The 144,179-nt window shown below is 38.2% G+C and overlaps 1 protein-coding gene and 1 long non-coding RNA gene across 2 annotated transcripts; one reads left to right on the forward strand and one right to left on the reverse strand.

The window, feature by feature from the left end:
* Positions 1-50,098: 50,098 nt before the first annotated feature.
* Nox3 (NADPH oxidase 3) lies at positions 50,099-101,427 on the forward strand. Its single transcript, XM_020185055.2, has 13 exons — positions 50,099-50,146; positions 50,759-50,854; positions 50,966-51,076; positions 51,993-52,077; positions 59,194-59,339; positions 61,818-61,999; positions 65,383-65,512; positions 70,390-70,482; positions 72,192-72,445; positions 76,782-76,944; positions 88,068-88,214; positions 91,503-91,627; positions 101,301-101,427. The coding sequence occupies exons 1-13, from the start codon at positions 50,099-50,101 to the stop codon at positions 101,425-101,427; spliced, it is 1,707 nt and encodes a 568-aa protein (XP_020040644.2).
* A 9,588-nt stretch (positions 101,428-111,015) lies between these two features.
* LOC141420665 (uncharacterized) lies at positions 111,016-118,163 on the reverse strand. Its single transcript, XR_012445182.1, has 3 exons — positions 117,993-118,163; positions 116,167-116,304; positions 111,016-111,391 (listed from the first exon to the last, which is right to left on the reverse strand). It is a non-coding gene; the product is annotated as an uncharacterized lncRNA (long non-coding RNA).
* Positions 118,164-144,179: the final 26,016 nt, after the last annotated feature.

The raw sequence follows: 144,179 nt of genomic DNA on the forward strand, positions 1-144,179 counted from the left end.
CAAGAGTCAGTCTAGCCAAATAATAACAATGAAAATGCATGAGAACAGCAATTTCAACCTGGCTATTTCACAGACAAGCTTATTTTATGCATCAATAACAAATAAATCAAGAAATTGGATGGACTTGCTGAATGTCTTTCACTGCTCTAAGTAAATCCATCTAGCTAGCGTAACAAGCAGTTCTGAAGATTGGAGTGTAAGCAGAGAAGAAATATTGATTGATTGCTTTATTTAGAGTAGAACTGTAACACCACCTATGCAGAGAATTTAGCATATCTAGCTAGGCAATACCATCTTGTTGCTATAAACCTAACTGCAGGGTAGATTAGACACTACTGTGTGGAGTCTGGTCTCATAACTTAAAGTCATCTGTAATAGTATAACAGCTTCTATGGAAAGCATTAACTTTGGTAAGATGCAGGGCACTTCTGGCTGGTGCACTAGAATTCCATAATGGCACACTGCAGGGTAGCCAAGCATCTATGGGAATGTCAAAATCTACATGTAGGAGTCAGTTGTTTTTCAATCAACCCTGGAGACATGTAAAGAATAGGAATGTCTTACACAAGAAAGACCTACATTTCAAACTCATACTCCATCTGGAGACACCTTCTAAAACAACCTTCTGTTTCCCCATCAGCAATTCTTCATCTTCTTGTTGTAGTAATTGTTTCCCAGGTATCAAAACTACAAAGAAGCCCAATCCCATGGTCTGAGAACCAATAGATGTCATACTGAAAAGAAAAGCATATAGAGGAATTCAAAGAACAATACCTGACTGTAGATAGCAACACCCCTGCACTAGCAGAGAACCATGCTTAAGTTCTTTTCTCATGACAGACAGTGTTTTAAAACTCCTGGTACCATTTCCCAAATGTACATTGCTCATGCAGGCACTCTTCAGAAAGTGTAAGGCCTGGGAAACAGACTTTAAGAGGAAAAATAAAAAATTCATGTGATTGGTTATCTGATAGAAAGTAAGCTATCCTAAGTAATTTAGTTAACTGCTGACATTCAGAGAGGGATAAATTCCAGAAACTTTGTATATCTACAAATTAATACCCAACACTAGAACTGATACGTCTTTCTACAGAGTGAAGTGAGTTATATCTGGAAAAAGAACTCCAGTGAGTCCAGTGACCTCTTCAATCCCTTCAAAGGGGGTCACTTGGACAGTTGCAGCCAGTGAAGAAGACTACAGGAACATCCATATGGAGGGTGGCCAGCTGGACTGGGATCCTAGTTAAGCAACTTGCACTGTACAGCCACCTTGCAATACACAGGATTCATACCACTCCTTCAGAAAAATGAAAATTGCTACCGATCCTGGACCCCAAGGAGGGTCACTTGAAAATGTGGCTGTTCGAGTTTATTTTATTATCATGCAAAAACCTTATGGGAATTTTTATCAGAAGAAAGTTGTCTGTTCTCACAAATCACTTGATCTAATCAATGGTAATGTGATTCAGAAGAATAGAATTATTGGTTATATTTGATTTAAAAAATCAAAGGAAAGTATTTTGGTATATTTGTATTATAATCAAATGAAAGTAGCAGTTTGATAACTTTAAAAGAAGAATATACATTATTAAAATATCAGAATAGAATTATTTTTAAAGTTTGGCTTATAAGTACCTAGATATAACGCCTTTCTATGAAGCTGGTATTTATCTAACTTTTCCTCTGCAGTCGCTTTTCTGTAGCAACCTCATCACTAAACACCATCTTTAAACACAACTCCCACCCTGAAGGACTACAAAAACAGGTAACACAGTTCACTCATGATTCACAGAGCTTCCAGTGATATCAAAGAAGGTGAGAGCTGTTCTTAGGTCGTTTTGCACTTGTCTGGGACATCTCCTTGCTCTGACAGGTCCCTCTACCTCTTCCATGACATACATACTATCTTAGCTGGATCCCACATGACTAGAATATGAGCCCTCCCCCAGACCAGGGACTTTCTGTTGTTTATCTTCATGCCTCTGAGCCTCACTTGACAGGGCATCTCACACAGAAGGTCACAGGACATGTTTTCTACTTAAATTGAATAATGAAGGGAGCAAGTCTTTGACTAAGTGGCAATTTCTAGCAACTCATACTTTCCCACGTTTTCTCATCAGAGGCTCCAAGAAGCATAACCAACCCTTAGTAGCAGCTTATAAGAGTTTTCTGGACGAAAAGGAAAGTGAAAAGGAGGTTTGAACAGGAGGAGCTTTCTGTTCTACCCAGCGATGCCTAGAGGCAAACTAAGTACTCACTGTGAGATGCTGAAATGGGAATAGTTTATTGCCTAGTAAAACAGAAAAAAAAAAAAGAAAGAAAGAAAGAAAAAATGAGCCCGATTACTCTCATTTCTTACAGTACAGTGTGAAAAGAAATTGAATAAATAACCTTGATGCCCAAATCACTAGGCATCATCTTGAAATGATTGAGTGAAAAGAGAGTTCTCAGAAAAGGTTTTCTAAAATGGGTCAGTTTAAGCAGCTTGTTTCCTCAAGCAAAACTACAAATTTTTGATTTATAAAGTATGAGTAGTTGTAGAATGGTGTTTGAAAAGGCTACTTATACTCATCCAGGCAGGGAAGCTGATTATAGCAGCTGGTTGTTTTTCTAGAGAAAATGCCACCTCCAGCATGCTGGGCTTGCCTAGTTACACAGGAAACTGCTTTTCCCCCTTAGTGAAAAGGAAAGAAAAATCAGTTCTGTTAAGCCTTCCTTCTCCCCATATCAGAGAATAAAGATCTAGAAGGTTGGCAAAGCTCATCTGCCAAGGGTTGAGGTGGGACAACACGAGATGACTGGCAAGTCCTGTCCTTCTCGCAGTGGCCATTGTGGTGCTGGCTTTGACTCTCATGGCAAAAGTGTCACACCCCAGGCAGTTTTATCCCTGGCTTCTGTCTTGCACCACAGATGAGGACAGACTCTCTGTGCCTGATACAGATTTTTCTAGCAGTAAGTTTCCTATCCTTTTCTATTTGGATTGCCAATTCCCTTTCTGCTCAAAGCATGTCACAGGTTCATTTTCAAAACCAAAGAGAAGGGTGCAAGCCACTTACTTGAAAAGGAGATTTTGATATACAATTTCCCCCATTTTATATGGTTTCAAGGTTCCATAAAAACCCAAAAAAGCATTTTTATTGTTTTAACTGTATTTTGTAAATGAGAAAAAAATTGGTTTTAAAGTCTACTTTGAAATTGTCAGAAGCAAAAAACTGAAAGTAAGTAAATAAAATCAACCTAATGAAGGACAAATTAATGAGATTTCAGAAAATCTGGTTCTACTTTTTTAAACAGCTCCAGCCAAAAAAAATACAAATTCAAGTATACAGCCTACAAAATTCAAATCATTTAGCCGATGACAATTCTTTATTAAAAATAATTAAGACCTGAAGACTAAAGTCTGGGAAGAGGACTGTTTCTTCCACAGTGAAGACAAGTTTCTAAGGTAAACATCAGCCATTCATATGCAAAATGCTACTGAAAATTTATTTGGACAACCTTTACATCCACAGAATTAAGAAAGCATCATCAATGCTCCCTTCCATGAGGGATTAAATGCTATCGGAATTGTCACCTGCTATAAACAACTAGAAAACTAGGCAGATTATATGAAACAAATGTTATTAGAGAGTGGAGAGCAGGAATGGAGGTCAGCGATTCCTGAGAGAAGAGAGAAAATGAGACATCCCTACAATGACCACAGCTTACTGTCTGGAAAATTTTTAGGACCAAAACAGAGTGAGGTAGACAACAAAGAGGCTGGCGATCTCTAGGTGTTGAACAAATAGGGTTTGGAAGTTGGAGAAGCAGAGTGTCTACAATTTGCAGAACAAAAAAATGGGGAAGCAATGCTGGTGAAACAGCCAACCTACGATCTTCAGAAATGTTCACTGAAATCATCTGCACATGCAGAAGGTAAATCTCCAAAATGCCAGAGAAAGAGCCAGAAAGAATAAGAATGAAAAATTAACAAAGAAAAGGCAGGAGAAAAAATGAGGCAAACAAGAAACAAGATGGTATACTGCAACCAATGCTTATTAATAACTGTGATTAGTATAAATGGTATAAATCTAACAAAGAGGCAGAAATAATAAAATATAACTTTAAAAATTATAGCTATGTTCTCTCCTCATCAACCTAGCTTTAAATTAAAGGCTCAGTTAAGTTAAATGGGAAAGATAGCATGAAAAGGAATCCAAAGTGGCCATGTCAGACAAAATAGAGTTCAGAATGCAGAGCATTGTCCAAAATTAGGAGTGATACCTTATGGTAATGTTGAAGTCAGTTCATTAGAATCCTAAAAGTGTATATTCCCAATAACAAATATTTAAAATACATGAGGCAAAAATCAACAGATCAGAAGGGAGATGAATCCAAAATTATAGCTAGATATGTCAATAACATTTTCTCTGTAACTGATAAAAACAAGTCGAGATGAAAGTATTGAAGACCTGAGGAATAGCACTGTTAATTAGCTTAAGTAAACTAAAGAATACATCTCCTCCAAAACAGAATATACATTCTTTCTAACTATATGTGAACATTCATCAAGAAATACCATGTGTCAGACAATCAAACAAGTCTGAACAAATTTAAATATATTGGTATCACACAAAGTATGTTCCTTGTCCACCATAAGATTAAGCTAGAAACAGGAAAGATATCTGGAAAACCCTGAATTATTTGGAAATTAAATAACATATTTCATTTCTCCTTCTCTCAAAAGTCAAAAAAACCCCAGAAAGTCAATGAGAAAATATTTTAAACTAAGTAATAATTAACATGTAACATGTTATTAGTTGTGGGATACAACAATAGCAATTTGGGGGGAATTTATAGCATTACACATGCTAATAATTAATAAATATTAAATGATAAAGAGAAACATTCTTAAAATAATTATCTAAGAAATTAAATTCAAAGTTGTCAGAAAGAATGAAATAATCAGTGTAACCAAAATCTGGTTATCTAAAAAATCAAAAGATGTAAGAACTAGTATTAGAAATAGATGAAGCAACTACTGATTCTATAGACATTAAAAGAATAAGAAAAAAGTTAGAAAATAAAATGATTTTCTTTTTGAGAAAGAAAAAGAAAATCATACAATCATTTATGTAGAAAATCCTAAGAAATGTAGAAAAGTGATCAGAACTAATAAATTCATTTTTCAAGGTGAAGGATCATCATAAGCTAGGCATGAAAACAACAATTATTAATATAAATATATTTACAAGCAATTAGAAATTGGTTTTTTAAAGAAGCAATGACATATAATAGCATTAGAACTGAAGTGCTTGAAGAGAAGTTTACTATAAGGTAAGACCTGTCTACTACAAAAACAAAACATTACTAAGAGGGACTAAAAAGGGCTTATATTAAGCAGGAGATATGCCCTGCTAATGGGTTAAAAAGACTCAGTTTTGGTAAGATACAAATTCTCACTAAATTGATCTCTGAATTCAACACAAACAAAATAAAAATCTCAGAAGGATTTAGGTGGAAATTGACAAGAATGGATTGGAGACATTGCTTGAGTGGTAGAATGCCCACCTAGTAAGCCCAGAGCCCTGAGTTCAAACCTTAATGCCACCAAAAAGAAAAAAAAATTGACAAGCTAACTCTAAAATTGGATACAGAACTGAAAAAGACTTAGAATGATCAAATCTATTTTTAAAAGAATTTAGAAAAAACTTAAATAAAGAATTTAGTAATTTTAGGCTAGGGATATAGCTCAGAGATAGAGCAGTTGTCTGGCATGCACAAAGCCCTGGGTTCAATTTCAGCACACAAAAAATAATTTTAAAACTTGTTACAGTAAGCAAGATAATGTGATGTGAGTGTAAGGCCAGGTATAGAGAACCCAGGAACAAAATAGAGTCCAAAAATAATGCATATCTATGATCAACTGATTGTCAACAAAAAAATGCAAGAGCAGTTGAGTAGAAAATGATACACATTTCAACAGAGAGTCATATGCAAAATAATTAATTATATCTTCTGACTTTATACAAACATTATCTCAAAATGAGTCATAAGCCCACATGTACAGTTTCTAGAAGGCACTAGCCTTGGGCTAGGGCAGAGATTTTTCTAGGACACAAAAAGCACAAACTGAAAGAACAAAAATGATAAGTTGAACTTCATAATATTTGCTAAATTGTTCTTCCAAATATACTGTCAAGAAATGAAAAGTTAAGCCACAGACTTGGAAGAAATATTGATAAAGAATTTACACCCAAAGTATCTAAAGAATTCATCATCTAATTAATAAGAAAACAAACAATCCAATAAGAACTGGACAAGACCACATGAAGCCTCTTAAAAGAGTGTGCTAACGGTATAAAAGTCCATAAATAGTGCTTAGTATTAGGGAAATACTTCATTAAGGAAATATAAAAACTACTACATACCCACTAAAGTGGCTAAAATTAAACAGACTAAACCTACCAAGTGTTGATGGAGATATGGACTAACTGAACTTCCTTATATTGCTGCAATGTACACATAAAATAAAGATTTCTGGTCGGGCATGGTAGCTTGTGCCTGTAATCCCAGCTACTCCAGAGGTGGAGCTACCAGGATCATCATTACAGGCCAGCCATAGCAAAAATTAGTGAGATATTTTCAAATGCTATAACATTAACTTACATTAAAATTGGAGTACTTTGGCTGGGTGTGGCGTCTCAAGCCTGTAATCCTAGCTACTCAGGAGGCAGAGATCAGAAGGATCAAGGTTCAAGGCCTGCCCAGACAAAAACTTCACGAGACACCATTTTGTCAAGTAAAAGCTGAATATGGTGGTAGTCCTGTCATGTCAGCTATGTAGGAAGTATAAGTAGGAGGAACCCAGTCCAGGCTGACTTGGGCATGAAGTGAGAACCTATCTCAAAAATAACCAAAGCAAAAAGAGCTGGAGGCATGGTTCAAGTAGTAGAGTGCACAAGGTCCTGAGTTCAAAACCCAAGACTGCCAAAAGAAAAAAAAGAAAAAGTAATGTACTTTGTAGAAACTGAAAGTTTCTTAACTAACTGACATATTTCAGAGCACACGTTAATGTGACTTATTAAATGCTTTGACATACCTACACAAATGTCAGTGCTTGCCACTTTCAGTACCTCATTTGAATTATAATGTTATTTAGAACATTCTAATATTTTTATAATCAGTGTCATTGGTTTTATATACAAGCATAATGAAAATACCATTGAGATCATATGTTTACCTTTTTGCAATTTTGCTTCTAGACTTTTTTTTGTCAAAATTGGAAAAATATGTATTGATAGGAATAGATTTTCCCTACTTTTCTTTCAAATTCATTGCAATCAATTTGATTTCCTCATCAATCTGAGAATTAAACTTCAGGGAATGACCTTATAAACAGATCACAGAATTAGGACACTGAGAATAAGCTGGCGACATTTCCAGGTAATCAAGCCCATTAAAAATGTGGTATTTGAATGTGTGATGTGAAGAATAAATCACCTTCAAAGGTACCTTTCAAGACTTCAAATATCTGGGACTGAGTAGGAAAAGGGGAACCTGGAAAGTCTAAATCTTGATCACCTTAGGGTGGCCTTTCTTTACGTATGTTCTCCAGAATGTTTAAATACACACAACACCAAGAGCTCATTATCGTATCAATTACGACAGTATTGACTTAAACAAAGTACAACTTCATGAATCGTCAACATGCTAATCTGCTGTGGTTCTCTTGGAGAACGACACATGTTAAATAGGATGTCCCCAAACCATTAGATATGAATGCTTTTACCGCAGGGCAGCTACTGGCACATATATTTGAAAAGCAAACTGGACACACTGGCTCAAAGCAGTGTTTGTTTTCCCCAGAACCCTTTCCTTAAATATGTGAGCACAGTTCTTTAAACCACATCTCACTTAATCTTTTACTGGGTATGTTGCTTCATTTGTTCTGCTTAGTAAATGCTAGAAATAAATAGTTATTTGCTGCTTGTTTTGTAACAGTCTCTCAAAGTATTTATTTGTATATGCATATGCATGTTCATGTAACTTGTTTTTAATAAATAATTACAAGTGTGTACATATATTTTAGCCAATTTTAAATGACTAACTTATTCTTAAAATCTAGGCAAAGCTAGTGTGATTTATATCAGACAGGCATACCCACTGATCCATGGGTTTCTTGCATTTCTGGATGTCTTAAGACCAGAGATCTGGGTAGCTTTTTTCAGCATATCCTCTGAAGGATGTTCTCATAGCAACAATCTTAGAAGGTACCACATCTTCACTTTTGGCACAGGATCAATTTGTTTACAATCCAGGAGAGAAAGACCATGCCCCTTTTCAGGCAAAGGTAGAGCAGGTTTGCTAGCAGCCCCCTTTGACAGAGTGGCTCCTGAACTCAGGGTTCCTCAGTCATGAGACAAACCTACTGCATATGGAGTGTGGACCCAGACTGCTTCATCTCATGCCCCTGGGTCTCAAAGTACAAAGAAAACACTGTGCATATGAATTTCATGCTTCTTGATGGGCCATGGGTAATAATACCTCTGTCTCTGACCCAGGAGTCTCATATCTTCTCCAAGTAGCCATGAAACTGTGACAAGTAAACTTATTTAGCTTGCAAATAGGATAAAACCTCTGACTGCTCATAGTTCTTGACAGCTGTAACATTTACACTGAGATGACATTTTCAGGTAAATATCTTCCCATGTAGCAGGAAAGGTTTGAAGATGTCAGTGGAGGATTGAATGACACAAAACAGGAAGTTGTAAGGAGACTTAGTTTTGCTGAAATAACCAAATGTATAGCATTGGTCCTCAGGGGTTGCCAAAGGAAAACACAACAAAAATGTCAGAAAGAATATGATAGAGGCGGAATTTCAGAACACAGTATTTTGATGTCATGGTTCAAATGTACCCTCTGCACAATGTATGGGACTTAAAAACAGAAGAGGGTGGCAAGAAGTCAGAATCTGGAGTTAGGTCTACAAGAAAGCATGCAGAAATCTAAGGTAGTTCTACATGTAAGCTACAGTATGCCTTTATTTTGAATGCCCTGGCATGTTGAAAATATATGTTTCATGCTTGTAATTCTAAAATGGAATGAAGAATTAGAAAGGTGTTCTATAGCAATAAATTGCAGTGCACAAAATTCCAGAAAAATAAATGTCCTGGAATTAGATACGCTTGTATGGTCTATATTCATGCTAAAACAATCACCTAAAAGGGGGCATTCTTGCATCATTTTTAATTTATTTTATTCTTTAAAACAAAACCCTCAAATCTCAAACCTTTGGATTTGGATTATTATAAGTCTCTTATTATTAATTTATTATTTAATGCTGTACTAGACAGAGTACTAGTTCCATAAACACCTATGTTTTAATTCTCAGAAACTAAAATATGTGAAAAACACAGCCAAAGGAACTTGCAGATGTAATCAAGGTTCCAAACCTTACAACTGGATGATGATCCTAGATTTTCTGGGTGGACATATGTAAATACGTGAATCCTTAAAATGAAGCAGAGATGATTTTTCCAGCTAGAGGCAGGAGAGATGCATCAGAGGGGAAGCCAGAGATTTGTAGCAGAAGAGAGACTCGAACCACTGTTTCTGAAGCATCTCTGCATGAACTGCACAAGACGCAATCAGGGATCTCTAGGAGCCAAGACGGGCTCCCAACTGACAGTCAGAATGGAAATGGAGTCCTCAGTCTTCCAACCACATGGAACTGAATTCAGTCAACAACCGGCATGAGCTTAGCAGTGAGTTGATCCCCACAGTCTTTAAAAGGACCAGCTTTAGGACACTTTAAGCAGAGGAGCCAGTTAATCCATTCTATCTGGACTTGTGACCTGTAGAATAATGAGATCATAAATGAGTCGTGATTTAAGGGTTAAATTTATGGTTACTTGTTATGGCAGAAATAGTACAAGTACAACTCGTCCTCTACAGCCACTGGTGGTCAATCTGTAGAAAGCTTGTATTTGGGGATTTAGCACTGCTGACCCAGTAAGCAGTCCATGCAAATGTTACTGGTTTTTAATTCACGTCAGTTATTTGCCTACAGACATTAATGAAATAACACGATGAATAATTGAAACTTTGCTATTTGATGCCTTTTCAATTATTCAGTAACAAAAGGGAATAACAATATCACTGACAGTTTAAATAAATACTCTTTCCTGAATTTATTTGACTCACACTATGACCATAATGTCAAGGCTATCACAATAGACAGGAGAGATTGGAAAATTTTCTTGGAATTATTCTTTTAGTCATCAAACACAAGGTCATTGTGGGTTAGCACAGCAGACAGGTTAATATTTGCATCTTGACCAGCAAATGACCTCTTCTTCTAAAAGGATCTTTCTTGTTACTTCTGAGCTAAGAAAGGTAACTTCTCTGAGAATAAAATTGTTTGACAAGTACATATTGTACAGTGATCATGCTTTGGAAAGGTGGTAATAAGCTGATCATAAGTTATATACAGAAAGCTTCTGAACAAACTCTAAGAATTCTAGTAAAGAACAGCAATGAGAAGAAGGGTCTCTGTAGGGCATGGTGAGTGATTTGGAATGATTGCATTTACTTGTTTGATGGTTCTGAGTTAATACTCCAGGTCTTAGGTCTTCATAACACTTAGCTGTAGCTTTTCACTTGACATTATAGTACAGTTGCTGAGAGGAACAAATTACTAGTTACACCATTGCAAATATGTGTAGTTCAGAAGCAAAAGATCCTATCTATATTCAATACTTTGACATTACGATCCTCAACAACAACCAAGGTAGAAAAAGGTGTTGCTATCTCCCTAGAAAAAGTTCTAGAAGAACAGGACTCTGTGGCAAACACTGAGCCTCTGCCAGGAGAACGTTCACTCTGACAATAAAGAACGTTATCTCATTTATAACCTATGGACTCCAATGAAGGGATACCAGGGAAATTTAGGGGAAGATAAAAGTTATTTTCCTACTGAGTCAAAGTTTATTTTTAAAATTACACCAAGACAGCAGTAAAGGGCAAACTCAGAGTGGAGCTTTAAGGCTAAATGTCATGTAAGCTTTCTTCCTATCTGCAAGAAGGACAACATCAAAATCATCTCGGGCAGATAAAAACTTTTCTTATTTGAAAAGGTCCTCCAGAAAAGGGAATTTCATAGTGTCTTATGGCAATTCAACCAATATAACATTTTTAGAATATTTCTTTTTATATATCATTCATCTTCTCAAAACTACTCCTTGTTGAAAAACCATTCAATAAATATTTATTATGCACCTACTATGGTCTCATTCTTTCTTTTTTACTATAGCTTTACTTTGCTATGGTTCTGTTTTAGTGCAGAATATTTAAAAATGAAGAGAACCACATCAATGATTGGGAAAAACACAGGATGGAAATAAAGATTTTATTACTTCCAGGTCCTGGGAGGGTACAGAGGTCAGGGAGCACAGGGAGGGAGAAAGGCAGGGGGACGCTTGGACCAGTGTCTTTTGGGTCAAGGTATCTATCTAAACAGGATTCTCACAGGGAATTTTAATTAGCAATTTTATTTATGTTTTTCAGAAGTGTGGAAATATTCTTATCAAAGTAGAATTCAAATCATGAAACCTTCAATAGGAAGATGATTTGAAACTGATTAACGGATACAGACTATAAGGGGTAAAGATTTAGGAAGCTGACAGCATCAAACAAAGCAAAAACTATTCGAAATACTAGGAAAATTAGACCTGGAAAAAATATAAGGCCACAAAAAATTTTTAAAAATATAGTATGCTTGAATTCATTGAAGGACAAACAGGATATACTTTAAGAAGTGGTTCTGTCGTTGACATAAAAGGTGACCATTCTTTAAAACAAGCAAGTTCCAAGAGGTCACATGGTTACTACAAGGTGGTTACTGTGACATCTCTGCATGTGGGGCGTGAGGACAGCAAGACCAGCCAAGATGCTGCATCTAGCTGTCCCACAGGGAAGGAGTCATCAGGAAGCACAAGTATAAGGCAGATAGATCAGGATGGGCCACATTAAGGAAGGAGGTATGAAACTGAAATCTGTGTCAGGGGTGATATGGAGGCCTGCTTCTGACAGAAGCACCATAGAATCATAAGCATTTGGGGCCAGGCAAGATGGTACACCCCTGTAATCCCAGCCATGCAGGAAGCAGAGATCTAGAGATCATAGTTAATGGCCAGTGCAAGATAGTAAGACCCCATCTCAACCAATAAGCCAGGCATGGGTAGTGGCATGTCTGTAGTCTCAGCTACACAAAAGGTACAGGTAGGAGTATCATAGTCCAAAGTTGGCCCAGACAAAAGCTCGACACCCTATCTGTAAAAATAACTAAAGCAAAAATGGGATGGAGGAAAATGGCTCAAGTGGAGAGTGCCTGCTTAGCAAACAGGAGGCTCTGATTTCAAACCCCAGTGCTGCTAAGGAAAACAATTATAAGCATTCACCACAGATTCACATATCAAAATTTCACCCATTTAAAATGTACAAATCAATGATTTTAATATGTACATACAGTTGTGCAGCCATTATCCACAATCTGTTTAGAAGACTTTCTTCTCTCCAAAAAGAACCCCCATCCATTATCACTCTCCTGTCCTCCCCTCCTCTAACCCCAACAGCCATTAATTTTCTACCTCCATAGATTTATTTTTAATTATACATACACATATATGTAAATCACACAAGATATTAATTTGCATGACTCAATTTATTCACTTAGTATAATGGTTTTTGAGGTTCATCCATGTTATACATGTCAGCATTTCATTGCTATTTACAGCTGAGTAACATTCCAGTGTACAAATACACCACATTTTAGTTAGCCACTCATCAATTTATGGACATTTGGACTGTTTCCACTTTTGAGCTTTTATGAATAATGCTGCTGTAATCATTCATGTGCAAGTTTTGTGTGCACACACTTTCATTTCTTTTGAATACATATCTAGCAGTGGAATGATGGATTATATGGTATGGTTAACATTTTGAGGGACTGCCAATCTGTTTTCTGAAGTGGCTGCACAATTTTATACTTCACTAGCAGTGTCCTATATATCCTCTTTAACACTTTGGCTATTGTCCATCTTTTTTATTACAGCCATCCTAGTAGATACGAAATAGTATCTCACTGTGATATTAATTTATGTGTGGGGTGGTACTGGGGTTTGAACTCAGGGCCTACACCTTAAGTCACTCCACCAGCCCTATTTTTCTGAAGGGTTTTTTTCAAGATAGGGTTTTTTTTCAAGATAGGGTCTTGCACACTATTTGCCTAGGCTGGCTTTGAACCATGATCCTCCTGATCTCTGCCTCCTGAGTAGCTAGGATCACAGGCATGAGCCACCAGTGCACACCTAATTTATATTTTTAATGAACAAATATGTTGATTACCCTTTCATGTGCTTAGTAGACAATTTATCTATCTCTTTTGGAGAACTTTCTACTGGAATACCTTGTCCACTTGCTAATTAGTTACTCATCTCTTTATTGTTGAGTTGGAATAGTTGTTTATATGTGCTGAATATACAAATACCATACTAGATATAAAATTTAAAAATATTTCTCCCATTCTGTGGGTTGTATTTTTCACTTTCTTGATGGTATAATTTTCAGCACGAAAGTTCTTCATTTTGGTGCATTGTAATTTATCTATTTTTACTTTTATATTTACTGCTTCAAAGTAATCTTTATTATTTTATTTAAACATGAATGTGCAAGTGCCTTTATTGTAACCTGACTTACATTCCTTCGGGTATATCCCTAGAAGTGGAATTGCTGGATCTCCATTTTTAATTTGCCATGTGGGTTTCTGGTATATTAGCGAAGAAATCATTGCCAACTCAATGTCATACAGATTCACCCTTGTTTTCTTTGAAGAATCTCCTAGATTTACCTCTGATATTTAAGTCCTTTATGTGGTTTTTTTGGTTTTTTTTCTTCTATTATTCATATGTGCATACAAGCCTTGGTTCATTTCTCCCCCTGCCCCCACCCCCCTTTATGTGTTTTAAATTAATTTTATGCATTGTATAAAGAAAAGATGACCTTAATTCATTAGCATATGAATATCCATGCACCACTTTCTAGAAAGACTGTTTTTTCCACCTTGAACTATTTTGAAAACCTTATCAAAATGAGTTCATCATGAATGTAAGAATTGATATCTGTATTCTTAGCCTCACTCCTTTGACCAGTATGTATATTTGCAAAATCACTCTATCTTGATTATGGTAACTGCAGTAAATTTTGAAATTGGGAAATATGTGTTCACTAACATTGGTTTTCTTTTTCAAGATAGTTTCGACTATTCTAAGTTCCTTGAGATTTGATATGAATTTTAGGATCACCTTGTAAATTACTGCAAAAAACAAGACAGCTAGGATTTTGATAAGAATTGTACTGAATTAGTAGATCAAGTTGAGGAGTATTGCCATTTGAACAATACTAAGTGTTCTTATTCATGAATAGAGAATATCTTTCCATTCTATTAGATCTTCTTTAATTTATTTTGACAATGTTTTGGCAAAATAAAATTTTGACAATTTATTCAATGCATAAATTGCATTTCTTTTGTTACATTGTTTTACTTCAATTGCCATAAATATTTAGAGCTATTCATTATTTCCTGTAATAATTACTTAAATGATCAGTGCCATGGATTTATGGTCATTGTCCCTACTTTACCAGGCATTTTGAACTATGTCTGAAAATTCTTTAAAGACATAAATTATTTTTCTATTGACTTTTATCTCTCACAGTGCCCAGTTTAAAGTATAAGGTACTCTGCAAGAAGTCAGTTTAGAAGATCTGAATGGATATTTTTTTTACTAGCAGTAAATTTTTGTGGATTATTGGAATAGGTAGTGGACATGAAAATTGAAACAACATGCTAAGAGATACGGGAGCAGAGTGACCCTAGAAGTAGTCACTAAAGACAAAATATTCAAGAATCCCTTTGAATATCAGCTGTACATCTCATTCCATAGTTCATAAATTTCATTATTCCCTCCAGAAACCCAGACAACCATGATGTTCAAGAGTTTAGGCACAAGAGGCCTTTTAGAGGCCAACAGGGACTATGAATTTATTATATAAAAGATAAGGTAGCACACTACACTTTGATCTTTTTCATTTATCTGCTCTTTATTACAACTACTCAACTCTGCCACTGCAAACATAAACCAATGCATATGGCTACATTCCAACAAAACTTTGTTATGAAAGCAGGTCGTAGACCAGATTTGCCCAACATGTTGCAGTTAAAAGCCCCTGGCTACTGACTACGTACCTAGATGTGACTCATTTGAAGTTAAAGTGCCTGGAACATAATGTTATCCTCACAGACAGATAGAACAATTTGCCATGGGCAGGGAATGATGCGGCCAAGAAACATCTTTCCCACGGTTAGAGTCTAGAGTTAGCGGGAACACAACTCCACCAGACTCTCAGAAGAGCAAGAAGATGATGGCGTGCACCAACTCTATACCTTTGCCAATCACTCACTCCTCAAGAGGGAGGGTCACAGGAGGGCAGCCAGAGAGTGAGAGATACAAAAGCCCAAGCTTACTGACCTAGTCTTCCCAGGGTGCCGTAACAGACTATAACAGACCTGAATAGAAATTCGTTTTCTCACAGTTCTACAGTTTATAGGTCTAAGATAAAAGTGTGACCAAGGGCTGGCTGAGTGGCTCAGATGTTAGAGCACCTGCCTAGTAAGTGTGTAGGCCCTGAGTTCAAACCCCAGTACTGCCAAAAAGAAAAAGGAAAAAAGAAAGTGTTAACAGGATTGGTTTCCTCTGAGAGCTCTCTTCTTGGCTTGTGGATGGCTCTCTTCTTCCTGGGTCTTCACATACTCTTCCTTCTGTAATTTTCTGTATCCAAATTTCCTCTTCTTATATAAGGACAACAGTCATATTTGTTTAGAGCACACCCTAATAAGCTCATTTTAATTTAAATATCTCTTTAAAGGTCCTGTTTCCAAGAAATCACATGATAGTAAGACTTCAACAGGTGAGTTTGGGAGAGGGATACAATTCAGCCCATACCAGCTTCTCTCAAAGGCAAAATTAATTCTATAACCAACACCTAAATCCCCCTTTTCCTTTCATATCACCAGTCCCTGAACCTGTACTGCTCACTTCCCTCTCAGGGCCACTACCAGCTAATTATGTAGGATCCAGATTTCTTACTTGCAATGTTCACCAAAGGATTAAAACAAAATCTGAAGATTTTTATAGGTTTAAAGGAAAACATAGTAATCATTTCTTTCCCTCTTTCAGAACCTAGATCTTGTTTGGAGATACTTTGTTTCTCTCTGACAGGCCAGTGTGTAAATGGTGGATCAAAAAAATGATTTGTCTACTTTATTAGCAACTATAACTAACATTAACATAGAAATGTATGATCAAAAACTGCATCAACATATCTCACTGCTTTGATTCCAGTGGTATTATATCTTTAATTTACAACAAAGATGAGTTTTGCAACTAGTTTTACAACTACAGAGAGCCAGAGTTCTGGCTCCTGAAGAGGTGGTTGGCTCCTGACATTGCTCAGAAAGTACAAACTACTGTCTCTCTATTTTGAATGAAGGTGAAGACATGACATTTCTGATTGTGAAAGGAAATAAGGCTGCAGGGTAGACTTGCCCCAAGAGAGAAGCACAGATCTGATCCTAGGAGAAGGGAGAAAAGATAAGGTGAGTGGTTGATTTGGTGTTCAGAAACACCAAACTCCAACCTTATGGAGGAAATCTGTGCTTTCCTTGCCCCTTCCTGCCTCCACTGTGCTGGTGGCCACCAAACAAAAGTCTAAAGTGTTAGCTTAGAGAAAGAGGTGAAAGGAAAGACATGCAGTGCTACCCAGGCCTCCCTCACACCAATTTCCAAGAGGAAAGATGGCAGGAGGATATCACAAGACATGACTGCTGTCATGGTGTGCCTATCTCACAGGAGAGCTGTTTCAGATATTCCCATAGGATTTTTCTTAATCCACTGCCTGTGTATAACAGGTGTGAGTAGGGTATGATCTGCCTGCAACCTGTTACAGAAGAAATGGTCTGCGGGGGATAAACCTAAGGAAAAATGCTCACATCAAAATATTTTGTGTTGAAAAGAAATTGTACACTCCTTCCCCCTGTCCTTTATTTTCTAAAGGGCATGTTACTTAAATCGTTCCAACCAAGGCTGTGCAGAGCAAGATCTTCAAAGGGCCTTCTATGCGGCCCTTGGGAGACAATGCCAAAACACATTAGATTTTGAAGCTGTAATTTGAAAAAATGTTAAATTCAGACCCCACAGTTTCCTTTAGTAAACTCCATGGCATTATTTCTCATTATACTTTCTCTTGGCACAATATATATTCCCACTCTCGTTTTCACCCTTTGGATAGCAGTCAAAAGTTATTGTGTCTCTCCAATTCATCACTTAGCTAAGACACAGACAGCATAGAGTTATTTCAGCCACTTTCTTCAGGCTCAGATCCTTAATATGACCTCTTTATTATTCCCAGAATTCCTCTGGGTCAGGATCTGAAAGTTGGGAGGTATTAAAAAACGTCATCTTAGTCCAGCCACCAGTTGACATCTACATCCTATCTACACAGCAGACTGATAAAAGGACCACCAAATGGCCACTCACCTTCAGGAAACTCAATGCCTTATGAATTAAACCTCCTGTATTTGAAAAACAAAGAGATTTTCTTACCACTTGGGGTTCAGGGAGGGGAATTCTGTGGTTTCCAACACTTCTATGTTCTGAAAGTCAAAGAGAAGTCTACCTTTTACACAGACAGCCAATCCAACATTGAAAACAACTTCGAAGGTCCTTGAATGGGCCCAAGACTCCAATTCAGGTCAGGAAATAAGGGCATTCATCATTTTAACTATGAAGTAAGCAACTAATGTACCTACCTATGTATAAGCTTGACTAGAAAACACAAAGAAAAAGAAGTGCCAGTTCCTGATGTAACTCCAGACTCCTCAATGCTTTCTTCCCATCATGTCTTGCTTGTTCTTCCAGAAGACCTCTTATTTTACATTTTTCCCATCACTTACCTACAATATTTCCCTTAAGTCCCTATTAGGTGATTGGTGAAGAAATCTACCATGCTAATTTGGGCTAATATGTGAATATAACACAGTGACTTAGCTTTTTCTAATAGCATCATTATATTATATCAGACTTAATATTTAACATAAATAAATATGCAATTCTGCATGCATCAAGTGAGCTAGAGTTCAAAAGGAATGAGATCTTGATATTTGGAAAGTGCTTTTGACTCTTAAAAAATGGGTAGTTGCAGACCAGGCACAGTGGCTCATGCCAGGTATACCAGCTACTTGAGAGGCAGAGATAGGAGGATCACAGTTCAAGGACAGCCCGGGCAAAAAAAATTAATGATACTGCATCTCAAGATAAGAGCTGAACGTGATGATTCACACCTCTAATTCCAGCTATTTCAGAGCAATAGGCATCAGGATCACAGTTCCAATCTGGCCCAGGAAAAAAGTATGAGACCTTATGTGAAAAAAACTAAAGCGAAAAAAGGCTGGGGGCATGGCTTATGTGTTAGAGCACTTGCCTAACAACTGGGAGGTTCTGAGCTCAAAACGCCAGTACCACAAAAAAACTAGAGTAGTTATTACCAGAGGTTAGAAAAGACAGGGGAGAGGGAAATGGAGCAAAGATATCTTAAAGGTACAGGAATGCAATTGAATAGGATGAAGCACTTCTAATATTCTGTAGCACAATAAAGTAATTATTGTTGACAACAATTAATTGTGTGTTTCAAAATAGCTAATAGAAAGGATCTTGAATGCTCCCAACACAAAGAAATGATAAGTGCTTGCAGTGATGGATGTATCAATTAAACCAATCTGTTACACATTATATTACATGTATTAAAACAGCACACTGTACCCCAGAAATATATATAATTATTATGTGCTAGCTAGAAATTATTGTATTTGTCTAGCCTCTGGTCAGCAATAAAAACTCCTAGCAATATGTTTCAGGTTCTAAAATAAACCAACATTTCAAAGCTGAAAGAATTGCTTATGATATTTGTTCTGGAAGAAGCTGAAAATTGGCTCTGCCAAACTGCATTTGCATCTGGGAAGCAGGAGGCTTCTGTAAACACTCATGGGTTCGAGGGAAGAAAACTCTTGACTGGTTTTTTGCATTCATTTCTAGAAATGAGTGTTCATCATATGGATGGAGGGACCCATTAGCCTGCTCTCTCCATCAAGAGAGGACCCCTGAGTGATGGAAGCTAACGGTCTCCTAGGAAGGAAATACCACTGCTTCCTGTGGTTACTTTTGCCAGGTCAGCTCTGAGCATAAGACAACTGGGCTGGGGATGGAGCTCAATCATACAACATTTGCCGAGCATGTGGGAAGCCCTGGGGACCATCCCCAGTTCTGAAAAAAAAAAATAACGAAGTTAAATAGTGTATCAGCTGAAGGGAGCATGGCTCAAGTGATACAGCACTTGCTTGGCAATTTCAAGACCCTGACTTCAAATTTCATACTGGAAATAATTAGAAAAATTAATTAATCAAAAAACAGTTTGTCTCCCTGTCCCTGTTGCCCTAATTCCAACCCCTCTGAATATCCCTATCTTTATTATTCCAATAATGGCATCTTCACTGTTCTGACTCCACCAGTTTAAACCTTGACAAGACAGCTCTGACCTGCCCAAAGAACTCCAGCAGTTTCATTTGGTTTCAGAATGAAAGCCAGACTCTCACCTGGTAAGCCAGATTCTTTATGAGTCATCTTCAGTCTACCTGTCTGGATTGACTTCTCTTCATAAATTCTCTGATTTAAGCAAAGCTGACCATTGTACCTACCTCCCCCACACAAATGTTTCACCCAGCCCTTGGTGTGCTGCCTACTTGGTGTGCCATTTGCCATCTGCTTCCAAATGAGTCTGTTCCACCTGCTCACATGGTCTAAACTAAGGTCCCCATGATGATCTCTTTGTTCTAAACCCTCAGGGAATTGGGTTTTAGTTTCTTTCTTAGAATATTTAGGTAATCTACCTTTCCCTGTTCTGCCATTTTCCTGACTATCATAACCATGGACACCAAAGCCTAGTATTGTGCCTTGAATCCAGTACTGCTCAAAAAATGCTTATCAAATAACATGAAAAATAAGCCAATCATCTGAGTTTATTCACAAACTTAAATTCCAAGGAAAAAGTAATTGAAGGCAAATGTACACACATATATATACATACATTGGTTTTAAATTTTTAGAAGACTGACCCTGAGTACTTGATCCAAAGAATTTTTGTGGTTGTATGGCTGAATCCTTTGTTATATACCTATTTTGCTATTAGAAGAGAAAAGAGAGAAGCTCACAACTTGCTGTACCCCAGTGCAGGTGCTGATAAGTCTTGCTGAAAACTGCCTTTCACTGGCTGCCAGCTTTCTCACAACTTTTTATATCATTGCTGCTATTGCATCCCTCTTAACACGTCTGCCCTGCTCTCTTCAAGTCTTTGGAGTTGTTGCAAAATATCATTATGCCTGATAATCAGTGAGAAAAATGGAACAATTCAATTTCCGACAACATAACTCTAGGTAATCCTCCTTTGCTGCTAATTCTAAAAAGGACCAGAAAACATCAAAGTGCTATTTCCTGGAATAATTCCATTCTCCCCAATGCCTTCTCAAAAGTGACAGAAGAAGCAAAAGAAGAGAGGTGTGCAGGGCTGCAATAATTGAGTTTTAATGTCCTGAGCTGTGACTCGTCGTAAATCCTCTATATGTAAAACTCTAGCCTCCACTAGCAAGATTAATGGTTAGCAGTGTATATAATATTTATTAAACCTCTTTTTATGCTGTTTGGCAATCTGTGCTACCATCAAACAAGTTGAAATAATTGACATTTAGCATATCAACCTCCTTTTGACTGAGAAGCATGACATTCATGGAGATAGTAAACATTTGGCGATTGCTGTAAATGTCTCCAAATTTAACGTCATGACCTTTTCTCAGGTAAATGTTTTTGGATAAAATGTAAATAATGATTCACTGTATGTCAAATACCACAGTATGTCAAATACTGTGCAATGTCAAGTTTACTGTCTTGTTACCCTCCAGAGGTTCATAGATTGGTTGACCTGTTGCACCTTTCTGTGAGTTTTATATTAAAACTCACTATTATTTATTATAATTCATTGGTTTTCCATACCTTTCCCCAACAATATTTCTGATTAAGAAGAAGTGTGGTTTGGTTTCATTGTGTAATTAAATGAAACTTGGCATTTGAAAAAATCCATACTCCAGCATGAAAAAATTAATTCTATTTCAGAGCCCTCTGAGTACCAAGATACATAACACCCCTCAGAATCTCTGAAAGTAGTAAGTTCAATTGTCAAATAAAAGTAAGACTAACAGAGTCAAGGGGCTTATCTTTTTACCTTCTAACATCTCTGACTTTTCTCTATTCGTATAACAAATGCTAATGTTACAAAATCATAAAGCAACTTCATCCAGTAATGCTGCTCTATGAAAATTCACCCCATTCATCAACCAACTCCAATTAATAGTCCAATAGGTTCTTTCAGCTGCACTGTACTTGAATACTTTCTCCGTGACAAGTTAGACTTTACAAGATGTTCCTTCACACACCAACTACAAGGAAAATTTTCATACAACTTCTATTCCTTTAGTTTAACAAAGTATCCTAGATAGGATATTTTGCTACTGTTGATATGATCCAATTAGACTATTTTAATGTAGCAATAGAAATGGATATGCATCAATATACTAAGAATAGTTTAAATCTATTTAGCATTTTTCGTGAGGTTCAAAGGTAAGAGGTAGTTTGGTCAAACTCCTAGAGAAGTTTCTGGACACGGGTGATCAGATAATCAGCCACAAAACAAAACTGGAATGAGGAGGCACCACGTGTCTGGTATTCACTCTGCACTTTGAGTCAGCTGTTTAAAACAGTCTTTTCTAAGTTTTATTGAGTGCTCACTGAGTGAAAACAGCAAACTGTAGATCTTGTGACTGGCTTTGAAGAAGGTGTCAAGGTGCTTTCCTGAATAGAGCTTACACTCTGGGGGAAACTTGTGTTATGTGCACCTTCTTTTTGTTTCCAAAATACCTATTCACTGTTAAAGCTATCAAAACCTTAGATACCACTTCTTTCAACATCCTTAATTTAGACAAGGAGAACTGTAGTCCCAGAATTTATATATCACTTGCTCAAAGTCACATAATTCCAGTGACAGAGTAAAGTCAGAATTCTGAGCTCTCCCACTTCCTAGGGAATTCTTCCATACCCCACCTCATCATTTTCTGGCCCACTTAAATTGCAAAATGGTACTTTATACAAAAGTCTAAAAAAAGATCTGATTCTTATGCAGTTGCCACTATCTGAAAATGCTACAAAATCTGATGAACACTTTAATATCTTTTTAGGAATAGTATCAGAGAAATAAGAATGATGATAATCATATCAAACTCCTTATTAATGTCTATTCACTTCAGACCTATTTCTAAGCTCTTTACTTATAAAGAGGATTGCTTAATCAACACAACAATCATATGAGGTAGATATTGTCATTATCCCCACTTACCAGATGAAAATAACTGAGGCACAGAGGAGTAAAGAAACAAGAAACTTGCTCTTTTTTAAAATGTCCGTCAAGTGAATAAGTCAGAGCAAGCATTAAGAAGAATGGGATTGAAGCGACCTTTGATGTTGCAAGGTTTCCATAGTGTTCTGTTACATGACACATAATCATTGATATATGCTTGTAGATATACATTCATATACATGTAGACATATGTATGTGTCGCTGTTGTTTGCTTTGTTTTAGTCACCTGGGAGCGCTCCAAAATATACCTCCAGGTTCTCAATCTCAACCTATCAAATCAGAATATCTCTATATGGAGTTGATACTCATTTATTCATAAATAGATGATTTTGATGGGATTTTTAAAAATAAAATTGGCTGTCCTTATGCAACTGAACTTAGCAGGGAAACAATGTCCTAATTAACTTATTATAATAAATCATAATAAGTTATAACCTTAAAATTCTCAAGACATATTTAAATGCTTAAAAAGGAATACACACATTTCACATCATATGCACGGAAAATACATCTGAGCAGGAGCGAGAAGTTGTAGCCCTTACTAACACTAGGCACCTATGATATCTCTCATGTCACCATGTGCCAGAAAGACTGGGTTCAGAATTTTAATTGTTAATTTCTGATTTAGACCATTGAACTGTAATGCTCTTTAAGGCTAAACTAAATTTTAAATTCAATTCACTTGAAGGAGTTCATTGGTGACCTTTGAGAAATCAATTGCATAGTATCCCAAGGAAAAAGATGGTCTAATTCCTTATAAATTGATGGCCTGAAAAGTTGCAATGCTATCCCTACCAAATATTTTGGAAGAGCACTTTCATGTTGAAAATTAGGACAGCCTACTATGTCCTAATGGGAAACTTAGTCCCTGTTTTAAAAGTGATTGAAAGGCATGAACACTGAGATCCCACTCTAATTTGGGTACTTGGCAGAAATACTTAGCATTTTTGATAAGCTCTCTTTGGCATCTCTCACTATCTTGAATAAAAATTGAAATTGTTTTTGTTATAATCTTTATTTTTAAAGCACCACATTTTCTTCTTCTTTAAAGGTGAAAGTAGTTTTTATATAGGTAAAACTTTAGAGTTGGTCATAGAAAGCAAGTTTTCAGAATGTAGGCATAGAAAATAAAAGTACCTGTGAATTGTCATAACTGCCTAATGTCTCCATCTCCCATGTATCCTTAGGATGACTAGGGGCTCTCTTCATCAGAGTCCATGACTTATGAACATCTAGATTCACGACCCTGTGGCTAAAGTTGGTTGTCATTATATTTCTTATTAATATCAGTGAACTTTCCTAGATGACCTTCAAGTTCCTTTCTAGAAACCACCAATGTCTCAAATTGATTAAATCCCATGGAAAACCCAAGGTGACTCTGGTGTCTTAGCTAAAGAAACAACAGCGGCCCTTTTGCATAGTTCTGTGGTTGCCTTTTGTCACCAGTTTCTAATTTTTGTGACATTTATGAAGTTAATATATCCATCAATGAAGTAAACAACCAAGTACAAAGATCAGACAAAAAGAATGAGACAACCCTTATTTGATGAGATCAGTTAAGCTTAGAGAAAAACTGAGAATTTGTCCAGAAAATAATGACAGAAGGTGAAGGTATTCCAAGTTTTGTCTCTTTCAAAAAAGTGTTTCTACATTACTCTTAGACTCTGTAAACAACCACTCAAGCCTCCCCTCCTATCTGCCTAGCCAGCAGTTAAACATTGCTTTTCAGGACAGGCTTATATAAATAAGTTATGGACAATATATTGCCAGCTTCCACCACTTAATAACATCATGTATTTTTTATAGATTGCTGGGATTCGCAAGTTGGAGGCATATCCATTGAGATGGATAATGGTTGTGCTCTTTTATTTTATGCACTTAGCCTTCTGATTGAGGACTACATTAATCTTTTGTTTTATACTGGTGAATGCCAAAGAGGTGTCTATTCCTCTCTGTCTGTTAAAAAAATAAAATCTTGTTTTGGCTTCTAATGCACTTGTTCTTTCCACCTATCTCCTGCCTAGACATTTTTATTATATAATTGTCTTTGGAAGCATAAACTCTAGAATCTGAGAAAACAGAAGTTTCTATGGAACAAATTTATGATCTAATATGAAAATTTCTTATACTTTGAAATTCAGTCTCCAAAGTCAAGAAGGATTTGATGTCAGAATGCTTCTAAATCATTTTCTAGAAGAGATTTAACACAAGTGGCTAGTGACACTAAGCTTCCTGCATATGGAGTTAAATTTCAGATTTAATTGATTAATATGCATTGATATCAAGCAGTATTAGATGATTTAACCATCATTAGCTTCTAATTGTTACACAGATTAAATAACTATTTTATTCTAAACGCAAACATAATAGCAAAACATAGAAATATTAGTTGTTTTAAATAGACTGTAGTTTTGAATATTTCTACTCTGACAGTTTTTCCCTTTGCAAAAGCCAGTCAGTGTAAACATGTCATTGCATGGTAGGAAAGAGTATGCAGACATGGGGGTTTTTGCAATTGCAAATCTATATTAACATTCTAAAAATTTCCTCCCTTACAGAACATCAGATACAGAAAGGAATTTAAAAGATAATCTGGTCTAACATCTTTATTTTACATCAGGCAATCTGAGTGGATAAATGGATTAACACAGCTATTTAGAGAAAAAACATTAAAAATTGCAGGACTCTATTTTCTACTACAGTGTTCTTTCATCAGACGGTATCATGTCTATATGATCACAGAAAGTCACAGCAGTAATGTACAGTCACACTTGCCTGTGTGGAATACATTCCAAGACTCCCCAGTTGATGCTTGAAACTACAGATCAAAGTTTTCTCTGTGTGTCTCCCGTGTTACCACATAGTACCAGAGTTAAAGTGTCCTTCCATGTTTTACAACCTGGTGCCTCTTTTGCATCACTACCTTTGCACTTTGGGGCTATTATTAAGTGAAATATGGTTACTTAAACAGAAGCGCAGGAATTCCTCCACGGTCAAGCTGATAACTGAGAAAGCTACCAAGTGGCCAGCTGACAGGTAGCATGCCCAGCTAGATACACTGGCCAAATGGATGATTCATATCCTGTGTGGGGCAGAATGGAACAGCCTGAGATTCCATTATATTACAGGACAGCATGCAATTTAATTCTTGTGAATTGCTTATTTGGGAAAATTTTCATTTAATATTTTTGGACTGTGGTTGACTAAACAGAAACCTCAGAAATTAAAGCCAGGGATCAAAAGGAGGACAACTGTACATGACCTTTTTTGACATCCTTGAATAAAAATCTGAAAGAGCCCATGGTCACTGTAAGGGAATCTAATGCTGTTATTTTAAAGAAATGAAACTAGTTAACTCAAATTGCCTTATTAATGATGTACAATAAGAACTACTATGTTTTTTCTGTTTTGTTGTTTCATTTTTATGAACGCTTGATAGAACTTTTGCAGCTTCTGAAACCTAGAAGTTGTCCTTTTGAAGTGGTGTTTTCTGACCTTTGTTGGTTGTTTTCATCTAGCATACAATAATTATGGATGCTCGCTAACATTTGACTCGGGACTCTTCCTTCCTCAACCATGAGGATAACAACTTCATGAGATTTGGAAGCTCTTGTTCCAAGAGCCTCCATCAATTGCTTTCAATTTCTTATGTAAATGGATTTACAGATCTTTAAATGCCAACTCACAGCAGAAAGGAAAGCCTGATAAATCCTTAATGAATGAACCCTTATTAACGATCTATGGTTCCAATGAAACTCTTCTTATAATTTAAAGCAGGAGTACAATTATTTCATTTCCCTTAAATGGCTAATGTAATGACACCAAGATTGTACTTTTTCACATGGGTGACAGCACAAGTACGCATGTAGCTGTTCATTTTTAATAAGTTAGATACATTAATGGCCATTCTCCAGCAATAACAGTATGAAACACATTTATGAATGTGTTCATTGACTTCATGGTGCACATTGAAATATTATATAGGAAGTAAATATGATAGAAAATGAAATACAGTATACAAATAAACAAACTGTTTATATATGTTTTGTAATCCTTGCCTTGTCACCTCTGTCATTATCCATTTGTGCCATGTTTTTAATATCAGAGTGACAAATGGCACTGCAATCACACACTATGAAGAGAATCGCTTGTATCAATGTATAAGAAATCTTTTGTTATAAAAGCAAGGATGACAAACCAAAATCCACCACCATGTGCATATCTAGAAATATGTTGGAGTCTTGTTTCTGAAATATTGGTATGAAATACCAAAGGATGGCTTAATTATCTGATACCACTTCTTTAAGTAAACTTTTCATTAGTTTACTTCAAAGTCTGAAGTATTGGTAATGAAGTGATTCATAGGGAGTGATGATAGCATCCTTTACCTTTACTATGTCTCAAAAGGTCACTTGGTTTTATGGACTTTTATAAGCACTCGTATGAAGTAATTGTATACTATACTTTAGTGAAATCAGATGTACAATGTCAGAAGAGAAAAAGATGCTCCAGCCTTATTTTACCCTATATTTTCTAGACTGAAGGTCACCATTAACTTCATGCACTAAAAAAATTATATCATGAATGTATCCAAAATGACAGAAAATGGCCTAATAAATCTGAAATTAGCGGTCCTCATGTTGACCCCCTAATGTGTGGTTTCTTCTATCGTATTGCTCTGTAATTGTTTATTTACTGGCCTGAACCCTCCTGTAAATTATATGAGATGGTGATTGAATCATATTCCTCTTTGACTCTTCATGTTCCTCTTTGGATCTCAATGCTGACACACTGCCTTGCACATGGTAGGCATGTGACATGCATTTGTGGAATGCAAGGAATAAGAGAAAATAGGATGGAGGGAAGAAGGAAGGAAGGAGGAAAGGGAGACAGGAAGGAAGAAAGGAAGGGAGACAGGGAGGAAGGAAGGGAGACAGGGAGGAAGGAAGGGAGACAGGGAAGAAGGAAGGGAGACAAGAAGGAAGGAAGAGAAGGAGGAAGGCAGGAAGGAAGGGAGGTAGGAGACAGAAAGGAAAGGAGGTAAGAGACAGGAAGGAAGGGAGGGAGACAGGAAGGAAGGAAGGAAGGAAGGAAGGAAGGAAGGAAGGAAGGAAGGGAGACAGGAAGGAATTCATCTGAGTTCTTTTGATAAACTAAGATTTCACCCTCATAGTCCTCACAATGGTGTATGTGTAAAGGAAATACCAATTTCTAGATGAATACGCACATGTAAATATTTATGATATCAAGAAAAGGCACCAGCACAATGCTATGCTACTATGAAATTTAGAGAAAATTTCTCTGGTTATAATATATTTGGAGTTCCATTCAATTAAGTTAATCAAGCATGAGATCATACTCATCATTTTTAATAATTTCAAAACACCCAAATTGTATTTATTAAGTGTCTAGTATGGATTCGATATTATGCTAGCCATTAAAAGAAAAGCAAAAAGAAGTTGTGCAATTATCCATTCATTTGGCATTTATGGAGTATTTAGTAATTTGCCAGATGTGCTGAGTGCTTTCCCTACCCTTGAGATAATTACATCGTTTCTGGGAAACCAAAGCACGCAAGTACAAAACAACACTATAAGAACTCTGAGATAAATAGAGACTTTTTATACTAAAGGTAATGTTACCCAACATTTAACAAGTGCTTACTATATGTCAGGAAAGGTGCTAAGCATCTTACATGCATTATTTTATTTAATGTTCATTGTTTTCAAAATCCCCATTTTACAACTGAGAAAAGCTCAGCTCAAAGCAGTTAACTAACTTGGCTGTCTTCAGCCATTCAGACTGCTATAACAAAATACTATAGACCAGTATCTTATAAACAACAGAAATATATTTCTCACAGCTCTGGAGTCTGGGAAGTCCAAAGTCAAGATGCCAACAGATTTAGTGTTTAGTGAGGCCTCTTCCTCATGGTCAGTTTTCTTCTCATTCAAACATAGCAGAAGGGGAAAAGAGCTTTCTTTCATAAAGGCATTAATTTCATTTATGAAGGCTCCAACTCCATGACCTCCCAGAGGCCCACTTCCTAAATACTATCACCTTGGTTGTAAGGATTTCAGTCTATACCCTGGGGGAGATGGGCAGAAACATCCAGACTATATAGCATTGTCCAAGTCATCAACTAGTAACTTCAGTCATTGATCAATATGGCTTTGAAGTTCATGCACTTAACATTATGCTCCATTAGTTCTAGTCACCTGCTTAATGTCTGGATATAGATATTACATCCTAAGAAGCAGAGATTCTGTATTAACCATCAGTTTTATAGCGTCGATGTAAATTTATGCAAAAGGATGAGTTCTATCTAAGAACAGGTACCTTAATGGGACCACACCTTACAGTAGATAAATCTATAGACCGCCAGGCATGCCAAGGATGGATACCTACAGCTCTGAAACACGTGCTTTACGAGGTCAAGTTCTGTTCCTTTAACATCTGAATCATGTTACCTGTACCACTCAAAACCATTCCCAGAGACCACTGTCAGCATTAAATGAGACAATACTTGTAAAATACCTACATCAGTGCCTGGCAAATAGTATGAATTTATAGGAGAAGAAAAAGTTCTTTCCTCTACCTTCCTAGGTTCAGTTGCTAAAATTCTGTGACTTAAAATTAACAGAATTAATAAAATTAATAGATTAATAAAATTAACAGATTAATAAAAAGACTTAATTCCATGCATATTTATGTTTTCAGAACTTTTCCCATGTCTACATACTCAATTGCCTTCACGTCAAAATAATACTTATTCCAAAGTAACATATTTTGGAGTGACATATTTTCACCCACTTCAAACCAAACAATTAGCTTTGTCATATTTTTATCCTTTCTCTTCATGATCTGTCTCCCCTATTGTCCATCTCATAAACTATGGCTAGAATCATCTTCCCAAATTTCCCAATGATTTTTCATTCCTGCAGGATGAGATCCAAGCCACTGAGTCTGAATGGCCTTCAAGACCATTTGCCCATTCGTAGATTCATTCTATGTAAAAAAATAAGTAAGTTCCTACTACATGCTAGAAAGTATTCTACATTTGCACAACAATGACAACAACAGTAAAGTTGTTAATTCAAAATCTAGAACTCAAGATGAAGTTCTGGGCTGTGAATAGAGTTGGACTCCAACAACCATGGGTGAAACCAAGGACATGGCTGAGATTGCTGAGGGAGGACAGGAAGAATAAGGATCACAAATATTTCAGAGGCCAGTATTTAAAGGAAGAAGAGTTCATGAAGGAAACAGGTAGACACTGAATGGGAACCGGATGACACTACTGTTAAAATCAAGAAAGAGGAAGCAAAGGAGGAGTGATTAGTGGGAATAAAGATTCTTCACTTAGGAAACTACCAGTGATGTGAGCTGTGGCAGGGATGCAAACCCAATGGCAATAGCTGGAATGGTAAATGAGAAAATGGAACCAGAGATTGCAGGCCATTTTTTAGGTACTTCCCAGTGAAGTGAAAGGCATAGATCCTCCCACCTGCACCCCTGCATCTCAATGCAGATAACAGATGGGTTTTCCTTAAAGGAAAGTTACCTTTGCTAGAAGTTTCCAACCTGGCTGCGCTTAGAGTTACTTTAAGATGCTTTAACAATTAATGATGCCCAGGACAAATGCCAAAACTTTTGCTAGAATTGATTTTGAGATCTACCTGACTGCTGTACTTTTTTAAACTTCAAACATGATTCAAATTTTTAGCAATATTTGAAGACCCTTTATTAGGGGCTAGAGGAAGGGAATCACCTCATGTCTCAGGGAGGGAACATTAGGATTCCTGTAGCATGTGTAGAGGAAGAGGAAAAAAACAAAAACATTTCCTTCTACCCATATAAATTCTCAACTGTGGCAAAATTTTCCCTGTGACAACAGGAAAAACCTAGGTTCCTTAACCTGTAAGCCTTATGTTTACACAGGAGAAACTCAAGGAATGAGTAGCTCAAAGATGTGGCTTACAACTCTGGCTTATGCAGCACCTTCAACAAAGAATTATAAAATTATAGGGAAATGGCAGGAAAACGGAAAGATCTTAAAGTAGCAAACTGTGGGAAGGCAAATATAGCAGAAATTAATGGTGATAAAGGCTGCTTACTAGAGTTTATAATATAGATTCCTCTGGTGCCATTTCCAAGCTGGTAAGCAAGAAGTTAAAGATGCCTCTGGTGACTAACTCCTGTCCATCCTTTGTAGAGAAGGGAGGAGGGACAACTTTAAAATGGATGTGCTAGGTGGGACATAGTGGCTTACCTAAAGTCCTAGTTACTCAGGAGATAGAGATAGGAGGATTGCAATTTGAGACCAGCCTAAGAAAAAAGTTAGCAAGACTCTATCTGAAAAATGAGCTGGGTGTGATGGGGCACACCTGTGGTCCCAGCTGCGTAAGAGGCAGATGTAGGAGAATCATGGTCTGAGAATCATGGTTTCAGCAAAGTTTGTGTGAAACTCTGTCTAAAAAACAAACTAAAAGCAAAAGGACGGGGGGCATGGCTCAACCCTGAATTTTACCTCCACTACCACAAAATAAATAAATAAATAAAGAGAGAGAGAGAGAGAGAGAGGAAGAGAAGAGAGAGAGACCCTGCTGTTATCTAAATAGGGGAAGACATTTTAAAATACCTGCTTCTTCTCAATGACTTTCTTCTCAAAATAATTCTTATGCCACAGTTGCATATCTTGGGAGTAACATACACTGGTTCCCTGGAAACTGAGACACAAATGGTTAGTAATTCAACCAAGGTTTAAAAAAAGTTAGCCAAAATCTGCCAGCTGGTAAAAGCAGAGTTGGGATTCACAAGAACCCAAGCTATTGGCTCCAGTTGACTGTGTGCCCAACTCTGTTCCCTCTCATTTGTAAATTACGAACTCCAAAAGCATCACAGCTGGCAATAAAGAAAAACCAAATAATTAACCTCTATGGTTACACAAACAACAGAGAAACACCAGAAGAGAAAATTTAAGAGTAACTAACAGCCTGATTTGGTTGAGCACACCTGCAATCCCAGCACTATGGAGGCTAAAACAGGAGGATTGTGAGTTCAAGGCCAGCCTAGGCTACACAAAAAGACCCTGCCTCAAATTAAAATAAAAAAAAGAGTTTAAATAACGTGCAAAACTAATTATATTGCAATTTCAAAAAGATTATATAGGCACACCATGTTGTAAACTTCCAAAGTTATCCCCATGTCATTTACTTGACTAAAAATATACTGCAGAAATTTAATTCACAAATTCAGCATACTCCAAATAAACCACTAGGCAGATAATTAATTTTGCTTAAATTAACCCTGAACCTGAATGGCATATCCTACCTTCCTAAGTGACCCAAAACTGAATGAATGCAATGACATACACCTAAATAATGATTTAGGAGAGCAATTACCAGAAGTTTAAAATTTTCTCCTAAATTAGCTACATGATAAAGAGTTCTAAATTTACAGATAAGTGTAAGTTTGTTAATTATTCAAGACAGGTGAGCAACAGAGTATCACCAACTGCCTGAATTGTAACTCGCTGTAACTGAAATTCATTGCTCTGGGTACACACATGACATGTGCATACACACATGCACTCCACACACGTGCACACACATAAATCAGCATGTGTGTGTGTGCAACGCTCACACACACCTTAACATTGCAGAGCTAAGATCAAGCACAGCCTCTGAGGTTGCACCGATAGTCACAGCATTATAGAATCGAAGTAAACAATGGATACTTTTTTAATTTGCTAGTGACAGGATGAAGAATATTGTGGATTTTCCCCACCAGACTATAACAATATTAAGGTAAATCAAATTTTGCACCTCATTTATTTAACAATGTCGTTTTTCAGATGCTATAGGTTTTTTAGCCTCTCAGAACACAAGGCTGCACAAATTTCCCAGAATTTATTTTTGAAAAAAAAAACTGTTAGCTCTTGAACACTTAATTATAATTGGCTACGCTTCTTTTATTAAGTGATAATTTATGAAAGACTACTTCAAGATCATCTAAAATGCTGCTTTTGGAAGACTGAAGCAAAGGAATATATAATCACAGTGTAATGTAATCAGAAAACTTAATTAACATGTAATCATGAAAGAAGTAGTCTCATAGCATTTGTACCCAAAAGTCAACAAGAGGACTCTATTTAAAAGACTGTATATGCTCTTGAAATGTTAATGGTGGTAGCATGGTCTTTTATAAAATGTTTGCTTAATGGTTCCTTTGTTTCAAATTGAAAATGAGAACCTTGACCTAGAACCTCATATTGAAAGGCTGTTGCCTCTGGTTTTCAAATTCACTCACCTTCTGGTTTCCCAGCTTCCCTTTCTCCACTCCCCCCTCCAAAAAAAAAACTTCATTATGTCCACTTCTTACATTTAGTTTTTGGAGCCTTGGATTACTGTTTAGGGATATCCTCCAATATCAAGTCTCTGTTATTTCAAATTTCTGATTTTTTTTTTCCTATTTAAGGATCTATAGGAACATGTCTGTTATGGTTTGGATCTTAAATATCCCCCAAAAGCTCATGTCTTAATGGCTCAGTGTTCAATTCAGCAGTGTCCAGAGGAAGGTCCTTCTGGGGGTGAGTGGATCATGGGGGTTCCAATCTCATAAGTGGATAATTCATTTATGGATTCACAACTTAATGGGTTACTTGGAGGTGGTGGAAAGTTTAGAAGGCGGTGCCTAGCTGGAAGAAGTAGGTCATTGGGGATATGTCCTTGAAGGGTATATTTTGCTCACTCACCCCTTCCTCACTTGTTGGCCACCATGAGGTAAGTAGCTCTGTTCTGGCATGTGCTTGCCGCCATGCTGTTCTGCCTCACTACAGACCGGAAGCAATGAAGCAGTGACCATGGACTGAAACCTCTGAAACTGTGAGTCAAAGAAGTCTTTTTGCCTTTAAGTTGATTTTCTCAGGTATTTTGTCACAGGCCTAGAAAGCAGACTAACACAGTATCAAAATACAATCATAAAAAGTCACCGAGGAAGAAGGAAGGACATATCATTTTGTCTACCAAATCAGTGGCAAAACACAGGTCAAGAGAGATGAATTTGACTAAGGAGAATGAACACTAAGAATTATAACAGTAAAGTACATTTTATGTATTCTTCTATTCATACATGAGGTAGTTTAAAATGTATTCTTGCATGCATGTGTAAACTTCTTGTACATGGCTCCTCAGATGCATGTTTTGAGAATTTCTTGAAGGCAGGTACCTACACAATTGCTAGGTGATAGTGTCTACACAGTACTAAATGGTTTTCCGAAGCAGTTATAATGATTAGTACTGTCTCCATCAGGTTATAATAAGAGTTCCTATCAGTCACAGATGAATCAAGCTGGGTTGTAACACATTTGTATATGAAAGCAATGCTAGGAATCTCTTTGTATAACTGTCCCTACCTCAACTAGCAAAAATGCTTTGTCTTTCTTATTATTGCTTATTTCTACTCTTCAATGGAACTGGAGAAAAGCACAGAATGGGTTCTGCTTGGAAGCGAGGGGCAGGGTGGGGAGAGGGTGGAAACGGGGCAGGGGGGAGAAATGACCCAAACAATGTATGCACATGTGAATAAATGAATAATTAAAAATAAATAAATAATAAGAGTTCCTTCCTCTTCTCCTTTCTGACATTTGTATTTTGCTGATGAGTAAGGAATTCTAGTTTCCCATTCAACTTGCATTTTTTCTGATTAATAATAAAGCTAAATTTCTTTTATCCATGGTTCACCAACGTGTTTGCTCCTTCTCAGAGTTGGTCATTTCATTTTTTTTTTCTTTTTTGGTTGTACTGGGTTTGAACTCAAGGCTTTGCACTTGTAAGGCAGGTACTCTGCCACTTGAGAGCCATGCCTCACAAGTTTTTTGCTCTGGTTATTTTTAAGATAGGATCTTACTTTACACCTGGGTTAGCCTGGACTGCAGTCCATACTCTTCCACACATCCTAATGTAGCCAGGATGATAGGCATGCACCACTATGCCCAGCTATTGGTTATGATGGGATCTCATGAACTCTTTTTCTTCCAGCTGGCCTGGCAGAAAAATCCTCAGTCTCAGCCTCCCGCATAGCTGGGAAGACAGGTGCACATCTCCACACCCAGCTATTTCATTTCTCTTTTTTAGTTTTCTAGGGACTCTGCATTTTTCTTATGGACTTCTAGAATTTCTTTCTATTTTCCTTATATTAATGATACTTATCCTATGCCAGCTATATATGTTAAAATATTTTCTCTCGGATTTCAATATTTTAGTTACATATTGTGCTTATCACTTTATATACTTATAAAATTAATATATTATATAAAATTATATAATGAAAATGAATATAAAATTGCATAATGTAATGTATTGTTATATAATATATATTTATATTACATAATACAAAATTATGTTATATATGTACTATTCCACAGAAGGAATAGCGTGTATTGTATAAAATTGTGTTTTAATTATAGCTATACATGAAATTATATATTAGTTATATATGAAAGTAGTTTTCTTTATATTACATATACATAGTCTATACCAGTTACATATGTAAAAACATTTCCTGTCATTTTTTCATATTAACTATATATTGCACGTATTATTGTATCTTTGATTTCAATTTGGTTAAATTTGTAGAGTTGTACATTTTTTATCTTGCTCAAGACATTCTTTTCCATTCTCAGATGATTAATGTAACTCTTATATTATCACCTAATAGTTTCAAATTTTGGAAGTTTTTTTCTTTCAAACATTTACTCTCCACAGGATTGACTCATATGTGGTGTGGGGAAGGAACTTATGTTTTTCCCATATTGAAGGTTATTTGTCAGTTTATCATGGTTGAATAGTCCCTCATCTGCTCGCTATTTTGCAGTTTCTCATCTAATGTAAGGATGTAAGTCATACAGGATGACTCTGCTTCTAGACACTTTATTCTGTACCACTCCTCAATTTATTATCCCAAACCATGTAATTTCATATGAACTTTTATATTATATATGTGTATCTTAGCTTTATATTGTCTGGCTACCTGATAGAGCAATTGGCCCTTCTTTGCCAGTGTATCCTTTTGTTTAATTTTTATTTTGGAAATCTCTTAGCTATGTTTGAATTTTTTACTTTTCCATACCATTTGCATAATTTAGTTCTCGGATGCCAAAAAGTTGGTGGGATTTTGAATGTAATTGTATTGAATTCAAGACTGACTTGGAGGGAAAAAAATGACATTATTTTGTTATTGTGAGATTTTCATTCTTGAAAATGATGTACCTCCTGATCACTCTAAATCTACTTCAATGTCTTTCAACAAAGTTTTGCAAGTTTCTCCACAAATCTAACGTATCTTTTGGTATGTTACAGGTACATAATAAATTTAGTTGCCTTTGTGAATGTAATTTACCAATTGATTACATTTTAGAAATAGGAAATCTATTAATTTGTGTATGACATTCTGTTATGTAATTTGTGTGCATTACTTTTTTTTTAATATATAGAAACTTTCCTAACATCTTTTAGTAGTTAGAATATTTTGACAGTGATTCTTTGGGTCAGGTATGTAGATGATAATTTACAGTATATTTTTTCTTTTTTATTATTGTTTTGGGGATTATTATTTGTTTTCCTTTACTATCCTCTACATGTAATTCTTTTTCTTGTCTTGTTTGTTGGTCATGAGAACTAGGTTGGATGGTTACAGTGAACATCCCTGCCTCATGAAGTGCTTTAATGAAAATGTTTTTAAGTTTCACCATTATATATAATGTTTAAAATAGATTTTTGTTAGATGCTCTTTAGCTTAACAACTCAAACTTCTATTTCTACCCTTTTTAAAAATTTATCGTAAATTACTAATGTTATAAAATGATTTTTCTCCTTCTATTAAGATGATCATATGGATTTAATCTGAATTTGTTAATGTAATTAATAACACTAGGAGATTTTTTGCATTTCAAATCAACACTAGGTCGTCCTAACACATTTTTCTATATACTTTATACTCAATTTGCTAATATTTTTTCTTAGAAATTTAACACTGCAATACAAATTTTTCTGTGATTTTTTTTTCTTGGATTTTCTTTGTCCAGTTTGCCCATCAGGATTACACTAGCATGGAATTGTTTTGATTTTGATTATTCATTCATTTCTTTAATCACTACTGTTCCATTCAAGTCTTCTCATTATCCTGTACTATATTGCACCAATCCTTGTTTTTCTTGAAAATCATGTTTTTCTATTTGCTTAGTTTCTTATATGGTTTTGATAGTGTACTCTGATACTTAGAAATTACCTATTCAAGTAGTAGAGTGCTTGCCCAGAAACTAGCTATTGCTGAGTCAGTTGCTATGATTTTATTTTTATCGCATTGCTGTACTTAGCTTTTATCATCATGCTAATATATAATGACTACCTTCCTCTCAAACTTTATAGCTATTTAAATATATTTACTTTGAGGCCTTTTTCACTTCTTTCTTTTTCTAGAACTTTTGCCTGTGGAAAATATTAGAGGGGATGTTATTATGAACCCCATGCATCTGCCCCATTTCGAAAATAACAATCTTGATTCGTTTGCTGTCTCACTCATACTTCCTCCTACCCCTTGATTATTTTGAAGTAAAAACCCAACATCTCTATATACATCAGTATATATCTCTAAAAGATGAGGACTCTTAAAAATATAATCACATTTGCATTGTCATCCCTAAAGATGCATAAAATTACTTAGTATCTTCAGGAAGACTTGGAGTCAGTTTTTCCTTACTATTTCAGTATTTTTCCATAATGTTTTTTATTAAGGTCCATTCATTGCAACTTGTTAATATCTCCTAAGCCTCTATTCATCTATCGTTTTTCTCCAACTTTTTAGTTGTGGTTTGTTTTCATGAAACTGAATGGGTTGTCCTATACAGCATCCCTAATTAGTCTGGAATTTGTTAAATGTATCTTGGTATCATTTTTCTGTAAATTTGTCAAATATGAAAAGCTGGTCAAATGAACCTTCAATACTTTGGCAAAATTTCTGCCTAATATGTGTCATGAAAATGCATATAATGTCTGGTCAAATTTCTTTTTTCTGATGTTTGAAGCCAGTGGTTATAAATTATGAGATCTACTCAATTTGGGGTTGAAATTAGGGCTTCCAAAGTGATCGATTTTAATTTTTGGTAGACTTTTTGCAATCTGACGTTTGAATACAGTACTCCTGAAAAGAAAATTTCTCTTCATCAATAATATGATTACACAAGGCATCAAACAGAAAGGAATGCAAAGTTAACTGCTTGATTCTTTCTTTTATTTATCATATCCAAAATCATGAGTTGATGCCACAATAGCTTCCAAATATAAAAACTGAAGTGTTTTAATTTTTAGTATCTTAACGAATTCATGCACTTGAACACATCTAACACACTTTCATCCTATTGATCCTTAAATTGTCCCCACTGGCCAGTGAGAACTTTTCTAGTTTGGCCCCAAGTCTCCTTGAAATGTGATTTGGAGTCTTTAAGAGCTTCCTCGATTCCAGGCTCCTCTGAAGTTCCTGCCCCAGACCTAAACTCAGTCACTTCTCCATAGAGTCATGGTTTTGTTTTTGTTTTAATAAACAGCACTTAGAAATGACAACCTGAAAGTTAAGATGGTGAATATAGATGATGTACTCTCTATCCAAGAATGAATATAGAATTTCTTATGGTTGAAACCGCCATAAGAAGGGGTCTAAGGTACAAAGGAGAAAACTTGAAGTGATGAACCAAGTCGGGCTATTATACATGTACACATGGAAGTGCCATAAGGAAACTCCCTGTGTAACTATCTTAAACAACCAAAAATGTCATCATCTTCTTCTTTTGTTATACAAAAATCAGAGAACAGGAAGATAGAACAGGTCCTGCCTGGAGGAGGGAGGATTGGTAGCAGTAGAGGGGGAGGAGGTGGGGAAATGGTGAAGGAGGGTGAATATGGTGCAAATACTGTGTACAGATGTGTGTAAATGAAAAAAATGATCTCTGTTGAAACTATCCCAGGCATGGTGGGGAGGAAGGTATGAAGGAGAAGAATAGTAGAGGGGGTACATTCAAGTAAAATATAGTTGATATATTATAAGACTTTCTATAAATGCTACAATGTATCTCCACCCAGCACAACAATAAAAAAAGAAAAAAAAAACAGTATTACAACCTGAGCCAAGGGATTCTCATTTCCTCTTGACACTTGGCTGTTCTTTTTTCTCTAGACTTTTTCAGTAAACATTGCTATAAACTATCTCATGGATTTTTACTAATGATTATAATTCAAGTCCATAATTACAGGGCTCTGCCTAGCCTCATTGGTCTCACATCTGCATCCTGTTTTCCCGCTCTGAAAACCTTGGCTCTCAGTGACACCAACACAAAAATCCATTTGTCTTATCCATCCATACACACAGCACTCAGAATAACACTGCTACTAAAATATCTTTTAATTCTTTTTCTACAAAAAATACATCTCAAAATGTAGTAAATGACTTTTGTAAAAATACCTTTGAATTATTCCTCTTTGTGTAGTTATTACTCAGTTTTCCTAATCAGTTAGGGGTACTCAACTCACTGTCTATGGACGGTCTTGCTTTGTGCTGAACCTTGTTAAAATTTCTATGTTAAGATCATCTTAACATAGTTTCCCTTAGGGAAACTGAATAGTAGAGTCTTACTTTCTATGGCACATTTACCCACACTTGTGCCATAAGTTCACTATTGGCAAACCATTGTTACATTAACTTGTGGCCCCATGTTCCATCAATTTTCAGTACAAATTTAGAGTTCCAAATTTCAAGCTGATTCCATTTCTTGTCCCAAAAGAGAATGGAGCATTGTTTCCAGGTTTACAGGCAAAGATTTTTCTATCCCTTTTATGAAGTAGGGCAAGGATTTCTCAGTTTCTTCCATTACTCAGCGCTAATTTGGTTATGGTTTCAAAGTGCCCTCCAAGGCTCCTTATGTTGACACTTAATCCCTATTGTGAAATGTTAAGAAGGTGGAAGCTGACCCCACTATGGTGTTTAGAGGAGGAGCCTTTGGAAGACAATCAGGATCAAATAAGGCCAGTATGGTGGAGCTCCTGTGATTGCATCCTGGTGGCTATTGGGAGACAGAGTCCAGAAAAGCTGTACATATACACACATATGCTCCCTGACTCTCGCCATGTAATGCCCTGAATCTCCTCAGGACTTCGCCAGCAAGAAGGCCATCATCACCATATCAACCACTCAAACTTGGACCTCCAGAACTGTGATCCCACATAAACCTGGTTTCATCAAAACTAACACAGTCTGGCGTATTGTGTTATTGGCAATGGAAAACAGACTAACACAAGCAGGGAACCTAGTACCCTCATTTGACAGCCTAGTATCTTATGTAGCCTGTAAGATGGATGATTTCCATCCTGGGAGCCCCTCTCACCACAACTATTTTATACTCCTTCTTCATTTGGGTACCTGGAACTTTTTATTTTTTTCATGAGCCTAGTTATATATTTCTTAATATCTGAAATACCCTAGCTGGCATTTCTATGTGTTTTGACACATAAAAGAAGCTTCTTGAATACATTATGGCCACAATCATAACCAGAAACCTCAAAAAGTAAATTTCCACAGATAGGTTCACACAGTCCAAAAAAATGAAGTCTGGAAACTTTCCTCATCCAGATAGTTTGGTAAACATCTGAGTAATTGACCTCACTTTCACCTGGAAGCTTGAGTTCATATAGTTTTTATAAACCACTTGAGTTCATCCAGTTTAATTTCTGGTACTCATTTCAAGGGACTTTTAAACATTTAATCTCTGTTTTGTTGTATTTTGGGCCTGAGCATGATCGTTTAGCTTTCAGTGACCCAATGGGAATGCTTCATTGATTTTCAGAGAATATGAATTTAACTGATGCATAAATGCACCTTTTAAAGTATTTATCCCACAAGTTTGAAAGTTTTCAAGCACTTTTTAATAGTAGTGTCTTATTGGTTCATTATTTGCTCATTTGTTCTGAAGAAGACTTCTAGTCTTTGCACGTACTTTTGCATTTAAGTTACCAGGTTTCTGAAACTTAGCCCTCATCTCTTCTTAAAAGTCTAAAATTTTAAAAAGAGAAAGAATCACATCTTTTCAACACTTTTTTCCCTGTGTTTTAAATATATATCTTAACATCATTTAAGGAAGACATTTTTAAAAACTACATTTATACCATGGCAATTTGATTTGTAGGCTAAGGAGAGTAAAGTTTTATAGATGGAACACTTTTAAATAAATCATAATTAATTAATTATGAAAATATATCAAATAAATTTGGATACACAGTTAGATGACTAATTACGGTTCAGAAAGGTTAGAAATTGTAATTCTATTTTTTAGCTTGGTTAATATAATATTATAATTGAGGTTGCTTTGATGATTGGGAGTATCAGAGACAATAATTTTTCAAGCTTGGCTGGTTTTGAAATCATATGGTTATAAGTATTAGCAGCTTAATATAAAACGTGGTACTGTCCACAAAGTTAAAAGAAATTATTTTGTCATAATAAGCTATATTAATTTAATTAGTTATGTATATGGTTATACTTTTCATTTGAAAAATGAAAGCAGATAATAGTTCATAGATCAAGTTCTTGAAAGAGAAAAGGAGAGCTCTTTGATATCTGAAATAGTTCCATAGGAAAAATTTCAACCTCCATAAATTTTATTATTTCAAATTGTAGATTTTCTAAATGTTTCTTAATTCATGCTTTATTCAGTAAGTGTTCACAGGGGGCTCAGTAATGTGTTAGGGACCGCCACTTTTGGAGTTAGTGTTCAGATGTCTTCTTCTAGTCAACACAATGACCTCCTATTTTGTCTTCCAGCTTCCAGGTTCACTCCCTTCAATCCATCCTCCACTTTGACCCCAAGACCATCCTCTGCTGTGGCAGTCTAGGACCAGCTCCTCTGTGTTTCATGCTCTAAGAGGGTTTACCATTCCTCACAGAGTCCCAAACTGGGAGCTTATGAGTCATTTCCAGCCAGAAGATATGCTGCTTGAGCTCACATTGTGGTAGTAATCTTATATTTAAATTTTTTTCCAAGTTTAAAAGTAAGATTTCATACAAAATTCTAGGAAATCTGACTTTACTTCAAAAACTAATAGAGAGAGTAATCTTGGCTTCTGGGGCTAAACAGAGGCTATGCCTGCAGATTGGGGTCATCAATAAAGTCTGTTGATCTGTTGCCCTGATCCCTTGAACTGATTGGCCTGGCTGCTGGGATCTGCATCTGAAGTCCCTAGATGCCAGCTCAGACCCAAATTTATGTTTCCCTACAAGATTTTGCTGGGCTGAATTGTGACCCCAAATGTATGTCTACTGGGAAAGTGACTCTGTTTGGAATTAGGGTCTTTGCAAATATGGTGAAAGTATCTCAAGGTGAGGTCATTCTGGACTAGGGCAGGCTTCATTATGATGATGAGTGGCCCCAAAAGATAGAAAGAAGGCACAGAGTCACCAAGAGGGAAGAAGCCCATGTGAAGACAAAGGCAGGGATTGGAATTATTCAGTTCCATGCCAAGTGTTATGGTTTGGATCTTAAATATCCCCAAAGGCCTATATACTAAAGGCTTGGTCACCAGCCTGTGTGTGGTGCTATTGAGAGGGTGGTGGAACCTTTATGAGATGAAGCCTACTGGAAAGAAGTCAGGCCATTTGGGGTATGCCCTTGTAGAAGATGTAAGGACCCCAACCTCATTCATTCTCTCTTTCTCCAACTTCCTCCAACATGTGCTTCCACCATGATATGCCATAGACCCAAAGCATCAAAGCCAAATGACCATGGACTGAAGCCTCTGAAAACCTAAGCCAAAACAAACCTTTCCTCATTGTAAGTTAATTATCTCAGGTACTCTGTCATAGCAACAGAAAGCTCATATACCAAGGTACACACCAAGAATTTCCAACAAGCTTCCAGAGAGGCATGGAATAGATTCTCCCTCAAAACCTACAGAGGGAACAAGCCCTGCCAATAGGACTTCTGACCTCCGGATCTGTGAGAAAGTAAAATCTGTTGTTTGAAGCTGCCATCTTTGTGGTAATTTGTTATAATAGCCCTAGGAAACTGACAAAAGGTCCTCGATGGTCTAGTCCTCTCTATCTCTCCAGAGACTTCTCTCACCTGTCCTGTCATCACCTTTGACCTCTGTTTAAATGCTTGCAGTTCCCTCATACCCCATGGTTTTCTCTGCCTAGAAAACCCTTCACATCTCTTTCTTCCAGATTATATTACAAATCATTGTTTAAGGTTCCTGCTTATCCCATCTGCTGCCCCCTGATGGTACTGCTGTTCTTTGAGCTACCACACCTTCCAGCACCTCCCACACTAGGCTAAAATTATTTCAGAGGTAGAAATCTTATAGAAGAGGCCATATTTGAACTGATTCTTGAAGGGGGCTAAGTTTATAAGGCATGGTATCATTAATACATGTCAACTTGACTCAACATGGTGCCAGTTTCTTGGCCAACCAGCAATGCTGTAAAGGTAGGTTTTAGAGATGATTGGTATTTAAATCTGGAGGCTTCGAACAAAGCAGATTAGTGTCCATAATGTGCTGAGTCTCACCAAAGCAGTTCAAGGGCTTCTGAGCAAACACTGAGGTCTTCTAAGTAGAAGGACTTCTCAAAACTGCAGTGTTGAAACTGTCTGAGCTTCTAACCTGCCGCCAGGCAGAATTCAGATTTGAGACCACAGCATCAATTCCTACCTAACTTTCTAGTCTGCCCTATGGGTTCCAAACGTAATCATAATCAGTGTCAGTTAATGAAGTGATATGAAGCCATGATGGTCTATCTGTAGAATCCACAAGCCTCACCTTCTGGAAAGGACTTTGAACTGAAAAATGGAAGAGTTACAGTTAGAGGCTGGAGATTTTGTAGCATCTGCAGATTCCAGTGACACTGAAACTGCCTGGAGTGTGGAGACCATATGGAGAGGGAGGTAGGAATAAAACAGGACATTCAAAGCATCTCTCGACCAATACACCTGATTTTCAGCATACTTACAGGAGTTCCTTGCCCTTGTGGAAGATCTGTCTTCTAAATAGCACTCTAACTAGGTTGTGAGCAATTACTGTATTTTCTCCTCTTGGCCAAAAGAATTGTTAAAAAGATGGAAGTAGGAAGAATAAATTTTAGTTTTAAATTATCTACCAGGACCAAGGGATTTCTTTAGGTCAATTGTTCTATGAAATCATACTCTTCCCTTGGGAAAATTCACAGTTTAAGTACACCTTTTCAGCATTTGACATTAAATCTACACTCTCTGAAGAGCTATGCTGTCAGTGACGGAGGGCAGAATAGTATCTGATGACTGATCCTCTCTTTCCAGGGGACTGAAACACTGCTTAACGGCTCCAGTCATTCTGAATACATTTTTTCTTTATTGGTTCAAGTTAATCATCCAGACCACCATAAAACGCCTCTAGCTCTGGATGCCAATCAAAACAGGAGCATTCATGCAGATAAGGGAAGTTGTCATCGCTAGTTGTCATCAGGCATCTGTTCATCTGTCTTAAAAGTGACATGGCCAGGCAGGCAGACTCAGGACTGGGGTCAGTGTGATAGGCTTGTAACTGCTATGATCTTACTCACTGGATCTTAGGTCTGCCGGGGTTAGATTTCAGAGCTTATGAAATGCCTGGCACCTAAAAGCTCTGCAGAAATACCAATTCTCCAAGCTTTGGAGAATGGTAACATCCTCCCCATTAGCTCTTCCCATGTTCCTCACCTAAGACCAGTCTCCTGAGTGAGCACTCAGGCGATGATTTTTGCTCATTGTCTCATCTCTGTCCACTTCAGACTGCAAAGACATGACAAAAAAAGGAGTAGTAAGTGATAGAACAAAACAAAATCGCCAGTGGAATTGAACACCCAGCTCCAGTTTAATTTCTCCACTAGCCAGCAGTATGAACTTAACCTTGTCCCTTAACTCCTCTGGTCTCTGATTTTTCTTTTGTACAATGATAAAATGCACTGCATGAGCCCTAAGGTTTTCCTCAGTTCTTGAGAATTTTGACTCAAGACAATTTTTTTTTTAAAAATGCAAGTTTCTGCAAACCAACTAAAAAAAATACTTTGAGCCTTTTTGTATATACATGTCTTATGCCATTAGATGTTGGTTCTAATGATAGCTGTGGGATTTTTTTCCCAATGCACTACAGTTTGTATTGTTTTGATTCAACTTCCTAATGGCCATTGTCAACAAAATGACTTTAAAATATTAATAACACAGATATTGATAGTTGGGTAGGATAAGGATAAATTGTACATAAGATGACAAATAAACAACAAATAATTTCATCCTGAGAGATACCAGTGACCCTGTTGAGTGACATTGTCATCCATCAGTACAAATATGCAATGCTTTCCCCAGTTGACATTTTCATATCTGATAGCTTCACTTAAAAAAAAATACTAAACCTTTGTTTGAGTTTCCTATTCATTTCTGAACTCTGATCAAACAGTCCCACAGTTTGGCAAACTCACTCCTGAAGTACTAAAATGACTAAAAGTAAACTTTCCAGCTTGTCTAAATGGATGGTGAAAACAGAGTATTTCAATAGATGTTCATTTGCTTTCTTATTTGCCACCAGAAAATTCATGACTGTTACAAGAAATATTTATTTGCAGGAGGGTTGTTTTTATGTTATTTCACCTGCCCCCATCTATTAAATCAAATGGATGTAATTCATCGCTTGACTCTGCAGTCTTCCCTGCAACCCACAGAGGAGGGGGCCTGGGGGATGAGTGAGCACACAGCATGCAAGAGCAGCCGGAAAGGATGGTTGGAAGTGCTCTCCTCATCACAAATATGTGTCTTCAATATTTAGTTGTTATGGCAGGAAAACGCCAACAAATACATGAACTGTAAACCATCTGGCTTGAAATATGTTCAAATATGAATGTTCATCTTGAAAAATGAAATCTATGGAATTCTGGCATCCACTTTGACTTTTGAGAGATGAACAGCTTGGATATGCAAAGAAGGGATTTCTAGACTAGCCTTCTTCAACTTTAAATTTTCCTGAACTCAGAAGTTAAATGATTCACTACCTACAAAGGAAACTTCTCTTTCACTTTTAAACTTTAATGAAAGCCACTGGCTGCTTGACGATTCCTGCCAGTGTCTCTGTGTAGGGATCTGTACAGAACTGTCTTATGTGCTGAGAAGTGGAAGAATGGATATGGTTCTGTATTTATTATTTAGCACTAACTAACCTCTAATGTGTGCTACACACAATATATAACAGTTAAAGAGCAAGATAATCCTGACTTTCACTGGATTTGGAAGTCAAAAAGTTAAAACTTTGTAAGGAATGGTGAATTGGTCACTCAGAGCTGGGATCTCAGGAAAGTCAGCAAATGAGTTCTGGAAGAGTTTCGATGACTTGTTATAAGAAAGAAGCAGTGTGTTGCAAATGTATGTGAGTGACAAAGAAGATGAAGGCTAGAGAGTGGGAAGCTACCACAGGACAGTTCTGGGCTCAGCAGACCAGAGCATTGGGGAGTTCTTCAGGGGACTTCAAGGGTGCAATCTTTACCACTCAAGATGTCCCTCACCTTTCAATGCTTCCTTCATTTTCATGCCTGTACCTATGGCCACCCGAGCCAGATCATAATGGAAGCCACCCCTCACCTCTCCACCAGGGCCATGACTGTGGGAAGCAGGCAGCAGCCTCAGCAACATTCATTTGCAATTGTGGCAGTGGAATAAATGAGAGAATCATGTCACAGGGAAAGGGACAAAGTTGGAACTGAGTAGTGTAAACTAAGTCTGTGATAGAAGCCATTTAAACATAATGTTTCCGGAAATAAAAATATCATATACTTAATGCAGCAAAAGTGAGGATATTGGTGACATATTTCATTAAATTTTATTTTAAAATCAGATGTATTTTCCTGTATGCACTTCAACTTTTTTCTTTCATTCTGTCTTTCATTTAAAATGAAATTTATTCAATATATGATTTATGCAGTACAATTGCATAATTATCCTAATAAATCTTCCTTAAAATAGTCGTGTAAGGACTTGGGGTTATATGTGTTTGCATTTCCTTATTTTTTTTCATGTTTTCACCTTGATGCTTAGATGTTTGCATATGCTTTCAGGAAAAGGCAAGAACATACTGAATGCTTAGAAGAGGACAACTTGGCAATACTGTTTGTGCATTCTAGGAATTCTGCTGTATCTGCAGGGAAGCTGGATTTTAGTATGCAGAAGCAAAAGCTACTATGTGAGCAGTCTGGCCCTTGAGGATCAAAGTGTTTCTTTGTTGGGTCAACTGGTCAACTGAGAGACTAAAAACAACTGAAAATGTAATGGAGAAAGGTCAGCCCCCAATTGCAGATGAAAGTTAGTATAGAGCCTGCATTCACGAATACAAACAATTAATCTGCCAGTGTAAACATACTTGTTCTCTTCCCTCTACTTTTTCCTTTGCAGAAAGATTGCTATTGGTGAGCTTTACAAGAGGAAAAAAACCCTCCACATCTTCTTTTGTGGTGGGCTGGAAGCGCCAATGAGTATAATCATTTAATTAGAAAGACATTAGCTACCTTGGAAACAAACATATCAAATTTCACCTCTTTTGTTCTGAGACAATTCTGTGAAATAAGATGGGTACTACCTATTAGCAATGAAAACAATTAGATAAAAATAGATCAAATTCTAAACACTTACATCATTTCAGTAGGTTCTGTACACTTTATGCCCTCCCTAAATACAACTCCATTAACTTTGCTTGACTTCTTTGGAAATGATTCAGTCTTGGTCTAAACTGTAATCTGTACAATGGCCATGAATAATTGAAAAATCAATAAGCCAGGTGCCAGTAGCTTACACCTACAATCCTAGGTACTCAGGAGGCAGAGGTCAAGAGGATTGAAGTTCAAAGCCAGCTCAGGCAAATAGTTTGCAAAACCCTATCTTGAAAATACTCAACACACACACACAAGAAAAAGAACTGGCAGAGTGGCTCAACTGGTAGAGTGCCTGCCTGGCAAGTATGAGGCCTTGAGTTCAAATCCTACTACCAGGGGAAAAAAGCAAACAAAAAAAAGAAAAGAAGAAGAAGAGAAAATGGATAAGTTATTCTATTGTAGTAATCATATATTTTGTATTTTATAAATTTTGTGATGCTTTGATATCTTGGGGCCTGCTATGGTTTGAATGTTCTTTGAAATGATTAAATGATTCAGTCTTGATTTAAATTGTGATCCTTCAATGAAGTAAAAGCTGATGGATATGATGTAATATGCATTCCCAAAATTTCGTAAGGTAAATTAACAAATAATAGAGCTAATGTCTTATTGATAAAAACTGAGTACTTCTATGAAGGTTGGATTGAATTGCACTTTGATTAAACATGATATCTTGTGTCTTATGAGGTCTGATTCCAATATTATAAACCAATCAGTGGTGTCATCACTGGTCCTGGAGTGATTTAGTACAGAGGAAAAGTTGATTTGATGCATGAGAGTTTGACAAAGGAAGTCGCTGAGTGAATGAACACTGGATTGATTGGCTTGAGTTTTAAAGAAGTGTTCCCAACAAGTTTGCAGTCACTAGCAATTAGCCAACCCTAACCAATCACTAGCAATTGGCTGACCATTCTAACTTGCGAGGTCCCTCCCCAAGTCTGTAAAGTCCTATCTTAGTCCATTTTGTGCTACTGCAATAGAATCCCTGAGACTGGGCAATTTGTAAAGGACAAAAATTTACCTAGTCACATTTTTAGAGGCTGGCAAGTCCAAGATCAAGGGGTTAACATCTGGCCTTCTTCCTCATCAGTCCAGGTTGCAGCGGCAAAGAGAGGTTGAGAGAGAGAACAAAAAGGAACAGAATTTTTCTTTTTCTAAGCAACGCACTCTCTTGATAATGACATTGATTAATTCATAGATCATGACATAATCACCTTTCATTAGGCCCCACCTTCCAACACCACCTCATTGAGGATCAAGTTTCCAACAAGTTTGAGGGACACATTTAAGCCATAGCATGCTCCAATATCAAACCATCACAAAATTTATAAAATCAAAGTTACATGATTCATATAATAGGATAACCTATTCATTCATTCTTCAACTATTCATTAGCCTTATGTAGAAATAGTGTACTTATCATAAAAAATAAAATTCTTATTAATAATTAATAAATTAAATGAATTCCTACAGCTTAAAAATGCCCAACTTAGGAATGCCTTTTATAGCTATCCAAAATCCCATATGCTAATATTTCCTAAGTAAAACAGTAAAGGATAATGTTTTAAATAAGGATGCTAAGGTCAGGGAGAGCTGAATTCACGTCCCAACTTCTCCTTCAGCAAGTGACTTCATTTGAGCTTGTTTCCACATTTGTGTAATGGGGCTTATGATGACTACTTATTAGAGTCTATATACAATTTATAGACTTGAAAAGTTCTTGACAAGTACCAAGACAAAAATGAATCAATAAAGGTTCACAATTATTACTCTTCCCTGGTTTTTAATTTTCTAAACTTCTTTTAGGGCAAGTGAATGGACCTATCCACCCCCACCCCGTAAAGACACAGACTTAGGCATTTATCCAAATGACTCAAATCTCATGTTTTCATTTTCAATATGAAAAAATTTTAAATGAAATAGTTAGGGCAAAACTAGCCAGAAAATTATAGTATCTCTGCCTACAAGACTAGTCATATTTAATAACTATGACTTACTCAAAACTCAGGGAATGACCAGGTTCAGATGCAGTCACCCCTAAGATGGCCAAAGTATCAGAGGACATCTTACTTGTCTCCTGAGTGCAACAAGTGGGAATAAGGGAGAAAATGGGTTTATTTCATCAATGCCCCCTCATGAAAAAGCTTTATTTTTTCACCTCACAATTTTAGATTTACAAGAATTTTCCTATCTGTGACTTTTTTAGAAATTTTTACACTGTGTTCCAAAAGGTCATTTTAATTCATATTTATTTAGTCTTCACTCTATGTTTTCTATAGAGCTTTTTGGAAAGAGGGGGAAAGAAGCAAAAATAAGCAAAATAGAGGAAGCTGGAGTAAAAGCACTTTGCTGCACGTAGCCTTCAGAAGAAGTTAGGTTATTTCTCAAATTTGCACACAGACATTATTGTCTTGACTGCAATCATGTAGAAAATAAATGGGGAGTAAAGTACACGAAGACAATTTAATACAGCAAGCTTTCTTTTCTTATGAAATCTTTGAAGAAAGGAATCATTAGAGAGAGAGTTGCCTTGTATTTACCCAGGTCATGAAGCATGTCAGATTGGTGACGTGCCTTTGGCAAGACGTCCTTAATTAGAAATTCCTAGAGAGCGGCTCCCAGTAGGTCCTTCCTAAGACAAAAAGACAAAATAATTTAGTAGGGAACTCCTTACAAAGCACATGACATCCAGGCTCAGGTGACAGAAAGAAATAATTTGCTCTTAGCAAATGAGGAAAGTTTCATGATGGTGTGCTGGATTTTGACTGAGACTGTATCCATCATCGTGGTAGTAAGTATCATTTTTGTTATTCAGTTTTAGATACATTTACTGAACAGACCCTAATTTTTAGGACAACTTGTATAATAACATTAAAATCTTGAAATGTTACTTTAGTTAAAAGGGCAAAATTTGTTAGCAAACATTCAATAGGTAAGTTTAATTTACCCTTACAGAATTGTGCAAAGTTGTGTTCCAACTGAGTTCATCTTTAATTATTTTTAAAGTCAAGTAGTTTGTGTTTGCATAATGTATGAGTCTTTCTCTAAATCAAATGAAGTCTTTGAATTAGTCTATGAAATTAGAATTTTTCTAGAGTGCTTTAAAGATTTCCTCCTTGTCATCCTTGTCAAGGAATGTTGACTAAGACAGTTTTGTGCTTTTCATTAAATTACTTGAAGCTGATCCATATGTGTGTAAAATCTTTTTTATAAAGTTAATAACTTCTTACCATCTGTAATCACCACTAAAAAAACTAATCTGTGAGAAATTACTGTATGGAATAATTCTGATTAATAGTAAGAAGAGTTCTATTTCATTGTAAAAGAAGAACCCAAAGTGATTTTTGAGTAGAGGAAAAGGTTGAAATAATATTTATGGGGTCTCTTTTTCATTCTACTCTAGCTCTCATGGCTGGGCATGAATTTATATCTGTTTATCGACACATACTATTGGTATGAAGAAGAAGAGTCATTCGTTTACACACGAGTTATTCTGGGTGTAAGTAGAGTTGGTGCAATGCATGTTTGGTTCAGAAAAAGAAATGCATTCTATTTTTCCTGGCTTCCTTATTTCACTGTGTCTCCTTTTTGTATCTTTGCCTATGGACAGTCGACCCTGGCATGGGCACGAGCATCTGCAGTATGCCTGAATTTTAACTGCATGCTAGTTCTCCTACCTATCAGTCGAAACCTTATTTCATTTGTGAGAAGAACAAGTATTGTAAGTACCAAAATATTTGAAATTAGTCTAGTTGTTATGACATGCATGTGCTTATTGTAAACAAAGATGTATTTTACTATGAAACAATCAGTAATTCTGTTTAAATTGATTAAATGCAAAATCATTGCATCAAATTTGACTTTGGTGTTTGTTGTTGACTTCTCATATGACATTAGACTCATTGCTCAACCTTTTCCCCCATGGAGATGTAAGCATTGTTAACAGTTTGAACCATTACTATTTCTGATTGAAGGAAGACAAACAGTTGAGACAAATGTCACTCAGGAAACATCCAAGCTCTTACCACAGTCACACTTCTAGGACCTAGACTCCAATATGTTGACTTTAACACCAACCAGCCATAATGGGACTTTTCCTAATCATAATAATTTCACTGTGCTGAGTACTTACCTGTGTTTCCTGTCAAACAGAAGAACATACAAAAATAAGAACTTCAATAATGTTTATAAGCAGAAATAATTTATTATGGAATCATCATGATTTAATGAAAATTAGATATAGATGTATTTAGTACCTTTCTTTGTGTAATAACGAATAAATTGCAGACTACTTAAACTGCATGGCTGAGGGTGATGACTGTCACATTCATTTTTTAAGTAAAGAATCTGAATGAGGCATGGATTTAGGAAGGTTTATTCAAGAGTTTTGAGTTATAGCAAGAGCACTACTAATTTATTCATTTTTATTCAGCTGAAATTTCAGCAAAGCAAGTAATAACCATTTGTTTTGCTGCTTGACTAACTACCACTAACTTTTTTGTGTTCTGTAGCCCCACTTAAAAGCAATGAAAAGGCAGAGCTTGGGTCCTACTCTCTTAACTTCATGACATTGTTACCCCTGTGATTTTGTCGAAATTAGACATCTACTTGCTTATTTATTATTTTTGTTACTCTAGTGCTTCAGAGGACCGTGGAGGAGACAATTAGACAAAAACCTCAAATTCCACAAACTGGTGGCTTATGGCATAGCTGTTAATGCAAGTAAGTATTTATTAATTGACTAATGGACTTTATAATATCTAATGCCTAACTTTATAGTTTTGTTTTAATCCTAAGTCTTGTCCTTAGGTGAAAAGAATTTTCGCCCTCCATCTGACCACATAAACCTTTTACAAATGGGTTTTTGAGTTTCTAATTTGTACTCACATGAATTTCTCCATACCTGATGTCAATCTATCAAAAAAAAGTTGGTGAAATTTTCTTTCCATTTCCAGACAACATGGCTTGTTGATAATACAATGATAAATTCCTGCTTAAAAAATGAACACTTTGTTATTCAATATAATTCACATCAGAAATAAAATTGACCTATGCTCAAAATCTCACTCACTCACAGTCAGAGGAAAATGAATGTCAAGTGGTATCAGATGCAATAAAAAAAGAAAAAAAGAAAGGTCATGTGAACCAGGTTCTGGATAGTATTGAGCTAGTAGGCATAAAAGGATCTTAGAAAGATATGAATATAGATTATATATCAATAAAGATTGGCATATAAAGTGTTATTGGTATTTTTATACTTCTAATTCAAGTAGAAATTAACATCTAAGTCAAAGGTTAGACACTTGTGAAGAAGAAAAGAGGAGGGAACAATAAGCAACTGGCTTATGGGGAAAAAAAGGCATCAGAATAAAAGGCTACCAGACCAATAAAGAGTTATGATTCAAGACTGTTTCCCTCAAACTAATTTAACTATAAAATGTTTTCCTCATTTGTTTTTATCCTCTCATGCATAAAAAATAGCAGAGTAAAAGGAACACTCAAAACAAATGTGAATTTAATTAAGCAACAAGACATGACAGACGGTGCCCAAGTGCCAATTAACACAACTTTGGGTGCGCAGTGAGACATGAGGGGAAGATTCTCCCCATTGATCGTCTTCAACGCCAGATTAAACCAACCCACAAAATGCTTCACAGATGGTCTTTGTGGTTTGTCAGGAAGTAAGGGTAAGAAGTCAGTGTGTCCCAAGGAAAATGAGCTGAGGGATGGAGGGCAAAGAATAAAGCTGGTTCACTCTCCGGTCCCAAGGCCTAGAGCAGGACAGAGTCAATCCCTATGCGAAGAGCCTTTGAAGAATGAGGCAGGCATGAGGAATGGGAACTCAGGAAGCAGATTTCAGCTCAGAAATGAAACTCTTCTCCAGACACTGGAAATATCTAAAATCAGAATCAGAGTCTCCTAAGTGCATTGAGTTCTCAGTAGTGGGTAGTGTTCAAGCAGAGGCTAGAATGCCCCTTGGCTCATCAGAGAAGAATTCAAGGAATCTCTAGGTTTCCTTTAAAAATTTAAGGATCTTTCATTCTGGCATTGAAAGGGGAGATATAACACAGTAAAATGACAAAAAGAACATTATCACTATACCATAGCTTAAAGGCAGAATTGGACTGGAAGAGAAAGTTATAAAGATATTAAAGAGAAAACGGAGAAAAGCCAGCATCAAAACTCATCAGAAAAGCAAGCAGAGAATAAAGGAAGAAAAGTGTTGTGAAATAGCTTTCTCCTTAAACCTCCGGGTACATTTCTTTATATGTAATCATATATCTATAGTACAAATACATCCATAATGCATGTTGAATATCTTCCATGTGTGAGACACCCTGATAGGACCTATAACCTTCTGAAAGCAATATGGTCAGCCTTGATTTAGGAGGGGGCATAACAGTTTGGATAGTAGTTAGCTTGAATCAGATGACCAAGTTATTTTACAACTTTGCTACTAGTTGGTTAGGTGATCTCAGATTAAGTTCCTTATGCCCCCATGTGGAATTAAAAGAACAGCAATACAATTTATCCAGCTCAGTGAAAGGTGCAAATTATTGTCAAGACAGGGCCAACTTGGAAATCTATAGAAGACAATGTCATTTTCTTGCTGCTCTTGCAAATAAGATCAAATCCAAGTTCCACAGCATGGCAGACAGGCTCTGCTGGTATAGTCCCTGTCCCCTGGCCTGTTCTATCTCAGTGCACCCACCTGGGGCAGTATTCAGAGTCTTCTGTGACTCTGTCCAGGCATTCCCTCTGCCTGAAATGTTCTACCTCTCCTTCATGGGTGCATACCACCATATTCAAAACTGAGACAAGGTAATCCTTGTCTCAGACCCTTTGCCTACAGGGTTCATGTCACAATTCCCACCGCTGAGTGGCAATTAAGACTCAGATGGCTTCAGGAGCTGAGACTGTGCCTCTTGCACTTTGGCTTCCCTGCTCCCTGGCACATAACAGGTCCCCAAGAGATTAGATCAAACCAGGATGAGTGGGATCCAACCAGCAGGCAAAAAAAATTGAGGGAATTGCTGGGGAAAATATAAGATGAAAGTACACAAGTTGTTCAGAGAGCTGGAGTGGCCTTGGGTGGATGGAACAATGTTTGGGAATCTTTCAAGAAAATGAAAGATTCACATTCACATTCTGCTGCACAAAAGAAACAAGGATGTTCTTTCTCCCTCTTTCCCTCACCAATCTCTGGAGAGCATCAGTATTCTTACAAGCCACTTTCTCTTGAAGCCCTGCTGCTCTGCCTAGCTCCCAGCATCTCCCGGGGCTCCCTCAACAGGGTCAGAATCTCATCTGGGAGCAAAGTGCCTTCTCCCACACATCCATGGCAACCATCCAGGCTACTGTGGTTTCCAGCTTGGACAAAGGCAGGAGGATGAAAGTAAGCTCTCTGCTTCTCCCAACCCCTGACAAAGCAATTATTGCATTTCACATTAACTAAGAAATGTGGCTGGCAACTGAGCTTTTAGGGGTGAGAAAAAATCCTAAGCCCTGGTTTCATAGATCTACCCTGCTTTTCACATTTTATCCTTTGGTGTATTCTCCAGGGAAAACTGCAGGGTCCCTGAGCTTATTTTATTAGCCTCACCCATTATGCTGCTTTTCAAAAAGCCAACTGGCTTAATAGAGGTGTGTAACCTTGGGAGAAGTGCATCCAGAGAGAACTTCGCATGCCAGCCTCTAATTTCTCATCCGTTCTCCTAGAAGTTAAACTGCAGGCTCTAATTGGTCAGATCATTAAAGGATGCAATTAGAGACTGGGGAAGTAGGCTAGGGAGGAGGAGGGAAGATGCAGGACAATGGTATCTATAATCAAGGGCATCGCCGAAAATGCAGCAACAGGAGCCCTTCTTCCTTTGGCTTCCTGCCTTCCTGCTTGCCTGTCTATGATAAGAGCTCCTGGAGCATTCTCCAACCACTAATAAATCATTTTCAGGGACCTGTAACCCCACTGGTAGAAAAATCGTAGTTTCACAGCTTTTACATTCTTATTAATGTGGATCTTTCTGGATTCCTTGGCCCATGGTAGACCTTGAAGACCCCTCCAATTGAAAAGTAGTTCTTTGAGCCTGTGTTTCCATCGAAGGAGGCTGGAAATAGTGACCCAGGCAGCTCTTTCCGGCAAATTCCACGCCTTGTGTCTGCCAGGTTTCAGGAGTGTACAATTACCCTGAGTGCAGTTCCTGATGAGTTGCTAAAATTAGTTCACAAACATCAATAAACAGAACAGGGGCAGGTTGTGAAAAGAGAGAGCTCAGAATAAAGGCACTAGGAAAAATAAAAATTTGGAGGCCCTGTGGTAAAGGGTCCCAGAGGCACAAACACTTCAGGGTCCAACCCCTAAAGGATTGCTACTTAAACAGTGCTGCAGGAGGTGTTGGGCGCTCCAGATGAGGCTCCACCCCCAGGCGTGCCCAGCAAGATTTATTGCGATTTACAAACGTGTGGCACATGCAGGGTGCCAGATCAATGTGTCTTCTTACCAGAACACAGATTTGAAAAAGTCTGAGCCAGAATCCGGTTGCAGGAGTGCAGCCAGGATTCTTCCCTGGGTCTTTGCTTCCAAAGGCTGCTTAATCAGGAGGTGACTAGCTCCAGAATGACTGTTATCACTGACAGGCAGGCAGAGAGACAGCTAGAACTGACCGCGCTTCCAAGATTCTGCTCAATTATGCTTCCTTTGATCTCCAGAAAAATAAGAAGGAAAGAAAGAAGGAAAAGGAATGTTCTCAGGGCAACTGGCTCTAATTGTAGCTTTTATGGGTTTTTTTGTTCACTCTTCAATAAAAGCTCCTTATTTGAACTCAGAAGTTCACACACCAGTTAAATGTGCATGTGTAGTGCCTCCAAGATTTCTGCTCATTTTTTTTTAATGTTTTTAGTTTTATTTTTTAAATTTTTTATTGGGATATATTCAGTATATGGGGGAGATTCATAGTGACAATTCTGATTAGACTTACATTGTACATTAGTTACATCGCCCCCATTGTCTCTCCCCCTCAACCTTCTCTCCACCCCACTTGAAGCAATTGCAGGAGGTTTCTCAGTTCTCTTTCATATAGGTGTATGAAGTCCATCTACCATATACCATCACCTTAATCTCCTTCTTTCACCCTCTCCCTCCCACTAGTACCCCCTCCACACACACACTGTACCTATTTTACAGTCCTGGTTTTCGTTATTAATATTTAAGTTGATGCTCAAAGGGGTGTCTCAATGTATGCCCTCTGTGGGTGTGCTTTACTTTGGTCCATTCAACCTTTTCCATTGCTCTCCCTTACCCCTTTACCTTCCCCTCCCCATTTTTCAACAGCTTTCCATATATATCCCCTACCTTCACATCTTATGGTATACAACAATACTGATGCTCTAACATTTTTTCCTGTCCCTCCTTCCCCGAGTTCCGTAGAGTGGTTCCACTGTTACAAATGTGTCCTACAGCTGAGTTTGTATATGATCATGCTTGTTTTGTGTATGTGTTTATCTTTGGATCTATATGCTCTTTTAAAAGCACTTTAGTAAGAAAAGAAAATTGTGGAGAAATCCAGTTTCAACACCTTACAGCCTGACACATTGGGTGGATTATGTGTGCCTTGGCCTCTTCCAAGGGCATGACCATGCACATCATGGGAAGTCTGCAGAGGCACCAGAAGGACATCACACACATAGTCAATGGCATTGGATTTATTGCAAGACTGAAGAACCCCCATTAAACCAGTGTTGATTTTGAAAACAGGTTAAAACATGACTTTCATGTTTGCATTACTTTCATATTAACCTGCAGATCCCTTTGGGGTGACAAGTGTCCTGTTAACTCCAGAGAAAGACACAGAAACCACACAGCTAGGAAAGAACTAAGATATCATGGAGTTTCATGCAATTCACCCATTTTACAGATGAGAAAACAGGGGATAAAAGAAATTAGGTAACTAAGAATCATCTACTTCAGTATTCTGCTACATACCACCGTCAAATCAAACAGCACTAAATGATACTGACTAAACGAGGTATCGCACACATTAGCATTTTGCACATCTCTGAAACAACAGTCACTATAACTCATACCGTGATTATTCATATTAAAAAGTTTAAAATTTATAAAGGAAAGAATAGACAATTTCATCTCTGGAAAAGGACAAAAACAATGTCTCTCCTGGTATCTATCGAGACCCGATAACCCTGGATTTGGTGGCTGGTACATCTGTAGCTCTGAGCCAAGGCAAAATCATAATACAACTAAGATCAGGTCTAAGAGGAAAATAAAACGGTTAGGCAAACAAAATGGGCACATGCAGTTTTCATTCTGAGAATCTCTGAGGATCAGTTTGACTCTAAAGTTTGATTCTAGATTTAATTCTAGATTAAAGAAATCAAGTGAGCCATTCAAAGAGGTTTATCTAACTCCATAGGAGAAACTAGTTTTGAACAAACAGTAAGGTCTAGCAATTTTTATATCAGCAGATATAAATATCCAATCAATACATAATTAATTGATTCCCTGAGCCTTTCTTTATCCCTTCCACCTTTCTGCTGTCTCACTGTCACTTAGCAAATAATTATTAAATACTTACTGGTGGATATTCTCAGAAGTTTCTGCTGGCTTTATTTTCCCCTCATTCTTCAACCCCCAGTGGGCAGCCCTGGAGTATTCCATAATCCACCCACAACCTACGTAGATTATAATACTAGTAGGCCCCGCTACTTCTCATGGTGGATGCAGAAAAAGGTAAGAAGAAGTTATCAACTGGGAAATTACCGATATTTTGTGTAATTAATTTGCAGTTCACACTTGAATCTGACCCTAATGGTGGGCATCAACTGACCACCGGCTGTTCCTAAGCAGCAATGTGTCATCCTTTAGATGTAATGACTGCCGGCTTCCAAAGATTTCAGAAGACAGGAGAGTAATATCAGACACAGAATCCTCAGGCCAGATGAAGCTCTTCTCTTCACTTAGAATGTAGACAACACTAATTCTTAGAATTAGATAGCACAGTTAATTCTTAAGACTAGGGAGAGGGCATGTTTGATTGCAGAAATACAGCAATCAATATTTCAATACAGCAGAAATAACCCATGTAAATATATGAGTTTATATGAATGTGTAAAGGCATATAGACCTGTGTGCTAAAATGTATAAAAGGAAAACAGAAAACAGAACATCTGAAAGAGAACAAAAACAGTGCCTCTCTAGCATCATAATACATATCATATAAACATACATTGGAGTATGTATGATGCATAGTATTCTAAAATAATAATATTTTCTAGCTTCTTGAGGAGGTTTAATATTTATAAACCCATTTCTTAAGAATTATATATAATGATGTTCTGACATCATAGAACTTATTTTATTCCTAGAATGATTATATATTTTAAATTAAATTACTTTAATTTGGGGGGGGATGGGACTGGGATTTGAACTCAGAGATTTGAACTTGCAAAGCAGGCACACTACCACTTGAGGCATACCTCCAGTCTGGTTATTTTGGAGTAGGGTCTTGCCAACCATTTGTCCAGGCTGGCCTGGAACCGTGATCCTCTGGATACCAGCCCCCCAAGTAGCCATGATTACAGGCATAAGCCACTGGCGCCCAGCTTTACTTTATTTCCTAATATAGTTAAAGTGAATATGACGAATCATACACCATCTTCAGACACATTGGATCCACTCCTTTCAAGACACTGGGAAAGTGCACAAATAATCACATTTCCTCAGAGTTCACAAAAACCACAACAGAGAAACTTGAGCATAGTATCTGTCAGTGACTACGTTCATGTGATGCATGTCTGATGTTGCCTCCTCCCCCTCCTCATCCTCAGCCATCCACATTGTGGCACATCTGTTCAACTTGGAGCGCTACCACTTGAGCCAGTCAGAGGGTGCTGGTGGACTTCTTGCTGCACTTTCCAAACTTGGCAACACCCCAAATGAGAGCTACCTTAACCCCGTCAGGACCTTTCACACAGTGAGTTCTCGAATGCTAACTCATTTCCTGTCTGAAAAAAAATCCCTCCTTTCCTATCCCTTTCTTGGGAACAATATGTTTCCAAAGCTTTTAATAAAAGAGCTGGAGAGAATTTTCTGCCAAATGTTAAATATCATTTCACCTTTTTCAAAAATTTATTTTTTTGACAATTAATGTTGCTGAGAGGTTATGAGAAAAACATATGCAACTTGATTAATTTATAGCAAAAAGACATATTCAGTACTTAAGAAATGCTATAACCCGATAAAGCCCTAATATTTTAAATTTTAAAAGCAGCTCATGATCAGATTTTTTCACAGATATCTAACAAAGCATGTGAGGTGATGTCCACACGAAGGGATTGTAGATTGGATATCCTCATTTTCAATTTGCAAATTGCTTTCTGGAGCTCTTCTCCTATGCCTCATGTTTTGGCACACATGTGAATAGCTGGTTTGCCAAATCAGATTTTGACCAAAGAGGCTAATTTCATAATGAGACCTGCCCGGTTTGTAGGACCACTAATGCTTATCACCAATGTACACAGAGTGGTAGTGCCTTTGGAAACAGAAGACTAAAAGTGCAGCCACAGTATCACACCTTCAGAAATAAAGGCATTCCTCCCCATCAAAACACCCCTATGTCTTTCTCTGTGGCTGACCTAAACTTTTCCCCATGAGCTACCATATTGAAATATGTGTCCCGTACAGTGACCAGGTTAAAAAGAGTCAATTTTGTTCAAGAATATCTTTAAGGTCATATACGCTAGTAATGGGAATTTCTCCAATATTATCTGGGCCATCCCTGTAAAGGACCATTTTGTTCATTTCGCCTTATTTGAACAAGAAAGAAAATTCAAAGTCTGTTTTGGAGGGAATTCTACCAAGTCAAACTCCTAATTATCTCAAGATCCTTTTCAATATCAGGCCATTGATCAAGTTGAACCACCATTCCTTAAATGACAGCAATTAGAAGCACAAATTTCACAGATATAAATCAAAACTACAGATGGGTGCCCTAAGCATGTGAGAATGTCTTTAACATCACTTATTTGAGTCACAACATTTATCTGGGCACCTATTGAGGTTAACGTTCCTTCCCCACTAAGGCTCTTAGAAAATTCACTGTTATATAGAACCCAGAATAAACCTCAACATTTTGAAGAGATTCTATAATAAATAGTATTTAATATAAATAACTTTTAAAGTAATTTAATAAGATAATTAAGCTACTCCCAACATAGTTATTTCAAAATTTTAGAAGCAATACACTATGTAAGTACTAATTAAGCTCAAAAAACCTCTAATTTGGGGTGTTGGAGAGAAACGAGTATCAGTGACATAAAAGTACATTACAGAGTATTTTGAAAGAGATACAGTGGGATTACATTAGAGGATTCATTGCAACTCAGACTAGTCTATAAATGTGTTGCAAGTGGAGCTTTGCTTTAATAGTCAAAGAATAATGATTTGAAATTAGCACATCATATGCTGTAGAAATGGATTTATAAAATGCCTTAATATACTTGTAAAAAAAATCTTTTAAGTGTTTTAGACATACCCCTTTCAATTTTATTTCCACTCCTTGCTCTATGTAGAAAAAAAATAAACACTGGAGAAGTCCCTATCCAAATTACTTCTAAATCTCAAAGCAGCCCAAATTAATGAGGTTTTACTGACAAAAGATATAGTGTGAGTTTATTGAGCTCATGGTTGGCTCAATGATAGGAGCACAATGTATGAATACTAATGAGTAGGCAGGAATATGGGCAACTCACAATAACAACAAAGGGCTTTGTGATTCATATTCTTAAAGGCCATTTAACTATCCCTTCAATTCAGGGGTCAGAATCCTGGCCTTTGGGGAGTAGTCAGGAGGTAAGAACACCTGTACCTTTATTGATCACCTAGGAGTTACCATTCCTTATTCCAGGTCCCCTGAGATGGTGTGAAAGAAATGCAAGTCATGGTACTGCCAATTAAAAAGCAAGAGCAAGGAATAACTACCAGGGGAACCGAGTGTGCAGCTGCTTTATTAGGAATGCCCCTAAGGAACCTCTCAAAAAAATGTGTTTATTAATGTTAAGATGCAATTAAGCATGGTAAGCCACATTTTTATTTTAAAAATTAAAAACGTAAAACGCAGATTTACTTTGCAGCATTTTATCTTAAAATGGTCTCTTTCTATTTTGTCCTAATTTCAATTCAACATAGTAGCTTTGACATGAAAATTAATTTATACCAATGGAAAAATATAATGAGTAGTTTATAAAATTTAGCAGAACAAATCTTCACCGTAAGATGGGATGGAGAAGGAAGAATATGCTCATTTCTTGAGATGTATCTGGATCTTCTTGAAGCTAATATGCTTCTGAGTAATGCATTCTAAGTGATATTTGCTTGGACTCTCCAGTACTGAGTCTAAAAAAGGTAAAAAGTACTAAGATATTAATGTCTTTTCTCTGTTCATTTCTCTTAGAGCACGACCACTGTGTTGTTAACAACAATCGCAGGCAGTTCTGGCCTGGTGATCTCTCTGGCTTTGGTCTTGATCATGACTTCCTCAACTGAGTTCATCAGACAGTTCTCCTATGAGTTGTTCTGGTACACACACCATATTTTCATCATCTTCTTTATCAGTCTGGCTGCCCACGGGGCAGGGTAAGTCCATACTGTGTTCAGTGTGTTAGAATCTTTATCTGAATGAATCTCAAAATAATCCTAGAAAGTCCTTTTGATGGAGAGACACAATAAGCAGTAAGTAAAGGACACATATTATGTCAGAACACACACTCACCGTGCAAACTTCTTTTCATGACAGAAAATAAGCTACCAAGATGGAGAAGTATTACATTTGTTTTTCCTAGCTGACTGTGTTGGTGAGTCTTGACATGTTTATAAGATTCAGGAATTCTAATGAATGCTGGGTGACAGTAGGTCTATGTCTCTTTCAGAACCTGTTTCTGCAATCCAATTTAGATAGGATTAGTCAGGAGATACATTTTTGACAGCCAGATTTCATTTCTGCTTAACCAAAATCAACAGCTAGGCAGCCCAATTTGTGGAAAGCCACAGTGGGAGAGGGCTAGTCTGACCTGAGCTGTCCTTCAGCTCTGCCAGTAGTCATCAGAGTAACCCAGGACAAGTTCTTTAAGGTTTTTTCAGCCTCAGTTTCCCCCATCTGCCCTATGGGATTCCTCTTTGCTTAGGAATCCCATAAGATGCTGTCCTGGCTTTCAACACCTACCTAATACTGCTAACCTCTTAATTTTGAAACTGTACTGGCACCTGAAGTGTTTGAGGGTGCACATTGCATTCACCCTCAAACGGAATGTTTTCATTTCCTTGATTATTAATGAATGGCCGTGGATTAATTAATTGCTGTCTACAAATGAGCTTGTCCATTTTAATTATTTCATAAATTGACACCTTTTCTGTTAAAACTTTCAAAGCACATTGGTAGGAAGGATCAATTTGACCCCACAACAATCCTGTCAAGCAGACACGCTTTTGTCCCATTTCATGAGGAGATTCCACAAGTTCAGAGGGGTAAGCAGTGCACGCAGGTCCCAGGTGAAAGGATGGCAGAGTCAGACCTATGACACCAGTCTTTAGACAACCCCCCTCCTCTACAATTAACAAGCCCTTGAAGAACGGGTCCTCACTTTTTGTCATTTAAACTTTCTCACTTATCCCCTACAAAAATGTAGCCAGCAATGCTGCAAACACCTTGACTTTTTGGGCTTCCTGTGCCAGCAGAAAACCTTCTTCCAGTCTCAATTTTCTAACCCTTGCCTGTGCTGGTCGTGGAGGGTCATAGACCAAGAAGGACCAGAAGGGCAGGTCCACAACTGCAGAAGCTGCCAGGTCTAAGGAGGCCAGGCCTTGGTGACTCTGGGACACACACCAGGCCCTGTGACAACTCTCGGGGACTCAGCAAGTCATCTGCCCTCTCCAAACTCCCTCTCCACAGGAGAGGCCCCTTCCTTCTCAGCATTCCCACTTCTAGAAGGGCCCCATTTCTGTGCTACCACTACCTCTGCCTCATTAGGAACTCCCCTCCCCCCGCCACCACCACCACCATTCCTCAGCTTGTCAGACACTCACACTGTAGAAGGGAGAGTTACTCCTGGGCCTATTTTATCCTAAAAGACTGTCTTCCCTCTGCCAAGTCTTATGCCTAGTCAGTCAACCTTCAGGTTGATTCTGCTAACTCTCCAAAGGCTTTTTTTTTTTTTTTTTTCAGCTTAAAAGTATCTGCAATTGGCTTTTTGGACTGTGAGAATTTCATCCTTCTTTTGTAACTTTTGCTGAGCAGGGTGGACACTGTGTCCCACCCTAGAGATTGTCGGTCCTGCCTTTCTGACCCTGATTTTTCTCCCTATGTCAGATCTCTTGCCCCCTACCACATTCATGAGGCATGTCTATAAGTCCTCTTCACAGAATTCATATGTGCATCTCCCTAAAGCCATATCCCCTGCCTCCACACACTGGTGTATTACAGAACAAGAGGATTTCAGTGGGCAGTGTTTTGTTGAGATTTTTTTTTCATAAGACAAAATATTTTAGTTATTTTAAACCAGTTGGAAGGCTTATTTGGGGATGGGGCTTCATTTCATTTTCTTAGTTTGAGGTATTCTACAACTACTGTTTACAACAGAAGTAATTTGCAAATTCCGTACAAAATACCAAGTAAAAGAGGGATTATTGGAATGTGATAAAGCCCACAAGTCTACCTATGAAGGGATAGTGTAGATAAAGGCATTAAAAAACATTTGAATTCTTTAAGTCCCAAATTTGTGGGATGATCTGAGGACACTTTTTGATAATATAGTGAATGTTGTGGACATTGCCTAACCCCTTGAAAACAAAGCATTAGAATGTATGGATCCGTCTGGTTCCATTCATTATTCACCCTTCCTATGTCTGGGTATCATTTGTACTTTGGAGATTCACAGATAGTTTTGCTCATCTAACTCAAAGGGGTGTTATCAACTTTGGATAACTTCCATAAAACAGACTGGGACAAAGTCCAGCACATCAGTGCTAGCTGACAGGAGGCTGTTCCCAGGGCATGGCATTAGTGCTCCTTCTTCCCGTGCTCTACAATGCAAAAGGGGACCATTACTGCACAGGACATGAGTCTGGGTGATACTGACGCTTCTACCTGTGACAGTACATTGTTTGTCAAAGTAAATCAGTACATCTCACTCATACACACTGAGGAATTGAGCAACTTCCAGGCCATATGGCCTCAATGTCGGGTCCTTTCCTACCAGGCTACCAGTGGGTTCCCTGAGAGTTTGTTCCAAGCAACTTGTCAGAAGTGAATCAGGAGTGCATCTGTGGCAAATAGAATGCATAATGTAACGTAATGTAACGTAATGTAATATAGTATTGTATAACATAGCATAGCATAACATAGGACTCTGTATCCAGTGCTCCATTTATGCAGACTGGCTTCTCTCTCCACTCTTAAATTTATCAATACAGCCTTGAAGACACACTTTATAGTGACCTTTTTTGACCCTGTCAAACACTAAGCCTGTTAGTAGTCACTAGGGGAAAAATACCATTATTCAGGGCACTTCTTTTGACTTCTTAACTTGACAACTTCTAAGTGCTCAGAAACAAACTAAGAACATGGAAGTTAAACCAGTCTGCAAAAGAACCAAATAGTACAAAGTTAGCCAATTAGCCCAAATCAGCAATCAGGACGAGATGAAACCTAATTAAATTCAACAATCTACAAAAGGATGTGTTCAAACAATTTCCTTCATTATGAATTCTCTAATATAGACACTTTCAATTTAACACAGGATACCACAGAGGGGCAATTCTTTTTCTGGGATCTTCAAAGTTACCCAAAGCTTTTTAAATTCCTATTTTTAAAGATGTTAAGAGAAATGACTGACAGCCCAAGTTTTAAGAAATGGAAGTGTTGTTCCAGAGCCCAGTGTAGATATAAATCTGTGGTATAACAAGACTGCACAAAATCAGCTTGACATTTTATGGGGTTTTTTGTTTTTGTCTTTTTAAATAAGTCGGATTATTCGAGGTCAAACTCCAGAGAGTCTCCTGCTGCACAATGTCACCTTCTGTAGAGACCACTATGCTGAGTGGCGTGCAACTGCCCTGTGCCCAGTGCCTCAATTTTCTGGCAAAGAACCTTCGGTAAGAATGAACCCTGAAGCTTTTAAAAATAACTGTCCCTACAGTTAAAATAACGAGAGCCTTTATATGCTTGATAAAAGAACAGCCCATGTCACCACGAGACAAAGCCAACTCTTTATTAAGTGTGCTAATGGAGAAATCTAGTTATGGATAATTTTAAAAGCAGTTTACTGCCAAAAGCACTCTGTTCAGCTTTGAAATGTGTTCTTCTACTTGCACTTAAATATGGATGTCTAAAATTATGGGACTTCACAGCAGCACAGTAATGGTTCTGAAGGAGTTATCCTCTGTACCCCTCATGTCGCTTCCTGTCCCCATGCTTAACTGGCTTCTCCATCCTGAGGATTTAACACATTGCTTCTACAGCTCAAAGTAAGTTATAACCAAATGAGGATCATGTCCTCTTTCTTTCGACAACATTTGGGAGTTTAAAAAGTTAGGATATCCAACGCATTGACATTTTGCTCTAATCCAGCTCTTATAACTAAAACAATGGCAATGTCATCCAAGCATAGACTTAACTAATTTGAGAGGATGACAATGTCCATAGATCTCAAAATAAGATTCTCTGGGTATGTTGTAGGAGAGTTGGTGGCGTAGGTAGTCAGAAATTGTAATTCTATTTGGTCTCCTCCAGTATCTTAGAACAGTGCAAACCATTAAGATCTCTGGATGATACATGAAATAAAACAAATTAAGTCAGTAGGTTAAAGTTAGGAGGAAACAAATACCCTTAAATGAGTGTCATCTAAAAATGGAGGTCTGGGAATGTAGCTCAGTTGTAGACCTCCTGCCTGACATGTGCAAGGCCCTGGGTTCAACACCCAGCACTGCAAAAAAAAGAAGGAATAATAGAATATAACAGTTTATATTGGTGGGAATTTAAGAAATAAAGATGTCAACATTGGAAGAATATAAATAATTGGGTTTTTTTTTAAACCCTTAAATACATTAAATTAAGCACCTAGTTTTGAGAGTAAAACTACTGAGGGAAATGCTTAAAACCAACAGAAGAAAATAGACATGCCTATTAGACTGTGGTTCTTTAATGGCTAATATAGATTGTCTCTGTCTTAAACTCAGCCCTCGGTAGCCACTATCCAGCCTGCATATTAATGAAGAACATGAATGCCTCTCTAAAATTTTCAGCTACAGCATCTCCATAAAAAAATCAATACTCTCCCACACCTCATGAATACAGACCAGGGTCTGCTCCCAGCAGTGTATGCTGTCATTAATTATCATTAAGAGGGAGAAACTTACCCACTCTCTGTTAGCTCTCCCCTGCTACACCACCGTGCACACCCAAACTCATGGTGTCACCCTTTCCCATTATTTTTAATGGACCCTGATCCAAAGCTTGTGTGGGCTGTGCAATTACTGCTTGGCTGAGCTGTACAATATTCACTCTGATGTCTTGAAGACATTGAAGCAGAAAGGCATCCCAAGGACAAGGAAGGCCTCTTGTTCTTCACTGTGCAGTACCCCTTTGCCCCTCTTAACTCAGTGCATTTTCATAATGCTTTATTGATAAAATATTTATCAATTCACCTTCAGTGGTGCACTGAATGCTTTGTATATCACCTTTTGTAAACCGAACTGATCAAAAGAAGCCCCCCCTTACACATGCTGCCTCTCCATTGTACTCATAAGCACACACAAGCCTCCCCATTCCAGGATGGCTCGTGCAATGCAGCCTGAAAAGATGCTTGGTCCTCCTCAGCCAAGGAAGCATCTCCTTCATTTAACTGCAACATCAACAAATAATAAAAAGGCTGATTTTTTTTTTATTACTAAGGAATGATGTCAGTGGTAAGGGAGAAAGATTTAACTAGGGTAGACCAAAGTCAGCCTACTTCCACCAACTAGGTATTACATGCTAACATTTCACTAGACACAGGATGGGCTGTGCCCCCATGAGATCTTATTGTCTAAAAAAAGAGGCTATTCATAAACATGCACATAAAATAAAATCAAAGCCAGCATTTTCTTATTTTCTGGTAGGAATGAAAAACCAGGAGTAAAAGTGGAAGAAACAAGTTTCATTACTGCTGCTTTTAAATCAACATGGTTTTATTTCTATCATAAAATACTCACTGTACTGTGATTTTTTGAGTATTTTTGGAGAAGAAAAAAATAAGGCTAAGAATCCACCGGTATTTTAGCATTAAAGAAACTTAGACACTAAAGAATCCTGCCCCTTTGTTTAAGAGATGGGGAAACTGAGTCCTTGGAGTTCCAAATTCTTGCCTATGGTCACAAGGGGCATGCCCCCACAAAACCACATCAAAAAACCAGAGCACCTGACTCTGTGGCCATGACCTTTCTTCTTTCCTCCCTACAACATGTACTCTGAATCTCTGACCTTCTCCCAAGACTTACGCCAGCTCTCTGCTTCTGTCTATAAGCACATATACCCAACATCGTATTTTCTCTGTGAATAAAGCCAAAGCATTTAAGAGTTTGAAGAGAACTGAAATAATAATTTCCTCCAACAAGTTCCCATTTTACAAAGACAGACAATTTGAACTTAATAAAGTCCAAGATGTGACTGAACACACAGGTTGAGGAATGGTAGCCCTAAGCCCACAGACAAGCTCCACCCAGTCACAGGCCTCTCCTCCTAGGAGCATGGTCTCCATGTCTTCCTTCATTCTTGCCTATCCTAATCACCATGCCAAGGATAGTTTCCTAATACTCATCTTTGGTTATACCTCATCTTCATTCACAAAGTCCCAGGGGCTGCAAGAGTATTTCAGTGTAAGTAAAGTGAGCTAGATCCTTCTGAAGCTACTTATATGCTAGAACAGAGAATAAGCCAAGGATGAGTAACTTACATTTCTCCTCCTGACTAAACATAGGAAGAAAATCAATCCATTCCCCTTCATTAACATGGAAAAAACAGAGCCCATGGCCAATTTGACATCTTCAAAATGAAGTATGTGATGTTCAAAATGTGTATTCTGAAATAGGTATAGAAGATTATTTGTAAAAATACATAATGACTACGTGAGTGTTTCTGCAGATACCTCTCCAAGCCAGTGTAGAAAGAATTGCATTCTTGCCATCATTTCTGTAATTATTCAAACCATTTTAAGAAATGATTCATTAAAGCATAAAGAAGCTAAGGACTCATTTTCTTGGTCCAGCCTCATCCTTCTGCCACTTCCTGTCTTTTGCCTCACTCTGAGCATCTTCCCTGCCTCACTCCAACACAAGTGGACAAAAGGTTTGATTCTCTCTGCTATTCTGAACACGTTGCTGAACACCACTGAGGCAAAAAAGAATAAGTGGGTCAAACTGCTTTGTGTTGCCTATATAAATCCTAGCCTTTGTCGGGAAAACAAGAGGCCCCGAGGAAAGAAGCAAAGAGGGATGGTGTAGGTGAGAAAGAAGGGTTACCGTGCAAACTGAGCCAGAGATAAACAAACAATAAGAAAGAAAAGGCAAGAAAGATAACTCAAAAGAAGTGAAAGTAATGCTAAAATGCTAAAAGTCAACCGAAGAGATGGAGCAGGACAACTGATCAGGAAATAATGAGTTATGAGTTTATTGGTGGGGGTTAGAGAACATTCAAGTTGAAGTGGATGAGTTCTCTCCCTGCTCCCAAGATCCTATTAGAGAAGTACGGTTATGGTGGACTTAGAATACAAAGAGGAAATTTAGTGACAGTCTCAAGAGTTTGAGGTCCATCCCTGGCTATCTGAGAGCTAATTCTGCCTTTCTAGGCAACTCCAACTCATTCCCAGAAGGGCAGATTTTTTCTATAACAGTGAAGCTAGATTTCCAAGAACGCTTAATATCCTAAATTCGATGGGCTCATAAGCCTTTAATAGTTTATAAAGCAAGCCTCAGGAGCAACTCTAGTGTTGGGAAGAACAAAGCAGGTTACTTTTTCAGTGTATAATAAAAGCCTGGGGTCCTGAGAGAACTGAGACTGGGTGGTCAGGCACATCAGAGTTCACATCTCAACTGGACACCTTATTACCTTGATGACCCTGGAAAAGTAATTTAGCCTATTGGCCCTTAATTTCCTCTTTTATAAAATAAACAGGATATCATAAGACTCATGGAATTGCTTGAGGTCAGACCTATATCTTCAAATATTTTAAGTTCCCATTCTTTCCTCTTCACTTGAGACAGACCCCTTGTGTTGTACACAACACCTGGTTCAAGAATAGCCTGCTGCAAAATTGATCAGCTCTAATGAAGGTCATATGCATGCAAGGTTAACATAGCAACTCACTTTTTGAAAATGAAAGTTTTTACTGTCAAAATTCTCCAGACAATTGCTGTTTTTATTCTGATTCTGTAACTAAGATTCAAGGTGTTTAAGAAACCAGCTTTATATTTCATTGGTTTTGTGGGTATGTGGGAGGGGCTGTTTATTCAGACTATTTATTCAGACAGATCCCCCTAGTTATGATGCATTGTTGGCCCAAAAAATACTATTTGAAATTTTTTTAATTTAATTTTTCATGTCCTATGTTGGCTGAATAATGTTGCTTTATAAGCCTTTGACTTTGGCTGAGTGCAGGAGCATTTATGACCCTATCATATGTAACATAAACATCAATCTGCTTTCTTATTTCTTTGCAAATTCAATTATTTCTAATTACATAAAGGCATCATTGATCAAGTAAGCATAAAAACCAATATAGGAGAGTTTAATCTCTTAAATAAGCTTGTATACTTCAAGGAATAATTGAATGCTATAGTCTTTAATACAAGGAGACATCTCTGTTGTTGATAACTGGGCCAAAGTTAACGGAAAATGTCTAACCCCCATCATGTTATATATTGATTTGATTCAAATTGAAAATATTTGGATTCTGTTTTCATTTTCTTCTCTTCTCTCTCTCTGCTGCTCTCTACAGGCTTGGAAATGGGTTTTGGGCCCTGTGGTCTTGTATGCATGTGAAAGAATAATTAGGTTCTGGAGATTTCGACAAGAAGTTGTCATTACCAAGGTATGCGTGTAGCTTTATGTCTGAATAAAAGCCTGAGTGTAGATGAAAATTTTTTATTAGCCCAAGTTTTTAATTTGCCATTTTTATTGCAGAACTGTCTGTAATTTAGAGGCTCATCTTCTGTTCTAATAATTGCTTGTATCCTGAGCATCTTTTAGTGTGACTAATTTTTCTGAAGACAGGGACCAGGGCTGCAGACTGGTACACAGAATTCTGATAAAGGTCTGTGGTACAGCGCTGGAATTACCTGTATTTCTGTTCATTTCAGCTTCTGTGGGGGAAAAGAAAGAGGGAGTGAGAGTGTTTTACACTGGCATAGTAACTTCTGCACCTCATAAAGTCACAGACTTTCACAAACCTAGCAATAATATACAACACACACTCACCTGGACTATGAATAGAGGCCAGGGAGGCAGTCACAAGGCTCTGAGGAAGAGGAGGCACTGGAGGCTAAAGAGAAGGCTCCGAGGGCTCAAGATGGAGAGGAAGGAAATATAGGGTACTCTACCATTTCCCAGTCTTGCTATCCATCCTCACAGCTCTGATTTTTACCTCATGCTGGAGAAAGGCAGGGATAGACAAAGAATGTATATCCAGGAGATTTCAAAGTACCAAATACTCTAGTACTCAACCCCTTGAATTTTAAATGTCTAAGAAAAAAACCCTCTGCTGACCAAACCTATACCATTTTGCTAATAGAATTTTAACAGAATCCTCTTCACAGTCTTTATGAAAAAAAATACAGAAATTTATATTTCTGCTTTAATGTGTTAAAATGTTTCTGTGTTTAAGTTAAGCACCAAAGCATGACAGGCTGCATCAAAAGCCAGACAGGAAAACTTGTGGAAACGTAGAGCTGTTGCTAGGGAGACCGTTATCAGCACTGTCAGAACAAATTCCAGAAGGGAGAGGGAAAACCTAGAACTAAAAATTAAACTGCTCTTCTGAATGGGAAACTACTGTCCCATTATATACTAGATTTTGTTCTCTATGCTTCTTGCCACAAAAGAAGACATAAAAGCCCAGAGAGATTTTTCACAAAAAAGATGAAAATGTACAGAAGAAAATTAGTTCTTTCTTTGGACAAGCAACTAGCTATAAAGGCCTTCTAAAAGCTGTGGAGCCCTTGCACATTGCTTCCCTACATCTAAACCTTAGAGCCTGGACAGTACACTGGATGAGACTCAACAAAAACAGAAACAGAACAAATAAACAAAACATTTCAGAATGAGTTGGAAGACTGATTTTTACTCAGCATGAAGAAATACCAGGGTTAATTCACAAGGGATTGAGAAAAGATGCAGATAATTGCCAAAGATAATTTTTTTAAATGTGAGGATAATGCAATGACTATTTGAATAACTCTAAGTATAATTTAGTGACAAACATGCGTGACAGTTTATATGCTCTTGGAACTAGCTAACTGCACTAGGCAACTTGACCATGTGAGGCATAGAGTCACATTCCAGGCACTACACTGCACATGGGTGCACTTACTAAAGCCAAAATAGGATGAACTGCATTCTTGTTCAAGTTGCAAACCCACACACTAAAATGGTGGCAGTCACCGACAGCTGATAGCCAAAGGTCTAGGGAAATTATACCTCAGGAAAGTTGATTTAAAATTTTGAAAACTTTTAATGGAGTGAAGACTATGTTATTATTTCACCTGAGTAAAAATACAAACAATTGTATTGCTTTTAATTTAGGTAGTAAGCCATCCATCTGCAGTCCTAGAACTTCACATGAAGAAGCGTGACTTTAAGATGGCACCAGGACAATATATCTTCATCCAATGCCCATCCATCTCTCCGCTGGAATGGCACCCCTTTACCCTCACCTCTGCCCCCCAAGAGGACTTCTTCAGTGTGCACATCCGGGCAGCAGGTGACTGGACAGAAGCTTTATTGAAGGCCTTTGGGGCTGAGGGACAGGCTCCCAAGGTTCCCTCCAGCCTGCCAAGGTTAGAGCCCAGGTCTCCTGCATTTCTAAGTCACAATACTGCAAACAGTGAAGTGTTTTGATGCATCAACATGATACCAAACTTGACAATATCTTTATGCTAGGTTGTAAGTTTGAGTCCATTTTTTAAAAAAATTAAGAATCTACATTAAAAAATATAACTTAAGAGGTATCCAGGAGGAGCAAGTACATTTCTGTAAAAAAACAAATGTTCAACAAAAGTAGGCAATGATCCAAGAAGAAGGAGCAGTTTGCTTTCCTGGTTCCAAAAGAAGCTCCTGCCTAATTATATGCAGCCTGCCGTGAGTCAGACAACTCTGTGAGTGCTTTTCTATCCCAGACTGAGGTTTTTAGATTGTATTTGTAAAGGCTGGTCTTCAGAAGAAGGATGCTCTATTCTTGTCATATTGGACCCACACTGCTCTGTATAGCCACATCTTAACTTATTTCTTTACCTCTGCAGCCCTGTTTCAAAATCAGTTCACAGTCTAAGGTACTGAATAGACTCAACATATTAACTAGGGGTTTTCATTCAGCCCACCATACACCCTATTCAAAAAATCCCAAGCACATGACCAAAGTTCCAGCATAAATTACCATTTCTTGGGTCATATAAGTAAACAATGGCAGAGGGTCAATTCCTACTCTATTGAAGGACCACCCAAAAGCAGATGAAGCTCATGTTTAGGCCCCAGAAAAAAGTAACAGACAGGTAGACAGACAGACAGACAAACAGACACACACACACACACACACACACACACATATACACACAGAGTGAGAATTTGAAATTTCAAAAGAACCATCAAGAGGGTTCCACCTTTACCTCCCTTGCAGAGCAACAGCTACTGCCATGGGAGCTTTAGTGGAAAGTGTCACACACACACTTAAGTGTTAAGTGACATTATCATTCTTCTCCAGGGCCTAGAATAGTGTCTGATACATGGTGGGTATAGGGCATAGATAAAAATAATAGACAAAAAACCTGAATGCAATGTGGGTCCTTTAGTTCATTTAATTTGGCCACTATGTATTGGTGACAAACTAAGTACCATTACAAATATGAGGCACTGAATCTGATCAGTTTGTTGTCGCTCTTTCACCTGCCCCCAGGAAACAAATTGTGTGTCGCATTAGGCTTGGCTGTGTCCAGTGGGTAGCAAGAGCCATGTGCCTTCATTTCAAACAGGGACATTAAAGAATGATATGATATCAAGCTAGCTGTAAGCATCCTCTGCTCAAGCCAGACTCCCAAAGCAGACAACCATTCACATTACCTGACTACTCAACTAAGACCTTCTCCTTGTTTTTTTTTTTTTGATAGAAAGTAAGCAAGATAACAAAATTCTGAAGATTGGGGAATAAAAGTATGTTTAGTCACACACATGACACACACACACACACACAACACATACTGTGTCTTACTGCTTCCTTGGTCCCTTTGTCTGTCAGGTGGCCATAAGCACTATGGAGAAAACTAAAAGTGGGCCCTGAGCTAGGATTTGCTTATATCTTCAACATATGAAGAATCAGAGTTTCATTAGACTTCCTTGAATGATTTTAGAATTCATCATTATTTTAATTTTGGATTAAATTAGCCACACTGGGGAAAGCACTATATATATTCAGTGATTTAGACCCAGGAAGGATTTAATTCGGTCTCCAGAATCTTTAGACAAGGTGGAGAGTGAGGAGACAGAAAGAGAATCAAGCCTACACAAAGAGCAAGGAAACTTCCTCTCTGGGCACTAGAGCTCTTTTGAGAGGCTATACCTCTTGAAGTAACATGAAGGAATTTCTCAGAATTGGTACTAAAGTTTCCAGCAGTTTAACCTGCTCAACCCAGAGCCAGGGTTCCAGTGTCCCATGGCCTGAGTTTAAAGTCCAATTTCACATGTGATCTTGGAGAATAGATGGAACACCTTGCTTCTAATTCCTCATCCACACAATGTAGACTGAAATAATAATACTTAAGGCTTGGTTTAGAATTAACCATGATATTCCATATAAAGGCTTTAGCACAATGCATATGACAGAGTAAATGCTCAAAGATATTACTACAATTATTTGCAAAGTGAGAAAGATCACCCACCACAGAATTACAAAGGAAGTGATGGTTAGATGAGCAAATGGTCCTAGTTCCAAGACAGGAGATGGGAGGTTAATGTAGTGAACTGGGTGTGCTGCTGACTATAGGCAGCAAGAAGCCAACAGGACCCCAATTCGAGAAGGAGGAATCACTTCTTAATCTGCATTATTAGAAACTCAGGATCTGGGAGGGGAAGGTGAATAAATTTGACAATATGAATTTATGCAAAGAAAGACAATTCAGATTGTAAGAGGTCTTTAGAAATGGGGAGATTAGGGCCTCCCAAAAAAAACAAGATGCCATGATAGATAGGATCAACTATGGAAAGGCTTGAGATAGGATTAAGACTTAGGATATATTTCTCAGGAAAGTGAAAGGCGAGAGCTGTCAGAAGACAAATTTCAGTAACACATGAGGAAAAAATCATTTCAAACTTCCCCGAAGGGAATCAAAGCCCTGTACCTTCATATCAGAATATACCAGCTCTCAGAGAAGTGCAAAGAACAATTCTCAATTCTAAGTAAGTTGTGGAAACTTATATATTTCTGTGGGTTTCATGACACAATTCTTCTTTGGATTTAATTGATATCTTTTTTAAATTGGTGTCAAATAAATCTCAAAGATAACTAATTATAAAAATAATCAACAGTAAGACATTTTAATCCACTGGCAGCCTTTGTTTCTCACTCTGTCATTTTCCTTTATCTAATTATTTATGAAATAATCTACAGCGGTCTAAGATACTAACACTTTCTGGTAAATGACCTTTTATTTTTATTCTTCAATTTCCATATATCAATATGTAATAAAGGCTTATTAATTAAGATTACCTAGAGGAGAGTTCATTTGAATTATTAGGAAGTCTGGAACACAGAATATTTTAAAGTAAATCCAGTTGAACTTTCATGAACACATAGTAAAACCCAAAAGGGCCAACCTCAGGTGCCTTCCACAGGCACTCCTTTGGGAAAGGCTATGAATAACTTAGAAACCTTTTAATTAGCATATCTTTGTTCATATGTAAATGTGTACTTTTGGAAGAGTTGGAGCTATTTAAGACATTCTGCTGAGTGAAATGCTTTAAACCTTCCCTTTACAATAGATTCTACAAATTGTCTTTGAATAACTCCATGCTCGGTAGCAAATAAGGTGCTGATATACAGTGGTGAGCAAAGACAGGTCTGGCTTCCACTTCCATAAACCTGGTAGTCTAGAGGTCAAGGCAGACACAAATTAAATCATGCACAAACACACGCACACACACACACACACACAAATAGTAGAATCATAGCTGTGGTGAGGTGTATGGTATTATAAATCACAGGAGGGGATTTAACCTAGTCTAAGGGGTCCAGGAGAACTTCTCCAGGTAAATAATGATGTATAGGACCTAATAACAAGGTAACTATTAACCAAGTAAGGGGAGAGGGGAGAAATTGAGCCAGAGAATTCCAAGTGAATAAGTTATGGCATGCAAATGTCTTGTGGCAGAAGGTGATACTGTGTATTTAAGAAATAGAAGAAAAACCCAGGTGCTTAGAGATGGAAAAGACTCCAGGGGCCAGTCCATGTAGATCACCTTATTTATCTAAGAAGCATGCTTTATCTCTATAAAGAAAAATTTACTAAGCAAAGACAAAACATCTTTGCTGCACTTGACCGAATGATCACAGATTTTGAGTTAGTTTAATCTAAAATAGTGAATTTTAGAAGTTCTACATAACTGCCAAATTTTTTCAAAATCATATTTATTTCAAACAAATGGTTCCCATCAGACTAAAATTACATGAACATACTAAAGTATGTGACGAAACAAATGAAAACAGGGAAAATTTGGTTAGCAGAAGGAAAGACAAGCCTTGTAAATCACCTCAAACGTCCTCCTATTGCCCTGGGATGGGAGCTGGGGGAGGGGAAAGGGGAAGGCTTTATGATGCTTACAGCAGAAACAACCCTTTGGAACTGGCAGCATCAGGCCATGTGGAAGAGCTATGAGCTACAGCAGGAGATGATGGGATTTGTTCTTCCATACCCTGGCCAGGAAAACCTGCTTTTTCTCACCATGAAGTAGGCTCCAAAATGCTTGTTGCTTAACCCAAACTCTCCAAATAGGGCATTTTTAATTACATGGTCAACCTCACTGCACATTTGCTGATACACCTTATTAAAAAAACACTGACTTCGACTGGTTTTGTGTTCAAGAGCAAGGTGTTCTGAAGGTCAAACCAGCTACACTGTGTGATTGCAGGCTGGCTGTGGATGGGCCATTTGGAGCTGCTTTGACAGACGTGTTCCACTATCCTGTGAGTGTGTGCGTGGCAGCAGGAATTGGAGTTACCCCCTTTGCCTCTCTCCTGAAATCTATATGGTACAGATGTTGTGAACCACAGAGCCAGCCGGTGCTGAGCAAGGTAGGAAAAAATCATTAGTCCACCCTTCCATGGAGTGAAAGGTTCGATGTCCTTATATCTATCATCTGCTGATTCTTGGGGAGGATTTTAATTAACTATAGGGATAAACTCAAGGATCCTTAACTATACTTATGTTCTTAAAAATCTCCATTCAGTATTACATTTATGAGAAGGGTTATGTCTAATCTTGTTAAAGATGACAAGACATAAATTTTATTGCTTCATTGCCATTACAGGACATGTAATTGCTCATCTCAATAAAATGTGGACAGCCTGCAAATGGCTCTGTGACTGGGCTGCCGTTAGTCATATTAACGGGCAGCCTTCCCCTTAGCTTGCAAACGTACAATTTCCACATCTTCCTCGCTTGCCCACTCTTGGGATTCATTTGTCTGCTTATAATGGTAGTGCCGTCCAGCTCCAAATCTCCCTTTTGTCATTTCTTTTATCTTCTCTGACTAGATGTCTTCAAGATTTCTTTCTTCCTTTGTCCCATCTAGAAACATTACCCCATTCTTTGACCCTGTGGAGGTGGAAGGAACTTTCTTTCTACTCCCTGAAGGTTTGGTCATTTGAGTCTATCAAACAAACAGACAACAGACAGATTAACAGGAGAAAGGGCATACATATTTATTGATAACGATCTCATGGGAGTCACACAAAGTATGAGACTCGACGAGGGGCCAAGTGACTGAAACTTAAATATTCTTTTCATGGGGGTGAAAGGAGGAGAGCAGGCAATTTTAAAGGAAAAGTAAATTATTTTTAGTGAAGATGACTGGACTTAAAGAACAGACAAATGCTTGGAACAAAGTTTACCTGGGCTCTGAATATGATGTCAACTATAATTTTTCTTCCAACAGCATAATATTCTGGAGGATTCAGTCTTTAGGTAGATACGGAGTTGCAGAGAAAGTCCCTGCATGCTTTTTGGAAGAGAAAGAAGGGGAGAGCTGGGAGGTGGGGGAGAAGAAGGTTGGGAGACCTTGGCTCTCCTTTAGCTCAAGGTAGTCAGCATGCCAAGATGCCATACTTTGGTGTATCACTTTCTGAACCAGCCATCAGCCACTATACCTGCAGTAGAAGTGGAAGCATGTATCACCAGGCTGTGTCCACAGTATGAACCAGGATGTTGTGTGAGCTTGGGGCTGGCCCTGTCAGTTTCCTCTTCTATCAGAAAATGATGCTGGATTCAATCATCACATCCCAGCATGTGGTCTATGGAACATTAGTCATATAACATGATTTACTGAAGATAATTCTGTGGTCAGATGACCTAAGAAAGGCTCCTACCGCATGCCACTCTCGAACATCCACATTATCTACTTCTGTGTCAAATCAGATCTTCAGAAGAAGGACCTCAGTCAGTCTTTCTTAGCCATGGAACCCTTCTTCACCTGCTACCTGTTAAGGAAAATAGTCCTGTGGAGCAGTAAAGACAAAGCCAGACTCAAAGACCTCTCAAGCCAGGGCTTTCCCTACTAAGAAACAAGAATCAAATTAGTAATTCATGAGGTACCGAGTGACAGGTGCTTGACATAGGCCTTTTTCATTAGATCTGATCATATTTGATTGCTATAAAGCAAGCAGTTCCTCTCTTCTAGAAGGAACGTGAAGTTTAGAGGAATAAGGTGACTTTCCTAAAAACGCAAAGTAATAAAAGGCAGACTCAGGATTCCCAGTTTCATCCAGTTTTTCCCAAGACATGTCCATCGTGTGGACTCAACACCGACACCCTCTGGAAGTCCTAGAGCACTACTGTAGGAAGGCTGTGAAGTGTCTGATTCTGTTCTCACCTGCCGTGTATACATACACCTCTCAGGGCTGGCTTTCCTCTTCCACACAATGGAGACTAGATTCCATATTCAATAGAGAGTTGTAGTACCAAAGAAGACAAATAAATAATGTGGAGATACAGTATTACCGCATCAATGTGTATAAAATGATACAGATGTTAATTATATCTGCCAAAGATACGAATAGCTTACTAGTACTAGTGCCAAAAGCAACCTTCATTTATCAAATATTTAGTTTCTCGCAGGTGGGGAGCTGGCCATTTTACAGGCACTATCTGACAGTACTTGCCATTTTATTCCCGTTTCACAGATGAGAGAACTAAAGCCAATTACAAAGCTAATAAGAATGTTAGAATCACCACATTGGAGTGTCATAATAATTCATTCAGATAAGTAATATCCTCATTTTTCCAGCGAGAAACCTGAAGCAACTTCTAATAAGTTCTAATAAATATTAGAATTAGAATTTTAATCTAGTTCCTTGTGGTACCAAAATCCATCTTTTTTTAACATTTTTCTTAGGATATAGTATTTACACAGGGGGTTTCATTGTGACATTTTCATATATGCTTACAATGTACTTTGGTTAGATTCATCCCCACCATCATTCTTCCTCATTATTCCCCTTCCCCACACTTAAAATGATTTTGGCAGTTTTGAATTTTCTATTTTTGTACACATATATAAAGTACATTAACTATATACACCCTTCTTTACCCTCTCTGTTCACCTTCCTGTTTGGCATTCCTATCCTACATTGCTTAAGTGTATGATCATTGTTCACAGTTGTTTTGCCATGGTTTTCCACCTGTGAATGTACTGTACTTTCACCAGCCTAACCCTCTCTATTGCTCTTACTCTTTCCTCCTACCTGTATTGTTCAACAGCTGTCAGTGTGTTTTGTTGTGTCTTCTTCCTACACAGATGCGATGTATTTCAATATCATTCACTCTTTATCATTCTCTTTTCCTCTCCTCCTAGTCTCCTCTAACAGTCCCACTTTTGCAAACATGCTCTCTATATATATGGGTACATGATCATGCTTGTATTTGTGTATGCATTTATCTTTTGGATCTTTCTTCCACATGTGAGAGAAAGCATGTGACCTTTATCTTTCTGAACAAAGCCTATCTTCTTGCCTCTACATCAGAGTAAGTTTAACAAAGCAAGCAGAACAGCAGTTGTTTTGCATGTTTGGATCTCAGAGCAAAGCTTTGCTATGTTTTGTAAGCTCTTCCCTTCCTTTTGCTGTCTATCAAGTAAAACTCACTAATAAAGGTGTCTCATTGCTTCAGGGTCCCTTACACTCAGGGTCACATTGCACTTGGCATGAGATGGTGTGGAGGGTATATCTTACTTTCGTTTCACTCAACCAAGGTTTACTCAGCACCTACTAGGAGCCAGGCTCTCTCTCACTGACCTAAAAAGTTTATTGCACCAGACTTACAATAGCCTCACCCTCTTTCCATCTCCCTTACCTCTTTGCAGTCTTCCTGCTATATCATACATCTGTTCTTTTTGTATTAAGATTCACAAAATATCTTCTTTCCCCTAGGAAAGCTCCTTGAACATGGCTTCTCTGGACATCTTCATTAGTGTTTATGTAGGAGCAAAGACAGAAGCCCGGGTTACTGATTTCCACTTCAAAGCTCTTTCATGAAAGAAGTAAGGTTTTCACGCTCTTGAAAGTTCAGGCTGAGAATTGCACTTAAGATCCAACACCTAAGAGTCTGCCTGCATGAGAACAAGTTTAGGAAGTTTCTCTCCTCTGCAGCAGCTTTGTGTGAGAGTGTGTGTGAGTGTGTGTGCGTGAGTGTGTGTGTGAGATGTGTGTGAGTGTGTGTGTGGTGTGAGTGTGTGGGTGTGTGTGTGTGTGAGTGTGTGTGGTGTGTGTGTAAGTGTGTGTGTGATGTGTGTGTGTGTGATGTGTGAGTGTGTGTGAGTGTGTGTGTGTGATGTGCGTGTGTGTGATGTGAGTGTGTGTGTGAGTGTGTGAGTGTGTGTGATGTGAGTGTGTGTGTGAGTGTGTGAGTGTGTGTGATGTGCGTGTGTGTGAGTGTGTGTGAGTGTGTGTGTGTGTGTGTGATGTGTGAGTACAGCTGCTTATGTAACTAATATTTGTCAGGGCCGCCTACATGCTTTTGAGATATAAATACTATTCCTTCTACTAAACTGTCAGCATCTATATAATTTTGAAAGTGCAGCAGAGCAAAGCAATGCATATATAGCTACCAACATCTTCACAATTTCGGATCCAGGCTACAGGTTCCAGAATGTTCTCTTTTGTGACAGGAAGAGGAAAACAGCATAGGAGTTCAGAGCTGGAATTTTAAATATAAACGGTTAACTGCAATGAGGTAGAATTTTCTCCTCCAAGTGAAAAATACCAGTTGGCATAAAGGCATATATTTGCATGTACAAGCCTCAAGTTGCAAGTCTACAGTAAAAAATTTGCCTCAAAGTTTTCTCTATCATCACCATTGCAAATAGTGTCTTCTTTACCCTTCTCCTATGCCACATAATTCTAAGAAACTTGTAAGTAAGAGGCAGACACATAACCAATAACGTGCCAGCTGCTCGTTTGGGGTCATAAACAGCACTTTCTATTTGAAGCTGATATTTTAAAATTTCTTTGTTTCTAGCTTTTCTTTTTAAAGATATAGGAAGGGATGAAGAGAGAAAGGGAGAAAAGTGCTTAGGCAAAGACTTCCCAAGAAGGCAAAATAACATAATGGTGGCTTGCTGGGAAGAAAGTGGGAAATGTGAGCCATTAAAGAGATTTTCGCACAGAAGTGAGAGCAAGCTTCACTTAGTTAGAGGCAAACTGAGAACATTGTGGCCCTGTGGGATGGAGGAGTGGGGGGTGAAGGTGGTTGAGGAGTCTCTGATGCAATATGGGGGAGCTGTGTGCTGAGGGGTATAAATGCCCTATAGCAATAAAAGTCCTCCAACTCCTGCCTAAGGGGTATGATTAATTCTACATCACACTCAATTTGTGAAAAGAGCTCTTGAAAAAAATTAGGACAGTTTGCTTGTGCAAACTGTCAAAATGATGAATGAAATAGGTGTTTGTGAATGGGAAGGGGGGGAATATCGCTGACATAAATATATTGGCTTACACATTTTAGCTCTCCCTAATATCACAGCCGGGTAGATGGATCTGAGGGAACTGCCAACTGGAAGATTTGGTTCATTTTCTTAACTGCATATGTAATCTTCAGACTACAATAAAATAAATTGTAGAAAAACTGAGATAATCTAATTTCTTCATAAATTGTCTCTCTTCATCAGTTCAATAATAGATAACCATGATAATGGGTATTTATAGTGTGTCCCATGCAAAATGGCCTTTGGGTTTTTAACCTAATATAAAAAACAGATAATTCAAATGAAAAGACAGCATGGGCCAGTGGGAACAAGAGAAAGAGGCCAAGGAAGAAAAAAACCCATACTCTACTTAAAGATATTAATAAAACAAAGAAGGGCTTGCTCTCTTTTCTAATGAGTGAAAAATGCATTTAATTTAATCTGTTTAGTTTGAGAAATTATTTACTTTCAACTTTCCCTCACATTGGAGCTCTGGCTATCCTGGAATTGATCGTTTCTCCTAGCTACCGAGTGTTGAAATCAATCGAGCTGGGTGGTGTGAAACCACATTTGCCTGTTTTAAAGACATGTAGGGTGCCTCAAAAGACCTCAGCACCCCATTAGGCCTTACCATTGCTCTGTTGGAAGGCTATCGGTGTTAATACCCTCAGGACCTTGGTTTATTAAACACATGTGACTATAGTCTCTTGTAAAAGATTCAAATAAAATGCGCTCGTAGTCAAAATTTCCCTTAATTCCCTTCTCTCCCAAAACTAACTTCTGCCCCATTTGGTCCCCCAGGAAACCCCTCACTAAGCAGGTGATAAATCTCATTCCATACCTTTCCAGTACCTTTACATACATAGACCTATGCATGTGTGCAGGGGGGTTGTTTTTACACAGGTGTGTGAGCAAGCTGTGGAGAGAGAGAAAGCTGTGCAACTTATTTGGGTTTTGGCTCCATTTTAACATGGCTTGGAACACTGGCAGTGCCAATGCCTAATGATCTATTTCATTTTATTTGGTGCCTTTGAGTATTACATAGAATAGCTAGCCCACAATCTTTTTAGCCATTCTGCTACATGTGAGTGCTTTAGTTGTCTAACAAGGGTTACTAACTATAATTAGAACGAATAGAGACACACAAATCATCAATCCTGGGCCACAGGCTAAAGCTAAAGTCATGAAACAGTTGCCATTCAAGAAAGAACACTTTAAGAATTTTTTTTCAGTACTGGGACTTGAACTCAGGGCCTTCCTCTTGAGCCACTCCACCAGCCCTATTTATGTGAAGGTTTTTTTTTTAACTCATATTTGCATACAATGTTGGGGTCATTTCTCCCCCCTTCCCCCCCACCCCCTCACTATGAAAGGTTTTTTGAGATAGGGTCTTGCAAACCATTTTCCTGAGCTGGCTTCCAACCACAATCCTCCTGATCTTTGCCTCCTGAGTGACTAGGATTACAGGCGTGAGCCACTGGCACCCAGCTTAAGAAAAATTCTTAGGGTCAAAAAAATATACAATGACCAGTCTCAGTCTTACAACAGTTTGCCACAAAAAGTCTTACAATTTTAGTGCTTGAAAACTAGAAGTTTTACACAGTATGGAAGTTTCATACAGTAAGAAATACATTCTTCTCGTAATGATTTTGTATTTATCCAGGATTACCTGGACAATAACAACAAAATAAAAGCCAGGATAATAATAGCAGTCATTTATTGAGGAGGTATTATGTTTTCTAAACATCATCTTTTCACAGAGGTAAGCTCTCTTCTGGGACAGTAGTCACAATTCCCTCTATGCAAGTCTCTAAACCCATGCTGATGTGGAGCTTCTGTTAGTTCCATGTCTTTTGCACAATGTTGGGGGTGGGAAGTGGGAGACAGAAATGTGCTGCCTGGAAATAGTTTCTGCCTGGTAGCAAGGAGGAAGGGGGAGAGTGGGAGGGGGCAGGGGGAAAGGGAAGGGGGGAGAAATGACCCAAACATTGTATACACATATGAATAAAAGAAAAAAGAAATGTGCTGCCTGGGGGGGAAGCAGTTCACACTGCAACCCGCTAGCCCACCCATTGAGAGGAGGCCTCAACCAAAGTAATGAGATCAAGGCTCCCTATAAAATGCCTGCAGGTAAGTTCTGCATACATGGAGCAAGAGGTGCACTTTCTCTAGGGAAGGGCTCACTTTAAGGTCATTATGTTCAATGCTGACCTTCCCATTCCAAGTCTGCTTCTAGAAATCAAGTTTCACTTTACCTCTACTCAGTGATCACCCATTCTAATTCAGGAGTGACCAGTGAGAACACAGACCAAGTAAGGCAATGTGCCTCCTTGCCCTGCCTCTTATAGTGCACTCATTCTGTACACATCCCCAAATGACAATGAGAAGTGTAACTTAAGCAGCAAACATCTTCTGAGCACTTAATGCATCTGTCAGACACTGTGCAAAATGTTTCCATAAACCATAGCCTTTCATCCTCACAATAAACACATGAGTTCTCCTGTGTTCAGGGACATTTTCCAAACATGGTAATCTAGGCTCAAGTTAAATAGCTGGCCCCAGTTCCAGAGCTCCAAGATGGTGAAGCCAGGATTCCAGGACATGTTACAGAGCTCAGGGACTCACAGTGTGTAGTGTGTGTAATGACCATGTTATAGCTCATCCTATATCTATGTTCTCATGAACACTGTCCTTTTCAGTGCTCGTGAGCCATAAGTAAATACATATGGGCATACTGTTTGGTCCCATCCATCCTTGGGAAACCAATTTTGGATCTAAAGAATTATATGTTGTATTTATGACTGTGTCCTTTGCCAGTGTCTGTGAATGCTGTCCCGGCCCTGCCAGAGACTCCAGAGATGAAATAGCCAGATACTATAAAACTCTGACTGGAGACTTATGAGCACTAGTTGTAAAATAAGTTAGAATCCCTTCATCTTGCACTTTCTAGAATTGTTTATAAAAAATTAATGCAGGTCCATTTTCTCACGGTCCCAGATTACTTCAACATGGTCCACATGGGCAACTGAGGAATTCTTACAGAGAAGCCAGGCTTTTGGAAAATGAGTTGAGACACACAGAAGACAGCAGGGCATTTTAGGTGTGGCTCCACTCCAGGCTGGTCATTAGTATCTGGGAACAATGTGACAGAAAAGGTCTGTACCAGACCACATGCACAGAACACCCCATTGCTGAATCCCAGGGTGGCCTTCTAAGGCATCTTGGGTATACACTGTCCCCGTAGAAAAGTAGGGTAACTTTTGTTAACATGGAAGTTCCGAACTTTCTTTATTTCACTGAGGATGAATTTCTGCTTAATAAAATCTTTGAAAGTAACCTGAGGTATTTTTGGCCTCTGATATCCGCTGCAGAATTCTGAAAGCCATGTTTGACACAGGGAACTGATTTTGGGGTTTGTTTTATTTTTGGAGGCTAAGGTAGGATGAGGGTTGGGAAGCATAGATCACAGAGTCATAGCCTATTGTTTGGGACACTTTTTCTACCATCGACCAGGCCCTTTCTACTGGGTGAAATGCAGAGGTGGAACTCTTAGTCTCTTCACAGTGAGTGTCCCCTACCATTAGAGAGATGAAAGCAAGTCAAAGTAAATACCCCTTTCTTCTGTTCAAAGTCCCTGTCTTTCTTTTTCTGCTTCAAGCATTTCTACTGGGCCAATCCATTTTCCTCCATAGTCTCTTGTACCAAAGCAGCCAGTGTTACCCATAAGTCAATTAGGAAGGAAAAAGCTCACACAGCTATTACAAGGAAGCAAAAAGTATAAAAAGCCTGGCAAAGCCTATGAACACTAACAGAGAGCGATGCCACAGAAAGCAAGGACAGAAATCATTTCTATTTGAAAAGATAAAGATCAGAATGTGGAGAATGCTAAAATGTGGACATTTTTCAGGTAAGGCAGTTGAAACTGGCTTTGAAATTGGAAAGTTTTAAAAAAGAAGAAAATTTTTGGTTTATTAATCATGTGTGAATATAGTTTAGATATATTCCTTAAAGGATAGGAAATAAAAAATAAATCAGTTATATCTATTCTGCTGTTCTGTCCAAATGCCACCCCTAATGTTCTGAGATAAGATATGACTTACCAGACTGGAAGTGGACAGGTGCATAGGTAAGCTCAGCATAAAAGCCAGTCAACAGGTTTTTCCATTTGCACCGGGAGCAAAACAAGTCGAAGTGGAGGCTTAAAGGTAGTAATAAAGCAATTTTAGATTAATGCCTCACAAAGCGAAAACAAAAGCTCTTCACTGACCTCTATTCTTCCTCCTTTGCCTCCTACCCCAACTCCAGGCTCAATACAGCAGGCAGAGAGGTCCATACATAGGCCTCAGATCATAGAATGACCCTCTAGACACTACAGTGCCATCCCAGCCCACTCAGAAGAGAAGTCAGTGATGGCCCCAAAGTCCTCCAATATAAGGCTTCCTTCAGCATCCCCACCATCCTTTTCCTGCTGCTCGCCCTCCAGCACCAGGCTCTGCCACACAGGCCTCCTGACTCAGGCCCTCTCCTCTCTCTAACCATCTGACACCCTCACCAACTCCATGGTTTTGCTTATGTCCCCTTCTCAGTGGGGCCTCTTTTGACCATTTGACTTAATATTGCAACCCTTCCCAGCCTGCCTTATTTTCTACACAGCTCTTACCACCATCTGACATATTCTATATTTTGCATGTTTATGTATTGTCTTTCTTCTCTGCGAGCACAGGGGTTTTGTTGTTGTTTTTGGTTGTCTCTCCTGTTCACTTCCAGAGCATAGAATAATCTTGATACATGATAAGAATTCAGTACACATTTGTGAGCAGTGAATGAGCTCACACAGGTTTGGGGGCACTCATAGCCACACAGGTTTGGGGGCACTCACCAGAGGGAGCCCTTGGCTCAGATCTGCTTTGAAAGCCCACTGCCTCATAGGCTGTGTACTATGATCTCCAAAACTTTTGAGAGCCAGGAAAAGAGAAGCAGTCATTTTGGGGGCCACGTGCATAGGAACTGAGGGATCATTTGTCCTGGGATTAATATTTTAAGTCCCCTTCTGAGCAGTAACTGTCCAATAAATGCATGTTCTCTAATTCTTGAGAGAAAGATCTTATCCTCACCAGTGTTTGCTCTTTCCAACTATTAATACTATAAATTCCTACATAAACCTGAAGAAACCAGGCCAGGTGTTCAGCCTTGAAATACATTCTGTGATTTTCTTTTCTTCATGAATTTGATCTATTAATTTAAATCTCATCTATAAATCTGATTATATGATTGTTAGCCTACAGGTTGGCTGGAGTAGAAGGAGGAAAGTGGATATTGGCCTTTGGAAATGTTTCCGGCTGGGAACACACCAAGGGCACCTGGAATCAACACAGGTGGACTCCAGACCAGCCCCCACAGATGTTGTTAAACCCTAGAGATCTCTATTTAGGGAAAAGGTACAGAAAAGAGTGATGGACAGCAGTGGGTAGGAGTGTGAGAAAAATCCAGAAAATTAACAGATTTATCTCTTGTGGTTTCTTCTAGAGGCAATTATTTGAAACTCAAAGCACAAAAGTCTTTCTTTTGGCAAACTCAAACTACTTCTTGTCACCTGCCATTTACTCAATGCAGAGAGATTAAAATAAAAAAAAAAAACAGTCTTCTCAGACATAATTCCACTATAGCAGTTGATACATGGGCACAGCCCCCACGCACCAGCTTTCTTGGACACTGATATGTCTTGCAGAGAGGAAATTTCTGGCCTGTGTGGCTTGATTCTGCAATTACCATAATCTCCATTCTCCAGAGGCTGTGGCTGGTGAAGTGGATTAGTGCCCAAGCCTTTGGGGTCTCTGGAGAAGATAGTTGAAATCCTGAGCTTAGGTCATAAGTAAAGATGAAGGGGCTGCTCTGAGGGCTTAGCCCCTTTGGGAAGCAGTGAAAGGCACAGTGAGTTATGGTTATCAATCTTGTTCAGCTGAAGTACAGCCAGAAATGTGGGGCGCTGCTCCTCCTCAAGCGACATTGGCATGGCCCACAGGTCCCCGACTCTCTCAATTCACTCTGGGTCTTTTCAAACACAATGTGAATATTTTTTCAAAAGAAATCAGTGTGACAGTTTGTTCACTGGCAGAGAAAAGCATGTTATTTTGCAGAAGTGCCCATTTGAGCTCAAATAATTTAATGGAGATAAAGTAGTCTGCGATTATCAGCGTGTTATGGGAAGAGGGACAGACAGTTCTCCTTCTTTCTTGACAGGTGTATTTCTACTGGATCTGCCGGGATGCCAGGGCATTTGAGTGGTTTGCTGATCTCTTACTCTCACTGGAAACACGGATGAGTGAGCAAGCGAAAACTCACTTTCTGAGCTATCATATATTTCTTACTGGCTGGGATGAAAATCAGGTATCGATAAGACTCTGAGAATTTATACCTGACTCAGTTAATGTAGAACAAAGAGAAAAGTTAGTTGCAATAATGAGCTATATAGAAATGAAAGAATTGTTTTTATGTTTCTAAAAAGGAAAGGAGAATGGAATAAAACTAGATTAGAAGGAAACATTTAAGTTGTAAGAATAAAAGTCCTATGATTACCTTACTGAGTAGAAGAAAGATTGGCAAAGGAAGACAATCCTGAGACTGGAAATCCCAAATAAATATGCATTTGTCATTTGAAGAGTGAAATCATTGAATATTATTAATTGGTTGTGTCATCTGTTGAGTTCTTAATTGGCTCTAATTCTATGCTTTGAGATGCTCAGAATTAAACAAAGATTCCCAGGTGTTTATAGTCAAACTTTTGTATTGAAAAGTATGTGGGTATCTACAGAAAATAATTATGGATGAATGATTTGTCTAGAGGTTTCTTTTGCTTAAGGTATGTACATGTATGTTTATTTATCCAAGGTCAAAATGATCTTTTCTTTGGGAAGGTGCTCTGCACCACATTGTATTAATGAAATATTAAGACTGAATTTGCCAAAAAATAATTTGTATCAACACAATGACTATGGCATTGATAATATTGAATGATGGCTATTGCATGTGGATACAGTCTAACTTCTCAAATATTGTAAGTTATGAAGTGTGTATTCTAATCAGCACTTCTGTAGCCAGTATCATTGATACACTTTTTAAGGAAAGTGCTTGAGCCAAGAAGATTTGCATTAATCACCAAATTTATAAATGAATGTTTTCTGTGTGTCACACACACACACATACACAGGACCTTATAGACCATTGCTGCAATTTGACTCTGTGCTTCTGCAAATGAGGAAGACTTTGCTTGAAATTTAGTAGTTTTATAAAATTTTATGGTTTCATTTGCAGTCCTCCTTAAATATTTAATCCTATGGGATAATTTGAAATGTAGATTTCTTGGGAACTAAGCTTGAAACATATTAATGAATTATATAGTGTTAATTATGTTTTCCAAGCAAGTATTTTCTTTATTCAAATGGGATTTTTGACTGATGATCCATTTGGTGAAATACAGACGCAGCTTTTGTCTTTGCTTTCTAGCTCCATGCTTGCCCTTCTATTTCTAAAGCAAATTGATCCCAAGTGTCCACTTAGCCATTCCCTGTCACTTGGGAGTTATGTGATGGGGGTTCTTCTATAAGAGACCTGAAGTTGATTTTGTGACAGCATAGCCCCGCTCTCTCCTAACTCTGTCACTTCCAAGAGTAGACTATAAAATATATCTTTTCCTAAATATAAGTAAATTAAAAGAGATATCTTTTCCCATGACATATTGGAAATTCTTTGGACACCCAAATTATAGGCAGGAAATCACTAATCTCAACACTTAAAGAAAAAATAATTGATGCATTCTGTCAGTAAATCAAACAAGAGGCTGTTTTAGAAATAGCCAATTGTTAAACTGAATCTAACAACCTCAAAGTGGCAAAATGACAAGAACAGAAGGGACAGATGGAAGAGGTATTATGAAGGGCAAATCAAAAGAGTTTGGAGATTAATTGAACATTGGGCAGGAAATATGGAACAAATATAATTCCAAATGTTTGAACATCAGTGATTGGCAGTACCACAAACATAAGAGGAAAGGCCTTTTTTCCCATGAAATAATGTTCTTAGCAAGTACTTTATGGTCCTTCCCAGCCTGACCTGGCTCTCTGTGAGCCCCATTGTTTCCCCCTGTCCCCAGAAGGCGTTTTATGCTTCTACATCTTTGCTTGTACTGGTTCCCCTCCATGACATGTCACTCCACACCTTCTGCCATCTTCCCCAGACCCTCTTTGTATGGAGTCTTAGTCCCAAACTCTTTTATAGTAGCACTGCTACCTTAGTCAGACTTGCCTAGGAACACCTTGCTACAGCCTGGATTTCTGAGATTCCAATTGGCCATTGTCTACTAGTCTGTTAGAGCAACTTCCATTATTTTTACCTGAAATTCTCTGGCCTTACCTGCTTTCTTAGACTTGGAAGAAGGCCATCCAGACAAGTCAGGCTCCCAGTATGTTGGCCATGAGTTCAACCAAGAAGGGCTGTTACCCAAACTACTGGAATTCACAAGAGTCAGAGCATATAAGAGCAAATTGACCACCAAAGGGTAAGACAGATGAGCTAAAGAACTGATAATTGGTCTCAGGGATCACAGGGCACACAGCCCTAAGAGGAAAAAGCAAGGTGGCTACCAGAATTCAACAGGGGCTCAAACATTACAGAAACTTAAATCATGATCACAGGATTGATAGGTCCCAAACTCTTATTTAGGGCCACTAGTTACATAATGCCTGGGTGAGTTCACTTAATTTGAAGGTAAATAGTTGGGCACAGAACTCTAACTTGCTCTACTCTGGCCACCATGTCCTATCTGACACATGCACCACCCTCCCAGCATTGTGAACCTAACAGTATCCAGTCAGCCTTCCAAAACCACTGGTTCTACATCTATAAGTTCACCAAGAGAAAGTTGAAAATATTCCAAGAAAAAAATTGCATCTGTACCGAACATGTGCAGACCTGTTTCTCCTTATCACTATTCCCAAAACAACACAGTATAACAATCGTTTGCAGAGTATTTACGCTGTATTAGGTGTTATAAATAATCCTATATGATTTAAAGTATGGGTTATAACCATGCCATTTATATAAAGAATTGAGCATCTGTGGACTTTGGTATGGGGTGAGGGCTAGAATCAGTCCCCTATGGACATCAAGGAATGACTGTACATCAAACTGCTTCAACCCAGTAAGCAGATCTGATTGTATGCTTTTTCCTGGATATTTTGTAGCATTTAATCTGGCAGTGCCCTTCTCAAATCCCCAAGATTTAATATCAAATGCGTGGGGACAACAGGTAGAAATTAATTTTTGAGAAGTTTGGCAGAAAGAAAAGGAAGTTTAGTGTTGCTCTTCCTTCACCACATTCACTTATTACTCTCATCCTTTCAAAAGAAGATATGCTTCTAAGATAATGCCTTTGCATGCCTACTTTGTATAAGGAGGCATTTTGTTCCAATAGGGCCCAATACAAAGACATATGGGATATGACACTTGCCCTAAAGTGCAATACTCTATGTATCTGCTAATAGTGATAGCATTTCCAGCCCTGTAAACAAACATTTTGTATGAGATCTACAAGTGAACATAGTGATTTATTCCTTTATTTATAGAAAGCTGCTGCAATTTTTTTCTAAATGTCATCTGATACCACAATTTTTATTTTAGGCTATTCACATTGCTTTGCACTGGGATGAAAACACAGACGTAATTACAGGCTTAAAGCAGAAAACTTTCTATGGGAGACCCAACTGGAACAATGAGTTCAAACAGATTGCCTACAATCACCCCAGGTGAGCAAGGCCAGTTCTCCCTCCTCTGCCTGCTGGGGGTGTTCTTGGAGGGCAAACTGCTCCTAAAATGCAGGTAATCTACTGTCAGTGCCGCCATCTTGTTTAAGGATAGAACATCTACCTTAGAAAAGATGGCCATCATCTGTTTCAGGAACCACAAATCTCTGCTTCACTGGCTGACAGCCTTTGACAATCACCAATTATGTTGAAATTTTTCACACTCAACCTCAATTTAAAGATGGTATTTCTTAAACAACATATGCCTTCAAAAAAATCTTTGGTGAGTACAGTTGTTCTCTAATTACTCAGCCAGAAAATTCACTTATATCCAGTTCTACAGTGTATCCAGCATGTGTAGAAAAAGCAGGGAGAAAAATGTTATAAGACCACAAAGGGATATAAGATGATGGTTAGAACAGATCTAGAGCCCAAGTAGCTGGGTGTGAATCCTTGCTCCCATTACCACTGGTACACCTTGGCCAGGTATCTATCTTGATATTACTCAGTCTCTTCCTCTACAAATAACAGCTCTTGTCTCCCAGGATTTTGCAAAGTGTAAAGTAGTGAATGCATGTAAAGTGCCAGAAATAAGGCTTTTCTACACAGTACTGAGTAACTTAGCTGCTGTCATCACTGTTATTATTAGCATTTCAATTATGCTTATCATTATATAATACACTTTAACATAAAGAAGTAAGATCACTTGCCCTGGAACGACAAGACTGTAATGAAGCTTTCACTTCCTGGTCCTAGAAATTTCCAGCTATACGACCTTGGACAAGGTAGCTTATTCAAGCTTTTGTATTCCATTGTAAAACATGGATAATATCCATTCATAATTCTGTTTTTGTAAACTTTAAAAAAAATACAGTATATTAAAAAACTTGGTGAAGTGTAGAGCACTAACACAAGCAGTCATTGTTGCCCCTATGTCTCCTATGTCAGTCTTTGTCTTGAACCCTCATCATCTGTGACACCTAAAAGTCAGTATATCCTAATATTGTGTTCATTGAAGAACAGTTTCCATATTTGAGGGAAAATATGAAGAAAGTAAAAGAGTGTACCATGTGGGCAACTGAGAACAAACATGTGCCAGGGCTCTAAGAGGGGCCATTGTTCCCAGCATGATCTAGGTTGGAATAGCTGAGGTGAGAGGAAAAATTGCAGGAGATAGCATTTAGAAGAATGGTCATGGGGACCATTCCCAGAGGGGAAGCTACTTAGTGGTATGATGAGCCCCCAAGAGTGGCATAGCAACACTCTAGCTGTTATAAGAGAATAGATTTTAAGGGGCACAGGACAGAAATGGTGAGGCCAGAGAGGAACAGGGAGTGCTGGTAGCTTGGCGGGTAGAGGGGGGATTCAGCAGTGGAGGTGGTGAAAAGCAGTTGAATCCTGTACATTTTCTAAAGGTTGAGCTGACATGAGTTGCAATGGATTGGATGTGTGACCTGAGCTAGACGGAGGTCCCACTTATCAGCATGGGCATGACTGTATGAGTTGCTGGTTAGTGAGCATAGAATATAAGGCCTTCCATTTTTGACATGTTTGGCTTAAGTTGCCTGTCATGCATCTAGATGTTGAGTACACAGTGACTGAGTCAAGATCTCAGAGGAGAAGCTCAGCAGGAGGTGTCTGCATATAAACCATGTTTGGAGCCAGGACATTGGAGATGACTAAAGGAGAAGATAGGGATTGACAAGAGTTCCTAAAACCATGATATTTGGAGGGCAAGGGAATATTTTTTCCATGTGTAAGTCACAGAGCTTAATATATATTACTCATATCTACCTTATTAAACATGCCACTTAAGTCTTCTGTCCCTTGACCTTTGTTCTGTCCCCTTTATCAGTAGTGAACCAGTAAGAGTAAATTAAAATTTACCAGGGCATTTCTGACTACTTCTCCATCTCCAGTGACTGCCCTGTGCATTTTTCATGTATTTCTGTGCTGTGGTCTTCCTTCAGAGGAGCCCATAGGCACTGTGCTCCATTAAGCCTTTTGTATTTCCCTAATATATTTCCTGCTTCATTGAAGACTTTTTGTTGAGTATAAATCATCTTTTGGTCCGTTCAGCTCCTTTTAACATTTTTCCTTATATTATCTTTACGCCAGAACTATGCCATTTTATTATTTTTTAATAGTCACTGCATTATCAGGCTTTTTTAGGCCAGTTATTTGAGGGCTGTTTGGTAAGGAGGAAAGAAGTAACCAGGTAGCATCTGAGGTTCATAAGCATCCAATTCTAGTATCCTTCTATATGAAGTCACTCTGACTTCAACAGTCCAGTGGTCTGTGAGATGCCTGACAAGTCTCTCTGCACCCTGTACTGAACAGCCTGACCAAGAAGCCTTACATTCAAGGCAAGAGTGTTCCATGAAGAGACTCCAGACCCCTAGGCACATAGCCTAGGGAAGACACAAGTTAAAATAGTGTTTGTAGAAACATCTTCCTGACCTTGAATCAGCCTGAGAGGAACAGATTTCCAACAAGAAAGTCCAGAAAAAGTTTATCTTTTAACTTCAGTGTTAAGGGAGGAAGGGGTGAACCAGCTGCACAATCACTACCTTGATTTCGGCCCTCGGGACTCAGCCTCAGGTATCCTGTAGGAACTGCCAAGCTATGGCAAGTGGCCTTTAGACCCTTACCAGATTCCATGTCCTACAGCCCACTTGCTCCGTGTTGCTTCTTGCCTTGGATCTTGCAGCTGTTTAGTCTGGAACCCAGTTGTGAAGCTCCACCTTCTCTCCAAGCACCCACTTCCAACCCCCGCCCCAGAATCCAGTTTCTCTCAGCTTTCACTCAACCCCAGTCCCAGATCCTGAACCCCCAGCATCTTTGAGCCCTGAGAGTCAACACCCGTCAACTTACTCCCACCCAACTTGTCCAAAGCAGAGACTGGGTAATTCACTGTTTCCTTAAAAAACTAAGAGGTAGAAATTAACATGCCACAAGCTCATATGAGACTACGCCGTTTTTTTGCTCCTATATTTTTTCTTCTTGGAGAGAAATATATTTTTATAAATGTTGTACGCTTTTCCACTTTGCAGGCTTTTAACATGGACCTATAGATCTTTTTTTAAGTTTTTTGGATAGTCCCACTCTTCGTTAGTGTTGTCACTTATTGACATATCACACTATATTTGTTTATTTTTGTTGCACATGAAGCTGGCAGCCCAGTAGGGAAAGCCTTTCAAACCAAACCATTTAACTATCTCTCTTCCCTCAGAAAGTGTGAGCCAGAAACACAGAGCATCAGGAGACTGAAGGAAATACTGGGCTTGCACGAGCTCTGCCCAGAAAACCATGCTCTGCAGGGCTGAGAAGTGAGCCTGTCCAATTTGTGCAGGGAATAAGGAACACAAACAGTTTTCAGGTGGGAAAACTGTATCACTGACACTTTCCCTGTTGCCCTTGTCAGGAGGGTGTTCATCCCTTTCAGAAGACATCATTGAAGAACACAAATGCACTTAATAGCCAATCGCATTTCTCAGCACAGTAGCTGTACAAATGCTCTCTCTTCCTGACAAATGACTTCATGTCTTCTAGGGAAGAAGAGACCCTTGAGATTTGGATGTCATGGCATCAAGATTCTACAGCATGCTTCCTAGCTGAAAAATATTAAGCATCATATTGGTGATAGCCTTAGACTAGAACACAGCAAGTTGTTATATAGCTTCAAGCATCAATGTAATTAATATTGGACACATCCAGGCAAAAAAAAACATTACTTTATCCCTGGAAAAAAAAAGACAAGTCACCAATAAAAAGCTTAGCACCGCCCTTCTAGAAGACTTTTAAAATGACCTCCTTAAGATAATTTTTGTTTTCTGCTGTGTAAAAGAAGATTTATGCTTAATGAAGCTTTTAATGAAGAAATCTCGGAAAGAGAATGCCAATAAAATCTAATTTTTAAACAAGAAAATCTAATATTGAAAAGTATTTCAATATCCTGGCCTTTGTCCAGATAGAAATGAAACACACAATCCAATTACTGTTCTACACAAAGGACAAAGGAACATTAATTTTCTTCAAGATGGTTATTAAAGAGATAAACAGTATGTTTTCCCCTTATTATGTCAAGGCAATGTTTTTTCCCAAGCCCAATTGGCTACTCTCACATGACAGGCTTGTCCTGCCTATCTTTTGGCGCAGATGGGTCACGAGGAATTTGGTGGATTTGTGCCTAGGCTCAGAAAAGGGTCTTTGTTTCTGAGGGCCTTTGAAGTATGCTCTCAACCATTTCTACTCATCAGGGCAAACCCAAGAAGTCTCAGGACTTACTCTTGTAAAAACATTTACCTGTTCACTCAAAGCCAGAGTTTGTTCTTGTTCTAAGAAAAAGGAGTTAGTTCAAAAGAAGAAAGGCAAGAGGGGCAAAAATATTTTTTATAGAACATGAAAAACAGCACCAAAAATAAAGCTTGAAGGGAAGCAGATCAAAGAGAGTTGAGCAAGCTCTAAAGAAACCAGAAAATTGCAAAAATAACAGTAATAGAGAAGCAAATTGATGGCATCAAAATGAATACAAATAAGGAAGAGGGAAGAAAATTAAAAACAGATCAAAGACTGGAAGCAGAAAGCAAGAAAAGTATATTCTATTGTTTCTAGTTGTAATTACTTTTGGTAATTCTATCAGCTGTATTTATAAAAAACACAATATAGTTTTAAAAGATGATCAACAAATAGTAAATGGATATACTAAAAAACAAAAGCCTTTCATTGCTATGCCCAACTCACATATGTCAATTGTTGCATATTACTTCAATTAGACAAGCCCAGAACATACAATGAAAATCTTCTCCCAATTAAAATATAGAAGGCTAATTAAATATGTGCATTGACACCTATGTCTTATTAATCTATCAAAATGTGTCTTGTACAAAAATGGAAGCAATATTTCATTTTTTGTAAACATTCTTGATATGCTCCCAACCTTTGAACAAGTGTTCAAAACTCAGAAAAGCATTTCCAAGAAGGTAGACAGAATGAAAATAAATATAGCTTTGTCACATCTTGCTACTTTTTGACAAACACACATTGTACATATTCTCACCCTTGTGAATTTGTGCATCAGCTGTTTTTAATTAATTGACTAAGAGGTTTTTCCATAGGGCTTCGGTCTTTGATCTTATACTTCAGATAATATTTATAGTTTGCTGCTTTTGACTTATCTGCTAATAATTTCACCATGCCTTGTAGGTGTGAACTTTATGTAATTAATTACCATAAAAACTTTGAAGATTTGCCCATTTTTCCATAACTTCAATAGAAGTATTTCTTTTATCTTGAAGGAACAGGTAAAGAAAAGAAGACTACCACCATTTGTTAGAACAGTGCAATCAAGTCTAAGATAAAGAAGGTGCTGACTTCCCATATGATTGGAGGGGTTCTCATCCATATTGCATGGGTATATTTTAGACCACCCATTGTTTTCAGAAATGTAAAAATACCTTTATACTAAATTGAGTAAATGTGTCCATCTGGAACTACATTTGCTTGTGTGCACACCCTTCAATTCTCATTTGTACGTGCATATGTGCAAAATGTTGTTAAATGATATTTTTAAGAAATTAGCATTCTGATTATAGCACACAGGGTCTTTTATCTAACAGGATATCCTGAACAAACATTATATGACTAAAATGTTCAGAACACTTGAAGAAATAGATTTAAATGGAAATCCAACGCACAATAAATTATAGTTTTGTGATAAAAGTAAAACCACCATAAACTGATGATGGGGATGTTGTCAGCGTATGGTAACCAGCTCTCTGGTTATAATCAAGTGAAATTAGTGGCATTACTTCATTTGTGATGGGGGTAGTAAGGAGGGTGGATTTATTGTAAGTCTGTAATAAGGCTATCGTAAGGCTATCATCAAAGAATGATGACAGCCAACAAATTACTCATGATAGCAAAATATTAGATTACTTATATATTTATATATCTTAGTGTTAGGAGGTTAGAGAAGAGACAAGTTTGGCCCAGAAAAATATGGCTCTACCATTTTCTAGAATCCAATACCACTTTTTCTGTTTTCTCTATTTAACTATATATTGCCTGAGGGCAGGGGCTATATTCATACAACTCAGTGCTTGGCCTAGTAGTCAGCATGAACAGTGGGAGGATAATGGAACCTGAGACAAAGATGATGGGATCAGTGTCCTAACCACACAGCTCTTCTTCCCAAGGAAGATAGTGATGGTGGAGAGTGGGCAAAAGAGTCACACACTGAGCATTGCTAGGGGTATCTACAGCTCCTAATGAACAACTGAGTAATTAGGAGGCAGAGAAAAAGAATACAAATTGACTAGAAGATAGGTTTTAAAAATAAGCTGGTCACCACAATTATCATCTGTGGTTATGAAGAAGGAGTTGTTGCATAAAATATAATTATGTGATAAGTCATTTGGAGGCATTTCTAATGAAAAACATTCACTAGGAAAGATTAAGCAGAAGTTGTGTCCATTGTCTGAAACAGTGTTTGTAGCTCCTGGTGCCTTCTTCCTAAGCCTCCATAAATCCACAGGAAGCTTCTGTGCATCGATTTTATTTGCAGAATGCACTCAGGGTATAAAGTAATTTGATTTTTTTTTAAATGGGGTTTAGGGTTTGCCCCTACAGGGTTATAACTTACCAAGCATAAAAGCCAACACATAAAAACAAGCATACAATTTAAAGAGAGAAGAGCTCACGGCAGCAGAACCTGGGAATCCAGCAAGGTGGTGGGATTACTCCTGGGCACACCCACACTCCCGTATATCTGCTTGGCTGAAATCTCCTGGTGGGTGATATTTTGGATGCCTTTCATGGATGGCATCGCTGAACTGTTTTGAAAAATGCACCGACCCCACAGAGAAGAGCACAGTAGTTATTTAGCAAATAGAGAGGAGGAAAGAGGATTTTCTTTATTGTTTATCAGAGCTAAAAATAATGCTGTGAATGTTAACCATCTTTGCAGCTCAGATGAAATTTGTCCTTTCCTTCTCAGAGTCAGCAGCCCAGACTGATCAATGTCATTTAATGCTCTAGCTCTGATGCCTGTGCTAGCTCTTCAGCTTGCAGGCTGTAATCTGGAGAATAAGTAGTGCCTCATGTTTTTATACTTCCTTTGCTGAGAATCTTTTTTTTAATTCCAAGCAATTGTGGGTAATTAAATTTTATAGAAGATTTTTTTTTCCTTACCAACACCATTAGGGTTCTGTTGCTCTTGTCCATTACCTCATAAAAGCAAAAAATTTAAAAAACTGTCACATCTGTGCCTTAACTACTTTATGTGGATTCTCAGCTCCATGGCTCACAGGATGCATTCATGAAGAGAGATTTCTGTACTCAGAATCATAAATGCCAAGGAGTGTAACCAAGGCAAACAACAGAACGTCTTGTGTGGGGACAGTGATGCGAAGAGAGCTAGTGAAAGGTTGACCTTTCGGCTGCAGCTGAGGGTAGATAATGAGTGGCCTTTGTGAGACTTTTTGGTGATTGCATAACCATGACAGTTATAGACCCTGTACTTAGCTGTGCAGCGTAATAGCCACAACTTCAAAGAGGCAGGGGAGCTGTGAACCGCTGGAGACACCAGTAGTACACCTGGCAGCCAGCAATCAGAATCCTTTGAAATAGAGTCCTAAAGGCAGAGCATCAAAGAGCACCATCAGCTTCTGCAAACAGTGACAGTGCTGTAAACGAAAGGGCAGTCTTCGCCTGTTGGGAATGGCCCAGTGGCAATCTCTTTGGTGACATCTACGCTAATGGAAAAATATCACCACCCATAACAGCATCTTTGAAAATAGATGCAAAGATACCTCTGGGCATCAGACACAAAGCAAAGCTGTGACTCCTAGCTGGGAAGGGGCTTACCTGACCCATCTATCACTCTAAACATTTCAGGCCAGAGTCTGTTCAGCTTCGTGGAGCAGGCAGAGACCTGCAGACACAAAAGATAATAAGCCATGTAAACTAGCTATTACAAAGAGCCACCAGTGTCAAGCATGGGGCCAAGACAGGACCCTCAATGTGCTATTTAATCCTTGCAGAGATTCTAGGAGCTAATAATTAATGTGCCCAAAGTTTCCCAGCAACCACATGGTGGAACCAACATCACCCTTACCCGTTGTCTTTTGTTTCCATAAACACCTGAAAATTGCTTAGAGTCATATTTTTCAGTAGGAAATAGTTTCTGAAAAAGTACTTTCTCAACTTTAGCCATGTGAATGATGTCTTTGAAAACAGTACTTAAACATTTTAAATATATTGTTATTTATAACATATGCCATTTGTAAAATATACTGCCATTTGTAAATGAAGCAATGTGATAAGTTCTATTAAAGCTAATTAGAAATGTGACTAAACTTCTACTCTAGACACTACAGTCCTGGAACACATAATTAAAATGTGGCAATGACACATGGCAGAGAACCATGCTACCATGTAAGCTAAGATGAGCTAGGCTATATAAGTACTTCCCAGCAAGAGCCAGGTCTGAAGGAGTAGAAGCAGTATAGTGGACTAATCCTGGATCTGAAGAATTTCTCTGAGGCAGTGCTTCTCAAAACATGGCTCAGAAGACCAATATCCTCAATATCACTCAGACTCCTTGCTAAATGTGTATTACTTGGAATCTACATTTTAGCAATCAGCTACATTGATTGATTTTACATGCAGTAAAGTTTGAGAATTTTTTATCTGAATTAGAGTAACTAATTCCACTCATGCACCAGAGATTGGAAAAAAATGCTAGAAGGAATGGTAATATTCAAGACAAGAGAAAAAGGACATGGTCTCTGCAAGTCCCTATATGGACTAAGGCATCCCAACTTCAAGACACGACCTGAACCCCTGCACTAATGTGGTGTTTATATATAAACAGAGTCACATAAGGGACAGTCTTGTGACTTGAGCAGCTGTGGAACAGCTACTAAATGCAAAAATACCTCTTCAGCACTGTTTTTTGAAATTTCATGATAAGCGATGACAACTTTTGGGTGACTACATTTTCAGCAATGTCCTTTTCCTTTCAAAGGTTTCCTTTTGGCTTTCCAAGTTATTCCAATAGAAGTAATCCTAATAGGAGAAATAAATTAAATTGCTATTAGTTTAACAGACATTTTATTATTTGTGAAAAAGGCAGGATCGGACAAGATGCTAGTCATAACTAACCCTTTTAAAAACCTTCCGAATGCATTATCTCTTTCTGCTTTCACTCAGATGTACAATATAATCCTTATCTTTGTTTTATACTTGTGGTAATGAAGACTTCATGCCTTGCCCATGACCATGAAGATTCCTGTAGCAAAGGTGTTTTGAATGTCTGTTGTACTTCTCAGGGACATACATTCTAGTCATAGATCTAAGAAGATGCCAATCCAGGTAACCTGACCAAAAATCACAGTGATGGCACCTCTGTATCACAGTCATTCCAGCCCCTTCCAGCCTCAGTCCTCTTGCTTCCCCCAACCTGTGTAATTCTGGAATAACAGGGCTCTGGGAACCTCCAAGAGACCATTGTGCTGAAACTGGGAAGAGTGAATCTAAGAGAAAAGGTAGTGTGTGCAGATAAGCAAATGAATAAATAACCTACAAATGCAACCACTTTCTAATTTGATGATTCTGTCTTGGCCTCTGGTGGACCTTGCCTGGTAACATTCTCCTTTTCCTCTCCCTCCTACAGCAGCAGCATTGGAGTGTTCTTCTGTGGACCCAAAGCTATGTCAAAGACACTTCAAAGAATGTGCCGCTTATATTCGTCAGCTGACCCCCGGGGTGTTCATTTTTATTACAACAAGGAAAGCTTCTAGACGTTACAGGTAAACTCCATGTATGGTATAAATGGCTGTAGTCATACAGGTCAGGAGTCAGGAAGCATTTCTCCTACAGAACCAAATAATAATGGTCTTCACCTTTGTGGACTTTACTATCTCGGTTTCTACTAGAGAACTCTGCTGTTGAATGGCATCAATGCAGCCACAAACAAAAACAGAAATGTGGGAGTGTCAATAAACCTTTTATTTATGAAGCAGAATGCCATATCATTTTTTATGTCATGAAATTTTTATTTTCATCATTTAAAATATGAAAGTAACAATTAGCCCATGGGCCATCAAAAATCAGGAGATAGGACATAGTTTGCTGACCCCTGACATAAGGCCATCTTTCCCAAACTTGCTCTGATGCTTAACATCACATCCAGCACAGAGATAGATACATACTGCTACATGGATTGATGTCTCCTTTAGAAAAGATTTCAAGGTATTTTGCTCTGATTGCAGAGACATCTGCCTTATATACAAACCTGCTCTTTTCTACTTTAGAGTCAACTCCTTTGGGCTTCATTCTCCACAGACCAGAGAAATTACTAATGGCAGTTATCTTTGACAAAAGCCCTTTTTATACTTGAAAATTATAATGAAACTATCTGTACCTATTCCTGGGATAGTCCAAATGATACTAAATTGTTAAACTTTCAGTCTAGGGAATTATTCTAGCTCTCCAGTTGTTCTTGCTCTCTTCTTCAAAATCTCTTCCATTTCTTCACATCTGTTTAAATGTGTTGACTAAGTGAGCCAAAGCTAATAGAAGCACGACTAATATTGGACAGAAGAAGGGCATTTTTGGAATTTCTATACCATACTCATAAAAACTAAATTCTGTTTGCCTCCTTCCTTTCTTCCTTTCTCTCTGTTCCTTCCTTCCCTCTTCCCTTTCTCCTTCCCTCCCTCTCTTCCTTCCTTCTTGTTTTCTTTCTCACCCTCTTTTAATAAATACTTTTTATTACTGTTACATTTTGTTCTCTGGTCATCTTGCCACTTATACCTCTAATGAACTTCTGCCCCACAAAATAGCAGGGATTTTTTTAATTTTCAATTCCCATTGAGACAGTCCTTCCATAGCATGTGGCTATTTCACCCCAATGTGTTCCCAAAGTATTCCTCACCACAGTTTTCTCTGCTGGTATTGATTAATAGAGTATTTCTTCTAGTATTTTGAGATTGTTTTGAAGTTTAGCCACAGATACCAACACTAGTATGCAGCTTAGTAAAATCTTCAGATTTAATTAGTAATATCTCAAATCTTTTATTTAGGTTTTCAATCAAGTTATTGACTTGGAAGAACTCCACCAGAATTCCTTTGACTATTAATATCAGTGCCCAGCTCAGAGGCATTTAATGACAAGAAGCAATTGAAAACAGTACACCACTCCATATTTTCTTAGCTTCTAAGTAACATGCCATGAACAATGGAACAAAAACATTTACTAAAATTAAAATAGATTATGTTTTTCAAATGCTTATTACCTTGTGGACTGTCATTCTGTCATAAAACAAAATTAAATTGGTCTGACATGATTTGCTTTTACAAAATCAGACAGTCACTTATATCTTCCAAATATTTCTCAATTATGAATTGATCATTTATTTTACATTATCACCAGACCTTGATACTAATTCTATAATTTCTAAGACGTATTTTAAATATGCCTTAGGGGAAGTGTTGGGATGTTCAGTGGTATCTCCAAAATCATTTTACTACTCCTGCACTGGAATTTCTCAGTATATTTAGGCATTGCTTATAATTATTTTTACACTTGAGTATGATTCAGCCTTTATAGCTAGAAACTTTCGAAGTCAAATCTAACCTTTAGCAGGAAATTAAATATATTAAAGATTTTTTTCTCTTGGTCATGTTCAATTGTACTTTTCTTTCCCTGTCCATTTGAAAATAAAATGTACTCTTTGGTCATCTTCTTTTTGTCTAATAAAATTCTTGTCTAGTAAAATAAAAACTAGGTTTTGTCACCTTTTTTTTAATCTCTGGGGTTGCTGTTCAAGCTTTAACACCACAGCTCACCTAGCCAGATAGAAAAAAATCAATATATTTCTTCAATGTAGCAATAACCAAATAAAAAATGTATAGCTAAAAAAGGAAATCATTTATTCAAATTATAAACAAAATATAGCAAAACTAGAAATTCATTTAACAAAAATTATTCAAGATATCTTGATAAATGAGTAAACCTTTATATGAGGACATTTTCAAAGGGGCAGAAGAAACATGTTCCTTAATGTGACTACTAAACATACCAAAGGTATCAGTTTGATGCAAGGTAGAAGTCTAAAGAAAATCCAATCAAATGTTAAATTTGCTATAATTTTTTTTTCAAAATGGTAGATACCCTAAAGTTAATCTGGGAGAATGTATGAGAAAGGGAAAAGCAAAAAAAAATATTTTTTTAAATAGGGAGATGAAAGGAATGGAAGCAAAGGAAAAAGAGTGAAGAGAAGAAGGGAAGGGAAGGGAAAGGAAAAGAACTAAAAGGGAGGGAGGGGGCGGAGTGGGTGGTAAGGGAGGAGGTGGGGGCAGGGGGGAGAAATGACCCAAGCATTGTATGCACATATGAATAATAAAACAATAAAAATTTTAAAAAAAGAACTAAAAGGGAAAGTATTTCCATGTCCAGAAGAATCATCTTGAAATAGAAGACATGAAAACAGAGAGGTAACACCAAATTACCTACAAGTGGCCATCAGTAAATACAACAACAGCCTTCTCAAAAGCATCACAAGGGATGGGATGATAAGGAAATACTATCTTCAAAGTGCTAAATGAGCATAGCTATCAGTAGTGAAGGCAAAATACAGAGACTTACAAACAGAACAAAACTGAAATTTACCTCCCTCATAGAAATAACTACCAAAGGACACACTTAAGGAAGGAGGATATTCAATCAATGGAATGCAGGGAGTAGTGATGAGCAAAGAAATTGAAAACTGTTTTGTCAAAATCCCTAAGCATTGACTGCATAAAGAAAATGAAAGATTGCTTTGGCAGGAATGGGTTTCTGAAAGCAAAACTAAAATACTGGACAACAGTAAAATGCAAGATGAGATGAGGGTGACAATGAAATCTAGTCATCTGAGGTCCATATATTGTTCAGGACAATGAAAGAACTATTAAGTGTAGCCTTTGTTACGTTCTGTAAGTAAGTTAAAAGAGATAACTTTGAATGGATCATTGCTCACACCATTCTGCTTAACACAACCTCTCTATTCTTGAATTTTTCTTGAACCTAAGCTTCTAATTTGTGGAATGGTCACATAGTGTTTCAATAAGTTCTCACAGGTGTTATATTCTCTGCTTTGATTCATATTTGAAAATATCAGTCCATTGCATTTTTACTCAATTAATATTTGGTGAGATTTAGGGTTTGGGGGCCAGATTTTCTTCTGTTCAGAAGTTTGTGGATAGTACTGGCATGTTCTGTCATGAATACTGCTAGGGTGAAATATGAGGGCAAGTTCATCCTCTCCCCTTTGTAAGTAAATTACTTTATTGGTGTGGATGACTAAATAATTCTTCCTTTACCTTCAACTTTTTGATATTGAACATATCACATAAATTTTTCCCGTATTACAGTGTGATTTTTGTCTTCAGGAAATTTTTCTTGCATTAGATCTTTTGATACATTTCTATTTCCTCTGTCTCCCCACTTCAAAGGCATCAATTATTCTTATGCTGGATGATCATTTTTTCTTTTTTCCATTCCACTAGTCTTTCCAATTACTGCAATCTCTTGGTCTCTTTATTTATATTATGAATTCCTCTAGTTTATTAGTAGCCCACTATCTCTTTCTGAAATCCAGTACCCAGATGTATTTTGGAATTCAAAATGATGTCATACTTTAGAGAAATAACAAATACCTATTCCATATAGTGCAAAATACTCCCAGTACGGTCTAGGCAGTATTCTTTTGAAAAGCACTGATGTTTTCTCAATGAACATTTTAAACATGAATATTCATGTTCAGTTGAATAAACAAAGATTATAAATAACCTCACATCTGTTCAGGACACATTACACAGCCAAGTGGGTTACTAAAAGAAAAAAAAAAACACCTCAGTTTTATAGCTTCTTAGATTTGGGGATTTCAGATTAGGGAAGCATTTGGACTTGGAATTGGCTCAGGAATGTCTACTCTGTTCCTTCCTGTTTACACATTTTTAAATTAGTTCAGGAAAGATGCTGCTTTGAGGCTTACTTTGTTACCATAACACAACCATGTACCTTTCTAGCTCATTATGGTAGTTTGTGTAGTTTGTTTGGGTTTGTTTTAAAATTTGAACTTTTTTCTCCTCTTTCTTAAGTTAATATTCTCATTAAGTTCTCATAACATGAAGGAATAGTGAGGAACTAGGTTGGGTTACTTTTTACTTGTATGCATGGTATTTTCCTTTTTTCCTGCAGTGTCTCTGTCTATAGTTGCTATGTCCTCCTTGTGCTGTTTTCCCCTCTCGTGTGAGTTGACTCTGCCCAGAAATTTTGTTGGTTCTTCTATATTGTGAATAAACTGTGAGCTGTCCACCCTCACCCCTACCAATAAGTCTCTCTCCTTTATATTATCTCAATTGTTTATTGAGATACAATCCACACACTACAAATTAACTCACTGAAAACATGCCATTCTATAGTTTTAGTATATTTAGAGTTGTGCAATCATTACCACCAACAATCCTAGAACATTTTATTATTACAAAAAGAAAGCCTATGTCATTAGCACTCTCTCACTCACATTTTCCCCCATGGTTCCCAGCCCAGGGAGTCATCAGTCTACCCTCTTTCTCTATACATTGGCCTATCTTGGACATTCCATGTGCATGGAATTTTAAAACATGTGACTTTATGACTGGCTTCTGTCACTTACCATAATGTTTTCAAGATTCATCCATGTTGTGCTAAATACCAGCATTTTATTCCTTCATTTTCGTCAAGGAGTATTCCAATGTATTAACATGTCACATTTTATTCATCCATTTATTAGTTGATGGACACTAAGTTGTTTCTACTTTGGAGCCATTATGTTTTCTTTCAGTGCTGGAAAATTGAACCCAGGTGATTACACATGCCAGGTAAGTGCTCAACTGCTGAGCTACATCCCCAGTCCTGGGGCCATTACGAATAAGATTCTATAAAAAAAAAATCATGTTCAAGGTTTTTGTGTGGCAAGTTTTAGCCTGTGTATTTCATTTATCCACTTTTCTGTAGTTTGTGAGAGGAACAGCCAGGAAGTGTAATGCCAGAAAGGAAGTTCAGTATATGTGGTATGTAAACTACATTAGATTTCCTAGGCCCACTCATTAACCGAAATTTTATTGACTGCCCTGAACCATGGATTACTCCAACTAGTTGGGTGAGGGCAGGAGTGTGTAATGCATTTCCATGAAGAGTCACTTGCAGCTTTCAACTCCTTTCCCCAATTAATCATGAACCTTGGATTCTCCTCTTGCACAGAGAACATCAGCTCTCTTGATTGCTTTCCTTATTCATCCACATCTTCCCTGAAGAAGAGGAAAGTTTCACTTTGCAGAAGCAGATGGTTTAGCAAATTTCTCAGGACTTTTTCAGCTCACCAATGTGACTTTCAGTGAGCAGAAACCAAGCCACACTGCTTCTCTCCACTCCTGCCTCTAAATCTTCCTAATGTATTAGAGTTCATTTGTCCTTTATCTTGTCTATAGGTCAGTGTGTGTGTGTGTGTTTCTGTTTATACAATGTCTGCACTCCAAAAGCAAAATGTCAGCAAAATTCTTTAAACATACACCAATTGTTCCCTTCACAACATGACTATTTTCAATGTCCACCATAACGTCCATTCAACATGTGAAATGCAGTTTCTTTCTTATTTTTAGCAGCAACTGAAATGGTCAACCAAGTCACTTTTTTTTGGAAACACTTCCTTCTTTTGACTTCTGTGGCATAGCCATTTCTTTGTTTTGGTCTCAGGCCCCGTCTGCCCAATTTCAAAGTATCACCAGAACTTGCTCATAGGTCCTTTTCTGTTTTGCTGTCTAGTCTCTGCCCTTGGATAATATCATACAATTCTGTGGCTTCAAACACCATCTATTTCTGATAAGACCCGAAATTTAAATGCTAGCATAGACTTCTCTCCTGCATTCCAGTCTGATAAAGCCAACTGCTTACTTCACCATTGGAAGCATAATAAGCATTTTAAATTTAACTTATCTAAAACCAAACTCTTTTTTGCCTTATAATTCTGCTCTTCCTCCAGTTTTTCTTATTTCAGTTAATGGTACCATCATCTATCAAAATGTATGAGCTAAAAATCATTAAAAATTCTGAGTCATCTTTCATTCCTTTCTATCCCTCAACACTCACTGTTTGATTTTTATTTCATTTGTTTCATCTTTTCCTATAAACATTTCAGAAAAGCATAGATTGTACTTCTGTGACCTACAGAATATACAATGGAAATTTCTAATTTAATACCCATTGCTTACATCTCATCCAACTCCAGGCAAACTGTACTGTGTAAAAGCAAAGTTCATCCACACTACTGGCACAAAATAAACCCCTGCTCACCAGGCTATCCAACCTTCCCCTTCTCTAAAAGGTGGATGGCTCCTGGTTGAGCATGTTTTCATCTGCATACCAAATAATCAAAGGTATCCTCTTACACATCCACCAACTATCAACATGCTGACTTTATTTTTCTCTTCTCTCTTGCTTTTTTCTTTTCCTCAAGTCTCCCTATTAATTTTCATAAGAAAATCTGCAGCCCTGTAAGTTGCTCTCTCCCAGTTCTTCTCCCCAAACTGATAGAAGAAAAGCTGATTTAAGAATTCTTTATCAATTTCAAACACCTTCAAGTTATTATAAAAATTCCTGGTCTTCAAGACAACAAGTCAACAATGACACACTGTTGACCTAGTGATTCAACTAAGTAAACCTGAACTAAGGAAAGAAACATCATCATTGCATATTTAAATAATAATCTTAAACCACACTTTCCAAATCTCCAACCAATTTACCTCAAAGGTCAAATCTATTTTTAAAGTGTTCAGAAGTGTAAGAACAACATTAACAATAGAAGACACCAATAAATAATTCCAAATATGTCAGATTTTTACCAAGAAAATGATGAAACTCTATTAATCAATATTTCTGCCCTACGACCATAAACAGAGCTACTACTCCTTCACCAGCCCCCACCTCACCTCTACCCTCAGAGATTGTGAATGGAGACCTGTCAATCACTCCCACCCTGTACAGAGGAAATATTGTTAGAAGCAAGCAAATGTGTGGGTTGGGTGTTACGGAGAGAAGGGAAATGAAGAAAAGAATTCTTAAATCTGTGTATGAAGTCCTAGGAGGGTTTCCAAGAGAGCAGTGTGTGAAATCAACCAGAACCAACATGGCCAATGATTTAAGAATTGAACTCTGGTGTGCACAGAGTACTGCCCAGGTATCAGAGGGGACTCTGGGTTACACACAAGTGGAACATACCAAAATAGCATTGCAAAGCCTCTGGAAACTAAATTGGAATTTGAGCCACTAACCACAAAAGTGGGCCAGAATGTGTATTCTGAACCTAAACCTGCAAACTTCCAGCTAAAATAGAAGATCTAAATAAGAAGCAAGGTGTCATAACACTGCACTCAAAATGTACAGGATATAATTCAAATTTTTTGGATACATACAAAGAACAAGGCAAGCTCAACTCAAATGAGGAAATAAATAGATGCCAAACAAAGATGATATAAATGGTGGACAACGGTATTATTATAAAAAACATTCTGATAGACAATTAAAATCACTTGGAAAACAAAAGAAAAATAGTCTCAGCAAAGAAATAGAAGACACATAAAGAACCAAATGCAAGTTGTAGAACATAAAATTATGCTAACTGAAGGAATGAACTCACTGGATAGACTTGTGGTAGGTAGACTAACACCCCCCAAAAGATGACCACATCCTGATCTGTAGAACCCGTGATATGTGAGGTCCTATAGCAAAGAGCAATTAAGGTTCCAGATGAAATTATGGGGTTTTTCGACCACCAGTGGATGGGGTTTCCCAAGTTCATTCTGCTAATATTCCATGCTTTCACCCCAAAAATTAAAAGTGAAATTTTAGACACCTGGTTTTCTGGAATCAAGAAGAGTATACCCAATTTATCACTGCACCTGTGACAAGAAAGCTTACATTACCTCTCAGTGATGGACATTTTGAAACTTCCAGAAGCCTATAGTGAAAAAGACCCAGGCTGTCTTAGCCTCTTCCATCCTCACCCACCCAAATACCACACACACACACACACACACACACACACACACACAAACACACATCTATCATTTGGGGATACAGGTTTTTAGTCCTATAGTGAAAAAGACCCAGGCTGTCTTAGCCTCTTCCATCCTCACCCACCCAAATACCACACACACACACACACACACACACACACACAAACACACACATCTATCATTTGGGGATACAGGTTTTTAGGACGATGCTCCATCCACTAAGATGTCCTTTTCTGTTGTTAGATATCTTTGGCAACAGTACTGAGTTCTGGAACTTTTATTCCACTTGTTCATACTTATTTCCTTCATACTTTAAAGTAAAGGTCAGAGTTGGTAGAAACAGTACAGAAAAAAAACATACGAAAAAGCTGGCACAAACCTCTCAAACCGCAGCCTCCTGGAGTTGAGAAAGCAGGCCCAGCAAAGAGACAAAAGCAGCTGCAGGCCAAGTGTAATGGTCAAAGAAGAGCTGTGGCCAGCACACAGTGGACATTAAGACTTCAGAGAAAACAGGCACTTGCCAATACAATTGAGACACCAGGGGCAGTACACTGCATTGAGAATGGCATGCGTCATCATCAGGAAGGGCAACATAGGAACTGAGGCACTACCACAGGACCAGAGGGCTGCAACAGAGGTCCCTGGACTCACATGAGGATGGCAGGGGAACAAGAAGAAAAGCAGAGGTCAGTTCTTAGGAACAGAGCACACAGGAGTTCAGGACATCGTGGGGCTCTGGGTCTGCAAAGTGACTTATTAAATTCCATGGGATGAATTAAAGATTGTGCATCTGTTGTCTCAATCCCTCCAGGAGCCAGGACAATGCTAAGCCTTCCAGTGAATGGGAAAATGGGGACAGTCACAGGGTCACAGGGGGGTGGGAAAGGGTGGCGGTGGCTTCTCTTCTGCCTATACTTATGTTTTCTATTACCTCTCCCACCTGTCCCCAGCCCTGACATTAATTATTTATACTCACATCTGCAGCACATTTGATTTTCAGATTCACTGCCAGTACCAAGAAAGAATCGCAAAATAAAGCTCCGTTACTGTGTTTTTTAAATGGCGCATCTTTGTTTTAAAATTGCTTAAGTTCTACCCACCCAGCATGATTAATGTGGTGCATGCAATCGAGCAGCAGAATGAGTGGAGAATCACAGTCAGTGCCAGTTCACCTAGAGGCATTTATCTTTGCTTTTTTTTTCCCCCTCGTGCCTGCACTGAGCCTGGGGGGTAAGCTGACACTTTATTTTTTTTTTAATAAATTAAGCTTTATTTTCTTTTTTGCATGTGCGTTAAGAGCCTTGAAGGGAATGAACAATGTCTGCAGACTCCAATACCAGCTGCCATGGCAGGAAAGAAAGAGGTGACAATTTCCCACAGATTCAGAATGATTGTCTTAATGGGGCTGTGGCGGAGGTAACAAGCTCAAAGATATTGTACTGCCAGGAAAGAGCAGGCTCTCTCCCCGCCAGCCCCACACTACACGATGTAACACTTAGCTTCTGGCTTAACGTGTTGTCTCTTCCTTGCCTTGATTTATCCCGCTTTTGCCAATCACTGAGGTATGTTACAGGAGATGCATTTAGAGCCGTTGCTATAGTTCATTGACGAGCAAGGCGGTTATCCCCACCAGAGGACAATCTCATGTGTGTCAGGGTAAGTGACCTAGAACAAAAAGAAAGGAATTTTTTAAAAAGAGGGAGAGAGAGCAGGCATATAGATGCTGTGCTGGGATGAAATTGTATTTACCTGGATTGAAAACTCTTTTATTATGAACATAATTTAGATCCAAATGGAAAAGAGAACTAGTGGGCCCCCTGCCTAGTAGGGAGTGTTGCTGAGCACACAGCCGCTACAATAATGTAAGTGTTTATGTAATGACTGTGTTATTGTGTTTATATACGAAAGCATTATGCTCCATCAAAGGAAATGAAAAATATCTTCGTGAGTTTGCTCAGTCAGCTTCTTTAGTAGAAAATGCTTGGAGGTGTGGGATAGTAACGTGTAACCGAAACTCAGGGCATAGAAGAACTGCGTGGGCTTGTCTGCCATGGAAGTCATCTGCAGCAATAAGATGCCGATCAGCCCTGGCATCCTCAGAAGAGTTCATGTCAGGGCCTTTACTGTGATTTTAGTGTAAGTATCCCTCAAGCACAAATTATGCCCACGGTAGCGCGTAGGTTATCAGCCAACAGTGCGGTCCACAAAGAGCTTGCAGTCCAACCAGGCAGGCAAAATAAATACACACAGAGAGACTGCCAAAAAATATGATGGGGAAATTTCAATGAAGTGATCCAAGTTCTATGCACAATATTCTAGGAACATAGCCACTCTCTTTCAAGAAGGTGTTTGTAGTTATACACATATGTTGATCAGTGAACAGTTTTCTTTACATATATGATTCCTATTTTTACATTTTCCCTGAACATGGTCAATTAAGAGTTTCTGTTTCCTTGTTTCTAAGATTTTCTCCTTGCCAAAGCTGCACTATGAACTAAGCACCTTGCAACAAAGAGTGGAAACATTTGTCTTCACACCCCACCCATGGTGCTACCAGTGAGCCCACAGGTATTTTCATTGTGAGTTTGAGTTGTCATGGACTCCTGACTACACTGCACAAACTAGTGCCGGAAACTAACTGTGGTTCAAAGGAAACAAAAAAAACTGATCATTTCTGAGCTTCTATTATGAGCCCAACTATGCTAAATGTTTTACTTAGTGTTTCATTTGATTCATCAAAGTTCCACAAAAGCAGGGACTTTGTCTTGAAGTCAACATGCTATTCCTCCAGCATAGAGGGGGCTTAGCAAGAAGAACATGTGCAGGGAAATAGTTGTTGGATTAATTAATGTATCCTTATAGCAAGCCCGTGAGGCATGAATTTTTACCTTGTCTTCTTGACCACAAAACTAACACTTAAAGATTGACTCGCTTGCACAGTCATGTGATGAATCTATAAGACTGCCCATAGCCAAGACTAATTAAATGTGATTTCAAGAACTAGCTTCATTCCTTATGAAAACTACTTCTAAAGGCAAAGGACCAAGCATGTCCTCAAAGTATTCACAATCATATAGAGAAACAACACCTCCTGTGTAAAAGCCAAGACCAAGTGGTCCAAGAGACTATAAGATGAAGAGCAAAAGGGACCTGCATCATCCATGGATGACCTTCCAGACCCTTCATCGCACTTTCTAAGCCTTTTATTCATGGAGTGTCACTAGGGGAAAGGAAAGTGACTGTTGACATATTTGAGCTTATGCAATCATGTTTTTGCAGGCCAAAATAGCCTAAGAATGAAAATGCAAACAAAGAAAAACATACAATTTATAATGCCATATGTCTCTTCTCATCAATTCCTATTAGTGGCTCTAGGGATACCAGAATTATTCTGTCATTTTCCTCTTCTCTTGAACCAGCTCGCCTTGTGAGATGTGGCACAGGTGAAAGGTCAACCACAACTCTGATGTGGGTAAAGACACTGCAAATAGGTGTCAGGAGAAGGGAGTGGTTGAGAAAGCAGAACCTGGACCCAGATTCTACAGCTCCAACGGCAGTCAAATGTGCCTGGTAACCCCGGTTGTGAGGTACTGACAGAACGCAGCAGTGGAAAGACCAGACTGTCACCACCTCAACCCGGTCATCAATTCCAGAGTCGTTAATGAGCAGACAACAAAAACTTAGGTACCTCCCCTCACATGATGCAAGGAACGTGTTCTTGCCAAAATTTCTAACCTGATCTAATTGGGTTCTCAGTACAGAGGACAGAGGTATGGCCTAAATGACACCACAAGGGAACCACCAAAGGAACACAGAAGGAGAGACATTATGAAGGACAACAGTTTTGTCTCTTCAAAAGGCAGTATTACGATTCTTTTTATAAAAGCAATACTGGTACTTTAAAAAAAAAAAAGAGGAGAGTTTTTCCATATTAAAAGGTATTTAAGAGAAGTAATAAAAAAAGTGACATTTAATTTGACTCTGGTTTAAGCAAATAAGCTAAAGATGCATTTATTGGGGAGAATTAAGGGATTTTGATTATAGCTAAGATTAGATGATATTGGAGAATCATTCACTTTGTCAAGAATGATGATAGTGGTATGATTAAGTAATAAATATCCCTCTTTTTAAGAAGGTGATGTGTATTGAAATATTTAGGAGTAAAACATTATTGTATCTAAACTTCGCTTAAAATACTTCTACCACAAAGAAAAAAGATACAAACATAGTAGAGAGTTATTAGTTATTAGTTATTAGATGTTATTAGTTATTAGTTATTAGATGTTGGTCACATGTCCAGGGGTGATTCTTACTCAAACAACTTTTCAACCATAATAAGAAAATTTAAAAGGATGATCTAATGCTTGTGAACTATTTATCAGAGCTCCTGGCACACAGTAAATGCTTATTAATATTGGCTTTTAACATTATTGTTGTTTTATTATTTCAAGCTGTCATCACTGGCAGTGATGCCTGCTGGCACCACCAAGAAGGCTGCTGCCACCCACAGTCCAGAGCTGAGATGTAATACCGAGCATCCGTCTCCAGTTCCTGCCTATGCTGTGAAAGCCAGTGTTTCTAAGGCTTACACCCTAATACCACAGCTGTTTTCTCTTTTAGTGTTTTGACACTATGAATGCAGCACCTTTAATGGAACTGGACCAAAGTGACAGGTCCCATGCTCAATGCAGACACACAGCTGCTCAGGTACTGACCAGCACAGTGAGCTGTACTGTGGAGGTAGAGTCAGGAGGCTCCTGACCTTGACTTCATTTGCCACCAGGAAGGAATGGGGTAGGCAGCTCTCTAAACTCTTCACCTCCTTTCTCACTCTATCCTGAGAAGGAGCCTTGCTTGACCTTCTTAGTAAACTTGAGCAAGTACCAGGCCTTGGCAGCTCAGCTCCAGCCCACATGGGACAGAGCTCTGGGTGGTTTCTACCCACCAAGGATCCAGAGCAGAGGCTCTGTCCCTGTATGGGGAGCCCGGGGTGCTGTCTGTAATTGCTTGATCAATTTGTCCTATTCTGAGACTCAAAGTGGAATCCCACATTGCCACTTCTAAACTCTGCCCTGCAGTATCATAAAACTACCATGTTTTCCTCCATCACCTTTATTCCATTTTCATTTGGTTTAGAACTGAGAAGGAGGGGAAGAGGCAGTGTGTGTCCATTTCCTCAAGCCCTCAACATTCTGGAGTGAATGACTCAAACTTTTCTATTGAGGTAAGGTCTTTTGCAGGTCCTTCATGTAGACAGACACACATTCTGCCCTGTGAGTCACGCAGAATTGAATGCCCCGACATGCCTGCATTTTAGAAATACACACTTGATTTGGGACTTCTGCCCCATGCTTTTTAAAAACTCCATAAACTGCATATCACTAAATATCAGATTTCTGGAAATGGGTTTTTTGGGTTTTTTTTTTTACTTTTTTTCAATTGTTTATTAAACATTGGCCCCTCCATTTTGTTTTTAACATTTCATTTTTTGTAATATTTATTGAATTATCCTGTATTCTATTTTTTTTATTCATACAATGCTTGGGTCATTTCTCCCCCCTTCCCTCACCCCCTCCCTTACCACCCACCCCACCTTCTCCCTCTCCCCCCCACCCTCTCGATATCCAGCAGAAACTATTTTGCCCTTATTTCTAATTTTGTTGAAGAGAGAGTATAAGCAATAATAGGAAGGACCAAGGGTTTTTGCTGGTTGAGATAAAGATAGCTATACAGGGCATTGACTCACATTGATTTCCTGTGCGTGGGTGTTACCTTCTAGGTTAATTCTTTTTGATCTAACCTTTTCTCTAGTGGAACTGGGTTTTATATGAGTCTTACAGTTAAGAAATTTTCAAGTTGGAGAACATACTGAGTTAAGCTCTGGAAGCCTCCCACGTATGGGATCAGCCTAGGCTACAGGCAGCAAATGCCAAAATGAGGGACCAAAGTCCAGATATACTTGATCTTAGGATCTAGAAGAAAGAGGTTTTTGTCTTAGGCAGTCATTGCTTTTTTCTTGCTATTTAAAATTTTTATTAGCAAAAATTAATTGTACAAAGGGGTTTCATTGTGATATTTACAATATAATATACTTTGATCAAATTCACCCCATCTATATTATTCTTTCTTAACAACCCTCCCTTCATCTCCATTTTTTACTAGTTTTTGATAGATTTTATTGTGCCATTTTCATACACACATATATGTATATACATATATAAAATATGTACTTCTATCATATTTAGCCCACCCTTGTCACCCTCAAGATTAAAAAGTCAAAATCAGTTTAAACTTTGGACCTGAAACAGCATATGCTGAATTTCATGAAACAACCATTAGAAATAGTGTTCAGGTTCAGACTGAAACTACTATATACAAAATTGGGTAATTTCCAAAGTCCAGTATTTTTCTCATTTTGACAAGAGTCTGCCTTTCTGTACCTCTGATTCTTCATATGCAGAGTCAAGGCTGGAATTTTCAAAGGTCTTTGAGGTCTTGACAGATATAGTCATTTCTTCATCATATGGATTCAACATTTAAGCAATTGAAATGTAAGACTTGTCTTAGTCCATTTTGTCCTGCCATAGGAAAAATAAACAAAAAACTCATAATACAGACTGGGTAATTTATAATGGACAGAAATGTATAGGCTCACAGTTCTGGAGGCTGAGACAACCAACTGGCACCCGGCAAGTAATAGCTACTATTAGGACCTTCTGCTGCCTCAGCCCATGGCAGAAGCTAGAAGGCAGAGGGCAAGAGACCAAGAGGGAGACAGACTCCTTTTGTAATGCTAGGATCTCACTGGTGAAAGCAGGGCCTTCATGACCTAATCCCATTTCAAAGCTTCTACCTCTTAATAACTGTTAAAACAGCAATTAAATTTCAAAGAGTTTTGGAGGAGCAAACATTCAAACCAAAGGAATACTTTACCTCACATGAAAGTGTAATAGTCTAGAAATGACATCTCTATGTGCCAAGTATCCAAACATTTGGGTATATCATTGTTTTTAACATACATCCACTACAGAGTCTTAGAATGTTGCAGATAGAGTCTTAAAGACCACTGATGGAAAATTGTTTCTACACTAAAGAAACTTAGAGCCAGATGGTTTAATGCACTTGACTGAAGTCATATAACCAGAATAAAAACTCAAATCTAAAATTTCTTTCAATACTTCTCTCTCTCTCTCTCTCTCTCCCCTCGGGGCCTTTCTTGTTAGGCAGGCACTGTGCCACTTGAGCCAGGTACCAGCCCTTTTTTAGTTTAGTCATTCTGTTTTTGCCCTGGGTCAGCCTTGGACCTCGGTGCTCCCACATATGCCTCTCTGTAGCTAGGACCACAGCTACATGCCTCCATGCCTGGGTTGTTTGTTGAGATGGGTGTCCACTAGCTTTTTTCCAGAGTTGGCCTTGAACTCCCATCCTCCTGATCCCTGCCTCCCAAGTGGCTAGAATTGTAGGCATAAGCTACTATATCTAACCTCAATCTATTTTCATCACATCACAGAAAAACACGTAAATAGTGAGAACAAAAATTGATCTTCATTTGGAATCCAACTTCTAAGAGTTGTCGTCTTGCCCCAGAAAAAACTACAACAAAACAAGGGATGCTTACTGAAGAGAAAAGGCTGAGTTCTCTAAATAAATTAGCTCACACAAGTAGGCTGTGTCGGCCATGTTCCAGGGGCTGAACTACCTGTCATAACACCTCTGATCACCTTCATCAAACAGGTGACTGAATGTCAGGGAGGATAAATGATTACAATTATAGGGACTCAGTTTGAATCCAGCCTGGGCAAAATTCTAGTTATAATACAAGTGACTTCAGTCCAGTCCCTGAAGTAGCATAAATTCTATGAAGAATTTTAAAAATAAACAGATTCCAGAGTCTGAATATGTAGACAAGATGATATAAGGAAGAAAGTTGTAGATTCATCAAGAACCAGAATATGTTTGAGGATAAATAGAGCCTATGAAGAAAAAGTAGGCTGCCATCTGAGGTAAAATAGCACCAAGCTGTTAAAGATATTTTTTGAGTTTTAGAAAGTTAAACTTAAGAAATAGGGAGGAAAATGAACGAAAACAATATTTGCACTCTTTAAGATTCAAATAAAGCAGTTAAGAAGGAGATTGAGGGTATATCTGAAAGCAATAAGGATGATAATAAAATAAGGATGCCTTAATCTAAGACCTAATGGATAGGAAACCAATGGAAGACCAATGCATTATGCAAAACTGCTTCAAATAAACATTAAAGACTTACCAGACCAAATGGCCATATGGAAACACTTGGCAACAAATGAGGGCTGTGATATAATTAGTGTGTGTGGAATCAGTTAGTCTCTTGCTGCCAAACAAAAGGCAGGTAGAGGTAGAATTGGTGTAGGCATACCGGTGGAGATGTTGCTTTCTATTTTAGGACATCTGAAACAAAAACAAGTAGCAAAAATTTGTGGAAAAAGGAAATACGATAGAATTACTGTAAGTAGAAATGTCATACTTAAAAATCTAGATAGAGGGTCAGCAAACTATAACTTACGAGCCAATACTACCTATTTTAGTAGAATCATTAAGCGGAGAACAGTTTTCAAACTTTTTAATGGTTAAAAAAATTTAAGTATAACACTGCATGATACATCAAAACACATAGGAAATTCAAATTTCAGTGTCCATTAGCAAAGTTTTATTGGCATAAAGCAGTGTTCATTCGCATGGTGCATGACACTGTCTCTATATCAGCAGAGTTGAGCTGTTGTAATAGAGACCCTATGGCCAGGAAAGCCTGAGATTTTATGATGTGGCCTTTTATAGGAAAAGTTTGTCCATTCCTGATCTAGATAATAAGACTGGCCTGAAATGCTAGAGATTACTACAATTGTGAAACCATATCAAGTTGTTCCAATGAGGAGCTTTAGTTACAGACCCATTCATATGAGGACCATCTCATAGGATAGTTTTGATTAAGATAACTTACAAGGAAAGGTGTATCCATGACTCCAAGAAATGGGCATAAACTGGACAGGAAGTGCTTGTTGGGGCCTTCAATGTAGGAGTGATCCCTGACTGACTGAGTCCACCAAAATAATCAACAATATGGGGCCTACTTTGGGGAAAGGAAGTAAAATGACATCAGTAAGAGCAATAAGAAAATTGAAATAACAACCCAAAGAAAATTCAAGAATAATCATAAAATATATTTTGGAGGCTCTGGGAAAAATATAAGTCATGATGCAAAAGATAAGAAACTTCTGCAGCAAAAATAATTACAAAACTCTATCAGTGACATTTAAAAAGATAAAATATTATTTTTAAAGGTGTGAAAAAATAGAAGAACTGGAACAGATGCAAATAAAAAAATTTAAAGCTATAAAAGAATTGGTGGACATTTCTAAGGAACCAATCCCAGTAATAAAATCTTTGTCAGAAACATGGAAGACAGAAAGACAGGAAGGGAATCAATGAGACCAATTGATTGATGACCATGATATAAAAAGTCCTCACAGGACTAAAAAGGAGATAGCACAATGAATCTTTTTATAAAGGAAGGTGTTAGTGACATTCCCACTCCTAAATTAACTTTGGAAGCAGATCAGTCACAGGTACAAAATCAAATAGCAATAAATAAACTAGATGTTCTGAGCTGAATCAGTAATATGTTCTGTCACAATTTTCTTTCCAAAAATTGAGTAATCACTGGAAATAAATGAGCTCCACCCAAGAGTTTAGAAGAAACTCAGGAGTGAAATTTTGGATCCATTGAAACATGTGAAGATGGGTCAATTTAATGAAAGGCTGGCAAGATGCTAATGGAACAGAAAGTCAAGTGGGGTCCAAGGCTATTAAGCTCTGTGGATCTATGAGGGAGATTATCACAGTAAGGAAGGCAAGATAGTTTTTGAAAAGGACATTACACACCCCTAATATTTTTTCCAATTTTTTATTAACACAAATTGATTGCTCCCTACTATTTTTAAAGAGGCATGTGAAAAACAAAATCTAGACAGCATCTTTTATTTAAATACTCACTAAGACTTTGATATGATTCCATGAGGAATTGTGCATATTATATCATATTTTTCATCACAAAAGCAATGTATGTTCTTTATAGAATACATGGAACACACACAGAGGAGTCAAAGGACGAAAATGAATATCATCCACAATCCAGCTAACCAGAGATATAACTGATAATATTTTCCCATACGTGGAAAATGTATGAGGACCAAACATGGAATTCAACTAACTGTCTTACTTCAGAAGAGAACTGACACTGGTTCCAAAGGAGGAAGGAAAGGCAAGGAGAAATATTTTTTAAATTGTTCCAACTCACAAATAGATGCCAAGGTGTTACAAGAGATTGTTTACAATAAAATCCTCAGATTTGCACATGACACTAAATTCTTTTTAATAATGAAATATTGTGCCATTTATTCCGAGGAAACTGTGAAAATTTCATGAGACTGCATATGGGAGCAGAAAACTGGCAGATGAAATTCCTTACAGGCAAGTACAAGATAATACGTGCAGAGGAGTGGTGTATAATACCAATTATCCTGGAAGATGATGAATTTCCCAAGCTTCAGTCACATTTAGAACACGCAGCAGGCCATCATTACAAAAGATACACCACAGACAGTGTACTGGTGCCACTGAAAGACCAAAACTGATATCAAAACTAATATCCTTCTCACAAAACAATGGAAGATCTACAGCTAGATCCCTTTGTGTATTTGAAGTCCTACCTTAACTGAAGCCAGGATGATTCAAAGAAACCAGGAAAGTGAAGACATTTGCCTATAAGAATCAGTGCTAACAACTGACATTCATTCTCCAACCACAACACCTAATGTGATAGCTGAAATATAAATAAGGTAAAGTCAGTCTATCAAACAGAGATATCTTGAGATTAGGTGATATATCTTAACCTAGGATCCATGGACTAAAATGGTTTGCACATTTCTTACATATATGCATTTATATATCCATGCATGTAAATAAATAAGTATATTACAAATATATAAATATATGTGTATATATGTATTTCTTCTGTTGAGGATACATAGTTCTCATCAGATTCTTAACAAAGTTCATAACCCTAAAAGCCAAGAACTAGCAAACTAGAGAGTAGGAGTGTGCCCTTAGTCACTAATTCCTGGAAGCAGGCCTTGAGACATGAATGAAGAAGCTTTAGAACAAATAAAATTGCATTAATCCCATGAGTGTAAGTATATGGACCGCCTTTTCCCAAGGAACACAATAGGACAAAAAAGACAAGTATGGAATGATTGAAGGAGGCATTTGAGGTAACCCTCTAGCCCTCTGATATAGGTCTCCATGAGGGCAGAGATACATCTGTTTTGTTCTCCACTCTACCCCCCACACTTAGTGTGGCACTTAATTAATTCTTATTGAATTGATTTATTAATGTGTTGAAGATTAGCCATGCCTCCTCTTCCTGGAGAGAGACAGAGATAGAAAGAGAGAGAGAATAGAAGGGAAGGAAAGGGAAGAGGCAAAGAGAAAAAGGAGGGAAGGAGGGGAGAGGAGAGAAGAAGAGGGCTAGAAGAAGGGATGGAGGGCAGGAGATGAATGTGCTGAAGTAGAAGGGGTAGCATGGTTATTTTTCATCACATTAATTAATCCATCCAACAAGTACTGATTGTCTACTACATGTCAAGCTGTGAGCCAAGGTTGTGTTTTTAAACACTTGATTTTGGTGGCCCTGTCAGAGGCAGTGGCTGCATAAATCCAGGTCTGTCTCTGAGTAGCATTGCTGATATCCACAAGGGAAAGACTTTTTCCCTCCTCACATCCTTATCTTATTTCCTTGCTTGGCTTCTATCACTATGAGGAGTCCTCGATTCTGTGGCAGTGGTACCACATGAGCAAAGAACTATGTTACTTTGGCCTTCAAAGAACATCAAGGGGAAAACTCCAGAAATTAAATATCAAAGCAATAAAAAGCATATAAGAGTTTATGAACGTAAAACGTGTACAACTGTTAAATGGAACACTGTCAAGCAGATTAATTAGTTAACATTTGGAAAGGGCATTAGAGATGAAAATTGCCAAATAAGGGCTTTAGTTATTGATACCTCATTTGTTAAAACTTAGTGACATAAGAAACAGGTCCCCTGATAGTCGAGACTGTGATGGCGCCTAGGTTGAGATCTAGAGGGCCTTTTGCCTGTGGGAGGCTGAGCCCAGCATGGCCATCTTGTGGGACTTGGGGTCAAGCATGCTTTCCCAAGTGTCTGCGAGGTCACAGCTGTGGAGGTACACTTTCCCAGAGTTCTCTGATTCTTAGCCACTTCCTGATGTCCACCCCGAAATCAGTTTAAGGCCCCTTGTGGGAAGCTGCTTAGAGCTAATTAAGTCTTTATACACAAACCTTAGGGTGGTAGAGTCGCTCAAGTGGTAGAGCGCTACCTAGCAAGCATGAAGCCCTGCATTCAAATCCCAGAACTACAAAAAGAAAAATAAAGTCAATCTTGTTTGATTCTGAGATTTGTTGAAATGGAGTTTGCACCAGCATTCCCTGGGTCCATGGAATTCTACTCTTCGACAATATTGAAATATTGAGCTAGTCACATACTCTTGAATCATAGAATAACAAGAGCCAGATCTCAAATCACAAAGCTCTCCTAGCCTAGTCGGAACAGAGATGATCCCTGCTAAGCAGGAGACTGTGAAGGAAGAATACCAAATCAGGAACCATCTGGTCTGGGCAACCAATGGCTTGTGAAACCATACCCTTTCAGTATGACTTGTCTTTCAAAACACAACTGGGGTCTACTTGTGTGATGTAGTGTGTCTATCTAGACAACATTTTATTGTTGTCAACATTTGTTTTGATTCATTTAAGTTTTATGATCTCGCTTACATCCAAAAGGAACTGAAGCAGTTTACAGATTAAAACAAAGCACAGAGAACTAAGGCACTTGCAGATAATAAAATAGGAGAAATAATGCATTCTGTGCTGGAATTCATCAGATGCAGTGCACTTTAGTTGAAAAAGTATTAGACTTGAAGGAACAAAAATGCTGGGTTCTAAGCCTAACAGACTGTGTGGTCTTGCTCAATCTTTATTCCATCGCCCATGTAAAGTCTCTGAACCATTTTCAACATGATTTTTGAAGTGTTTGTAAAATAAGTGTATCAGGCAACAAGGGGTAAGAGATGTTGTGGAGGCTAAAATGTAGTCTGGATATGGGGCATTTGTAATTGGAATGGAAAGAAAAGGATGGGGGCAAGTCTACAAGGAAAACTTAACAGAACTCGGAACTGATCAACTTCGAGAGTGAGTAAATTGAGTCTTTGTGGCTGGGAGCACATGGTCACTGCAAAGGGAAGCAGGAAAATGCCTCTGGGAGAGGAAGCCACAATAGGGCTGAGGGTGACAGCTCAGCCTGTTGGGTGGAGTTTGTGATGGTAGGAAAACATCTGGGTAGTAGTATGGTGAAGTCATGTCTGGTATGAGCTGAATGTGAGGCAAGAAAGTAAAGGAAGAGATAAAAGCACTGAAGTTACTGTAAATGAACTAGGACAGGGAGGAAGTGTAAGAGGGAAGAGGGGCCCAAGGGCTGGGTCTTCAGTTTACCTTGAGCAGGTGGCCAAAATAGCCCTTGGGACCAGATTACCCACTACCAAGCATTTGTTTCCACAATTAAATTACCTTAAATTTTGTTCTTTCTAGCTGTCTCTAGTCCCATTTCACACTTCCTTAGAGAAGACTTCCTGGAGAAGACAGGCACAGAGACCAGAGGGGAGTTTCTGAGGGGTACAGCCAAGTAAAATTCATCCTTTGAGTTGTTCCAGTCTTCATTCTGTTTCAGTTGAGTGTCCCCACATGGCTGCATCACTTCTTCTGAGAGGGTGGTGACTACACACAGCCTGGGATTCTCTGACCAGAGTCGTTTGACTCAATGTGTCTCATGTAAAACTGAGTTTTATTTACATCTTCCCAAACCTGCCTTTGTCCACTCTAAGCTGCCTCCCCTCTAATGGTCATCTTTTGTGCTGTGTTCACTGTCAACCTTCTCCAGAAACCTCTAGCACAGTCATCATGACTTTGCTAAGTTCTCTCTCTCTCTCTCTGTTTTTGGTTTTTTGTTTGTTTGTTTGTTTGTTTGTTTTTGCAGTACTGGTCTTTGAATTCAGGGACTTGCACTTGAGCCATACCCCCAGTCCTTTTTACTTTTAGGTTATTCTTGGGATAGAGTCTTGCATTTTGCCCAGGCAGGCATAGACCATGACCCTCTTATTTACGCTTCCAGTATAGCTGAGATGACAGGCAGGTACCACCATACCCAAGTACCGGTTGAGATGGGGTTTTGCTGACTTTTTGCCCATGCTGGCCTTGAATTTCAAACCTCTTGATCTCTGCTTCCAAAGTAGCTGAGATTACTGAACTACTATGCCTAGCCTTTTTTCCTACTCTTTATGAAGGACAATTATACATATTCAACTGTGTGAATCCTCATGGTTCTCTTTTACTGACACTCAGCTTTGTTAATCCTCGGAGATAGGCAGACAGTTCTAGAGTTTGTGATTTCATGGTACTTACTGCTTGCCACATAATAAATTCCAGACCAATATACTAAACTAGCAAAACACTCATCAGGAAAGAAAAACATTTTTCTTGCCTGTTTCATTTTTTCCCTCTTAATTTCAGCAGCAAAGATTTCTTGGTTAAATAGAGGTGAATGTGATTCAGGAAAGAATGATTCACTTCTAGGAAATATAAGTTGGATTATCATTTTGGTATATAACATAGTATGCATTATAAATTGTATTACATGTTGTACAATATATAGTATATAATAACATTAATATATCATATATTCTTATGTATGATAATGTATTGAATGTATTATGATAGAGTACCTTCCATGGGATAAGTTACAACATGTATGTCCTAGCAATTGTAAAACATGGTATCACTCAACTCTGAAATGTCTTTTCAGTAACAAAGTAATAGACACTGTCAACATAATTTATACCAATATAGCTTCTCTGATAATATTCATTCATGATAAAAACATGGCAATAATAAGACCAAATGCAGAAAGAAAAGAAGCATGAAATATAAAAGAAAGGAAGGGTCAACAAGGATGTGAATTCTTCAGGACTTTGGCTTTCATGAAGAATTGGTAGCACCATGGTCTAAGTGAAGCAGGGTCTATCAACACTTCCCGTCAATGACTCTCAGTTATTAGTGAATAGTCAGTCATAAACTGAGATCATCAAAGCCCTTACAGACAGCAGGAATACAAAAATACTTTGTCTCCACAATCATAGAACAAAACTGGGTATATTGGTTTATGGACAGAAGCAAATAGGGTAGAACTTCATTAGCGAGGAAGAAGTAAAAAGAGAAAAAATATGTGCTTAAGAGAAAGAACAGAGTTGGTAAGGTCTCCAAAGAGGGAAGTATTCATGTTAGGAAGTATGATCCCTTTATTCTCTCTACTGCTGAGAGTCATTTGTGCTACCTTTGTCTTGATATGGCATCAAATACAATTGTCCTTTAGTATCCTCAGGGACTGGTTCCAGCAACCCCATATACTGGGACAGTATCATACTCCGGCATATTGCTAGCCCAGGAAAAGATCAAAATTCATAATTCAAAGTATAATTTCTACTGAATTCATCTTTGCACTACCAAGAAGACGAGAAATTATTATCAAACCATGTAAATTGGGGACAAAGGAAATCATCAGAGACTACTTTGAGAACCTATATTCAAATAAATTTGAAAATCTAAAAGAAATGGACAGATTTCTAGATACATATGACCATCCAAAACTGACCCAAGAGGATATTAATCACCTGAATAGATCTATAACAGAAAATGAAATTGAAGCAGCAATCAAGAGTCTCTCCAAAAAGAAAAGTCCAGGACCTGATGGATTCTCTGCTGAATTCTATCAGACTTTTAAAGAAGAACTGATACCAAGCCTCCTTAAACTGTTCCATGAAATAGAAAGGGAAGGAAAACTGCCAAACACATTTTATGAAGCCAGTATTACACTTATCCCAAAACCAGGCAAAGACACTTCCAAAAAGGAGAACTATAGGCCAATCTCCTTAATGAACATTGATGCAAAAATCTTCAACAAAATAATGGCAAACCGAATTCAGCAACACATCAAAAAGATTATTCACCACGACCAAGTAGGCTTCATCCCAGGGATGCAGGGGTGGTTCAACATACGAAAATCAATAAACGTAATAAACCACATTAAGCAAAGACAAAACCACTTGATCATCTCAATAGATGCAGAAAAAGCCTTTGATAAGATCCAACATCATTTCATGATAAAAGCTCTAAGAAAACTAGGAATAGAAGGAAAGTTCCTCAACATTATAAAAGCTATATATGACAAACCTACAGCCAGCATTATAATTAACGGAGAAAAACTGAAACCATTCCCTCTAAAATCAGGAACCAGACAAGGATGCCCACTATCTCCACTTCTATTCAACATAGTACTGGAATTCCTAGCCAGAGCAATTAGGCAAGAAGAAGGAATAAAAGGAATACAAATATGTAAAGAAACTGTCAAAATATCCCTATTTGCAGACGACATGATCCTATACCTTAAAGACCCAGAAAACTCTGCTCAGAAGCTTCTAGACATCATCAATAGCTATAGCAAGGTAGCAGGATATAAAATCAACATAGAAAAATCATTAGCATTTCTATACACTAACAATGAGCAAACGGAAAAAGAATGTATGAAAACAATTCCATTTACAATAGCCTCAAAAAAAAATCAAATACCTAGGTGTAAACCTAACAAAAGATGTGAATGACCTCTACAAGGAAAACTATACACTTCTGCAGAAAGAGATTGAGGAAGACTATAGAAAGTGGAGAGATCTCCCATGCTCATGGATTGGTAGAATCAACATAGTAAAAATGTCTATATTTCCAAAAGTAATCTACATGTTTAATGCAATTCCTATCAAAATTCCAATGACATTCATTAAAGAGATTGAAAAATCTACTGTGAAATTTATATGGAAACACAAGAGACCACGAATAGCCAAGGCAATACTCAGTCAAAAGAACAATGCAGGAGGTATCACAATACCTGACTTCAAACTATATTACAAAGCAATAACAATAAAATCAGCATGGTACTGGCACAAAAACAGACATGAAGACCAGTGGAACAGAATAGAAGACCCAGATATGAAGCCACACAACTATAACCAACTTATCTTTGACAAAGGAGCTAAAAATATACGATGGAGAAATAGCAGCCTCTTCAACAAAAACTGCTGGGAAAACTGGTTAGCAGTCTGCAAAAAACTGAAACTAGATCCATGTATATCACCCTATACCAAGATTAACTCAAAATGGATCAAGGATCTTAATATCAGACCACAAACTCTTAGTTGATACAGGAAAGAGTAGGAAATACTCTGGAGTTAGTAGGTATAGGTAAGAACTTTCTCAACGAAACCCTAGCAGCACAGCAACGAAGAGATAGCATAGATAAATGGGACCTCATAAAACTAAAAAGCTTCTGTTCATCAAAAGAAATGGTCTCTAAACTAAAGAGAACACCCACAGAGTGGGAGAAAATGTTTTCCAACTATACATCAGACAAAGGACTGATAACCAGAATATACAGGGAACTTAAAAAACTAAATTCTCCCAAAACTAATGAACCAATAAAGAAATGGGCATGTGAACTAAACAGAACTTTCTCAAAAGAAGAAATTCAAATGGCCAGAAAACACATGAAAAAATGCTCACCATCTCTAGCAATAAAGGAAATGCAAATTAAAACCACACTAAGATTCCACCTCACCCCTGTTAGAATAGCCATCATCAGCAACACCACCAAAAACAGGTGCTGGCGAGGATGCGGGGAAAAAGGAACCCTCTTACACTGTTGGTGGGAATGTAGACTAGTACAACCACTCGGGAAAAAAATTTGGAGGCTACTTAAAAAGCTAGACATGGATCTACCATTTAATCCAGCAATACCACTCTTGGGGATATACCCAAAAGACTGTTACTCCAGAGGCACCTGCACACCCATGTTTATTGCGGCACTTTTCACAATAGCCAAGTTATGGAAACAGCCAAGATGCCCCAGCACTGACGAATGGATTAAGAAAATGTGGTATCTATACACAATGGAATTTTATGCAGCCATGAAGAAGAATGAAATGTTATCATTCACTGGTAAATGGATGGAATTGGAGAATATCATTCTGAGTGAGGTTAGCCTGGCCCAAAAGACCAAAAATCGTATGTTCTCCCTCATATGTGGACATTAGATCAAGGGTAAACACAACAATGGGATTGGACTATGAGCACATGATAAAAGCGAGAGCACACAGGGAGGGGTGAGGATAGGTAAGACACCTAAAAAACTAGCTAGCATTTGTTGCCCTTAACGCAGAGAAACTAAAGCAGATACCTTAAAGCAACTGAGGCCAATAGGAAAAGGGGAACAGGTACTAGAGAAAAGGTTAGATCAAAAAGAATTAACCTAGAAGGTAACACCCACGCACAGGAAATCAATGTGAGTCAATGCCCTGTATAGCTATCCTTATCTCAACCAGCAAAAACCCTTGTTCCTTCCTATTATTGCTTATACTCTCTCTACAACAAAATTAGAAATAAGGGCAAAATAGTTTCTGCTGGGTATTGGGGGGGGGGAGAGGGAGGGGGCGGAGTGGGTGGTAAGGGAGGGGGTGGGGGCAGGGGGGAGAAATGAACCAAGCCTTGTATGCACATATGAATAATAAAAGAAAAATGGAAAAAAAAAAGAATGTAAAAAAATTAAAATAAAAAAATAAATAAATTGGGGACAATCTGTATATAGGAACACTAAACAATGTAGGGTCCAGTTCCTGATGATTGTAACGTGCGAGAAGCTAAATCAATACCACATGGAAGCATACCGAAACAATGGGCTACTGTTTAACTCCATTCAACACTCCATGGTGTTCCTGACTATTAAAGGACAAGCCAGCAGATTGGGAGAACGATGAGGAAGTTGTTATTTAATCAGCTGAGATACAGCCATGAGTGGAAGATGACAAGGGCTGGTGAAAACAAAGAAAGGCTGCAGGGAATACTCCACAAGACTTCATGAACAACATTGGAAGGGTTCCTAGTTCAAAGCTGCGTTGGTACAGACAGACTAGAGTGGTTGGGATGGGAGGCATCTGACTGGTTTTGGAGGCTAGCGGTAGCACCTCCGTACTGGAACCATGATGGAACACAGACACACAGTGACTTGGAACCGTGATGGAACACAGACACACAGTGACTTAGAAAGTCATGTTTAATGGCAGGTGAAGGGACAGATAAGACAAGCACATTGAGATGCTTGTTTTCTCCATCCATTTGTGTCTACTTAGTCTTCAAGGATCTACACCAAGCTAATTACAGTCCCCATCAGAATATCACAGGTCTTCAAGTTACAACTCCTTCAGGTAAGGATAACAGGGTGGCAAGTCTTCACAAATGATAATGTGATAATTATGCATTTTGTAGAAGAATTAAAACTACTGACAAATATGAATGTAAGTAAAATCTCCTAGAATTGTTTTATCCTGCCTATAATTCTGTCCCAAAAGCAATTTAAGAATAGAATTTCAGTTGTAAACCTTAAAACTTTAACAAGCATCCCTGGGGTTTCAAACCAATGTATTTGGTAAAGTTCAACTACACTGTATAAGTTTACATGGTGTTACTGCAACATTACTTTCTGCACAACTTCCACCCTACCTTTTTCCACTCCTATACATCTTTGATGGTCTCTCTTTTTTCATCTTGCAACCATAAAAAAGGAACAGATTTTGAAGAGTCACATAGTGTTCCCTCTCAGAGCCTGAGCAGTGAGAGGAACTGAGCTTTGATCACGATGAAAAATGGTGGTAAGAAATGCCCGGGTGAGGGGAGGAGACAAGGAGAGAATTTTATACTGTGTAAATGTATGTAATATATGTATTTATGTAAATTATACATCCAGTGGTAATAACAAGATGAGTCAGTGCCTCTTGGTCTGAAGAGATGAAACAATTCCAGGGAGTGAATGCTTAAGCTAAAAAAAGCATAAAGGGAACTAGAACTGACAAAAGTTGGGTTTGGATTTCCTGTTCACACAGTCTGCCTTTCGTACCCTGTGGATTTCATCTAATCAAAGAGATTTGGGGAGCGTTTGCCCAGAGTCTGGGAAGAGACTGGTGGGGGGCAATCCTACAGGGGCTGCTGAGAGCTGAGAAGGGGCTCTCCTTTAACAGGCTGTTGGAGTCTGGATTCCACAAGCCTTAGTTTCCCTGGACCTTTTGCTCTTTCATGCTTCTTTTTGCAAATTCTCCTCCTTCCTCTCTCTTTCACTCCTCTCATTTTTAAAGGAGTCTTTTTTTGGAGGCTACAGGGGTTTGAACTCAGAACCTCACACTTGTAGGCAGGTGTTCTACCACTTGAGCCACTCCACCAGCCCTTCTCTCATTCTTTCCTATCATTCCTCTTCCCTTTCCTCTAAATGATTATAATAATGAGTCAAAGTATTTCAATGTCACTTAAATGACATAAAGAACATTTTGGATCCTCTCCTCTTAAAGCATAAAAAGTGAAATAAATTACAAATCTCAAAGAATTATATTAAGTTAGTTTATTTAATATAATGGTAAATTTTATTTTTTATCTCAGGAACCTTTGATATAAATTTGAACTTAAGCAGTTTTAAGTGTAGATAGTCCACAGATCTTACCATAATGAATTCCCTAAAACATATCTTTGTGAAGCAGATTGTATTTTCCCAAAGAAACTGGTTTATAATTAGGGGTTGCATTTTTGATCAAGGGCTAAGAATCCAATAAATCACAGGTCTGCCCAACAATATGTCACAAAGGGAAAGATACAACTATAAAACTACACAATCATTTAAAATAGTAAAATTAAGCCCCAGGTCTTACAAAATGAACCAGAACACAGAACATTGAAAATGATTGTGGAAGGGGCTTAACATAGACTAAATACACTAATCACATAAAAATGTAATTCTACCTTGTCATAATTATTTTGGGTGGTACTGGGGTTTGAACTCAGGGCTTTGCACTTGCTGGGCAGACCCTCTACCACTTGAGCCATACCCCAGCCTTTTTTTGCTTTTAGTGATTTTTCAGATAGGGTCTCACTTTTGCCCAATCTGGCCTTGTACTGTGATCCTTCTACCTGTAGCCTCCTGTATAGCTGAGATCACAGAACTGCACCACCATGCCCACCCTATCTCATCATAAATTTACTAAAAACTTACAGTATCCATAATGAACTTTAAACATTCAATTAACAATAACTTTATTTTCTGTCCTTGACTTTGGATAAACTTCCTAAGGAGGCTGTAGCTGAGGTAAGCCTCTTTATAAAATCACCTGGTCAGCAGGCATCATAGCCAAAAACAGGAGTTAGCCCTGAATTGAGCTCTGTTGAGCATTTTTATTAGTTGCTTGGGTAGATTAATTGAGAATATGCTAAATAAATTTGGAAGGGACGCATCACAACTTTAAGATCTGGTTAAAATTACTAAGGATCACAAGATGAGGAAGTAGACAGCCCTAACAATAAAATTCAATATTTATGATAAGAATATCACCTAAATAGAAGAATAAACTGCACATCATTATTTTATATATAAAAACGTGCCCTGAATACCTGCTGAGTTAGGAGAGATTTAGCTGTGGCTTAAGGGCTAATTATACATGCCAAATTTAATATTCTAGGGTAAAAGCAAATGAGATATATATAAGTAAGCATAAAATAGGCACGTTTTATAAGTGTGCCAGATAAACACAAAACAGTCAATAAAAGCAGAACCTGTAAGGTTTATGGCTTCCCATAACCCCTCTGCCTGCTCCAGCATAACCACAGCACCTGTGATGTCACTCGCTGTTGAATGACATCACTGTCTTTCTACTCAGCCAAATATTCCTTGTATCTTCCCAATTCCTATCCATCTAACCCATCATAGGCACCTAGTAAATGTTTGCTGAATGTACAAATAAATTAGGGGCCAGACACAGTGGCCTATACCTGTAATCCCTACAGGGATTGAGCTACTTGGGAGGAAAGTTTGAGAACAGCCCTGGCAAAAAGTTATCACAATCCTACCTTAAAGAAAAAGCCAGGTGTGGTGGTACAGTTCTATAATCCCAGCTATGTGGAAGGCAGAGGTAGGAGGATTTTGGTCTGAGGCCAGCCCCAGGCAAAAGCAAGGGTTTATCTAAAAAATAACTTTAAAATAGCTGGGGGCATGAATTAAGTGGTAGAGTGCCTCCCTAACCCTTGCACTGAGTTCAAGCCCCAGTACTGCAAGAAAGAAAGAAAGAAAGAAAAAGAGAAAGAATAAATGAATGCTGTTTTCTAATAGGAAGCACTTCAGCAAGAGTCAAAATTCCCAAGTTCTGATCCCACCTCACCCACTCCCTGCATTTGGATCTGTAGCATACCCAGGTGAAGAGTCCCTTTCGTTTGAACACAAAAAAGCACATGTTGGTCTCAAGTTAGGAATATTTGGGCCACCTAGCCACCTTCATTAGACAATATTTCTCCTTTGCTTTCCCTTGCGACAACCAGTGTCAGCACACTAAACTGTTATCATTACAGCCAAGAGTTGAAAAGTTACATTTTTAAATCTGTACAATTTATGATTCATATGCATTCCCTTTTTAAAACTGAAAATAGAACACTACTCCTTACTTCCTGTTTGCAGCTGTGGCCTCCAAGTTGAAAGCAAGTCAGGAGCCAGGACATTTCTGGGACCTTTTCATTCTAACATCCTTGAAACCCATATTGTTTCGAATTCAGACCTGGAGAAGCAATACCTGGCATTTGTAATAGTCTACATCCAAACATTTGATTTTGGATAATTATTTCTGACACTGGGGAACATAAAAAGCAGGGACAGAAAATAGACAAGGACTTACCCATTTAAATAGCGACATGAGGAGTGTACTTCTGTTTCTGTTATGTTTTGTTTTGTTTTTTTTTAATGTCAAATCCGCATACAGCACAGAATTACTCAAGACACTGGTGAATCCCAGAATGCTCTGGAAGAATCCCTAAAAAATGAATAGTCCTTACTCACCAGACAATTTCTCAGCATCCCTTGGTAGGGGTGCCAGGCTGAAATTACTAAGGTCAGTAAAAGAGCCCTGGCGCAATGCCTCCCAAGGGAAATGTGCACAGGTGGGGCATCTCAGTCTCTGAGTTGTTAGCAGAGCCCACAGGGAATGCACAGTAAAGAGGAAGAGGAGGGAGGAGACACAGAGCAAGAGCCCTGCCTGGTGAGAGGGGGACGGGAGAAGTGCTGAGAACACAGATCACCTCCAGTGGAGGCAGAGGCCTGGGACCTCCCTGTCATACTGGCCCAGGTATTTTCTGCAGGACTGGGAGGGCTCATGAAACCTCCTTGTCCTCACTCTGCCATGGTCACATCATTTACTTATTGGAGATCATCACAGTATCTGCTTCAACTTGCTGTCTGTGGCAGTACAGGCACCTTGAAAAGTTGTAAAGATTACTAACTGTGGAACCATTTTCAGTGTTTTTAAGGCAAGGATAAACACACCTGTGTCTCTGGAATCAAAGAGTAAGACATATAGGCTGAAGAGGGTCCTCCTGGTAGCAGTCAGCCCTAGACCCTCTGATTCCAGGGTTGGCAGAGGAGGAACTCAAAGCCAGCATCCCCCTTGCTATTGTCACTTAGGGAGGCAGGGCGAGAGGGTGTGCTCTCCTCCAACAATGGTTAAAAAACAACAAATCCTTCTTTTCCTTAAAATATTTAGTAAGAAGTGAAAAAAGAAAGAAAAAAATCACTCTAGCAGGAAAACAAAACAAAGCAAAAAACATGGTCTTCTGAAAAACTTGAAAGACAATAAGAAAAGGAGCAAGGAAAAAAGTAGTAAGAGGAAGAAAAGAGAGAAGCTGAGAGTGGATGCTGGGCAACTTGAAAAGAAATGATAGAATGTGTAAAAAACACTGACTTCACTGAGCACAAGAAAAGCAACGCCAAATAAAAGGCAAAAGAAAAAAAGCAGGAAAATGAAAGAGCTCTCCAAAAAGGGGAGATAAAAGAGATTTTTCTTAAAATGGGGGAAGGGAGATCCTCCAAGCATTTTTATTTAGCTAGCAAGGGAAGACCATGCATTGAAGAGGAAAGGTGACACAAGAAAAGGAGTGACAGTCATGGACGAAATTGAGTGCTACCAAAGAAAAGAACAAAGAAGAAAGAAGATAAGTTATTTTGGAAAGGAAAAATCCTCCAACCAAAACTTTTCAGCAGTTCAATTAGGTTAGCAGACTTAAGGTAAACATCATCCTCAAAAAAAAAAGAAGCATTTATTGAACTCTGAGCCTGGGAACACAGGAAAGAACACAGAGTCTCTTGAAAGAGGAACCAACCAAGACAAACCAGAAAAGAGAACTAGTTAACCTAGAATAAAAGCTCCAGGGCACACCAACCAGTCTTTCCTCCTGCTGCCTGTCACACACAAGGCCTCCTGAAAAGCCTTGTGGAATGAACGATTGACAGGTAAATAAATCTGTGGAGTTTTAGCATTCACTGTACACCCTGGGCTACTGAAGACATAGAACATTCCCTATACCACTTATACTCACCCCTTCCTCCTTTTCTTGCTCTGCCAGAAAAATGACCATATCGCTGAGATCTTTGGCCTACTAACTAGGGAGTCATTCCAGCCCCATTTCCCATTAGCAGGGGACAAGGGAAATGAGAAACACTTTCAACTTTCCAAGGCACTCATAAAAATCCTTTGTTTTATCCTTGACAAGCTGGGCAAGGCAACAAAATTATCCTCAGTAGAAGTCAACATTGAGAAGCTTAACAGTCATTGTAATGACTCCAGAAAAGGAAAACACCAGAGGTCATAGGTAAGGCTGGGTGATTGCAAAGGACTCCCAACACCTGGCTAAGATACTGGGGTCTACTGCAGTGTACACATCTCAGCTTCCTTCATCTGGGATGACTATGAAGAAGTAAGATAATTCCTGGGTTTAAAATTTAAAAAAATGAAGAGGTGGACTTAGCTGGAAAATGCACACACACACACACACACACACAACTACACTACACTTAGAGAAGTCAACATTGAAAATTTAGCAGTCACCTAAATGGCCTCTTCAAGGAGGACCCTAAGACTCTCCCCACTTATTTTGATTATTTTCATAATAGAACCCACTTCCTATCTACCAAAACCTGTCACTTAATTTCTATCTTTTCTCCAAGAAATGCTCTTTTTAAGATAAATACTATGGCAAACTCAGGGGACAATAGGCAATAGTTTTAAAGGATTAAGTGTCTGTTGATCTCAGGCTTGAAAGTGCACAATTACAAAGAGTAGTATAAGAACAGAGTTGGAATTACAGAAAGTGATCCTCAGACCTGGGGAATTTTTCATCAGTTCCCTGACAGCTAGAGAAGCAGGACTAAAAAGCATGGCCAGGCTTCAGAAGAGCAAATCAGAGCCAGACAAATGTGTTTCCATGTCAGCCCAGAGATTTTCAAGTTGCATATTAAGTGAGGCACATTTAAAATAAATGCATTTAAAATCATGACTTACTAAGATATGCTTCATTTTAAATTGTCAAGAAGCCCATTAGATAAATAACATAGACTTGGCCTTTAAAAAACATTTTTAACTAGAAAATATATTTAAAATAGCATTTGGGAGACTTGCTCACATTAAGTGACTTCTTGAAGGTTGTAACATATATTATCAAGTTTCTATTTAGAACAAGATTTTCATTCATCCAGGCATTAGGTTATTCCTTTCAATTCAGGCATTAGATTACTTCAGATCTGAAGAAAGAGCTAGTGAGATATTATTACTGCCTTTAACTTTGAAAAGTCAAAATATTAATATCTGTTTCTAGAGTGACTACAATTATTTAATTTACTTAACATGATTCATTGTTTTCTTAGCTTGTGTTCCTAGAAATGGATATTATTATACTCTCCAATTGAGTAGAGTTTTTAATCTCAGACTCAAATATAAATCAGGGTCACAGAATCAGAAATTAAGATGGTTTATATAAGAAGAAAATAGTAGAACTTTCTCAGAATTAGAAGGAACCTTGGCAATCATTGTAGTCATTTAATAAACACATGCCGATTTGAGAATGTTACCAATAATGGGGAAACTGGATCTTGAAAATTAGTGTCAGTTATAATATGAACACCTCCTAAATGTTATTTTCAGCAATTCCTGCTTAAATAAGAACATTATTGTCTGCAATACAGGACAAAGAATAACTGAGCAATAACACGATCATGAGCCGGAATAAATTTTTGCTTTTGGATTTGTGTTCTAGAATCATCATACTCTCCTTGAAGCAGAGCCTTTTGGTCTTAGGAAGACATAGGGGAAAAAATCCGGAAAAAATGATCCATATACAGAATGGAGGTGGGTGAAAATGAACCTAAAACATGGACCTACCACCTGCAAGAAATGTAAAACATTCTCTGAAACCAAGTGAACCTTTTCTAATCAACTTCCTAAGAGCTTATTAGGACACCTTTGATGCCAACTCAAGAGTATTTGCCCAAGGAGCCCTGGTGAAACAGAATGTTCTATGTGAAGGCTGATTTTCCAGAGATGTTGGTTATCTTAGATGACCGCAGGATGGAGTGAAGAATGCCACAGAACTGAACAGCTCTTTGTCTGCTGAATTGTCCTCTTTCACTCATTTATTCAGCTAGTGTAACATTTTGATGGCACCTCCAACACACTTGCGAGGCTATACATCTGCCTCCAGGAACATCTTGTCATTTTCTAATTGAAACAAAAATAAGTGAGAACATTTATCCACCCATCAATGATGGAATTCTAGACAGCCAAACTACTTTTTATTAATTTTTTGTATTTGTTGCCAAGGAGGCCATGTCTGATACCTGTTTGGTTTGTGTTTGGAACATAACAACAAATAAGGACATACAACTCTAAATAGTCAGTCAGAACAAAGCAACTTTTCCAAAAAAATCATTGAAGACTGTGTTCAGGCCTTGCATACACACAGACACCTGCTATATTTGCATAGTCCAGGCTTGCAGGAAGCTTAAATCAATCATTTTCTGTGTGTCAAGTTATCCGACCAGGAAACCATTACTTATTTCACCAGAAAAAAAAAATTGTTTTTCATGACTGCTAGAGTGGTTATCATCCCATCTCCCCACCTCACTCCCCCATCAGCAAACAAAGTTTATACCAAAATATATGGATCTATGTCTCAGTTTATTAACAGTTTGGGTTTATTTTAAGGTGCACTCTTTATTTAAAAGAGTGGATTCTATTGCTGTTTTTTTGTCAAAAAGCATAAAAATTTGTGTATAAAAATTCTATCCTCTGTTCCATACTTCTTCATTTATATTTATTGAGTGGTCCTCACTGTGCTGGGTGCTAGGAAGTTAGTAAAGAAAAGCAGAGCAATATATAGTCCCTTAAAAGTAACTTATAATTAAAATCATGATGACTAAGAGAAGAGGCATAGAGGAGTTATGGGACTGGGGTGGCAGTGGATCAAGGAAGGAGCAATGTTTGAGCTGAGATGTGAATAAATGAATATTAACTTAGTAGAAATTTGGAAGGGGGGATGGACGGAAGGATCAAAAGGAGGAAAAATTTGCAGACAAGGGAAAGAACACATGCAAAGGCCCTGTGGCAGGAAGGAACCTGCTCACTGAAGAACTAAAAGATATTTAAGAGAGCCAGCTCAGAGAGAGAGAAGGCAAGGAGGTTGAAAGGAGCCCAGGCAAGGGAGGGAGCTGGGCCCAGAACATGTAAGGGTTTGCAGATATCATAAGGAATTTGATCTTCAAGTGCAGTAAGGTCAGATTCATATTTTTAAGTGCTTACCTGGATACAGCATAGGAGGTGTATTCAAGAAGGGCAGGAAGGCCATTCAGTCAACCTGAGATTGGTGACTGTCCTTCCTCAGGGAGCCAAAGGTTAGAGAGGAGCACATGTTTTCTCCAGAGATGTAGGCAATAAAGCCACAGCACTTGGCTATGTTCAATGAATGCGTGAACATATCAATAAATCAGTCCCCCCAAAAAGCTCACACTTCTTTAGCTTTCCTCCATATTATGCTCATTATGTTTTAGAAAAGTCTTCTCTGCCAGTGGCAGTTTTATGAAAGAGAAAGTATAGTCAGGTGCAGTAGCTCACACCTGTAATCCTAACTACAGGAGAAGCAGAAATTGGGAGGATTGCCGTTCAGATTCAGCCTGGGCAAAAAGTTTACAAAACTCCATCTCAACCACTGGCTGGGCGCAGTGGTGTGCAGTTGTCACCTAGCTACACAGGAAGCACAAATAGGAGCATCACAGTCCAGGCCAGCCTGGGCAGAGAAGGGAGACTCTATTCAAAAGATAACAAAAGTAAAAGGGGCTGGGCATGGCTCAAGTGGTAGACTGCCTGCCTGGCAAGTACAAGGCACTGAGTTCAAGCCACAGTACACAAAATAAAGAAGAAGAAGAAAGCATAAAGTTCCATCCAATATTAGTGTTTTACAAAAAAAAAAAATAGTGGCTTGCCATCCTTCCATCTTCTGGGCCTTGTTTCAGGATTTAGATGTCTTTTATCCCACTGCTTTTTTCTTATAATTACATCTGCAAGAGATCCTCTAGTTTCCAATTTATTTCCCTGTTTATTAATCTGCAAAAGTTAGTAGTGTTCTTCAGTTTAAACTAAGCTATAGTTACCTATTTCTCTATATTTATTCAATAGAAATAGTCCTGGGAAAGATTAGGTTTCACTTAAATTTATTTATAAATAATAGTTTACAATATTTAATATTTCCTTTCTGGAGCTTTTTCAGAGCCACGAGCATACTAATATCCATTGAGAATTTTCAAGCAAGAGTTGTGCAGCAGACCCCATCTCACATGTCCATGGGACATGTGCCTGACATTCCATAAGGTCCCTTGGTAACGGCCATGTACACCTTGGCTCAGCTTCTTGAGGAAGGTTTAGTGACTACAGCAGGTCTTTGTCCTGTGTTAAATGAATGAAGATATGGATTAAGAGTTGCAAACTCGAACACCCAGTCTCTCAGGTGAATGGCACCAGTAGTTAGCAGCACCCCATGAGGCTAACGAGGGCATCCTATAGCAGGACACCCTCTCAATACTCAGTTTCCAACCAACTTGCTGAAACAATGAAATATCCCAGTTTTTAAAGAGGACCCAGAAATTCATATTTCCATGTGAAATTTCACATTTATTTTTTAATGCCCAGGCCAATAGCATAGGCTGACGCATATTCCAATTCACCACATTAGAGCAAAAGCATACCGTTCTACAGGGTAACAAGAAATCCTCCTGTGAAATCCATACAAGCCTTCCTCCCTTTTAAGAAATCCACAACGTTACTTTTCCTATATAGAAGTTTCCATTTCTACTTTTAAATTTTCTATTTGAGGAAAATTAACCCCTTCATTACCCAGAAGCATCATCAGAGACCCTAAAAGAGATAGCTTACCAAATAATATTATCAAACTTGAAAGAAATCATTGCTTCATTATTTAAGCACATTTCATCTCTGGTTCAGGAGAGATCAGGTCACTCAGGAATAAAGGGTTATAGAACAGCAATCCCATTGTAGAGAGGGCATTGTCACACCTGAGGCAAACTCAGAGACAGAGTGACACAGTCACACAGAGACTAATTACAGAGGTGATCACTTGTCTGTTTTGCCAAAAAGAAGAAAGGCACTGCTCCAACTACAGTAAACTCAATGTTATTTAGGCTGTCATCATCTCGTTGTTATTCAACCTCAATTATTTTTTCTTACTAGATGAGAATATCTGTCCATTTCAAAATTAACAGGTACAGGAAAATGTGTACTTGGTACATTTAAATTTCTCAAATCCATTAAAACTATGTGTGTGTATGCACACAGACATACACACCGTATACACAGGGTTGGGTTTTCTGCGTTTTATTTATGGCATTGCTAACATGGGTGCTTTATTTTTTATCCTTTTCCTAAAAAAATCTATTTGCATTATCTTTTTCCCTTTTTTTTTTTTTTATCATTTAAAGGTCCAGCAAGAACAGCAGAGAAAAAAAATTATGGTGGTAGAATTGTTCTATTTTGTAAAAATCAATTGTAGTTTTTAATGAAGTGTTAACTTGAAAAAATGAGATTTTTTTTTTTTTTTTTTACTGCTAATGGAACCGTGTTTATAATAACACCTCTCTAACCTGGAGATAACTTGTTTCATGATCTCAACAGTCTAAACCATATCCAAGAAAATAGAATTGAACTAGTCCGTCTATGAGAGCCAAATAGATTATAACAACAAACAACCGTGCCAGCTGCTCGTGCCGCCAGGACAGGTCGTCTTTAAATCCTTTTAAAAGACTTTTCACAAGCATAATCTCATTTTGATCTTCCTAAAGAAGAAAGAAAGGGCTGGCAATATTGTCCTCATTTTTCAGATGGGAAATGTAGGATTACCATATAGTTTACCGTCCCAATCAGGACAAAGGTTGGGGCACTATTAATAATTATGCCAGGACAACAAAGGTAAACCAAGCCAGTCCAGGCAAACCAGAGCCAAGTCAGTCACTCTAAAAAAAGGATGGTTCCTGCCACACCTTCTCAATCAAGTCCCCCAGGCTCTGTCTCCTAGCTTGTTTGCCGCTTGAAATGCTGATGGGACCTCACCCTCAGGCATGATGCCACCTGAAGCTGACAGTGAGGAAAGGGCAGACCTGCCCAGGAGTCCAGTGCAGACAAATTAGGCCAAAGATCCAGATCATGGTGACCAGGGTACTTGGTGAACTTGTGGTTAATGTCCCACTCAAACAGGACATCAGTCCTGAGGACAGGTGCAGTGCCCTGACTGTACAGGCAGTGGCAGATCTCTGGTCTCTTAGAACCACTCCCCAGTAGTTCCAGGGAGTAGGCAGTCACAGGGTTGCTTGAAGGGGTAGGAAATGAGGAAGGAGGAAGAGATAGCAAAGTTAGCACAGAGCTGAGCAGGGGCCACAATCCACAGCTAGGAATGCAGCCTGGTGTGGGGGGCAGGAACTTACAGGAAGCAACAGGGCCTGGGCATTTGAATGGCAAGGGACCTGAGATGCCAATATCATGGTTAGGACACTAATACATCAACCCAGAGTGAGGCTCTGGTTTCTGCTGGCTTAGCAGCCAGGGGAAGGCATCAGGCACTGCAGCTGGCTGGAGAGAGGGGAGAGGAAAGGACAGAGCCCACCTATCACAGACTTCATCATCTGACTTTCATGCATGTCTGTAGTCTCGGCTACTCAGGAGGCTGAGGCAAGAGGACCACTTATGCACAAGTGTTCAAGGCCAGCCTGGATGACGCAGCAAGACAATTTCACAAAGGTAAAGAGAAAAGAGAAAAGACACCCCATAAGCTACACAGAAACCTCAATTATCCAGAATGAAGCACTGAAAATGTGTCCGGGAGCCTAAATTTCAGGGCAACTGAGTGTGACTATGCATGAAAAGACAATAATCTCTCTAAATGCAGCATGGACAAACACATCTTATTCTCTAATTCATAGTCCCCATCACAGTTTTGAGGCTTTGGGTAGATTACTGAAATACTTTGGGCCTTATTTTCACCTGGAAATGAGGGGATTCAATTCTTTAGATCATGTGCCAGCAAGCTATCTATACACACACACACACACACACACACACACACACACACACACACGATATATAAAACTATAATCCATAAGCCAAAGCCAACCTGCCACCTGTTTTGTAAATAAACTTTTATTGATACATAATCAAGGTCATTCATTTACATGTTGTCCTTGGCTGCTTTCAGTCAACATGGAGTAACTGAATAGTTGCTTCAGAGACTTTTGGCCTATTGAGACATAGACAAAATCAGAGTATTTACTACTTTGCAGAACAAGATTGCCAACCTGACTATTGGTTATTCTGCTTTGTTATTTATCATTTATTCTGATTAATATTGATTTTTAAGTAGCGATAGATATACAGTAGAGAAATATACGTGCACACACACAAGTGTAAATATATAATAGCAAAGGTGTTCCTATAATTAGTGATTGCACGTCCTCAGAGCTTAGACTTCTCCTTTTTCTGCTCTCTGCCTCTCCATCAGTTTTCTTATTCATTCTCTTCCTTTCAAGATTTTTTGTATTGCTTCATTTTGTGTCTTCTCCTCCTGCTCCTCCTTCTCCTTCTTTCTCCTTCTCCTCTTTCTTCTTCATCCTCTTCTCTTCTCTCTTTCTCTCTCTCAATGTTCATCTCCCCTCTCTCTTTATGCTCAGCTTTCTTAGAAACATTTGTCTATAATTAGCCCCATATAATCAATAATACTTTGAGCTTACATAGCATTTTTCTTTACAAAGATAAAGCCCTTTGAAACCACTATAACATGATGTTAAAATGTTAAAAATGAAATCGACAAAAATGAAACTGAGGAAATTTCATTTGTCTCAAAGACATCTGACTTCTGTAGAAAATGACTCCTGGACTCAGGAATCATAACCCACCCATCTCCCTTATGGAAATGTCAAGGCCTGGCGGTAACCACCAAGCTGTGTCCCTGCTTCTCGTTCTAGTGCTATCAACCTGAAATTCCAACTTCAGGTTTTCCACTTTTCTCTGCTGCTGCTTATCAAGCCCCCATCCCACTGCCCCCACTCCTAGTCCACCTGGCTTCCTGCTGCTCCCTTTGTTGACATTTTCAAATTCTTTTGATCATCCCCTCAGCCTTTTGGCTAAACACCTTTCTCTCATCTGAAAATCCCCATTCTCTGTAACTTTTTCCTCCTATCTACATCCTCTTAAATCACGTGGCAAAGTTCTATTTTTGCCTTTTCTTTAAATATACTTACCCTGGAGCATTAAATGATACTCGTTTCTTTCTGAATACCCACTGGGCTACAAGCTATTTGTATTTTAGCAATCAGCCTGGGGGCTCCTGTCTCAGCCTGCTGCCATTAAGGGAACTAAGGCAGAGCTTGGAAACAAACCACAAGATCTACTTTTTCCACAGTGAATCTCTGAACGATTTCAGTTGATAACAAGGCACAGTACCTCCCAGAATTTCAGTTAAACCTGCTGTAGTTTAATGCTGATGAAAAGGAGATGGGGTTACCTGAGAAAGCTCTGCAGTTTAATTGAGCCTCTCTCTTTAAACTACTTTATCCGTACTGACAATTTCCACTCAGTGCTGATCAAAAAAGGACACTAGGATGTGAGTCAGGCAGTGTCATACTAAAGCACCTTGCTTATGGCATGTTTAAATAATTTAAAATAAAAACTAGTATCTAGCGATCACTCAATGTATCACAGTCCGTATGTATGCTCAGTAATGTAGAGAATTTTCTCTTGGAATCCTTCCCAGAGCCAATGCATGTAGTTTAGGTTGAACCCTGCACAAGAGTAGCAGATCTAACAAGATCATGGCTTCCTTTATCACTTTGAAAAATTTTCAGACTTTTATCAAAGTGTAAACTTCAAAGATGAGTGAGCTATTTATTTACCAAGGAAGTCATCTGGCAGATGGTAGCAAAACTTCTTGGTTTACTAGGATTGATATATAACACATTCCAGTTGGATTTACAAGGGAAGAAAATGTTTAAGATTTTTGTGATCTAACAGCATTCAAAATAACCTGTGTTCTAGGCTGAAGGAATGGCTCAAGTGGTAGAGCCCTGGCTCAAAATCCGGTACCACCAAAAAACAAAACCATGTTTCTGAACAAAAAGCTGCATTTCTCACGTATCTAAAGTTTTTTTTTTATCTGTTATCAGCGTCAGCACACTGCAGTTCTGTTTCTGCCACGGGGTTGCTGTGCCCATGAGCTCACAGAGTTCCATTCTAAACATACAGACACTTTCATTATGATACAAACATCTAGGTAATAGCTAATATTAATTTAGCATTAATAATATACAAAGTAAGTATTAAATTGACATAAATTAGAGATTACTTCATAACGATCTACTAATTATATTAGAGCATTTGTTTATTTGTTGCTATGGAAATTTCATAATTAACTGCTATTAAAATTTTTGGCTTGTTATATATCTATTATTTCTAAATTTGATTTTCTAATGATTGTGATTAAAAATTCAAATTGTATATTCTATTATGCTTAATAATTTAATTTATATTATTTATTCAGACTGATGTTATGTTGGCATAATTGTAATTAATGGGAAATACATAAGATACTAACTGCAAATTTTCTCTTTTACATGAGAGCTGCCTTTCTCTAATTCCCACACGAAGGTGTCCCATGGCTAGCAGCAGCTCTGATTCTTCCACCAACCCTGGGATGAGGAAGGTACCATTATCAGCTCCCCTTCACAGATGACAAATGACTGAGAAATTACAGGTAGCTTCTTCCCAAAAGGTAGGTCCTTACCTGCCA

This window comes from Castor canadensis, chromosome 1, assembly GCF_047511655.1.
Source record: "Castor canadensis chromosome 1, mCasCan1.hap1v2, whole genome shotgun sequence".
In the NCBI taxonomy this organism is placed as follows: domain Eukaryota; kingdom Metazoa; phylum Chordata; class Mammalia; order Rodentia; family Castoridae; genus Castor; species Castor canadensis.

Coding starts and splice junctions, on each gene's coding strand:
- Nox3 (XM_020185055.2), top strand. CDS start 50,099: ATGATGGTGTGCTGGATTTTGACTGAGACTGTATCCATCATCGTGGTA. Junction 65,513..70,389: donor TTTCTGGCAAAGAACCTTCG/GTAAGAATGAAC, acceptor TGCTCTCTACAG/GCTTGGAAATGGGTTTTGGG. Junction 72,446..76,781: donor GTTCCCTCCAGCCTGCCAAG/GTTAGAGCCCAG, acceptor GTGTGATTGCAG/GCTGGCTGTGGATGGGCCAT.